Source organism: Bufo gargarizans, chromosome 8 (assembly GCF_014858855.1).
Source record: "Bufo gargarizans isolate SCDJY-AF-19 chromosome 8, ASM1485885v1, whole genome shotgun sequence".
NCBI classification, from domain to species: Eukaryota; Metazoa; Chordata; class Amphibia; order Anura; family Bufonidae; genus Bufo; species Bufo gargarizans.
The window spans coordinates 45,606,306-45,750,484 of record NC_058087.1 but is presented as its reverse complement, the minus strand read 5'-3'; positions in this window follow the sequence as shown (position 1 = coordinate 45,750,484).

Sequence of the window (144,179 nt, the reverse complement as noted above, 5' to 3'; positions counted from 1 at the left end):
ATGTCAAACGAAGGAGGACGGCAAGAAGGTAAGACCATGACAGACATGGTGTCAAAAAACCAGTCCAGCAAAATCTGCCTTCCAAAAACCGTATGGCGTTCTTTTCCTTCTGCACAATGCTGTGTGCCCGTACAGCAGTTTACGATGACATATGGCGTGTTTCTGTAAACTACAGCATCAGGGCCATAAATATTGAGTTTTGTTTGGCTGGTAACCCTTGCTTTGTAACTGGAAAAAATGGATTCAAATCGAAAATTTCCGAAAAAGTGAAATTCAGAAATTTCATCTCTATTTTCCATTAATTCTTGTGGAACACCTAAAGGGTTAACAAAGTTTGTAAAATCAGTTTTGTATACCTTGAGGGGTGTAATTTCTAAAATGGGGTCACTTTTTGGAGTTTCTACTCTAGGGGTGCATCAGGGGGTCTTCAAATGTGACATGGCAGCTTAAAATTATCCCAGTGAAATCTGCTTTCCAAAATCCACATGGCGTTCCTTTCCTTCTGTGCAATGCCGTGTGCCCGTACAGCAGTTTATGAGTTGAGAAGACACCTGGATGTTTGAGTTTGACGGGTTCGGCCGAACTTCACAAAGTTTGAGTTCGGGACTCAAACTTGACCCCGAACCCCATTGAAGTCAATGGGGACCCGAACTTTGGAGCACTAAAATAGCTCTAAAAAAGTCATGGAAAGGGCTAGAGGGCTGCAAATGGCAGCAAAATGTGGTTAAGAGCATGGCAAGTGCTCTGCAAACAAATAGGGATAGGGAAATGACTTAAAATAACATAAAATACGTAAAAATAAAAAAATTATAATCTTGATCTAGGAGAAGGTCCATATGGAGTAGGAGGTTGAGGAGGCGGTGGATGTGGCGGTGTAGGTTGAAGCGGCGGTGGAGAAGGAGGAGGTAGCTAACACTGGTTTTTATTTTTTATTTTTTTGTTTAAATTTGGGTAGACCCCAAAACATTGGGAAATTTAAAAAATAAAACAAAGATAAAGTGCCCTGGAGTACAACAATGGCTGGGTGAGGCCGGTATACATGTCTATTCTGCACAAGGTACGGACAAGTCCTGTGGGATCCCTGCCTGGTTCATTTTAATGAAAATTATATTGTCCACATTGGCTGTGGACAGGCGGCTGCGCTTCTCTTTGATAACCCCCTCCTGTCGTGCTAAGGCTACTTTCACACTTGCGTTCGATCGGATCCGTTCTGAATGGATCCGCTCATATTAATGCAGACTTTGGCTCCGTTCAGAACGGATCCGTCTGCATTAGAACTTAGAAAAATTTTCTAAGTCTGAAAGTAGCCTGAGCGGATCCGTTCCGACTTTACATTGAAAGTCAATGGGGGACGGATCCGTTTGAAGATTGAGCCATATGGTGTCATCTTCAAGCGGATCCGTACCCATTGACTTACATTGTAAGTCGGAACGGATCCGCTCGCCTCCGCACGGCCAGGCGGACACCCGAACGCTGCTTGCAGCGTTCAGGTGTCCGCTCACTGAGCGGAGCGAAGGCTGAGTACTGGCAGGCGGATGCATTCTCAGTGGATCCGCCTCCACTGAGAATGCATTAGGGCCAGACGGCTGCGTTCAGGGCCGCTCGTGAGCCCCTTCAAACAGAGCTCACGAGCGGACACCTGAACGCAGGTGTGAAAGGAGCCTTAACCAACGTTCAGACAATACACTGGCTGCAGGGCAGGCCAGCACCTCCAAGGCGTAAAGGGCAAGCTCAGGCCATGTGCCCAATTTGGAGACCCAGAAGTTGAAGGGGGCAGACCTATCAGTCAGTACGTGTAGGCGTGTGCACACATACTGCTCCACCATATCGCACGTCCCCATGATGTCCACGATCCAATTGGATATCTTCTCTATCAACTTTCGATGTTCTTTTATGCGCCTACCATGGTGATCACGGTTAACGGGGAATCGGGGTTCAATGCCGGAGAGGGAGCGTGAGAAAGGGATATCACATCCAAGGGAGGTCAATGGATGAAATTAAATGTGATCAAGCGGAAATGTGGAACAAATTATTGAAGCAGAAGTTGAAGGGGGCAGACCCATCATTCAGTACGTGTAGGCGTGTACACACATACTGCTCCACCATGTTGCTGAAATGTTGCCTGCTGCTAAGACGTTCCATATCAGCTGGTGGTGCTGGTTGTTGTGCCGTGCTGACAAAGCTTTTCCACATTTTGTTCATGCTAACCCTGCCTTCTGAGGTGCTGGCGGTGCCCCAGCTGTGTTGGCGACCTCTTCCTCCTCCTCTGCCTTCGCCTTGTGGTTCCACTGTGCCCCCGCTGTCAGGTGGGAATGCCACCAGCAGCGCGTCTACCAGCGTGCACTTGTATTCGCGCATCTTACGATCACGCTCCAGTGACGGAATTAAGGACGGTACGTTGTCCTTGTAACGGGGATCCAGCAGCGTGGCCACCTAGTAATCAGCACAAGTTAGAATGTGGCCAACTCGGCGGTCGTTGCGGAGACACTGCAGCATGTAATCGCTCATGTGTGCCAGGCTGCCCAGAGGCAACAACAAGCTGTCCTCTGTGAGAGGTGTATCGTCTGTGTCCTCTGTATCCCCTCAGTCATGCACCAGTGATGGCCACAAGCTGGTTTGGGTGCCACCCTGCTGTGAACACGGTTCCTCCTCCTCCATCTCCTCATCCTCATCCTATTCTCTCCATCACCGCAGCAGAATCCTATCCCTACACTAGTAATAGCAGAGTGATGTGCAGCTCTACGTGACTCCAGCTTATATAGAGGCTGGGTCACATGCTGCACTAGCCAATCACAGCCATGCCATTAATAGGCATGGCTGTGATGGCTTCTTAGGGCACACAAGTTAAACTCTTGTTGATTGGCTGCTCTGCAGCCTTTCAAAAAGCGCCATTAAATCGCCGAACTCGGGGTCCAAAAATCCTAAAGTTCGGTACAAACCTGAACTTTACAGTTCGGGTTCGCTTAACCCTATTTATGACCACATATGGGGTGTTTCTGTAAACTACAGAATCAGGGCCATAAATATTGAGTTTTGTTTGGCTATTAACCCTTGCTTTGTTAGTGAAAAAAAAAATGATTAAAATGGAAAATCTGCCCAAAAAGTGAAATTCAGAAATTTCATCTCCATTTTCCATGAATTCTTGTGGAACACCTAAAGGGTTAACAAAGTTTGTAAAATCCAGTTTTGAATACCTTGAGGGGGTAGTTTCTAAAATGGAGTCATTTTTGGGTGCTTTCTATTATGTAAGCCTCACAAAGTGACTTCAGACCTGAACTGATCCTTAAAAAGTGGGTTTTGGAAATTTTCTAAAAAAGTAGAGAAATTGAAATGTGGAAATTAGCTAATTTTTCCAAATTTTTTTCTCATTTTTTTTACTCCATTTTACCAGTGTCATGAAGTACAATATGTGACGAGAAAACAATCTCAGAATGGCCTGGATATAAGTAAAAGCGTTTTAAAGTTATCACCACATAAAGTGACACATGTCAGATTTGCAAAAAATGGCCTGGTTCTTAAGGTGAAAAATGGCAGGGTTTTGATGGGGTTAAAATAGCCAAGACGTCACCATTGTCAATGGAGGATGGGTCTGTTTTCTATTGTGTCAGAGAAAACGTCTTGCCCCGCACCACATCACAGACAGAAAAACGCTGCTTGCAACGTTATTCTGTCTGCGACGGGGACGCAACCAAACGGGGCGGAATACATTCTGGTGCACTCCATTTCATTCAGTTTTGTCCCTATTGACAAGGAATGGGGACAAAACAGAAGCATTTTCCCCGCTATTGAGATCCTATGACTGATCTCAATAGCGGAAAGGGAAAGTGCAAGTGTGAAAGTAGCCTTAGCCAAGCAAGAGCAGAAACTGTGCTTTAGTTCTGGAGCAGAGCAGCGACTGCGCAGGTGCTGCTTCCTGGAAGTGTAGCAGCACCTGCACAGTCGCTGCCCTGTAACCAAAACAGACCTTTTGTGCTTTCTCAGCTAATTGAAGCAGAGGCATCGGCAGAAAATTGTGAGGGCCAGGCCAAAATTCTGTCCCTGTCAATCTAGTAGCAGGTGGGCACTTCTTAATCACCCACACAGGTGAATAAATCCTGTTAAAGAGATGAATAAATTAGAACCAATTTGCTCATTTCTGCTTTAGACAAAAAGGCAGAAAATGTGGTCCAAATCCTGTGCAGTCCAAGTGACATTTACGCAACACTTGATAGTATTCCTAGTTCAACACTAGATGGCGATCTTATTGCACTATTACTTAGTTTGCTGCTCGCTCACTTCAATCCTGTAGTTTGTAATGAATATTGATATCGAATAGCAATTGTTTATATTCAACATTTTTACAGTTTACAATATGTGAAACCCCAGAGGATCAGGTTTTATAGATAGAATATTTTCTTATGTAATTAACTTGGCATTGTAAATGTTTATAAATAAATATATACTGTTTAACTAAATTGCTACAATTTAGAAATGGCAATCTTTTTAATATTATGTGATATATGCTTATGCATCATATAAACATTAAAGTTTTTTTTTCGGGAGTTACATATTAATGACCTGCCCTCAGGATAGTTCACCTATATCTGATTGGTGGGGGTACAACTCCCAGCACCCCCATCATTTAGCTGTTGGAGCACTACAGCCCTTTCCCAAGCCTCTGAGTGCTGAGGCCCTTTCAATCAGCTGACGGTCTTGGACTCATAAATAATTTTTATTGGGGAGCATAAGCATAATTTGCTTATACAAATACAATAGCGGAAAACTTAATGTGAATGTAAGCTCAGTTTGACAAAATATAATCTGCTAGTGGTGCTAGGTCAATGCAGCAGGGTACCTGTTGAGGCAGGGTCACATTAATACTGAGTGGCATCTCCCCTAGCTGCGATACAGGCGGCCACTCTGGCATGGTAATGGTCACACAGATGCTGGATGTCCTCCTGTGGTACTTCATTCCAAGCTCTTTCAACACGGACCCAGAGTTTAGCCAAGGTGTTCATTGGCTGCTGTGCATGGGAGATCCGCCGCCCTATCCAGTCCCAGACATTCCTGATGGGGAAGAGATCTGGGGCTCAAGGTGGTCAGGGGAGCTGCTGGATACCCTGAAGTGCGGGCAGTGTGTGGGCATTCGTTATCTTGTTGGAACACCCACATCTTCTAAAGGAAGTAGAGCTAGTTCCATGATGTCCTGGACAAACCGAAGATTAGTCAGTGTTCCCTCCTGTGTCTCTGCACCATGAATGGTGGCATTAGGCACTCTCCAGCCCTACTGCAAACTCTGATGCAGCCATCATTAGTATCAAGGCAGAATCTGCTTTTATCACTGAACATTATAGTTTCCCATTCATGCCTCCAGTGCACTCCCTTGTGGCACCAGTGCAGGCGTTCTTGGTGTTGATGAGATGTCAGGGGCAAACGAGCTAGTGGAGTGCATAAATGCAAGTCTTTCAAGTAGATGGTTTCTCCGTCCTTTCAGATACAGCAGCTCTTATATGCTTATTTTGGCATAATGCTTCTGTCTGTCTTGACCATCCAGAACCCTGTCTACGTGTATGAGTGCCCTCCTCTGACCACTTTCAACACCACCAAGAGTTGACGGATGGACCATCCAGCCTTTTGATGTCCCACTATTCGGCCCTTTTCAAAGTCCATTAATTACACAAATGGTCAGTTAATACCATTATAATTTAGATGCATCTTACTGTAGGGAATGGTTGTCAAAACTGCAGCAAAGGAACGCCATTCTTGATAAATGTAACCCACTATGAACATGTCCATGAGGAAAAACTCAATAGAAGCTAAGTAGAGTTGAGCGAACACCTGGATGTTCGGGTTCGAGAAGTTCGGCCGAACATCCCGGAAATGTTCGGGTTCGGGATCCGAACCCGATCCGAACTTCGTCCCGAACCCGAACCCCATTGAAGTCAATGGGGACCCGAACTTTTCGGCACTAAAAAGGCTGTAAAACAGCCCAGGAAAGAGCTAGAGGGCTGCAAAAGGCAGCAACATGTAGGTAAATCCCCTGCAAACAAATGTGGATAGGGAAATAAATTAAAATAAAAATTAAATAAATAAAAATTAACCAAAATCAATTGGAGAGAGGTTCCATAGCAGAGAATCTGGCTTCCCGTCACCCACCACTGGAACAGTCCATTCTCAGATATTTAGGCCCCGGCACCCAGGCAGAGGAGAGAGGTCCCGTAACAGAGAATCTGTCTTCATGTCAGCAGAGAATTAGTCTGCATGTCATAGCAGAGAATGAGGCTTCACGTCAGCCACCACTGCAACAGTCCATTGGCATATATTTAGGCCCAGCACACACACAGGCAGAGGAGAGAGGTCCCGTAACAGAGAATCTGGCTTCATGTCAGCAGAGAATCAGTCTGCATGTCATAGCAGAGAATGAGGCTTCACGTCAGCCACCACTGCAACAGTCCATTGGCATATATTTAGGCCCAGCACACACACAGGCAGAGGAGAGAGGTCCCGTAACAGAGAATCTGTCTTCATGTCAGCAGAGAATCAGTCTGCATGTCATAGCAGAGAATGAGGCTTCACGTCAGCCACCACTGCAACAGTCCATTGGCATATATTTAGGCCCAGCACCCAGGCAGAGGAGGGAGGTCCCGTAACAGAGAATCTGTCTTCATGTCAGCAGAGAATTAGTCTGCATGTCATAGCAGAGAATGAGGCTTCACGTCAGCCACCACTGCAACAGTCCATTGGCATATATTTAGGCCCAGCACACACACAGGCAGAGGAGAGAGGTCCCGTAACAGAGAATCTGGCTTCATGTCAGCAGAGAATCAGTCTGCATGTCATAGCAGAGAATGAGGCTTCACGTCAGCCACCACTGCAACAGTCCATTGGCATATATTTAGGCCCAGCACACACACAGGCAGAGGAGAGAGGTCCCGTAACAGAGAATCTGTCTTCATGTCAGCAGAGAATCAGTCTGCATGTCATAGCAGAGAATGAGGCTTCACGTCAGCCACCACTGCAACAGTCCATTGGCATATATTTAGGACCAGCACCCAGGCAGAGGAGGGAGGTCCCGTAACAGAGAATCTGTCTTCATGTCAGCAGAGAATTAGTCTGCATGTCATAGCAGAGAATGAGGCTTCACGTCAGCCACCACTGCAACAGTCCATTGGCATATATTTAGGCCCAGCACACACACAGGCAGAGGAGAGAGGTCCCGTAACAGAGAATCTGGCTTCATGTCAGCAGAGAATCAGTCTGCATGTCATAGCAGAGAATGAGGCTTCACGTCAGCCACCACTGCAACAGTCCATTGGCATATATTTAGGCCCAGCACACACACAGGCAGAGGAGAGAGGTCCCGTAACAGAGAATCTGTCTTCATGTCAGCAGAGAATTAGTCTGCATGTCATAGCAGAGAATGAGGCTTCACGTCAGCCACCACTGCAACAGTCCATTGGCATATATTTAGGCCCAGCACCCAGGCAGAGGAGGGAGGTCCCGTAACAGAGAATCTGTCTTCATGTCAGCAGAGAATTAGTCTGCATGTCATAGCAGAGAATGAGGCTTCACGTCAGCCACCACTGCAACAGTCCATTGGCATATATTTAGGCCTAGCACACAGGCAGAGGAGAGAGGTCCCGTAACAGACAATCTGGCTTCATGTCAGCAGAGAATCAGTCTGCATGTCATAGCAGAGAATGAGGCTTCACGTCACCCACCACTGCAACAGTCCATTGGCATATATTTAGGCCTAGCACACAGGCAGAGCAGAGAGGTCCCGTAACAGACGATCTGGCTTCATGTCAGCAGAGAATCAGTCTGCATGTCATAGCAGAGAATGAGGCTTCACGTCACCCACCACTGCAACAGTCCATTGGCATATATTTAGGCCTAGCACACAGGCAGAGCAGAGAGGTCCCGTAACAGACAATCTGGCTTCATGTCAGCAGAGAATCAGTCTGCATGTCATAGCAGAGAATCAGGCTTCACGTCAGCCACCACTGCAACAGTCCATTGTCATAAATTTAGGCCCAGCACCCAGGCAGAGGAGAGAGGTCCCGTAACAGACAATCTGGCTTCATGTCAGCAGAGAATTAGTCTGCATGTCATAGCAGAGAATCAGGCTTCATGTCAGCCACCACTGCAACAGTCCATTGGCATATATTTAGGCCTAGCACACAGGCAGAGGAGAGGTTCATTCAACTTTGGGTAGCCTCGCAATATAATGGTAAAATGAAAATAAAAATAGGATTGAATGAGGAAGTGCCCTGGAGTCCAATAATATATGGTTATGGGGAGGTAGTTAATGTCTAATCTGGACAAGGGACGGACAGGTCCTGTGGGATCCATGCCTGGTTCATTTTTATGAACGTCAGCTTGTCCACATTGGCTGTAGACAGGCGGCTGCGTTTGTCTGTAATGACGCCCCCTGCCGTGCTGAATACACGTTCAGACAAAACGCTGGCTGCCGGGCAGGCCAGCACCTCCAAGGCATAAAAGGCTAGCTCTGGCCACGTGGACAATTTAGAGACCCAGAAGTTGAATGGGGCCGAACCATCAGTCAGTACGTGGAGGGGTGTGCACACGTACTGTTCCACCATGTTAGTGAAATGTTGCCTCCTGCTAACACGTTGCGTATCAGGTGGTGGTGCAGTTAGCTGTGGCGTGTTGACAAAAGTTTTCCACATCTCTGCCATGCTAACCCTGCCCTCAGAGGAGCTGGCCGTGACACAGCTGCCTTGGCGACCTCTTGCTCCTCCTCTGCCTTGGCCTTGGGCTTCCACTTGTTCCCCTGTGACATTTGGGAATGCTCTCAGTAGCGCGTCTACCAACGTGCGCTTGTACTCGCGCATCTTCCTATCACGCTCCAGTGCAGGAAGTAAGGTGGGCACATTGTCTTTGTAGCGTGGATCCAGCAGGGTGGCAACCCAGTAGTCCGCACAGGTTAAAATGTGGGCAACTCTGCTGTCGTTGCGCAGGCACTGCAGCATGTAGTCGCTCATGTGTGCCAGGCTGCCCAGGGGTAAGGACAAGCTGTCCTCTGTGGGAGGCGTATCGTCATCGTCCTGCCTTTCCCCCCAGCCACGCACCAGTGATGGACCCGAGCTGCGTTGGGTGCCACCCCGCTGTGACCATGCTTCATCCTCATCCTCCTCCACCTCCTCCTCATCCTCGTCCTCCTCGTCCTCCAGTAGTGGGCCCTGGCTGGCCACATTTGTACCTGGCCTCTGCTGTTGCCAAAAACCTCCCTCTGAGTCACTTCGAAGAGACTGGCCTGAAAGTGCTAAAAATGACCCCTCTTCCTCCTCCTCCTCCTCCTCCTCCTGGGCCACCTCCTCTTCCATCATCGCCCTAAGTGTTTTCTCAAGGAGACATAGAAGTGGTATTGTAACGCTGATAACGGTGTCATCGCCACTGGCCATGTTGGTGGAGTACTCGAAACAGCGCAACAGGGCACACAGGTCTCGCATGGAGGCCCAGTCATTGGTGGTGAAGTGGTGCTGTTCTGTAGTGCGACTGACCCGTGCGTGCTGCAGCTGAAACTCCACTATGGCCTGCTGCTGCTCGCACAGTCTGTCCAGCATGTGCAAGGTGGAGTTCCACCTGGTGGGCACGTCGCATATGAGGCGGTGAGCGGGAAGGCCGAAGTTACGCTGTAGCGCAGACAGGCGAGCAGCAGCAGGATGTGAACGCCGGAAGCGCGAACAGACGGCCCGCACTTTATGCAGCAGCTCTGACATGTCGGGGTAGTTGTGAATGAACTTCTGCACCACCAAATTCAGCACATGCGCCAAGCAAGGGATGTGCGTCAAATTGGCTAGTCCCAGAGCTGCAACGAGATTTCGCCCATTATCACACACCACCAGGCCGGGCTTGAGGCTCACCGGCAGCAACCACTCGTCGGTCTGTTGTTCAATACCCCGCCACAACTCCTGTGCGGTGTGGGGCCTGTCCCCCAAACATATGAGTTTCAGAATGGCCTGCTGACGTTTACCCCGGGCTGTGCTGAAGTTGGTGGTGAAGGTGTGTGGCTGACTGGATGAGCAGGTGGAAGAAGAGGAGGAGGAAGCCGAGAAGGAGGAGGTGGCAACAGGAGGCAAAGAATGTTGCCCTGCGATCCTTGGCGGCGGAAGGACGTGCGCCAAACAGCTCTCCGCCTGGGGCCCAGCTGCCACTACATTTACCCAGTGTGCAGTTAGGGAGATATAGCGTCCCTGGCCGTGCTTACTGGTCCACGTATCTGTGGTTAGGTGGACCTTGCTACAGATGGCGTTGCGCAGTGCACACTTGATTTTATCGGATACTTGGTTGTGCAGGGAAGGCACGGCTCTCTTGGAGAAGTAGTGCCGGCTGGGAACAACATACTGTGGGACAGCAAGCGACATGAGCTGTTTGAAGCTGTCTGTGTCCACCAGCCTAAATGACAGCATTTCATAGGCCAGTAGTTTAGAAATGCTGGCATTCAGGGCCAGGGATCGAGGGTGGCTAGGTGGGAATTTACGCTTTCTATCAAATGTTTGTGAGATGGAGAGCTGAACGCTGGCGTGTGACATGGTTGAGACGCTTGGTGACGGAGGTGGTGGTGGTGGTGTTGGTGGTACATCCCCTGTTTGCTGGGCGGCAGGTGCCAACGTTCCTCCAGAGGCGGAGGAAGAGGCCGAGGCGGCAGCAGCAGAATAGGCCGAGGCGGCAGCAGCAGAAGAGGTAGCAGGGGGAGCCTGAGTGACTTCCTTGGTTTTAAGGTGTTTACTCCACTGCAGTTCATGCTTTGCATGCAGGTGCCTGGTCATGCAGGTTGTGCTCAGGTTCAGAACGTTAATGCCTCGCTTCAGGCTCTGATGGCACAGCGTGCAAACCACTCGGGTCTTGTCGTCAGCACATTGTTTGAAGAAGTGCCATGCCAGGGAACTCCTTGAAGCTGCCTTTGGGGTGCTCGGTCCCAGATGGCGGCGGTCAGTAGCAGGCGGAGTCTCTTGGCGGCGGGTGTTCTGCTTTTGCCCACTGCTCCCTCTTTTGCTACGCTGTTGGCTCGGTCTCACCACTGCCTCTTCCTCCGAACTGTGAAAGTCAGTGGCACGACCTTCATTCCATGTGGGGTCTAGGACCTCATCGTCCCCTGCATCGTCTTCCACCCAGTCTTGATCCCTGACCTCCTGTTCAGTCTGCACACTGCAGAAAGACGCAGCAGTTGGCACCTGTGTTTCGTCATCATCAGAGACATGCTGAGGTGGTATTCCCATGTCCTCATCATCAGGAAACATAAGTGGTTGTGCGTCAGTGCATTCTATGTCTTTCACCGCTGGGGAAGGGCTAGGTGGATGCCCTTGGGAAACCCTGCCAGCGGAGTCTTCAAACAGCATAAGAGACTGCTGCATAACTTGAGGCTGAGACAGTTTCCCTGGTATGCATGGGGGTGATGTGACAGACTGATGGGGTTGGTTTTCAGGCGCCATCTGTGCGCTTTCTGCAGAAGACTGGGTGGGAGATAATGTGAACGTGCTGGATCCACTGTCGGCCACCCAATTGACTAATGCCTGTACCTGCTCAGGCCTTACCATCCTTAGAACGGCATTGGGCCCCACCATATATCGCTGTAAATTCTGGCGGCTACTGGGACCTGAGGTAGTTGGTACACTAGGACGTGTGGATGTGGCAGAACGGCCACGTCCTCTCCCAGCACCAGAGGGTCCACTAACACCACCACGACCATGTCCACGTCCGCGTCCCTTACTAGATGTTTTTCTCATTGTTATGGTTCACCACAACAACAAATATATTATTTGGCCCAATGTATTGTATTCAAATTCAGCGGGATATAAATTTGAGGCCTAGTATTTAGGCGCTGGGTGACCGGTATGGATTTAGTGACAGAATTAGACTTGGAAATGCACAGAAGCGTGTGTGTGTGAAGTTATTCTGAATGACCCAATGTGCACCTTGAATATTATATACCCTTTTAGGGATAGATTTCAAATAGCTCTGATATAGCAGAAACCACTAAATTATGAAATTGCTAAATTGGGAATTGTATTTCAACCCAGAACAAAAAATGTGCTTTGACGGACACTAAATAACTTTCCCAGCCACAACAGGACAGCGTTAACGAGAGATTTAGCAGGATATAAATTTGAGGCCTAGTATTTAGGCGCTGGGTGACAGGTATGGGTTTAGTGACAGAATTAGACTTAGAAATACACAGTAGCGGGTGTGTGTGAAGTTATTCTGAATGACCCAATGTGCACCTTGAATATTATATACCCTTTTAGGGATAGATTTCAAATAGCTCTGATATAGCAGAAACCACTAAATTATGAAATTGCTAAATTGGGAATTGTATTTCAACCCAGAACAAAAAATGTGCTTTGACGGACACTAAATAACTTTCCCAGCCACAACAGGACAGCGTTAACGAGAGATTTAGCAGGATATAAATTTGAGGCCTAGTATTTAGGCGCTGGGTGACAGGTATGGGTTTAGTGACAGAATTAGACTTAGAAATACACAGTAGCGGGTGTGTGTGAAGTTATTCTGAATGACCCAATGTGCACCTTGAATATTATATACCCTTTTAGGGATAGATTTCAAATAGCTCTGATATAGCAGAAACCACTAAATTATGAAATTGCTAAATTGGGAATTGTATTTCAACCCAGAACGAAAAATGTGCTTTGACGGACACTAAATAACTTTCCCAGCCACAACAGGACAGCGTTAACGAGAGATTTAGCAGGATATAAATTTGAGGCCTAGTATTTAGGCGCTGGGTGACAGGTATGGGTTTAGTGACAGAATTAGACTTAGAAATACACAGTAGCGGGTGTGTGTGAAGTTATTCTGAATGACCCAATGTGCACCTTGAATATTATATACCCTTTTAGGGATAGATTTCAAATAGCTCTGATATAGCAGAAACCACTAAATTATGAAATTGCTAAATTGGGAATTGTATTTCAACCCAGAACAAAAAATGTGCTTTGACGGACACTAAATAACTTTCCCAGCCACAACAGGACAGCGTTAACGAGAGATTTAGCAGGATATAAATTTGAGGCCTAGTATTTAGGCGCTGGGTGACAGGTATGGGTTTAGTGACAGAATTAGACTTAGAAATACACAGTAGCGGGTGTGTGTGAAGTTATTCTGAATGACCCAATGTGCACCTTGAATATTATATACCCTTTTAGGGATAGATTTCAAATAGCTCTGATATAGCAGAAACCACTAAATTATGAAATTGCTAAATTGGGAATTGTATTTCAACCCAGAACAAGAAATGTGCTTGAACGGACACTAAAAAACTCGCCCAGCTACAGCACTAAGGACAGATTTAGCTGGATATAAATTTGAGGCCTAGTATTTAGGCGCTGGGTGACAGGTATGGGTTTAGTGACAGAATTAGACTTGGAAATGCACAGTAGCGGGTGTGTGAAGTTATTCTGAATGTCCCTATGTGCACCTTCAATATGATCTACCCTTTTAGGGATAGATTTCAAATAGCTCTGATATAGCAGAAACCACTAAATTATGAAATTGCTAAATTGGGAATTGTATTTCAACCCAGAACAAGAAATGTGCTTGAACGGACACTAAATAACTCGCCCAGCTACAGCACTAAGGACAGATTTAGCTGGATATAAATTTGAGGCCTAGTATTTAGGCGCTGGGTGACAGGTATGGGTTTAGTGACAGAATTAGACTTGGAAATGCACAGTAGCGGGTGTGTGAAGTTATTCTGAATGTCCCTATGTGCACCTTCAATATGATCTACCCTTTTAGGGATAGATTTCAAATAGCTCTGATATAGCAGAAACCACTAAATTATGAAATTGCTAAATTGGGAATTGTATTTCAACCCAGAACAAGAAATGTGCTTGAACGGACACTAAATAACTCGCCCAGCTACAGCACTAACGACAGATTTAGCTGGATATGAATTTGAGGCCTAGTATTTAGGCGCTGGGTGACAGGTATGGGTTTAGTGACAGAATTAGACTTGGAAATGCACAGTAGCGGGTGTGTGAAGTTATTCTGAATGTCCCTATGTGCACCTTGAATATTATATACCCTTTTAGGGATAGATTTCAAATAGCTCTGATACAGCAGAAACCACTAAATTTTTAAATTGCTAAATTGGGAATTGTATTTCAACCCAGAACAAAAAATGTGCTTTGACGGACACTAAATAACTTTCCCAGCCACAACAGGACAGCGGTAACGAGAGATTTAGCGGGATATAAATTTGAGGCCTAGTATTTAGGCGCTGGGTGACCGGTATGGATTTAGTGACAGAATTAGACTGGGATATGGCCAAAAAATAACCACACTATTGCTGGTTAAATGCACTTGGTGATGGGCGCAGCTTGCCCCTGATGTAGTATATGGCCAAAAAATGAACAGACTATTGCTGGTTAAATGCACTTGGTGTCACAGCTTGACCAACCACACTACTGAGGGTTAAATGCACTTGGTGACGGGCGCAGCTTGCCCCTGATGTAGTATATGGCCAAAAAATGAACAGACTATTGCTGGTTAAATGCACTTGGTGACGGGCGCAGCTTGCCCCTGATTTAGTATATGGCCAAAAAATGAACAGACTATTGCTGGTTAAATGCACTTGGTGTGATAGCTTGACCAACCACACTACTGAGGGTTAAATGCACTTGGTGACGGGCGCAGCTTGCCCCTGATGTAGTATATGGCCAAAAAATAAACAGACTATTGCTGGTTAAATGCACTTGGTGTGACAGCTTCACCCTGATGTAGGCTTTAGCCAAAAAACAAACGCACCATTGAGGGTTAAATGCACTTGGTGACAGGCGCAGCTTGCCCCTGATGTAGTATATGGCCAAAAAATAAACAGACTATTGCTGGTTAAATGCACTTGGTGTGACAGCTTCACCCTGATGTAGGCTTTAGCCAAAAAACAACCACACCATTGAGGGTTAAATGCACTTGGTCGCAGCTTGTGCTGGCGCACCACAAGACACAAAATGGCCGCCGATCACCCCAGAAAAATGTGACTGACAAACGGTCTGGGCAGCCTAAAAACAGTGAGCAATTGAGGATCAGCAGCTCAATGATCCACAGCTGCAGATCGATCAGTTAATCAAGTCCTTTGGAGGAGTTAATCTGCCTAATCTCGCCCTACTGTCGCAGCCGCAACCTCTCCCTACGCTAATCAGAGCAGAGTGACGGGCGGCGCTATGTGACTCCAGCTTAAATAGAGGCTGGGTCACATGGTGCTCTGGCCAATCACAGCCATGCCAATAGTAGGCATGGCTGTGATGGCCTCTTGGGGCAAGTAGTATGACGCTTGTTGATTGGCTGCTTTGCAGCCTTTCAAAAAGCGCCAAGAAAGCGTCACAAAAGCGCGAAGAAAGCGACGAACACCGAACCCGAACCCGGACTTTTACGAAAATGTCCGGGTTCGGGTCCGTGTCACGGACACCCCAAAATTCGGTACGAACCCGAACTATACAGTTCGAGTTCGCTCATCCCTAAAGCTAAGTCCTCCAGCAACACAGTGATGGGTAAATACATGCAAAATGTTATGGAATACCTGTACTGGACCCATCCAGGTAATAGGCCAAATTCTACCAAACTGAGGTGCAGGTTTGGTCCACTGTCACCTTAATTATCTTGGCGACTTCTTCAGATGAGGGTCATAGCAGATCTACAAAGCATAGCCTCATAAGGTCAAAAGCTAAAAGTAAATTCTGTTATGTAAGGTTTTATCAACTTTTTCTTAAAAAATCAGAAAATATTCCCATCTGGGAAATATTCCTAAAACTATTGTGACTGCAGCTTTTAACCATCATTATTCTGTCTTGTATTTCTGTTTATGGAAGTCAACAGGGAAAAGTTAGCTGAGCAAATCAGTAATAGGGCATGCCTTAGGTACCCTAAATACATGCAAATGGAACTGCTCCTTAGCAAATATAAATGCTTCAGTTCAGATTCCAGAGTTTTAAAGTGAACTTTAGGTGACTGTTGTTGGCAGAAGTGATACCAGCAGTTGCCAACATACTTATAACCGTTGTTTACAACCGTCTCTTGTTAAAGAAAACCCCCCAGAGATATTGCTGCAGCTTCTAGTAATTTTTTTATTTTTTATTTCATCCCAGTGCTGGAGTCACAGCTACCCTGCTCAGTACTGTTGTATAATATTGGCTATGCTGTTGCTGCTTCTGAGTGTGAGCTACAGAGAGATAGGGAAGCAGGCTCTCCTCGTGAAAACTGAAGGATACAAGTCATATCATGGTCAAAAATGCTGTTATTTGTAATGTCATACCTCCCAACCATCCCAAATCTGGCGGGACAGTCATGTCCTACTCTCAGCTGATTGTAATGGTGAAGCAGAGAGCCATACGCTGCCCGCTTCACCATGCAGCTCAGCCGCCAGCACTTGCTAGCACACATTGTGCTACTGGCCTATGTAGGAGGAGCCGGGAATCGGCGTCTGTGCTCCTCCTCCTCCACAGACCAACAGCGCGATGTGTGACAGCACACCGTCCTGCTGCGGGGGAGCACCAGCATCTGATCTGTATGCTCCAGAGGAACTAGGTGAGTATTTACTTTGTTGTTGTTTTTTTTTATTCCTCTGAAGGAGGCATGTATCTGGCGTAACCACTGTGAGGGGGCACATATCTGGGCATAATTACTGCAAGGGTGCACATATGTGGTGTAACTACTTTGTGGGGGCACATATCTGGCGTAACTATTGTGAGAGGGCACATATATGGCCATAACTACAGTGGGGGGGCACATATCTGGCCATAATTGGTGTGGAGTGGGCATATCCGAGCATAGCCACTGTGAAAGGGTCACATTTGGGCATAACTACTGTGAGGTGCACAATGTGAGCATAGCTACTTTGAGGGGCACAATGTGGGCATTGCTGTGTGCTGGCACAATGGGGAATAATTACTATGTGGGGCCATTAAGGGGACTTGGTGTGTATAATTATGTTTTGGGCACAGTTAGAGGAGTGTTTGTTTTCCTCTTTCTGTTGCACTGCCATTTATTCTGAAAAGTATAAAGTTGCTTTACTGAGCTGTGACTTATCAGCAATGGTGTTGACATTGAAATACCTTTTATTCTGACAGTTAAAATCCAGTGCAGTCATCTGTGTCTTTGAAGATGTAAACGAGGCACGATGAAAGGTGTTAGTAATGATTGCATTTGATCAGTGTATAACAAGGATTTAGAGGCATTTTATACACATCCTGTACCAAAAGTGTTTGTATAGATCAGGACAAACTTTTTCAGTATCAGGTGTACTTTTTGTGAAATCAGAGTACCTTCACCAGTGTAAAACATAACCTTTACTGATGATCCTAAAAAAAAAAAATCACGCAATTTGTGCCCTTAAAAAGCAATTAACAATGAGGCTGGGCAGGACAATGAAAAGAAAATTGACTCACCCTCACACTTGCCCTATCAAACTATAGGCCCTACCTAGCAAAATGGAATGACCGCCCCGATAGGGGCGATCCCGTGTCAGGAAGCTCCTAAGGCCCCTTTCACACGGGCGAGTTTTCCGTGTGGGTGCGATGCGTGAGTTGAACGTATTGCACCCGCACTGAATCCTGACCCATTCATTTCTATGGGGCTGTGCACATGAGCGGTGATTTTCATGCTCTATATTGTGCGATTTTCACGCAACGCAGGCCCCATAGAAGTGAATGGCGTGCGTTAAAATCGCATAGCATCCGCAAGCAAGTGCGGATGCGGTGCGATTTTCACGCACTATTGCTAGGGAACGATCGGGATGGAGACCCGATCATTATTATTTTCCCTTATAACATGGTTATAAGGGAAAATAATAGCATTCTGAATACAGAATGCATAGTAAAACAGCACTGGAGGGGTTAAAAAAAATAAAAAATAATTTAACTCACCTTAGTCCACTTGATCGCGAAGCCCGGCATCTCCTTCTGTATCCTTTGTTGAGCAGGACCTGTGGTGAGCATTAAATACAGGTAAAGGACCTTTGATGACGTCAGATCACATGCTCCATCACCACGGTGAGGGACCATGTGATTGGAGCATGTGATCTGACGTCACCACAGGTCATTTAGCCCACAGCTAGTAAAGAAGTGACCAGGAACTACGCGATCAAGAGGAGAAGGTGAGTTAACTTTTTTATTTTTTTTAACCCTTCCAGCACTATTATACTCTGCATTCTGTATTCAGAATGCTATTATTTTTCCTTATAACCATGTTATAAGGGAAAATAATACAATCTTCAGAACATCAATCCCAAGCCCGAACTTCTGTGAAGAAGTTCGGGTTTGGGTACCAAACATGCGCAATTTTTCTCACGCGAGTGCAACGAAAGATCAATGTTCTGCACTCGTGCGTAAAAATCTTGCATTTTCCCGCAACGCACCCGCCTCTTATCCGGGCAAAAAAAACTGACGCCCGTGTGAAAGAGGCCTAATAGGCCCTATATGTCCCTGACAAGGGATAGATACTGGCACCAGAGAAGAGACCTAGTATTACTACAGTTCAATAGTAATATCATAAGTCAATGCATGTATCAGTGAATAATAAAGTTGGTGATGCATTATATTTGGTACCAAATATGTGGGAATTGTTTTTCTTTATGGCCATGAGATTCACCATTATTATTTGGTATTACTACAAGAATATAATCTGATTCACACACATATTGCCTCCATTTCTGTACTGTTTGTTTTTTGGAGTCTTTTTGGTATATGTGGTCCCCTGATGAACTGACCCGAGAGAATGGTTCAGAGAAACGCGTCGGCACAAAGTTTGCATTCCTGGGACATATGCTATGTGCTCCTTTTTATTCCACTGGTGATCAAAACCTGGACGCCGCTGATTTACTTGGGAGCATATATGTATTATGTGAGATTATTTATATTATTAATATTATATTTATTATTCACTGATACATGCATTGACTTATGACATTACTATTGGACTGTAGTCATACTAGGTCTCTTCTCGGGTGGCAGTATCTATCCCCTATCAGGGACATATAGGGCCTGCAGATGAGATGCTGGCTTTTATTAAGTCACGTCTCAAGGCCTATTTAAAGGGTCAAACATTGACATAAGATAGCTGCCTTACATCTGGTGGCATCAGAGGCAGAGCTTAAGAGCTCATTTGCATCCCTTTCGTCTCATGCCATTTTTAGCGCATAGTGAATGTCATAATATCAAAACCCCAAAAACCTTGCTGGAATAGGGTTTTTGTTTTGTTTTTTTGTTTTTTTTTTTCAGTTTTCCTCTACAAAGATTTTTTTTTTTTTACCATTTTCCAATACAAGACATGGTAAAATAAATGGTGCTATTAAAAAATGCATCTTGTCCCACAAAACATAAGCCCTCATATGGCTATGTGAATGGAAAATTTTAAAAGTTATGGCTATTGGAATGTGGGGAGGAAAAATAAAATGCAAAAAAAGAAAATAGGCCAGGCTTGTCCCGATGCATGACTGTAACAGAAATGTGATCAATCAGCCAATCAGTGGCGATCTTGTAAATAAATAGTGTAGAGATAGTTTTATGTTATTTTTCTTAAACTTAATTTCAAATATATCAATAAAATGAAACAATTGACACTGGCAAAAAAGTTACAAAAGACAAGAGGAAAATTAATCCCAATCATAAATCTAGGGAAAAAGTGCAAAAAGGTGTTTTTTTTAAAATCTTTTTGTTTGCCTTTGGTTTCCTTGAATAATGATGACTACAACTAGTGTATCATATAAAATCATTACAGCAGACTATTCTTCACTCTACTATAGTTACCAAGGAAACTGTATTTAATTAATTCTCCCCTGATGGTGATTATGAAAAAGTGAATCTACTTGCAGTACAGGGCAAAAAGAATTTGTCTTTTTCTAAGAGGCCGTCTTGTTGAAAACTTAAAGTACAGTTGATTTTTTTTTTATATATATATATATATTTTTTTTTTAAAGAATCTTCCGGTATGATTTTTCTGGTAGGACCTTCACTGATAGGTGTAAGGGTTCTGGATCTCTGTTTTTAATCTAGATTCACTTTTTCATTGGGATCATAGGCTGGTTTCCCCATTCTCTACATTGGTGGATGCCCCTCTGCCAAACATCAGCCAATGGCAGATTTATATTATGACTTTCATCTCAGAATGTATTTTTTGGAAACACATCTTAAAGGCTTCTTTGTTTTCCCCCCCCTCCAAACTAGGTATTAATTCCCTGTGATTTATAGGGGTTCTCTGAGGCTGGTAACAAATGTGCATGGACTAAAGGGAAAAAAAATCATCTTTTCAGATCATTCTAGGTCTAGGCAGTGACCTCTCATCTCTGCTATACCTAATCCCTGCTGGACCAGAAATATAACGTGCCATCTAAATGCATATCTCCATTGTGAGGCAATCAATGACCTCAGCAGTGAAGCGTTAGTAATAGCATGTGACTGCTGAGCCTCAGTGATCACGTGTTGTTCCTGCACTGGTCACCACAGAGGTCATCTTTCATCAACTTTATGCTGTCCTCACTGAGGAGTTCACCTTAATTGTTTATACAGGTCTCATGTTATACTGGTTCTCCCTGCAGAGATCCAGTTGCTGTAGGAAGTCTTAAAGGCAATGTTCCCTGATAAAAAAAAAGTGTGCAAACTAGCTCTTCATCAAAAGGAAGAAAACTATCTCTGTAGTTATCCACTCTGTAAGCCAATGCCCAACCTCGTAACCAATTGAAGACATGCTCAGTAAATGTATGGCTCATGTCACCTTGAAGATGGAGCCTGCACTAGAGTGAAGTAGCGCCATATCCATCGGGCGATTGCTGTTTCACATAGCAGACACCATGGGCTAATGTCTGTAATTGCAATTGGTGTTATTAGCAGACATTTAACACCTCAGATACCATGGTCAATTGTGACTGTGGCATCTGAGGCAACTTTCTCCGGGAGTGCTGTGCTCCTAGGGCCTGAACGACTTCCCCGCGCTGAAATCAGGGAAGCTGTTTATTGGGGTTAATAGGTCTCTTTGAAGAGTTCCAGGCTATTACAGCTGTATTTGTTATGGCAGCCTGCAGGTGGCAGGACACCATAAGAAAATAGTGAAAATGCCATGCACTGCAATGCTGATTTGCAGTTTTTATGACTCTTCACCTCCCAAAAATTTTAATAAAAAGTGATCAAAAAGTTATACAGACTGTAATGGTATCAATAAAAACTAAAGATCGCCCCACCAAAAATTTGCCTTCACAAAGCTCCATAGATGGCAATATAAAAACAAGAAAGAAAATGTTTGTTTTTATATATTTCTTTTTAACATATGAAACACCATATAAATGTGGTATTGCTGTAATCAAACTGGCCTGGAGAATGAAGGGAACAAGTCAGTTGTACCACATAGGTTTTGTTTTTTACAACATTCCCTATAAAACTATGGCACAACATTTTTTTTTTCAATTCCACCTCCTTTGGATTTTTTTTCGAGCTTCCCATCGTATGCAATATTAAATGGTGACATTAGAAAGTGCACCTTGTCCCACAAAAAAACAAGCCCTCATATGCCTATGTGAAAGGAAAAATAAAAACATTTATGGCTCTGGGAAAGCTGCAAGTAAAAAATGAAAAGGCAAAAACTGAAAATCGCCATGTTCTTGAGAACCTTAAACTAGAAGTTTTAGCCAGATCAGAGTCTCCCAGCTTAGGACAGCCATTTTGGGTTTCTTGCCCCTTGTATGTATAGAGCAGGGTATGGGAAGAGACTTGTCTGTACAGACAACTCTGCCTGGTACTGTAACTCCGTGCCATTTACATCAATGTGGTCAGACCTCCACGAATGGAGTCCAACCACAATCTAAGGATGGATCATCAATGTTTGAGTCCTGTTGAACCACTTTAAAAGGGCTTATGGTAAGGGATCTTCTTAATGAGACAACCAATTAAATAGGTTGGGTATAAATAAGTGTATTTTGTTTATTATTTAACCCAATGACTTGAAGGGGTTTTCTAGTTATGTAAAGCTATCCCCTATTCACAGGATAGGGGATAACTATTAGATCTGTGGGGGTCCTGCCACTTGGAGGATCACTGTGCCAGGAATAGGAACATTGATCCAGCAGTGGCAAGAGTGACTGAGCATGTGTGTCCACCAACAATCAGCTCAGTAGGTAGATGTTCACATATGCTGTAAAACCAGATTCAGCACCATACTGTGTAAGTCAATCTTTAAAATTGTTGAATAAGATATATAAAATTATAAGATAACTATTAGATTGGTGGGAGTCCTTCCCACTGGGACCACCACCGATCATGAGAACTGAGGCCCTCCGAAATAAACAAAGCAGCCGGTCGGGCTTGTGCACAGTTGCTCCATTCATGTCTATGGGAGTTCCAGAGATAGCCGAGTACAGAGCATGGGTATCTCCAGAGCTTCCATAGAAATGAATGGAACGGCCACCATATTCATTTCAGGGGCTCCATAGGGTGCAGGGTCCCCATTCTTGTGATCTTGGGGGTCCCAGCAGTAGAACCCTCACTGATTTAATAGTCATCCACTATCCTGTGGATAGGGGATAACTCTACATAACCTGAATGAATATCCCTTTCATTCTATTTTTTCTATATTTTAATTGTTGTGAAAAACTCTGTATCAACTGCCTCCTGATAGGGGCCCCAACCTGTTCTCCTCTATGGAAATAAATATTAGTTTTCAGCAGGAGTTAGCATAAATGCTACTTTTTCAACATATGTGAAAGTGATATTTTGTTTTGAACTCTGGAGAACAGGAATGTTTGCTTACTCTGTAGGAGAATTATCACATTGATTCCAGCACACTCCGTTGAAATTATAATCCTGTTTATATTGCTCGGCAATCTGCAGTAAATGTTAAAGCTTACATAAGTATAGACTTTGAAATAACAATTTCCTTGTTGTAATGTCTGAAGCATCAATCACCAAATAACCCGTGTTTTGTCCAAAAAACCCCTTTTCTGCCTATTTCTAACAAATACATCCTTGATTACATAAAAATTCTGGAAAATCTTTGTGTTAGAAAAGCACCTGTTTGGCAGGAAGCCATTCTCTCCGTGCTGAGACAACACTCTGAAGAAGTATGTAGGCTTTAATTGCCCTTTGGAATTGTATGTGTTACATACGGGGAGATTTTGGTTATGTGAAATCAAAAAACGGTTGAAAGGTTTTTACGAGATATAGCTGATAAGCTGCATATTGCTTGGGAGATGTGTGCTAAGTGTAAGCTGTGCCTTAATTGTCTTTTATCACAATTAAAGTTCACTCACAGCCATGCAGTTATGCAATGGGATAACTATGGAGTGTCCAGGGCCCATATTCCAAGTGGCCAAAGATCTCCTCCCATATAAAAAAAAACATCAGGGTCATAAGTGTAGAGCCACCATAAGGTACAGTCCTTTATAGTGATGTAATTAATGATACTACATTTGTCTTAGTTTGTGCTGATTAATATAGCTTTCTTATGGTTTGAGCTACATTTTCCCTGATTCAAAGCTCAAAACCCCCTGCAATTCTGGCAAGTAACATACACCACTAGGGGGAGCTAAAGAGCTTACTAGGGGCCACTAAGATGAGTTGTTGTTCTGTTCAGTGTATAAATATTATACAGTGAACTCCCACTAGTGGCAGCCATCTTAGCCTTTCATAGTCATCTTAGCCTTTCATAGTAAGTGGTTCCATGTTCCAGAAACAGTGTAGCTTGCTGTGCTACGATGTTCGCATAGCTGCCATTCACTATTATGGGAGTTAAAGAAACAGCACAGTCCAACCTACAGTGATTTTTATCACTGCCATTTACATACACACACACAGTGGATATAAAAAGTCTACACACCCCTGTTAAAATGTCAGGTTTCTGTGATGTAAAAAAAAATAGGCAAAGATAAATCATTTCAGAACTTTTTCCACCTTTAATGTGACCTATAAACTGTACCACTCAACTGAAAAACAAACTGAAATCTTTTAGGTGGAGGGAAGAAAAAAAAATGTAGCGGTGTTCAGAATTAAGCAATCGCATTAAAAATCATGTTAAATAGGAGTCAGCATACATTTGCCATAATTTAAAGTGCCTTTGATTAACCCCAAATAATGTTCAGCTGCTCTAGTTGGTCTTTCCTGAAATGTTCTTAGTCTCATCCCACAGCAAAAGCCATGGTCCACAGAGAACTTCCAAAGCATCAGAGCGATCTCATTGTTAAAAGGTATCAGTCAGGAGAAGGGTACAAAAGAATTTCCAAGGCATTAGATATACCATGGAAGACAGTGAAGACAGTCATCATCAAGTGGAGAAAATATGGCACAACAGTGACATTACCAAGAACTGGACGTCCCTCCAAAATTGATGAAAAGATGAGAAGAAAACTGGTCTGGGAGGCTAACAAGGGGCCTACAGCAACATTAACCCCTTAAGGACACAGCCTTTTTACACCTTAGGACCAGGCCATTTTTTGCAAATCTGACCAGAGTCACTTTAAGTGCTGATAACTTTAAAACGCTATGACTTATCCAGGCCGTTCTGAGATTGTTTTTTCGTCACATATTGTACTTCATGACACTGGTAAAATGAAGTAAAAAAAAAATATTTTTTTTGCACCAAAAAATACCAAATTTAACAAAAATTTGGAAAAATTTGTAAATTTCAAAGTTTCAGTTTCTCTACTTTTGTAATACATAGTAATACCCCTAAAAATTGTGATGCCTTTACATTCCCCATATGTCTACTTCATGTTTGAATTATTTTGGGAATGATATTTTATTTTTTGGGGATGTTACAAGGCTTAGAAGTTTAGAAGCAAATCTTGAAATTTTTCAGAAATTTACAAAAACCCAATTTTTAGGGACCACTACAGCTCTGAAGTCACTTTGCGAGGCTTACATAATAGAAACCACCCAAAAATGACCCCATTCTATAAACTACACCCCTCAAGGTATTCAAAACTGATTTTACAAACTTCGTTAACCCTTTAGGTGTTGCACAAGAGTTATTGGCAAATGGGGATGAAATTTGAGAATTTCATTTTTTTGGCTAATTTTCCATTTTAACCCATTTTTTCCACTAACAAAGCAAGGGTTAACAGCCAAACAAGACTGTATCTTTATTGCCCTGACTCTGCCGTTTACAGAAACACCCCATATGTGGCCGTAAACTACTGTACGGCCACACAGCGGGGCGTAGAGTGAAAGGTGCGCCATATGGTTTTTGGAAGGCAGGTTTTGCTGGACAGTTTTTTTTACACCATGTCCCATTTGAAGCCCCCTGATGCACCCCTAGAGTAGAAACTCCATAAAAGTGACCCCATCTAAGAAACTACACCCCTCAAGGTATTCAAAACTGATTTTACAAGGTTTGTTAACCCTTTAGGTGTTGCACAAGATTTAATGGAAAATAGAGATACAATTTCAAAATTTCACTTTTTTGGCAGATTTTCCATTTTAATATTTTTTTTCCAGTTACAAAGCAAGGGTTAACAGCCAAACAAAACTCATTATTTATGGCCCTGATTCTGTAGTTTACAGAAACACCCCATATGTGGTCGTAAACTGCTGTACGGGCACACGACAGGGCGCAGAAGGAAAGGAATGCCATACGGTTTTTGGAAGGCAGATTTTGCTGGACTGGTTTTATTGACACCATGTCCCATTTGAAGCCCCCCTGATGCACCCCTAGAGTAGAAACTCCAAAAAAGTGACCCCATTTTAGAAACTACGGGATAAGGTGGCAGTTTTGTTGGTACTAGTTTAGGGTACATATGATTTTTGGTTGCTCTATATTACACTTTTTGTGCGGCAAGGTAACAAGAAATAGCTTTTTTGGCACCGTTTTTATTTTTTTGTTATTTACAACATTCATCTGACAGGTTAGATCATGTGGTAATTTTATAGAGCAGGTTGTCACGGACGCGGCGATACCTAATATGTATACAATTTTTTTTATTTATGTAAGTTTTACACAATGAATTAATTTTTAAAACAAAAAAAAGTTTTAGTGTCTCCATAGTCTAAGAGCCATAGTTTTTTTTAGTTTTGGGGCGATTATCTCAAGTAGGGTCTCATTTTTTGCGGGATGAGATTACGGTTTTATTGGCACTATTTTGGGGTGCATATGACTTTTTGATCGCTTGCTGTTACACTTTTTGTGAAGTAAGATGACAAAAAATTGCTTTTTTTACACCGTTTTTTTTTTGGTTTTTTTACGGTGGTCACCTGAGGGGTTAGGTCATGTGATATTTTTATAGAGCCGGTCGATACGGACGCGGCGATACCTAATATGTATACTTTTTTTATTTATGTAAGTTTTACACAATGATTTCATTTTTGAAACAAAAAAAATCATGTTTTAGTGTTTCCATAGTCTAAGAGCCATAATTTTTTCAGTTTTGGGGCGATTATCTTGGGTAGGGTATGATTTTTGCGGGATGAGATGACGGTTTGATTGTTACAATTTTGGAGTACATACAACTTTTTTGATCACTTTTATTAACTTTTTTGGGAAGTAAGGTGGGCAAAATTTCAATTTCATCATAGTTTTTAATTTTTTATTTTTATGGCGTTCACCGTTTGGGTAAAGTAACATGACCGTTTTATAGATCAGGTCGTTACGGACGCGGCGATACCAAACATGTGTAGGGAATTTCATATATATTTTTTTTAATCTGTGATAAATGTGTTTTTTGATTTTTACTTTTTTTCACTTTCTTTTTGACCCAGACCCACTTGGTTCTTGAAGATCCAGTGGGTCTGATGTCTGTATAATACAGTACAATATATAGTACTGTACTGTATTTTACACTTTGTCTGAACAGATCTATGCCTTTCAGCACAGATCTGTTTAGCACCATGGACAGCAGGACGCCTGAGAAGGCGTCCTGTTGCCATGGGAACCTTCCCCGTCTGCTCAGTTATGGTCAGAACTGCGCAGACGGGGAAGGGTAAGGACGGGGCTTGGGGGGCTGCCTGGGAGCTCTCTTCCTCTCCATTCGGGGGGCTGCAAAGGCACAGCAGCCCCCCGATGGGAGAGGGAGGGAGCTCCCTGCGCTGTTAACCTTTTCCATACAGCGGTCCGTACGGACCGCGGTATGGAAAGGGTTAAACGGCTGACATCGCAGCACAGATGTCAGCCGTTTATACCAGGGTGCCAGCAATGTACTGGCACCCTGGTATACCCACTAGAAACCAACGATTATTCAAGGGGAGGCGGGCGGGGGATCGCGATCCCGCCTGCCGCACCTCCCGCACCGCCCGGATACAGATGTATTTTAGGAATACTAAAGTTTCTGATCCCCGCGGTCAGGGACCGCGGGGATCAGAAACTGCAGAAATCGCAGCAAACCGCAGGTCTGAATTGACCTGCGGCTTGCCGCGATCGCCGACATGGGGGGGTCACGGGACCCCCCGCGCATTTAGCCTAGGTGCCTGCTCAATGATTTGAGCAGGCACCGGGTTCCGATCACTGCCAGCCGCACGGCAGTGATCAGAAATACACAGGGCGTACATGTACGCCCTGTGTCCTTAAGTACCAGGGCACAAGGGCGTACCTGTACGCCCTATGTCCTTAAGAGGTTAAAGGAGCTGCAGGAATATCTGGCAAGTACTGGCTGTGTGGTACATATGACAACAATCTCCCGTATTCTTTATATGTCTGGGCTATGGGGTAAAGTGGCAAGATGAAAGCCTTTTCTTACGAAGAAAAACATCCAAGCCAGGCTAAATTTTTCAAAAACACATCTGAAGTCTCCCAAAAGCATGTGGGAAAAGGTGTTATGGTCTGATGAAACCAAGGTTGAACTTTTTGGCCATAATTCCAAAAGATATGTTTGGGTCAAAAACAACACTGCACATCACCAAAAGAACACTATACCCACAGTGTAGCATGGTGGTGGCAGCATCATGCTTTGGGGCTGTTTTTCTTCAGCTGGAACTGGGGCCTTAGTTAAGCTAGAGGGAATTATGAACAGTTCCAAACACCAGTCAATATTGGCACAAAACCTTCAGGCTTCTGCTAGAAAGCTGAACATGAAGAGGAACTTCATCTTTCAGCATGACAACGACCCAAAGCATACATCCAAATCAACAAAGGAATGGCTTCACCAGAAGAAGATTAAAGTTTTGGAATGGCCCAGACCTGAATCCGATTGAAAATCTGTGGGGTGATCTGAAGACGGCTGTGCACAGGAGATGCCCTCGCAATCTGACAGATTTGGAGTGTTTTTGCAAAGAAGAGTGGGCAAATCTTGCAAAGTCAAAATGTGCCATGCTGAGACTCACACCCAAAAAGACTGAGTGCTGTTATAAAATCAAAAGGTGCTTCAACAAAGTATTAGTTTAAGGGTGTGCACACTTATGCAACCATATTATTTTATTTTTATATTTTTTCTTCCCTCTACCTAAAAGATTTCAGTTTGTTTTTCAATTGAGTTGTACAGTTTATAGGTCACATTAAAGGTGGAAAAAGTTCTGACATTATTTATCTTTGTCTCATTTTTTTACATCACAGAAACCTGACATTTTAACAGGGGTGTGTAGACTTTTTATATCCACTGTATATATCATATTTTTTGCTTTATAAGACGCACCAGATAATAAGATGCACCAAGTTTTAGAGGAGGAAAATGAGAATAAAATTTTTCCTCAGAACAGACCCCCAATCTTCATCAGACCTCAGATCAGACCCCCATGTTAGACCCCAGATCAGAACTCCATATCAGATCAGACCCCCATGTTAGACCTCAGATCGGACCCCCCATATTAGATCAGACCCCCATGTCACACCTCATATCAGACCTCCATGTTAAACTTCAGGTCAGACCCCCATGTCAGACCTCAGATCACTAGTATTCACTTTATAAGATGCACTGCCACCCCTCCCCCTCACAGTTTTTTGGGGGAAAAAGTGAATTTTATAGAGGAAAATATGGTACATTTATGGGTATAATATATATAATATACAATATATATATATATAAAAAATTTTTTTTGCATACAAATTAGCATTTATTTTTTATTCTATTTTGTGAAATTGTAGTGAAAACAAAATGCAATGCCCCCTATTTTTCTAGTGTAACTGTAACCAATCTTTTCCAGTGAATTACTTATTAGCAAGCCAGTTGTATTATCTTGTGAGTTCTGTACAATCCCTGGCAGCTAATACATACTCTGGCACAGAGCAGGGCACAGTGGGGAGGAGAAGGAGGTTATGTCTAAAAAGGCTTGGCTATGGAGCCAGAGGAGTAAGTATATATCTGTGACTCCTTTCATTATAATGGTAGCACTAGGGCATCTAAAAAAAAAAGTCATGTAATTAATTTTTAGCTGCATGTCTGGTGTCTGGTCTGTTAGTCCATCTCCTAACAAAAAAAGAATACATAGGCACTCCTGTCTCAGACATTTGCATTGCGGGTATCCGGTTGGCCACTTTAGATGGAAATATACCGCCATGTTTTTGTGTATTATCAGTGACTTTAACTGCAGACTACTCTACTGCCTGTGTCTGGCATTTAATATGATCTTGACCACTCTTCCATCTATTAATTTGGTATAGCTTTATAAGATCCTGCTCCCTGCTGTCCTTATTTATCAGCTCCCATGTACTGGAAAAGTGTCATAAAAAGTCGCAAATTTTGGGCAGATATGAAGATACTTACATCATATTCAGCACTTTTCCATAAAGTAGGTGGAACAGCTGGGGAGATAGGGCCTTCCCACCACCTGGCAAATTTACTATTAATATTAATGGAGAGTCAGGTGTGCTTAAAGAGTCTCTGTGCTTTTGTAAGAAGCAGTCATGTAATGTGTCTAAGTTTCATTATCCTGGTAAACTGTGTTAAAATGTAATGTATATAATGTATAATGCTATTCTAGTAATACAGATAAATGTAAATGCCTGCAGTATTCGTTTGGTCAGTAGATGGCAGCATAGGACCAATTTGCATTGAAGTTTGCCATAGAGAAAGTGTATTAATGTCGTAGTGGCTCTTTAAAACAGCAGTTAAGTGTTGAAGTGACACGCCCCTTATGATGTCAGCCTGCCTCAGTGTGAGCAGGAAGAATGAGGAAGAGGGACTGAAACTATAACGGCTGCCATCTTGACTAGATAGAAAGCAAGTTCTGTGCTGTGTAAGACGTGTGTGGAGATACTAAAGGACGTTCCTGTGCAGCCAAGCTGTGTGAACTTCAGTCTAGAGACGGATGGAGTATAAAGAGACCGTGGATTTAGTGAAGCCAAGTTAAAAAGGACTGTGTGCAGCAGCTAACCTGTGGAGCTGACATTGGGCTGAGTGGATTGCCCCAAACAGTAAAGAGACTCACAGTGCTGTCGAGGTACCGGACAGTCACTGTAAAATTCTGGATTATATCCATCTGGTTTTCCGGCCTGCTGAGGAGGACTTCTTTGTTGCGGATCCTGCGCTGGTTATAAAGGAAAAGGACGACATCGGGCCCCACCGTGCACTTCCACAAACTGTAAGAGGTCCACTTGGACCACTGGGATAAGGGGGGTGCGCACCCGCTTGAAAGTTAGGGTCAGTTAGAAATAGTTCCTGGGACTGCTATTCCTTAGTGTCCGCACCGCGAACACGGACACAGCAAAGGTGGAAATTGTTGTAGTATTTGACTTGAATTGTTCATACTGTTTTATTGTTAACCTGCTTTTATTAATTGATAGTAAATGCAATTTTCTTAATCTTGACTTCTGCGTACGCACTCTTTTCTGGTTGCGGAGTCATACCACCTGCCTTGCTCTCGGTTCACAAATTGGCGTAGTCGGCAGGATCCGCTTACCAGAATGGACGGCGACGCACCCGTTAGGAGGGATGGTGCTGGAGGAAGAATGCCAGCAGGGGCTGTAATGAGTCAGTTAGCAAAGTTTGATGGCAATAATATGTCTGTGAGTGTGTGGGCAGAGCAGATACGAATGGTACAGCGCATGTACCAGACCGCACCAGAAGTACTAGTAGAGCTAGCCATATTGACGTTACAAGGAGATGCTAAGACTACAGTGATATTGCGGCCATTTGAACAAAGACAGACATTTGAGCAAGTTGTCCAGATTCTAGAAACTATTTATGGAGAAACCGCATTGCTGGGGTCCCTGCAGGCACGGTTCTTCCAGAGGGTACAAAAGGAGAATGAAAGTCTCCCTCAGTATGCAAATGCCCTACAAGAACTGCTCCGAGATATTCAAGGGAAGGAAAGAGGGGGCTCACCAGCCTTCTGTAACCCTGATCAGACACTCCGTGACCAGTTTGTCCTGGGGATCCGTGATGGCAGTTTGACTGTTGCTATGCAGGACTTTATACGACGGGAGACTGATGCTAAATTTCATGACGTACAGGTGGAGGCCATCTCACGTGCCAATAGTATGGTTCAGAAGACTCAGACCGCAGTTGGAGTTACATTGTCGCAGGGGGCTAGCTCTGGCCCAGAAACAGTGGAAAAAGGGACAGTTAAAGAGATACTTACAGTAATGCAGAAATTGCAAGAGCAAATGGAACACCTACAAATCAATTGTAATGAGAATTCTATGAGAATTGCAGGCCTCCAGAAAACTAGAGATGAAGGGGTGGGCCGTTCACACCAAGAAGGTCAGAATCACCCACAACCCTACTGGAGGGATGAGGATAGGACCTACCGAAGGGGTCCCAATAATGTAGTACAACTCTCAGGAGAGAACGATGGGGCTTACCGAAGGGGCCCAAACCGATGGCCAGAGCGACGGGAAATACGCTGCTGGGATTGTGGACGCGTGGGCCACATTGCTGCTAGATGTCCAGAGCAGCGACAAGCTTATGAGAGACCGCCGTTAAACTGAAATCCCCTGCTGCAGTAGGGCAGGCAGTAGGGGAAACTGAGGAGACTATGAGAGGAGAATGCCCTGAAGAGGATCTGATCGCTGCAAGTCCCATCATACAGATGGAATTGGAAGGTATTCCGGTTACCGGGATTATTGACACGGGTTCCCAAGTAACGACCCTGAGTAGAGACTGTTACGAACGGTATTTTCAGCGACATGTGAAATATGATCCCCATACATTCATACGAGTGGTCGCAGCTAATCAGTTACCAGTACCGGTGGTGGGAGTGGCCTGGATGAATGTCAGATTATGTGGCCAAGATCTAGGTAAGAAAGGCATTGTGGTAGTACAGGAGTCACATGAAGTAAAGGTCCCTGTCATCTTGGGGATGAATGTGTTAAAAGAATTGGATCAGATTCTCTTTGAAAAGAAAGGTCACGGTTATTGGAGAGAAACCACTAGCCATCGGCCTACTCAAACGGCCTTCCAGCGGCTGGTCCGAACATGTGGCTTACAGAAAAGTTCAGATGCACAGTGTCCTCTTGCTCGAATTTCGGTCCCTCTGCATACAAAAGTTACGTTGCCACCCAGACGGGAGATGATAGTGTCCATGCCTGTAGGCACCTGTAGGAAACTAGAGGGCATAGCTGTGTTGATAGAACCACTGCCGACAGCCGGAAGAAGTGTTGATCCGCTAGTAGCCCGTTCCTTGGCAGTAGTCCGCAATGGGAGAGTACCCCTCCGATGTGTGAACACTCAGGATCAGAGTGTAGACCTAGCCCCAGGAAGGCTGCTGGCTAACCTCTATGTGACTCCGGAGGAAGTGAGGAAAGCGACCCCGATGCAGTTGAGGCCGGCTGAACGAGGTGAATGGGCCGTAACCGTGTCTATGGGGGAAGGCGAGAACCCCACCCCTAAATGGAATGGCGGTGCAATTCGAGAACAGATGAAGATAGAGACTTCTTTGTGTTCTCTGGAACAGATTCGGAAGGTAGATGAACTGTTATGGGAAAACCGCACAACCTTTGCACGTCATGCTGAAGATTTTGGATGTACGACAGGGATCTACCATGAGATTCCCACAGGAGACACCCCTCCAATCAGAGAGCGCTACCGACAAATTCCTCCACAGATGTATCAGGAGGTGAAAGAACTGTTGACCCAGATGCTGCAGAATGGGATCATTCAAGAAAGCCAAAGTCCCTGGGCAGCTCCAGTGGTACTAGTAAGGAAGAAAGATGGGTCCATTCGGTTTTGCGTAGACTATCGAAAGTTGAATACCTGCACCGTACGAGATTCCTACCCCTTACCTCGGATTGAGGAGTCCCTTTCAGCACTAGGAAGAGCCCGCTACTTCTCCTCACTAGACCTGGCTAGTGGGTATTGGCAGGTGCCAATGGCCGAGAAAGATAAGGAAAAGACAGCCTTTATCTTGCCCATGGGACTATACGAATTTAACCGGATGCCCTTTGGATTGACAAATGCACCTGGAACGTTTCAACGATTGATGGAGAAATGTCTTGGTGACTTCAACTTTGAATTCACTCTCATCTACTTGGATGACATTATAGTGTACTCTGCAACCTTTGAGGACCATCTCCGCCAGTTGGGACAAGTATTTCAACGATTGCGGGAACATGGGCTCAAACTGAAACCCAGTAAATGTCGGTTGTTCCAATCTGAAATTGATTACTTGGGTCATTGTGTATCAGGAGAAGGGGTGAGGCCGTCAAGGGACAAGATAGCGGCTGTTCAAGACTGGCCGACACCGACTACCCTGCGAGAAGTGAGGGCGTTCCTGGGAGTAGCCGGCTACTATCGACGGTTTATTAAGGACTTTGCTAGAGTAGCAGCGCCACTTAATGCTCTCCTACGAGGCACCGCCGGGGGTCCGAAGAACCGGTCCGTGAAATGGGGCCCTGAACAGGAACACGCCTTCCAGGCATTGAAGGATGCTCTTACAACGGCCCCAATCTTGGCGTATGCTGATTACCACTTGCCCTTCCAGCTATATACCGATGCAAGCCTGTATGGTCTCGGAGCGGTGCTCTCTCAGTTCCAGGATGGCCAAGAGCGTGTCATAGCGTATGCCAGCCGATCCTTGCGAGATTCTGAGAGAAACCCTGACAATTATAGTTCATTTAAGTTAGAACTGTTGGCACTGGTATGGGCCATGACTGAGAAATTCTCTGAGTATTTGACCGGAGCTGAAGTCTTAGTACTGACTGACAACAACCCATTGGCTCACCTGGAAAATGCCAAGCTCGGGGCTTTGGAGCAGAGGTGGATAGCCCGAATGTCTAAGTTCAATTACCGCATTAAGTATCGGTCCAAGACGGAGAACCAAAATGCCGATGGACTTTCTAGGGTAACTACCCAGGCCCCCAGCGGAGACGTGGATCATGAGTTGGAGCATGTGGAGATGCCTGACTTCAGCAGATTTTCACAAGCCTTGGTCACTGCTATGCAGTGTGCAGTGGAAGGGACCGAAACGGCTCCTTTCTTTGGCCCCTCACTACAGGAATGGGTGCAAATACAGCAGGCCCATGAGGGGCTGGCGAAAATGATCAAGTGTGTTGAGAAAGGCAAGAAGCCCTGTAAAGAGGAAAGAGAACGACTGACCCGTGAAATGCTATTAGTCCTGAGTCAGTGGGAAAAGTTAGAGATGAAAAATGGAGTGCTATGCCGAAAGGTATATCTGCCTTCTGAAATCGACATTTGTTACCAAATCGTAGTGCCTAGTGAACTGGCTCAATCATTGGCTCTTGAGGCTCACAATAAGAATGGACATTTTGGTCATGAGAAGACCTTTCGTTGGCTACAGCGACTGATTTACTGTCCAGCTCTCCGTCAAATGGTCGAAGAAGTATGTCATAGATGTCGAACTTGTGAGATCCATAAGGCAATAGAACAAAGAGCTCCCCTGCAAACCATAGTGACCCAGGAACCTTTAGAGATCGTCATGATAGACTACCTAATGGTGGGCCCATCCAACAGTGGGCACCAGTACTGCCTCGTAATGGTGGACCACTTCACCAAATTTGCGGTGGTGACCGCCACCAAGGATCAGACCGCTGAGTCAGCAGCTCGAGCCCTATGCCAAGATTTCATCCGAGTGTACGGGTGTCCACAACGCATCCACTCTGACCAAGGGGCTTGCTTTGAGGGACATGTAATGAAAGAAGTTCAACGTATCTACGGGATAAAGAAGTCGCACACGACTCCATACCATCCCCAAGGAAACGGAGCCTGCGAACGATTTAATAGAACTCTGCTACAGATGGTGCGGACTTTGGAGGAGGACAAGAAGTTACAGTGGCCTCAGTTCTTGTCTGAGATGGTGTGGGCCTATAACAATCAGGTCCATTCTACAACGGGGTATTCTCCTTATACTCTCCTCTTTGGACGGTCTGGGCGAAGTGTCGGAGAGTTACAGTTAAATGATGTGGATGGGTTCCCTCCAAGAGATCCAGCCTCCTGGGTGCGAGCACACCGGCAGAGACTTGAGACAGTTCATCGATTGGTGCGACAGCGTCTGCAAGAAAATCCTCATCCTGATAAGACCCCGGTGCAAAGGGCACCATTGCAGCCAGGTGACCTGGTGCTGGTACGTGTCAAGAAGCCTCAAGGAAAATTGGAAAGCAGGTGGGAGGCTGTACCATATCGTGTAGTTGCCCGCAAGTATGCAAATGGGCCTGTGTATGAAGTTCAGAAGGAAGGAACTGATTGTGTCCGAGTACTTCACAGAAATATGTTGCGCCTGTGTCAATCTAAAGAAGCAAATTGTGATGGAACTGATAATGTCAACGAGCTCCCACAGTCCGAGACTGGTGGTGTGGAATGGGCTTACGATGATGAGGATGATTGTTGGCCAATCCCCGCTCCTGAGGATGTTCCACCTGTGACTAGTGTGCCCCCAGCCTGTGCCCCCTATGATGCGGAGTCTGCTGGTCCTTCTCAGCCTATGGCTACAGTACCCCAGAGTATACCAGTGGTTCTCAGACGCACCACTAGACCAAATGCTGGCATTCCCCCTGTTCGGTATGCGCAGGACGAGTTTATTTGGCCTGCCATACAACGGTACATTACCACTCTACATATAAGAGTACAGCCCTCTGGATATTCAGTCATTGGCAGGGACTGCCAATCTTAAAGTGGGGGGGAATATGTAAGAAGCAGTCATGTAATGTGTCTAAGTTTCATTATCCTGGTAAACTGTGTTAAAATGTAATGTATATAATGTATAATGCTATTCTAGTAATACAGATAAATGTAAATGCCTGCAGTATTCGTTTGGTCAGTAGATGGCAGCATAGGACCAATTTGCATTGAAGTTTGCCATAGAGAAAGTGTATTAATGTCGTAGTGGCTCTTTAAAACAGCAGTTAAGTGTTGAAGTGACACGCCCCTTATGATGTCAGCCTGCCTCAGTGTGAGCAGGAAGAATGAGGAAGAGGGACTGAAACTATAACGGCTGCCATCTTGACTAGATAGAAAGCAAGTTCTGTGCTGTGTAAGACGTGTGTGGAGATACTAAAGGACGTTCCTGTGCAGCCAAGCTGTGTGAACTTCAGTCTAGAGACGGATGGAGTATAAAGAGACCGTGGATTTAGTGAAGCCAAGTTAAAAAGGACTGTGTGCAGCAGCTAACCTGTGGAGCTGACATTGGGCTGAGTGGATTGCCCCAAACAGTAAAGAGACTCACAGTGCTGTCGAGGTACCGGACAGTCACTGTAAAATTCTGGATTATATCCATCTGGTTTTCCGGCCTGCTGAGGAGGACTTCTTTGTTGCGGATCCTGCGCTGGTTATAAAGGAAAAGGACGACATCGGGCCCCACCGTGCACTTCCACAAACTGTAAGAGGTCCACTTGGACCACTGGGATAAGGGGGGTGCGCACCCGCTTGAAAGTTAGGGTCAGTTAGAAATAGTTCCTGGGACTGCTATTCCTTAGTGTCCGCACCGCGAACACGGAGACAGCAAAGGTGGAAATTGTTGTAGTATTTGACTTGAATTGTTCATACTGTTTTATTGTTAACCTGCTTTTATTAATTGATAGTAAATGCAATTTTCTTAATCTTGACTTCTGCGTACGCACTCTTTTCTGGTTGCGGAGTCATACCACCTGCCTTGCTCTCGGTTCACACTTTCACTCAATTTCATTTCATTTAATACAGAATGGTGTAACTAGCAAATTGATAAATCACTTCATTTAAAAAATATGGCCTTACATATTACAAACAAATAGACCTGGTGGTACTATTTGTTTGTAACATAATGCTTTGTAATCATGTTATAACACCCTACATGCAATGTTAATGTAATGTAATGCACCTTGTTTACCAGCAGATGGGGTACAGTTGGCAATGTTTGGTTAACAGGAATAGAACTTACCATTCCATTCCTCCCCTCTTGGTAGGAGAGGGCTGGTCCGACTTCCTGCCAAGGCTGGGGCTGAGCTAGGGAGAGTAAATTTATAGAGAAGAGTGAGGAATGAGGGAGAATGCCTTCCATTTCATGGTCCTCCAGGCTAGATGACCCACAGAGGTGGCTCACCTAGGAGGACATAATTGCACCAGGGAGAGTGCAGGGTCCTAGGCAACAGAGAAATTGCAAGCTCCGACATATTAGAGTCAGCATAGTGATTAAGCGAACAAACTATTAAGACTCCGCTGAAAAGTGGTGGGAAACAGTTTAAACACCATCGCAAGAGTTTGGACAGGCATAGCTAGAAGCCTACTTTATACAGTGGACACCTACGGTCACAAGCGCCAGAGTAAAACCGTAGCCAGCCACCATACCCCATTATTTGGGAGGAGAGAAATTGAAGACATTATTGGCTAAACCTGGTTTCTTTCATCTTAACTTTTTTTCACTGCATCAAACCCCAGGGAGGGACGGCCTAAGGTAGGACAACATGACACAGCACTTCATCATCGTCTGGATCCCTGTTGCTCCATCCTCTGCTCCAGTTCCCACAGGGGCTCACTGCATATCCATCTGGGGGTCTCATTTCCACCTAACTTTCAGTCCACTACCTCCTGTCAGGAAAGATCTGTCCCTGGTAACAGAGACTCAGAAGACAGCGGATAGGAAGTAGAGGTGTTGTAGAGCTGACCGAGGTACTGAGCATGATAAAACTACAGCTTCTAAACATCACAGGTGCGTTCTACTTTTCTGTAAGTGTGATTTATTCCTCCGTATCAGCTTTTTGCACTCCCTAGAAGAAGTATAGTGGGAGATCAGGCCACTGCATACATTACTGGTGGAAGGGATGCACTCCCTGCTTCTGAGAGAAATACATCTAGCTGTGCAGCTGAAAAAGGGATTAATATGGATAAAATAGACTTTAGAGAGGCCCAAACATAACAGTTCCTTCACAGTTATGATTGTACAAAGAAGCACAGTCATTATGCAAATTTTTTTTTAGAAAACTCAAGTACACTTTAATTTATTAAATGGCCTGTACCTCTTAATAAATTAGACAAATCTCACTCAACGAGATCAGACTGAGTATGAAACAGCAGACTTTATAGAAATAATATAAAATCCTTAGTCAATGTTTTTATAAATATTACCTTCTTCTATGGAAAAGATTGGGCTGAGGGGTTGATATAGTTAATAGTTAAATAGGTATTACAGTTGAAAAAAGACATAAGTCCATCAAGTTCAACCAAGGGATAGGTGGGGATGCGAATCCCAGAAGGAAGTGAGACTCAGATTTCTACACATTTTCATAAGCATTAATGTCATTTACTGCAAAAATTCATCTAAAACTGTCCACTGTTCCTGCTGTGACCACATCCTGAGTAAGTCTATTCCACAGATTCACAGTTCTTACAGTAAAGAAGATTTGACGCTTCTCCAGTCGGAGGCAGTGCCCCTTGTCTTTTGAGGGCATTTTACATGGAGCAGTTTTTAACCGTATTTTTAGTATGGCCTATTTATTTGTATAGATTAATCATGTCCCCTCTTAGACGTCTCTTTTCAAGACTAAATAAATTTAATTATTTTAATCTTTCTTCATTTCTGTGGACTGGTGCCCAGAACTAAACTGCATATTCCAGATGAGGCCGCACCAATGCTTTGTAAAGTAATAGTATTACATCCCTGCCCCGCGAGTCCAGGCCTCGTTTAATGCATGACAATATCCTGGTGGCCTTAGAAGCAGCTGATTGACATTGTATGCTGTTATTTAATCCAGGCCCCAAAAAATGTTATTCTGACAACAATCAGTATAACAAGGAAAAATAGAGTAAAAGGAACGCACTTAATAAAAATGCACCAACAAAGAAAAAAGGAAAAGAGAAAAAAAAACTAAAAAATGCATTAACATTAGAATAAAACGTATGGATAACGCACCAATTATGCATGAAGGGACTAAAAGTCGTCCTACGAATATATTGTAAAGTATAATTGAATGTCTAATATTATGCATATTTTTTATTTTTATGTTTATATATTTTTTATGCCTTTTTATACAGTATGTTCTTTCAAATGAATATAACACATGTGCATCTTAATTGGATTCCTATTTAAATTTCCTAAGAGCTGTCCTATTCATAGGCAACACCTCTGAATCCAATCCATGTTTTATCTGTGCCCTAATTATGAGGCCTATAAAAGATCTTTGGAGGAACGCAGTCTTGTAGCCACTGAGGAAGAGGCAAGTTGCCTTGAAACGCGTCTGGAGGTCTGCATTTTCTCCATACTCTTTGCTGGTCCTGACCAGAAGGAAGAAGAACTTTTTTGCCTGTGAGGAATCACCTTCATCCTCATCTAAATACAGCATTTTCAAGAATTTCCATATAGGACCTGTGACCGACAGGACCTGCGAGTCACATGACCACAGCAGCTGACTGATGAACATACCAGCTGACCGGGTAATTTGACCTCCCTAACTGGATCATCTGACCTTCTCAACAGTGTGAGGTCACAGTCATACACGCCTACCAAGTGTTGGAACCAAGCACTCCTACCATGTGGAGTTAGCATCCTAGGCAAATTGTCCACAGAGTCTCTTCATCTTCCGTCTCCTGGAACTAGTGCCCGAACCTACACGTGAGTTGGCTCTTATGCTCCTACACAGAACGGACACTGTATTACCAACAGAGCGGTAAGAGCCTCCAGTGAGGCAACTCTGAATTGCTGTGCGCTTATATACACTTTGCTGTGTTCCTACACACACTGCTGTGTCTCCAACATTGAGACTTGCTTCCTATACACACTGCTGTGTCTCCAACATTGAGACTTTTTTCCATGTGATATCGAGTCTTGATGATATTTATGGCCTTCTGGTGAATATTTATGGCCTTCTGGTGAACATCGATAGTTTTTTGGTGAACATTCATCACCCTCTATCTAGAGGCAACAGCCATTTTTTATACCTCTTCAATCAGTGGATTTATGTGACGATTTGATTTTATTGCTTAGTTTATTCAGTCTTGTATTTTCCCTTTTTTTTCAGGTGTATGATCCCGTTTTATGATCTATATATGTATTGTATTTGAATAAATTGTTTTCATATCTATTACCTACTCCAGAAGGTGGTGTGCCTGCTCATTTGCTTGTTCATTACCTTTATTTTACTGGGTGGGTGACCCAGTGAGCAGCGAACCCACCGATACCCATCCATCTAGGTGTTGAGCCTCCCATCTGTGCATTTGTTGTTTAATCTACTATCTACAAGGACACCCAAATCCTTCTCTGTAAGTGACTCTCCCAGTGTTACATCCCCTAGGACATATGAAGAACAGAGATTATTACTACCAAGATGCATAACTTTACATTTGTCCACATTGAACCTCATTTGCCCAATCACTCAGAGTGTTCTAGTCAGCTTGTAGTTTATGGACATCTTCCGTAGACTGTACAGTTCTACAGGGCTTAGTGGCATCTGCAAATATAGAAATGGTGCTATTAATCCCCTCCTTATATCATTAATAAATAAATTAAATAATAGAGGACCCAGCACTGAACCTTGGGGTACACCACTTATAACCCGGGACATTCTGAATAGGAATCATTGACCACAACTCTCTGGACACGGTCCTTTAGCCAGTTTTCAATCCAATTACAAACGATACTTTCCAAGCCTATAGACCTTACTTTACCTTTTTTGTCTAAACAAATGTGTTTCCAATGTTTTTGCATAGATCTTTTGACTTTATGGTCTAAAACATAGGCAGTTATATAGTTGTTTCTTGCTGCACTATAGTTCATTTGAATTTTCACTGTCTCCCCCCCAGATGTTATTCCATGTGCACATGAATACCGTATTTCAATATGTTATCACATTGGTTGTTGTGAAGGCTAAATTCCAGCTGCTGGGGTGGGACATTTAGGAGAAGTTAGGCATCAGTTCACCATGATAATCAATTACACAAGATTACTTCTAGTTATTTCTGAAAATATTGCATTCTGGCATGACATGAGTTGAGTTGTTATAATAAAGATGCATTATGTATATCAGATCATTATAACAAAACAGAACCAATAATAATACTGTGCTGCCGTACATAAAATTTTATTCTCAGTCAAAAACTCAAGGTTGTGATATACAGTTAATATTTTCTTTTATGCAATAGTATTTGGCAAGATAAAAATATGAAGCGTTCTCATGTAAATCTAATTAATAAATCACTACTAATCTGTAAAATACTAAAGGCAGGAAGATTAAAACTTGAAGACTTCAACTCTGTGACCTACATTTCGATGACTGATGAAACTTATAAGATACAGTTATGATCAAAAGTTTAAGACCACTTGAAAAATGGCAAAAAAATCTTATTTAGCATGGCTGGATCTTAACAAGGTTCCAAGTAGAGCTTCAACATGCAACAAGAAGAAATGGGAGTGAGACAAAACATTTTTTTTTGAGCATTCAATTTATTGAAAACAACGAATAAACTGAAACAGGCTGTTTTTCAGCTGATCAAAAGTTTAGGACCACACCTCCAAAAAAAAAAACTAAACCCCCCCCCAAAACAGAAAACCAACTTCCAAACATGGACTCAGTAATGAGTAGCCCCGCCGTTATTGTTTATCACTTCCAAAATTTGTTTCGGCATGCTTGATGCAAGCGTTTCCATGAGGTGAGTGGGAAAATTTCTCCAAGTGGTGAAGACGGCCACATGAAGGCCATCTACTGTCTGGAACTGTTGTCCATTTTTGTAAACTTCCCTTGCCATCCATCCCCAAAGGTTCTCAATTGGATTTAGATCAGGGGAACACGCAGGATGGGCCAAAAGAGTGATGTTATTCTCCTGGAAGAAGTCCCTTGTCCTGCGGGCATTATGTACTGTAGCGTTGTCCTGTTGAAAAACCCAGTTGTTACCACACAGACGAGGGCCCTCAGTCATGAGGAATGCTCTCTGCAACATCTGGACATAGCCAGTGGCCGTTTGACGCCCCTGCACTTCCTGAAGCTACATTGTTCCACTGAAGGAAAAAGCACCCCAGACCATTATGGCGCCCCCTCCACTGTGGCATATAGAAAACATCTCTGGTGGGATCTGCTTGTCACGCCAGTAATGTTGGAAACCATCAGGACCATCAAGGTAAAAAAAAAATCTTATTAGAGAATAAAACTTTCTTCCACCTTTGTCCCATGTTTGGTGCTCTCTTGTAAAGTCCAAATGAGCAGTTCTGTGGCGTTCAAGGAGACAAGGTCTTTGAAAACGTTTTTTTGTTTTTGAAGCCCTTCAGTCTCAGATGCCGTCTGATGGTTATGGGGCTGCAGTCAGCACCAGTAAGGGCCTTAATTTGGGTCGAGGATTGTCCAGTGTCTTGACGGACAGCCAATTGGTTCCTCCGGCTCAGTGCTGATGAAATTCTTTTGGGTCTTCCACTTGACTTTTTTGTTCCATAACCCTCAGGATCATTTAAGAAATTCCAAATGACTGTCTTACTGCGTCCCACGTCAGCAGCGATGGCGCGCTGTGAGAGACCCTGCTTATGCAGTTGACCACATTCAAAAAGGGAGAGTTTTTTGCCTTTGCCATCACAACGTGTGACTACCTGACAGAAAATGACAATTAATCCACATCTTTGCACAGATTTGACCTTTTAAAGGCATGTGGTTCTAAAATTTGGATCAGCTAATAAACAGCCTGTTTCAGTTTATTCGTTGTTTTCATTAAATTGAATGCTGAAAAAATGTTTTGTCTCCCTCTCATTTCTTCTTGTTGCATGTTGAAGCTCTACTTGGAACCTTGTTAAGATCCAACAATGTAAAATATGATTTTTTTTGCCATTTTTCAAGTGGTCTTAAACTTTTGATCAGGACTGTATGTTTTTTGTATCTCTCCTGATAGGGTAGAGGACTAATATCATAAGTATCTATTAATTATAATGTATTTCTACTTCACAGTCCAATATTGTTGAATACAGTAAAGGATTGTGTCATTAAATGTTATTTTAATTGAAAATGAAAAACAAATTACTTTTTAAATGTACTTTCTGATTTTGAAAAATGCTAGTTGTGAGATATTCTCATTATAAGGCTCCATTCACACATCGGTATAATGGGTCCGCATCCGTTTTGCAAATTGTGGAATGGGTGCGGATCCATTCATTCTCTATGGGGCAGGAATGGATGCGGACATCACACAGTGTGCTGTCCGCATCCACATTTCCTGAGCGCGCCTCCGATCTTCCGGTTTCGCGGCTCCGGAAAAAAATAGAACATGTCCTATTCTTGTCCGCAGTTGCAGACAAGAATAGGCATTTCTATGGCGGTGCCGGTTGGGTGTATTGCGGATCTGCAATACACTACAGACGCATGAATGGACCCTAATGGCGCCCTCTGGTGTATAATCTGTATGGTTTATATGCATGTCCTCCTACTGAGGTGGTTGCACATGCTTTGTTCCATCTTCAACTGCCGAAAGCTATGTCTGTTGTTAGAAGCTGTGACAGTTACAGGGAGAGATCTGCAGCGGAAAGGACGGACCCCTTGAGAAAGGACATACACCCCCTGAGCCGGCCTGAAGAGGATCTAGAAGAGCATCGAGAAAATCATTTGGGAGATCTCTGGATCCATGGGAGGTACAGGGCCGCTTCTAGCTTTGTTAGAAAGAGATTGTCATGTACTATATAATTTTCTTCATCAATCATGGCATAACTTTTTAAGATCCTTTAGGGTTTTTCAGCAGTTGCAGTATGTATTCTCCAGTTCTATGCCCCAGATGCTGCAGAAAGTAAAAATATGTGCTCTGCGTGGATTTATCATTTCTCCCATGCCAGTTTTCTGGTGTAAAAAAACTGGCAAACCTCATGTTTGTGACTTTTAGGTTAAATCTAGGTGCAAGTGGCATTTCTACCCTGGCCTTGCACTTTTCTAAGAAGGGGGTGTGGCAGGAGGGGCCACCTTGCCCGACTCGCTTGTCTTCATTTATGCCAGAAACATTTCTGTTTAGGCACATGGATTGCCAAGGATGCTTCTAATAATAACAAAGCCTGTGCCTCATCATAAATTAGGCAACAATGGTTTATGATAAATGTGTTTCTTATCAATCAATTAATAAATAGTGGACAGGAATCTTTCTATTTGTGTTCAAAAAGAGGTGCCGCAGCAGCTGAGTTGTGTATTATAAGAAATAATATTACACCTACTATACATTGGTACTAATAGTAGGAGCTACTTTTGTGACCTGTATATGTGGCATTATGCATTTATATGGTTATTATTTTTAATAAAAATATAATTTACAGAAGGGGAACATTCACTTGACACAACAGAAGTATATAGACTACATAGTGCAGGACTAGAGATCATCTACTCCCTTAGACTAGACATAATACAGACAAGTACAGTATTAAGTCTGCTGACAATACTTAGCAGACAGTTGTGGCTGATTTAATCCACACATACTGTGTTATGAAATGAATCGGAAGTGCAGACTAACATTAAAATTTTCTCCATTACAATAACGAGAAAACTATTTGATATTTGTAGCCTTGTATATAAAGCAGTGCACAGGAAAAGATGACTGTTTAATAGAAATTAATGTGATCTAAATTATTTGCTATTCATGTAGCCAGAATTATGAAACATCTGAATTCTAGGCCTCAGGCTTGGCAATTGTAAAATAGGGTTCTACCGTCTGCCTTCCAGCTCCAGAATACGCAAGGGTTTCAGATGTCCATCCAGATTGTCATCAGTATTGCTTCAGTAATTCATCTAGATTTACATGTGCATTACTTCCTTTCTGCATTTTTCATGCACTCCCATAGACTATAATAGGCGTATTTGGACTCAAATACGCCCAAAAATAGGGCATGCTGTATGCTGAGTATTTCAAATACTGATGGAAATTAAACGCCCACGCGAATAGCCCTATGTCGGTGCACAAAATACTCGCCACATACGGATTACACATTTGCGAATACGTTCGTGTGAGGCATTTTTTGCATCAGCTTGTAATATATGATGCTAATAGAAAGAAAATTATGATCTACAAGTTTTCAGTAACTACAGATGTACAGTATTCTGTGCTGTTTTTCCGCTTTGTAATGCTTTGTGAAAGTATTCATCATCCCCTCTTGGTGTTTTTCCTGTTTTGATACATTACAACCTGGAAAAATTGATTTCCGTTTTAATTAGTAGGCCTGACAAAAGTAGTCCAAATTGGTAAAGTTGAATAAAAAACATGTTTAAAAAATAAAAAGTTGTGAGTGCATGTATGTATTCTGTAGTTTCTCCTTAGCTATGAAACCCAAGTTCTGGTTTAAGAGGGCATGAATCAGACATTCAACAAAGACACCAAATATAACACTTAAGGAGCTCCAGAGATCCACAACTGAGATGGAGATATCTATCCATAGGATCACTGTTATATCGGCCACCCGTGCCCACTGCTGCCCTGCTTCCCCAGGTGGGCATGGGCACCGCTTTACTCATCCTGCTGTAGGGCGTACACGCTCCTGGCTCGTAAAAAGCCAGTGCCTATGCACCTAATCCTCCTCAACCAATGGCTGGTTAACCTGAGGTGCTTAAAGGGGTTGTCTCACTTCAGCATGTGGTATTTTATTATGTAGAGAAAGTTAATACAAGCCAGTTACTAATGTATTGTGATTTTCCATATTGCCTCTTTTGCTGGCTGGATTCATTTTTCCATCAGATTATACACTGCTCGTTTCCAGGGTTTATGACCACACTGCAATACTTCAGCGGTGGCTGTGCTTGTACACTATAGGAAAAAGCGTTGGCCTCTCTGGTGGTATATATAGTGGGGATTTGCTCTGGTAGGCAGGGTGAGCGGACACAGAACAGAGGCACCAAAAACAGTTCTTAATCAAACTGCAGCGTTTTATTCACACAAGCAGGTTTAACAGCTCAGTAAACTTCACCTTAGTTGAAAGTCCTGGTGTTCATTCACACCATGCTGCAGGTTCTGTATAAAGAGTCCAAGTCCAGGCGTGTGTTCACACTTTGCCAACAGGTCCTGGCCAAAGTTCAAGTCCAGGATTTAGTCGTCCTGTCTTCCCCAAACAGGTCACAAACCTTTATCTAGGCACAAGCCTCATACCTTAACACAGACAGCCATATCCCACACTCTAGCTGCCTTTAATGAGAGTTGGGCGTCCGCAAAGCCCGGACCGGCAAGTAAAATCCGGCCCTGTGCTTGACCTCACCTTGCTGCAATCAGTCTTTGCAGCATATGCTAGGAAGAAAATACCTCCCATCAACCAACAGACCTTTCACTGTGTCACTATATATAATATATATATATTTGTGCCCCTAGTATAAATAATGCATCCCCCCCGACCCAGCCCTGGTAGTGGTGTAAAAAATACTCCCCTTACCGCTTAGGGCTCTTTCACACCTGCGTTCTTTTCTTCCGGCATAGAGTTCCGTCGTTGGGAGAATCCTGATCAGGATTATCCTAATGCATTCTGAATGGAGTGAAATCCGTTCAGGATGCATCAGGATGTCTTCAGTTCCGGACCGGAACGTTTTTTGGCCGGAAAAAATACCGCAGCATGCTGCGCTTTTTGCTCCGGCCAAAAATCCAGACTCACCACCGTGGCAGTGCCTCCTACCTCCACTTGACACAAATGTTTATCGAGAGTCTCTGGAGTGTCTGACGCACAGACCCTTCTGGCATACAGTGACTGTCGGTACCCAAAGTTTGTGTCCATGGGCTCAACCAGGTGAGGACAGTCGGCCCTTACATGGCCAGGCTCATGACACCGCCAGCAGATTATCGGGGCCAGATCCCCAAAGGGCACGTCCCGAGCGGTCTTTCTCAGCTCAGGCCGCTGGGGTGGGGATTTTCTTACCCCCTTCCCTAGAGTTCCCCCTGGAGTTCCTCGGTAGCCCCATACCGATCTACCAGGTCCACCATCTTCAGGGCACAAGCTGGGGACACCTGACCAACTCAGCGCTGGAGGGGTTGTGGCAACGCCCTCCAGTACATGTCAGCCACAACACGATCCAGCATGGCAGTAGAATTCAGTACCTCAGGCTGAAGCCATTTCTGCAGCAGGTGCACCAAGTCATAATACTGTAATCTCGCTGGCTTGGCCGGGTCAAACTCCCACTGATGCACCCGCTAGGCCTAAACCAACACATTCACCCCCAGTCGCGCCAGGATCTCACCCTTGATTTTGTTGTCGTCCACCGCTTGCTCGTCCAACAAATCAAAGTAGACCTGTTGGGGTCTGGATGTCAGGAATGGAGCAATAACCTTAGCCCACTTTTCTTCGGGTAGACCCTCCCTCTCGGCCACCTTCTCGAACACCGCTAGGTAGGTCTCAACGTCATCCATTGGAGCCATTTTGGGGATCGCCGTGCACAATGCTTTCCGGGCATCGTGGACCCCCTGTGATGCTCCTGCCGTCTGTAGGGTCATCACGTGTTGCAGTAGCTGCTGGTTCGTTTCTTGCTGACGCTTATTAGCTTCTAGCAGTTGTCGGTTAGTCTCTTGCTGTTGCTGGTTAGCCTCCATGAGGGCTTTCACTACAGCCTCCATCTTGTTCCGTGGTGCTGGTTGCAATTTAGCAGGCTTAATCACATAAAACAGTGCCTGGAAAAAATGCAAAACAACAATTATTCCGGTATTGCGTCAGCCTCTCTGCGTATGCCCCCTCCAAGCCACCAATTGTGGGGATTTGCTCTAGTAGGCAGGGTGAGCGGATGCAGAACAGAGGCACCAAAACAGTTCTTGATCAAACTGCAGTGTTTTATTCACACAAGCAGGTTTAACAGCTCAGTAAACAACTTCATCTTAGTTGAAAGTCCTGGTGTTCATTCACACCATGCTGCAGGTTCTGTATAAAGAGTCCAAGTCCAGGCATGTGTACACACTTTGCCAACAGGTCCTGGCCAAAGTTCAAGTCCAGGATTTAGTTGTCCTGTCTTCCCCAAACAGGTCACAAACCTTTATCTAGGCACAAACCTCATACCTTAACACAGACAGCCATATCCCACACTCTAGCTGCCTTTAATGAGAGTTGGGCTTCCGCAAAGCCTGGACAGGCAAGTGAAATCCGGCCCTGTGCTTGACCTCACCTTGCTGCAATCAGTCTTTGCAGCATATGCTGGGAGGAAAATACCTCCCATCAACCAACAGACCTTTCACTGTGTCACTATATATAATATATATATATTTGTTCCCCTAGTATAAATAATGCATCCCCCCCGACCCAGCCCTGGTAGTGTTGTAAAAAATACTCCCCTTACCGCTTAGGGCTCTTTCACACCTGCGTTCTTTTCTTCCGGCATAGAGTTCCGTCGTCGGGAGAATCCTGATCAGGATTATCCTAATGCATTCTGAATGGAGTGAAATCCGTTCAGGATGCATCAGGAATGGATGTCTTCAGTTCCGGACCGGAACGTTTTTTGGCCGGAGAAAATACCGCAGCATGCTGCGCTTTTTGCTCCGGCCAAAAATCCTGAACACTTGCCGCAAGGCCGGATCCGGAATTAATGCCCATTGAAAGGCATTAATCCAGATCCGGCCTTAAGCTAAACGTCGTTTCGACGCATTGCCGGATCCGACGTTTAGCTTTTTCTGAATGGTTACCATGGCTGCCGGGACGCTAAAGTCCTGGCAGCCATGGTAAAGTGTAGCGGGGAGCAGCATACTTACCGTCCGTGCGGCTCCCGGGGCGCTTCAGAGTGACGTCAGGGCGCCCCACGCGCATGGATGACGTGATCGCATGGCACGTCATCCATGCGCATGGGGCGCTCTGACGTCATTCTGGAGCGCCCCGGGAGCCGCACGGACTGTAAGTATACCGCTCCCCACTACTACTATGGCAACCAGGACTTTAATAGCGTCCTGGCTGCCATAGTAACACTGAACACATTTTGAAGACGAATCCATCTTCAAATGCTTTCAGTTCACTTGCGTTTTTCCGGATCCGGCGTGTAATTCCGGCAAGTGGAGTACACGCCGGATCCGGACAACGCAAGTGTGAAAGAGGCCTTACACACGATGGAATACTCGCTATGGAATACTCGCTCTTCAAGTTGCTTTTCACCAGGTGCATTTTATTGGGGCCCGTCTGGTCTTGAAAACGGCCACAAATAGGACATTTCCTATTTTTTAATGGCCGCTATCTACTGGCCATTAAAACAAATTGCCATGTGAATGGCCCCATTGACTTCAATTGTTCAATTGGCTCTACAAACTGCTGTTACCAAAAGGCATTCGATAGATATAAACCTGCCCATCCTCTTTCCACATATACTGTATATACCAATACCAGTACAAGGTGGAGAGTTTGACATTATGCTGGTAAAATCATAGCATTTTTAGTATGATTTGATACATAGTCTCTGACCTTCAATAAATAAACCATGTGTCATCCTGCAGTGTGCCGTAACGCATAATTGCACAAAACTGTTTAATTAACTGTGATTTACTAAACTGTTCACTTTATGTGCTGAAGCTGACTGCTGCTCATTTGGGAATGAGAGATATTGTGGCAATCTTGCAATTAATGTTTAAGAGTAGACAATTATGCACCACTGCTATGCTCTAATGATCAGTCTGTATTGGGAGAGACACGTTCATTAGTGATGCCGTCCAAATGCGTTTAGGAAATCCAGAACAATAAAGTATTACTTCACCATGAAATCATAAAAAATGGCCGATAAATGAGCTTAGATAACAAGTTCTGTGTCATCATGGATTTGGGAAATAAATAATTCAAGTACACAATGCTGTTCTGTGGAGTCATAGGGGAGAATTTATCATGGTTTCTATACCAGTTTTTCTAGTGTGGAAAAGTTGCAAATTTTTGCACATAAGTTTGTGATTTTATTTGTTTTTTATTTAGACCAGGGATGCCCAACCTGCGGCCCATCAACTGTTGAAAAACTACAACTCACAGCATGCACGGACAGACTAGAGCTATTAGAGCATGTTGGGAGTTGTAGTTTTGCAACAGCTGGAGGGCCGCTGGTTGAGGATCCTTGATTTAGGCTATGCGCCACTTCTTGAAAAAAGGCAGGAGGGGGCCAGGCCTACATGCCCCAACCAGTGTAACATTTAACTGTTTCAAAAAGCAGGAGTAAATTACAGCTGAGATCTACGCTGAAAGTTAGGCCTCATGCACACGACTGTTCAGTTTTTTGCGGTCCGCAAATTGCAGATCCGCAAAACACGGAAGCCGCCCGTGTGCCTTCTGCAATTTGCGGAACGGAACAGGCGGCCCATTGTAGAAATGCCTATTCTTGTCCGCAAAATGGAAAAGAATAGGACATGTCTCATAATTTTTGCGGGGTCACGGAACGAAGCAACGGATGCGGACAGCACACAGAGTGCTGTCCGCATCTTTTGCGGACTCATTGAAATGAATGGTACTGTATACGAAATCAAAATACGGTCCGTATACAGAACGCAAAATACTGTCGTTTGCATGAGCCCTAACACACACACTGACACATAATCACACATGCACCCAAAACAAAAACACATGCAGACATATAGGGGAGCATTTTCCACGCCGTTCTTAAGTTTTTCTACTCTGCTGGAGGGAACGCCAAAGTTATGTGGAGGTGCAAACTTCTATATAAGTTTGGCGCTTCCTTCAGCAGGCCCTGTGACAGACTTAAATCTACACCTGCTCCCTTGCTGGCGAAGATTTAAGACCTTTTCTATGCCAAAGACTGGCATAGAAAATGATGAATGAGGTGGGCCTACCAGCCCATCCACGCCACTTCCCCTTTTCTCAGCACTCTGGAAAAGTGGTGTGAGTGGGGGAGAAGTCTCAGATTTTGTCACAAAATCTGAAACTTTGTTACGCCAAAAAGTGGCATATAACAGTTAATAAATGATCCCCATAATGCACACATACACCCAAAGCAAAAACACACATATAAGACCCCTTGCAGACGAGCATGAGCGGATTAGGTCCGGATGCGTTGCGGATGCGTTCAGTGAAAAATGCGCGATTTCGCAAGCAAGTTCATTAAGTTTTGTCTGCAATCGCGTTCAGTTGTTTTTATCGCACGGGTGCAATGCGATTTAAAATGCGGAATATTCATTCGTGTGAAAGGGGCCTAATACACACATACACAAAAGCATAAACACATGCACACATATAATACACACATGCACCGAAAGCATAAAAACTTGCAGACATATAATACATATATGCACCCAAAGCATAAACACATGCAGACATATAATTTACACAAGCACCCAAACCATAACCCATGCCGACATATAATGCACACATACACAAAAGCATAAACACATGCAGACATATAATTTACACATGCACCCAAACCATAACCCATGCCGACATATAATGCACACATACACAAAAGCATAAACACATGCAGACATATAATACACACATTTACCCAAAGCATAAACACATGCAGACATATAATACACACATACACAAAAACATAAACACATGTGGACATATAATGTACACATAGTCCCACAGAATGCACACATATAATACACACATGCAGATACACAGATACACATTCATGAACAAATATTATTTAGCCCACATAAAAAACAACCATTTTTCTGCAGAATATCCATGAGATATTCAGTCATAATCTGGTAAAAGCTTTCAACATAATGTACAGTTATTTCAGCTGAGTGCAACATCAACTTGGCATTAATGGACTTTGGTAAATCTAGGTCACCCTACAATAAAGAGAGAAGGAAGCTTATGTGTAAACTCATCCCATCCAAGTGGAATCTTCATTTACCACTGCCCACAATAACATGCACCTTAAAGCATTTTATACACCATCCATTTCATTGGCATGTCATCCTGACATAACCCTTTTTTTTTTTTTTTTACTATTCTAAAGGTACTAAAATCCATAATAGCGCTGTGTAGCACAAGGATTTACCATCAATTGAAATGGCTTAGCAGATTTTCATGCTGATAAGACAGAAGCCTCTGTAGGAAAATAGCAGCTTGACATATAAATACAGTGTATGCAGATGGCATCTTACATGCAGATCAGGGGTCGGACTGTTATTTGTTCAGTGATATAGTAGAGTAACAAAACTAGAAAAAGTATACAACAAATATAAAAGTTATATAATATTTTATATATCACAATAGTATAACTTACTCCTTATATGGTTACCTAAATTGCAAGGTAGTAGAAATCGGTATACAAATTCAAATCAGTAACTTAATTAGTATTCACAGTAAGTACTGTATGAAACATTGTTATTAAAACTTCTGATAACTCATGATGTTAGAAATTTTGACTGGTGGGTGTCTGAGCGCTGAGACTACCACTAATTGCTGAAATGAAGGGTGGCCAGCCAAGTGCTTCTGCCCCTTAATTTTTATTATTGTCGAGGTCTCAGCACCCAGACGCTCACCAGTCAAAACTTCTAATCTGTCTTTGAGATTTTTTGTGTTTTTTTTTTTGTTTTTTTTACAGAATAGTGAGATTTTAAGTTTCTCTTTTGTGTGAAGCAATTGTGTTTATAGTTGAACAAAAAGTAAGACTGTATTCAGATGGCCAAAGTTTTTTTGGGCCGTGATTCTTCCGTGAACCATGGCCGATAAATAACATACTGGTAGTGCCAAGGACTATTGGGTGCAGTCTGAGGAAATCTAAGACTGTACCAAAAGCATAGCCTGTTCTGATCCAAAACTCTGAACATTCTCAAATTTTTTATACACGGATCCACAGTCTGCATAAAAAAATCTGGTGTGAATGACCTCGTTGATTACAATGGGAGCCGTGTGTTGTCTGAGCCTAGCCTGTGAGGACATCACCCATCTGAATAAAGCCTAATTCTTAGTGGACAAGTCATCAATACTGTGCTATGATTAAAAATGGTCACCAAGAATACATTTTAGGAATTCCACTTGTAGTATGTATGTGACTGTTCATGTCACCCTTATTTGTATCTAACCAAGTAGTTTCTCTACTAAGGCCTCTTTCACACTTGCGTTGTCCGGATCCGGCGTGTACTCCACTTGCCGGAATTACACGCCGGATCCGGAAAAACGCAAGTGAACTGAAAGCATTTGAAGACGGATCCGTCTTCAAAATGCGTTCAGTGTTACTATGGCAGCCAGGACGCTATTAAAGTCCTGGTTGCCATAGTAGTAGTGGGGAGCGGGGAGCAGTATACTTACAGTCCGTGCGGCTCCCGGTGGCGCTCCAGAATGACGTCAGAGCGCCCCATGCTCATGGATGACGTGCCACGTCATCCATGCGCTTGGGGTGCCCTGACGTCACTCTGGAGCGCCCCGGGAGCCACACGGACGGTAAGTATGCTGCTCCCCGCTCCCCACTACACTTTACCATGGCTGCCAGGACTTTAGCGTCCTGGCAGCCATGGTAACCATTCAGAAAAAGCTAAACGTCAGATCCGGCAATGCGCCGAAACGACGTTTAGCTTAAGGCCGGATCCGGATCAATGCCTTTCAATGGGCATTCATTCCGGATCCGGCCTTGCGGCAAGTGTTCAGGATTTTTGGCCGGAGCAAAAAGCGCAGCATGCTGCGGTATTTTCTCCGGCCAAAAACGTTCCGGTCCTGAACTGAAGACATCCTGATGCATCCTGAACGGATTTCTCTCCATTCAGAATGCATTAGGATAAAACTGATCAGGATTCTTCCGGCATAGAGCCCCGACGACGGAACTCTATGCCGGAAGAAAAGAACGCAGGTGTGAAAGAGCCCTTAGACAGGCATGTACGGCCAAGTTTACACTTCAGTTATTTGGTCAGTTATTTTCATCAGTTATTTTCATTATTATCATACATGTATTGGGTTTTGCAGGAACCTGTGTTGCCATAATTAATGCCAAATTTATCAAATGTTGCAAAATGTTTTGATAAATTTATTGTATTCTTAATTACTTCGTCACGAAGCGCATTATTTTGTAAATAGCGGGTGCAATGACAGGGAGCTGCGACAGCGCCCGTTATAACATAGTAACATAGTACATAAGGCCGAAAAAAGACACTTGTCCATCCAGTTCGGCCTGTCATCCTGCAAGTTGATCCAGAGGAAAGCAATGTGAGGTAGAAGCCAATTTTCCTCACTTTAGGGAAATAAAAAATTCCTTCCTGACTCCAATCAGGCAATCAGAATAACTCCCTGGATCAACGACCCCTCTCTAGTAGCTATAGCCTGTAATATTATTACCCTCCAGAAATACATCCAGGCCCCTCTTGAATTCCTTTATTGTACTCTCCATCACCACCTCCTCAGGCAGAGAGTTCCATAGTCTCACTGCTCTTACCGTAAAGAATCCTCTTCTATGTTTGTGTACAAACCTTCTTTCCTCCAGACGCAGAGGATGTCCCCTCGTCACAGTCACAGTCCTGGGGATGAATAGATGATGGGAGAGATCTCTGTACTGACCCCTGATATATTTATACATATTAATTAGATCTCCCCTCAGTCGTCTTTTTTCTAAAGTGAATAACCCTAATTTTGATAATCTTTCAGGGTACTGTAGTTGCCCCAGTCCAGTTATTACTTTAGTTGCCCTCCTCTGGACCCTCTCCAGCTCTGCTATGTCTGCCTTGTTCACAGGAGCCCAGGACTGTACACAGTACTCCATGTGTGGTCTGACTAGCGATTTGTAAAGTGGTAGGACTATGTTCTTAACACGGGCCTATATCTATGCCCCTTTTGATGCAACCCATTATCTTATTGGCCTTGGCAGCAGCTGCCTGACACTGGTTTTTGCAGCTTAGTTTACTGTTTATTAAAATTCCTAGATCCTTTTCCATGTCAGTGTTACCGAGTGTTTTACCATTTAGTATGTACGGGTGACTTGCATTATTCCTTCCTATGTGCATAACTTTACATTTGTCAGTGTTAAACCTCATCTGCCACTTATCTGCCCAAGCCTCCAGTCTATCCAGATCCCTCTGTAGTAGTATACTGTCCTCTTCAGTGTAAATTACTTTACACAGTTTAATGTCATCTGCGAAAATTGCTATTTTACTATGCAAGCCTTCTACAAGATCATTAATAAATATATTGAAGAGAATAGGGCCCAATACTGACCCCTGAGGTACTCCACTAGTGACAGTGACCTAATCTGAGTCTGTACCGTTAATACCACCCTCTGTTTTCTATCACTTAGCCAGTTACTTACCCACATACAGATGTTTTCTCCCAACATTTGCACACATTGTATATTTAGACCCCACAACCTCCACTGGAGTCATAACTATTACATTTAGGCCTCTTTCACACGGGTGCAATGCGTGAGGTGAACGCATTGCACCCGCACTAAATCCGGACCCATTCATTTCTATGGGGCTGTGCACATGAGCGGGGATTTTCACACATCACTTGTGCGTTGCTTAAAAATCGCAGCATGTTCTATTTTGTGTGTTTTTCACGTAACGCAGGCCCCATAGAAGTTAATGGGGCTGCGTGAAAATTGCAAGCAAGTGCGGATGCGGTTCGATTTTCACGCATGGTGGCTAGGAGACTATCGGGACCCGATCATTATTATTTTTTCTTATAAAATGGTTATAAGGGAAAATAATGGCATTCTTAATACAGAATGCTTAGTAAAATAGTGATGGAGGGGTTAAAAAAATAAATAAATAATTTAACTCACCTTAATCCACTTGTTTGCGCTGCACGGCTTCTCTTCTTTCTTCTTCTTTAAGAAAAAGGACCTGTGGTGACGTCACTGCGCTCATCACATAGTCCGTTACATGATCCATCACCATGGTGATGGATCATGTGATGGACCATGTGATGAGCGCAGTGACGTCATCAAAGGTCCTTTATCCAGGTCCTGAAGAAAGAAGAGTAGATCCGCTAGGTGACCAAGTGGATTGGGTGAGTTAAATTTGTTTATTATTTTTAACCCCTCAATGGACATTTTACTAAGCATTCTGTATTAAGAATGCTATTATTTTCCCTTATAACCATGTTATAAGGGAAAATAATAAAATCTATAGAACACCTAACCCAAAGCCAAATTTCTGTGAAGAAGTCCGGTTTCGGGTCTGGGTACCAAACATGCCGATGTTTCTCACGCGCGTGCAAAACGCATTAAAACGCTTTGCACTCGCGGGGAAAAATCGTGCATTTTCCCAAAACGCACCCACATCTTTTCCAGCACGTCACCCGCAACGCCCGTGTGAACCTAGCCTTACACATTTCCTACTCGACCTTGTCCGTTATCAATGCATTTAGGTAAATGAGGGTAATACAATCTGAAATCTAACAAATTCACCACATCTGAACTTTATCTCGGAAGTTTCTTCTCAAGACAAAATAAATGTAAGTACTTACACATAACTATACATAACAGAGGATTCCATACCCCATATTTTCTTACCATTGTTGAACTCTAGGACCTTGTGCCCTTTACATTCTAGACCAGACAACACTAAAGCTTTTTAACATGTTAACATTATGTTCAAAACATCATGCCTTTTAACCACAACAATATTGTATTAGCCTTATAAGCAGCAGATTGACATTGCAAGTTGTTACCCTTTGATTTAAAAGTACACGCTGATCTTTATCCACTAGTGATTCTCACACTTTCACCAACTCTGACATATGGTACGTGCAGATAATTAGTACCTCGACACTTAATCTAACGTTTATCCACATTTTTCTTATGCAAAAACATCTTTCATAGACTATATGAGACTAAACGGTTTGGCGCCATCTGCAAAGATAGAAACACTGCTTTTAGTCCCATGCCCATATAATTTAACCCCTTAAAGGGAACCTGTCATCTGGATTTGGGGCATAGAGCTGAGGACATGGGTTGCTAGATGACCGCTAGCACATCCGCAATACCCGGTCCCCATAGCTCTGTGTGCTTTTATTGTGTAAAAAAACGATTTGATACATATGCTAATTTTTACACAATAAAAGCACACAGAGCTATGGGGACTGGGTATTGCGGATGTGCTAGCGGCCATCTAGCAACCCATGTCCTCAGCTCTATATACAAAATCCCGGTGACAGGTTCCCTTTAAGGACCCTGGGATTTTCCATTTTTCCGTTTTCATTTTTCACTCCCTGCCTTCCCATAGTCCTAACTTTTTTATTATTCCATTCACATAGCCTTATGACAGCTTATTGTTTGCGGGACAAGTTGTACATTCTAATGGCACCATTTACGGTTGCATACCATGTAGTAGGGAGTGGGAAAGAAATTCCAAATGGGGTAGAATTGGGAAAAAACGCAATTCTGATAAAGGTTTTTATTTATTTTTACACTGTACACTATGCAGTAAATTTGACCTGTTATCTTCATTTTCCAGGTCAGTGCGGTTCCAACTATACCACACTTGTATAATTCTTTTTGCGTTTTAATACTGATTTTCTTTTTTAAACCTTTAAGGAAAAAACTTTTTTTTTTCATAACCATATTCTGACCCCTATAACTTTTTATAGCTATGTGTATGGAGATGTGTGAGGGCAAATTTTTAGCGGGACGATCTGTTCTTTTTAATGATACCAATTTTAAGTGTGTGTGACTTTTTGATCACTTTTGCAAAAAAAATTATTGGGTAGTTGAAGTGACAAAAAATGGCAAATTGGCTGTTTACTTTTTTTTCCCTGCTATGCCATTTGCCGTTCGCCATTAATATTGTTATATTTTAATTGTATGGGCATTTTCGTACGCGGCGATGCCCATGATGTTTATTTTTTTTAGTGGTTAAGTATTTTTATTTTAAGGAAAGTGGGGTGATTTGAACTTTTATTTTTTTTTATTATATTTGTAAACTTTTTTAAAACTTTTTTTTACTTTTTTAAGTCACCATGGGTGACAATAACTGGCAATCATTCAATTGCCCATAGTATTCAGTGATGGATAAATAGCTATCATTGAAGACTTAATTTGCACTATATCAATACAAAGCTGCCACCTAGTGGCCTGTATTAATATATACATCTAATTGACTCTGAAGCCTGCTTGAGGTTTCGGTCAATTAGCGACTTCCAGTTCCGGTCTTCGCAGATGCCGTAGTCACATTTGACCACGGCATCTGAAGGGTAAGATGTATGCGATCAGGCTTATGGCTGATCGCATACATGTGCCTCGGGTCTCTTCTTTTTAAAATAGCAGAAACCCCACGGCTAAGACGCCAGCTGCACCTGCTAGCGGGCGCCATGTTTAGGGATCGGAGCTGTACGTCATTGGTCCTTAAAGGGTTAAAGGGGATCTTCTCAGCTACTTCTAGTATACGTAAGCAACGCCAATGCAATGTCCATCCGTCCATCATTTCAACCATACCTTTGTTAGCTTTATCTGTACTTTCAAACTCCAGAAAATGCACTTTATTCAAGATGCAAATGAGTCCCAAAGTGCCCAGAAGGATGTCACTCTCTTTTTCAGGAGACAAGGACCGCCTCCTCCAAGTGCCCACACCCGCTTGTCGCAAGAGCACAAGACCACATCTTCATCTCTAGCATTACCTCCCCTTCTGCATTCCACTCTGCCCCTCTTCTTAGACATTATGATTTTCCTTCAACTTCACCTGCGACTTAAGAGGAGCGGCGCATGTACTATGCCTACAGTGATTCCAGTGCCCACTGCAGGGAAGGCAATGTGCGGGCAGATTCACGCTCTATACCTGCACAATGCAGCAAGAAAATTTAGACTAGCACATCCAAAGTCACAGGTGCACATACATATAGCTAGCATGCAGACAGCAAACAAAAAACGTATGGCAGCACAGTGGTATACATGCAAACAATAGAACTAGGGATTCTGGATTATTCTGGATTACAGTGGTACTGTACCTACTACACATGAAAAATGGAAGCTCTTTGTGCACATTTATGATCAAACGTGTCGGGCCCATCTACCAACGTCAAGGTGGCTTCTGCAGATAGGTACCTAACACTAACAGAACTGCCTCTCCTTGGCCTAACCTAAGATTACAATGTTCAGGGCGGTGTAGGAACGAGCAATATTTATACTCTGCTTAAAAGCCCTGGGCAGATGGGCGTGGAGTGCTTAATCTAAAGGAGGGTGCTACCCTCCAAACATACAAACCTGCACAAGTGAGACACAGGCTGATGTCAGTTAAGGGAAGAAATGACGTCAAAGAAGAGGGGTGAAGTGGAAATCACAAGGGGAGCTAATGCTAGAAATGAAGAGATGGTCTTGGGCTCTTGCGAGAAGCGGGCTTGGGCACTTGGAGGAGGCGGTCCTGGGCTCTTGAACCCATTGCTGACATCCTGCTGGGCACTTTGGATCTCATTTACATACTGAATAAAGTGCATTTTCTGGAGTTGCAAACTACACATAAAGCTAAAAAAAGCTATGGTTAAAATCATGTTAGACGGATGTACATTGCATTGGCGTTGCTTGAATATGGTAGAAGTAGCTGACAGATTCCCTTTAAAAATACTGTAAATGGATCGTTCAGAGTTTGAAGCCTTGACCACAGCTCTTAGACATGACAGGCTTTAGTCTTATAGGTCTACAATTACCTGTGGAAGACATAGTTATCTTATTAGTACACAAGTTTAATTAGCTAGGCATCTACCCACTGTCTGTTTATGCAGTGATATAAAGTGCATTATTTATTTTATGCACTTATATAACGCTACCATATTCTGCAGTGTTTTACAGACATCAGCATCAAGCTGTCCCCAATGGGGCTCACAATCTAAGTTCCCTATTAGTATGTCTTTCGAGTATGGAAGGAAACCGGAGTACCTGGAGGAAACCCACGCAAACACGGGGAGAACATACAAACTCCATGCAGATGTTGTCCTTTGTTGAATTCAAACATAGGACTCCAGTGCTGCAAGTCACCAATGCTAACCACTGAGCCACCGTGCTGCCCATTAGAATGCAAGGAGTGAGGGTGATACTGTTGAATTAAGGGAACAGATTCTGTGGAATTGTGTAAAAGTGGGGAGGTAAAAGGGAAGGGAGTCAGATTAGGAAATGTGAGAGACCTGCTTAAAAAGATGTGTTATTAGGGCACACTTAAAGGGCATCTACAGTATCAGCAGATTTGTACCTATGGAACTGGCTGAAGTGTTGCATGTGCACTTGGCAGCTGAAGGCATCTGTGTAGGTCCCATGTTCATCTATGTCCGCATTGCTGAGAATAATTAAGTTTTAATATATGCAAATGAGCCTCAGCATTGCTATTACACCTAGAAGCTCTGCTCTCTCTGCAACTGATGTGCCCTCTGCACTTTGACAGGACCAGGCAATATAAACATTGTCACAACTAGCCCTGTCAATCAGGTGTGAAAGAAACCTTAGGCCTTGATTTATCCTACCTTCACTCCAAAATTCTGGCGCCAAGAAAGTCTCAGAAATAGGGCTTTTGCACTGGCTTGTGCAAAATGCAAGCGATTGTGCAAAGTTCTGCAACTTTTTGCTCAAAATTTAGCAACTTTTAGAATTTTTACCCCACTTACTCTAGTTTTGTAATGTGGGTGGAAAATTGGGTGGGATCGTTTTGTTAATGAGTTTTGCTCCAGATTTATCATTGAGACTTTTTTTTTTTTTTGTAGGAAATCTGGAGAAGCTTCTCTAGACAGAAGTGTTAAGTTTAAGGACAAGACGAATTTATGAAGTCTTTATCATTTGATAAATGTGGCATAAAGTACTCCAACGCAGACTCAAGCAAAACTGACTTAAAGTTTTCCCCTCATGATAAATGTACTCCTTTAGTCTCCAACTGTGCCATCTAAACATCTCAACAAGCTGACAATCAAGATGGTCATACCTTAACTCCATCAAACAAATGTTCGGTCAGAGTGATGGGATCTAAATGAAGTTCCTGTCACTAACCATGATTCCATAGCTCTGACAGTTTTTGTGTTGGTGAATACAAGGTATGCCTATGCTAATTGGAAGTTTGGGACATTTCAAGGTCACACTTGGTGCTTTCTGCTTTAGGTTTTTAGCTATGTTCCCATACCATGGTTGCATTTGTACCCTTCTAGTTGTAGACGTATTTTTTAGAGATATTTATGTGTTCAATATTCTTCACTTTTTGCAGATGATTCATTCGAGTATCGACTATGGCCCAGATTTATTAATCCTATAAATGGCGTAAACTTGGGCTGTCTAGAGCGTACCCAGATTTATCACAGGGGCTCAAGCTGGATGATACATGTAGTGCAGTGCTAGACACTTTTATTGAACCAAATATTGGTTGGATTACTTTGAGACAAAATTTTACGCCAGAATTTGGGCACAATTTGGTGCATGACATTGCATCTTGGGCCATGTCCCTTTCGCATGATGCTCTGCCCTTTTCTCACTCTATTCAAGCAAGTTGAAAAAAGTGTAGAAACCCAAGTTGTGCCAAATTGCACCAAAATTTTGGGTTCAGATGTATGGCTCACATTAGTTAAGCTGGACCAATATGTATTCCTCCTTTAATGATACGCTGAAAAACAAGTGCAAAGTCTTGGCAACGTTACAGCGTCCTTTCAAAGCACTTCTGACTCATGCAGACTTTTTTAGCTTGAACTATTTGCTATTCTCTTTTTCACCGCATGACCTAAAGGGTTTAGCGGATAAATGGCGTACAGTATGTGTTGCAGCTGCCACAGTGATCATTGGTGTAGGTGACATTTACCTACTGTGTGGTGATGCTAAGAAGAGATGAATAATCATACAATGATTTCATCACTGATGCAAGCGACTCATTTTTAGATCTTGTCCACTGGGGTTAGCAATAGATTATTGTTATAGAGCAAGTTCCCCCATTAACCCTTTGTTGCCCACCTCCATATAAGATACAAAACATTGTGTCTAGCCCCGGAGGTCTCATAATTTTGACTTGTATTGTTTTTTTCTTTGCCTTCCTGCTTCAGTGCTTCTGTTTCCCTAAAATAGGGAAATCTGTCTCTCGTGGAGCGCTTAAGTAATTCTCCTTTATTCCAAATGACAATGAATCCTTGGATATTGCAAAGTGCCTTTGTGCTTCAGTGAGCACAACTGTAAAACTGAGCTGCATGTGGGAAGTGCTTGAGCATACAGGCAGGCGGTGGTATTCTCACCATCTTACACTGCTCGTACTTATCAGAGCAGGAGGATAGTTTAAACTGCACATTTCTACGGGAGACAAAACAGTGGGATTACCCATTAAGTTGAGTTACAGTTAAAAACCCTTTTTTTAACCCTTCACTTCATTTATGGTTCTGGTTTTGCTTCTTCTTACATGAATTGGTTGACTGGCATACAATGGACTAGGGAATGCTTTTACTTGGTGGGACATATCTTCAATGTGACTGTTGCACCTTAAGGCACCTACGATGGATTCTACAGCATCCGACTCCTTGGAGAATGAGTATACTTCTAAATTTAAAAAAAAGGAATCAAATGACAAAATGGTTCAACGTTTGCAAGGAATGTGAGTATCATCTCCTTCACTGTTCTGGATTGTATGTGTTCTATTCCGTTTTTTTTTGCTAGAGTTTCTCAGAAATGACTCATACGCTGTTCCTGCACCCGAAATGCTTCCAAATGCCTCAGTTGGACTATGTTTGTTGAATTGCTGCTTTGTAGCAGCCTTGCTCTGTTGCTTAAATGAGCTCTTTCCAGTTAGATACATACTGTCTGTATGGTTTGTATAACTATGTAGGATTGTAACTTTGTAATACACTTTATGTGGTCGTGATAATTATTTGGGATGGCCAAGTTTTTGTTTTATATGAATATAGATGCACTTCACATAGGATCTCTCTGAAAAGGGCGATTTGCTTTAGACCATTCTATATTCTTTATATATGTCCAGTATGGAAAGTTATAAAAGGGCAGACCACTGAAAACAATAATTGCCCATTTATTTAATTGGCGATGCTATGATTTTCATTCAGCAGTCATGCAAGAAAATCAAGCATCTATTCTACAGCTTCCTCGAAGATAACAAGCTATTTTGTAAAGCTTCCAAGTTGAAGATCCCCTGTTCTTAGCTGCAGCCAGGAGGACCTGCAGAATAGACCAAAAATGTCTGCCCAGATAGCCCTTTTAAGTGACTAAAAATCTTAAAAATTAATTTTATATTTTGGATATCTATTTTTCTTACAAGATGTACCTGAATGATCAGATTTGATATTATACAAAATTTGACTTCTATGTATGGTACCCTTCAAAAGTTTAGACAAGTTTTTTTTTTCCCCTCCCATTTTCTACATTGTAGATTAATATTAAAGTTATGAAAACCATGAAGAAACACATATGGAATTAAGCAAAAACGTGTTAAACAAACCAGAATGTTTTATGTTTTATTCATCTCTTTTACTTTGATGGCAGCTCTGCGCTCTCTTTAATTCTGTCAGTCAGCTTTATGAGATAGTCACCTGGAATGTTTTTTCTACAGTCTTGGAGACGTTCCTAGAGGTGCTAAATACTTGTTGACTGCTTAGCCTTCACTCTGCAGTCCAACTCATCCCAAATCATTTCAGTTGACTTAAAGGGGTTGGCCACATTTTTATTTATTTTTTTGGCAAACACTCAACAGTGTCACATGTAAAGCACCCCTACACCACCACACGTCTTAATCTTTGACTCACAGTGGGGACCACACATTTAGAATCCATCTGCTCACCTTTTCTGCTTCTCACTAAGTCATAGCGGCTGAAATCAAATTCTTACATTTTGACTTATCAGACCATAGTACAAGTACAGATTTCCACTGGTCTAATTTGCATTGTTTGTGTTTCTTGGCCCAAACATTTCTCTTCTTCTTGTTCCTCAGTAGTGGCATCTTTTCAGCAATTCCACCATAAAGGTCTAATTATCACAGTCTCCTCTAACACTTGATGTTGAAATGTGTCTGGTACTTGATGTCTGTAAAGCATTCATGGAGGCTCTAATTTGAGGTGCTGCAAATTTTTTCTGAGGTTGGTAACTAATGAACTTATCCTCTGCGGCAGGTGTAATTCTTACTTCTTCTTTCCTGGTATGGCCCACACAAGAGCCAGTTTCATCATAGCGTTTAATGGTTTATAAGACTGCACTTGAGGATAAAGTTCAGGAAATTTTCAGGACTGACTGACCTTCATGTCTTAAAGTAATAATGGCCGGTTGCTTCTCTTTACTTAGTTGAGTGGTTCCTGCCATAATATGGGTTAGAAAAGTAGTAGAATCGGACTAAATGCTGTATGTAACAGTGTATCAATCCTACCTCTGCACAACACAACTGATTGGCTTAAAGGGAACCTGTCACCGATATTTTGTGTATAGAGCTGAGGACATGGGTTGCTAGATGGCCGCTAGCACATCCACAATACCCAGTCCCCATAGCTCTGTGTGCTTTTATTGTGTAAAAAAAACTGATTTGATACATATGCAAATTAACCTAAGATGAGTCCTGTATGTGAGATGAGTCAGTGACAGGACTCATCTCAGGTTAATTTGCATATGTATCAAATCGGGTTTTTTTACACAATAAAAGCACACAGAGCTATGTGGACTGGGTATTGCGGATGTGCTAGCGGACATCTAGCAACCCATGTCCTCAGCTCTATACACAGCTGCAGCTTCCTGCAGTGTGCAGACCAGCAAGGAGGGCATGGGTGAGGAGTGGGTGGAAGATGATGTGGAGGATGATGAAGTCCTAGACCCCACATGGAATCAAGGTCATGCGAGTGATGTGTGCAGTTCGGAGGAAGAGGCGGTGGTCACACAGCGCCAGCCACACAGTAAAAAAGGGAGCAGGGTGCAAAAGCAGAGTGGCCGTCCCCTAGCCAGTACGCCTGCTACTGCCCACCGCACCCGGGGACTGAGCACACCAAAGCCAGCTCCAAGGAGTTTCCTGGCATAGCAGTTCTTAAGACAATGTGCTGACGACAAGATGCCAGTCGTTTGCACGCTGTGCAATCAGAGCCTGAAGTGAGGCATAAATGTTCTAAACCTGAGCACCACCTGCATGACCAGGCATTTAAATGGAGTGACAGTGGTACCTGCCACCCCGCAAACAGAGGATGTGGAAGCAACACCACCACCTCCACCACCGTCACCAAGCATCTCCACAATGTCCCACGGAAGCTTTCAGCTGTCCATCCCCCAAAAGCGATCCCTGGCCTTGAATGCCAGCATTTCAAAATTCCTGGCCTTTGAAATGCTGTCATTCCATCTGGTGGAGACGGAGACTTTTAAAAACCTTATGGTGGTTGCTGTCCCACAGTACATAATTCCCAGCCACCACTACTTTTCCAGGCGAGCCATCCCTGCCCTACACAACCAAGTGGCAGACAAAATCAGGTGTGCACTGCTCAATGCCATCTGAGGCAAGGTCCACATAACCACCGATATATGGACCAGTAAGCACGGGCAGGGATGTTATATCTCCCTAACTGCACACTGGGTAAATGCAGTGGCAGCTGGGCCTGAGGCGGATAGCAGTTTCGCGCATGTCCTTCCGCCACCGAGGATTTCAGGACGTTTGTCGTTGCCTCCTCCTCCTACTTTGCTTCCTCCTCTACTGCCTTCCCATCCGGTCACCATAACACCTTCAGCACAGCCAGGGGGAAACGACAGCAGGCTGTTTTGAAACTCATCTGTTTGGGGGAATAAAACACAGCGCAGGAGCTGTGGACGGGCATGGAAAAACAGACCGATGAGTGGTTGGTGCCACTGAGCCTCAAGCCTGGCCTGGTGGTGTGCGATAATGGCCGAAATCTCGTAGCAGCTCTGGGCCTAGCCGGTTTGACGCACATTCCTTGCCTGGCGCATGTGCTGAATTTGGTGCAGAGTTTCCTTAAAATTTTTTTTTTGCTATTCTATGTTGTTTTAAGTAATTTCCCTATCCAGATTTGTTTGCAGGGCAACTGACATGCTCTTCCTCTCATTTTGCTTCCTTTTGCAGCCCTCTAGCCCTTACTACAACTATTTTACAGCCATTTTAGTGCACCAAAGTTCGGGTCCCCATTAACTTCAATGGGGTTCGGGTTCAAGTTCGAGTCCCGAACCTGAACTTTTACCTGAAGTTTGACCGAACCTGAACATCCACGGGTCTGCTCTGTCCAACCCTTATCATAATCTTCAGGCAACCTGAATGAGGGATTTGCTGATAGACTTGGCAAATGAGGTTCAATGTGGACAAATGTAAAGTTATGCATCTTGGTAGTAATAATCTCTGTGCCTCATATGTCCTAGGTGATGTATCACTGGGAGAGTCACTTATAGAGAAGGATTTGGGTGTCCTTGTGGATGGTAGATTAAATTACAGCATACAATGTCAATCAGTTGCTTCTAAGGCCACCAGGATATTGTCATGCATTAAACGAGGCATGGTCTCGCAGGGCAGGGATGTAATATTACTACTTTACAAAGCGCTGGTGCGGCCTCATCTGGAATACGCAGTTCAGTTCTGGGCACAAGTACATCGAAAGGATGCCCTGCAGCTGGAAAATGTACAGAGGAGAGTGACTAAAATGATAGGGGCATGGAAGGTCTTAGTTATGAAGAAAGATTAAAATAATTGAATTTATTTAGTCTTGAGAAGAGACATCTAAGGGGGGACATGATTAACCTGTACAAGTATATAAATGGGCCATACAAAAAATACGGCGAAAAACTGTTCCATGTAAAATGTGCTCAAAAGACAATGGGGCACTGCCTCCGACTGAAGAAGAAAAAGTTCAGTCTCCAGAAGCGTCAAAGCTTCTTTACTGTAAGAACTGTCAATCTGTGAATAGACTTCCTCAGGACGTGGTCATGGTAGGAACAGTGGACAGTTTCGAAAAAGGTTTAGACTAATTCTTAAAAGTAAAAAACAAAAATGCTCATTAAAATGTGTAGAAATATGAGTCTCACTTCCTTCTGGGATTCGCGTCCCCACCTATCCCTTGGTTGAACTTGATGGACGTTTGTCTTTTTTCAACCATATTAACTATGTAACTATGTATAGCAGATCTTTATTAACACATTAGAAGCACCATTGTAGCAGAACTCAAAATCATGGTGGAATTTAACCAATGCTTTGCTGGTATAGCAGGGTGTGGTTTGGTAATGAAGACTGAACATAGCAGTGTGGGATTTGTAAGTTGAATAGTATAGAAATATCTGCCTAGAATAGACCACTGAGGTCAAATGGCATCCTGCTAATGAAGAACAGCTCCTGACACTGAAAACCTTCCACTGGGACCTTCTAGTTACTTTCTCAAGTAGTTAAAGGGAATGTGTCATCAGAAAATGACCTATTGTTTAAATCCCATTTTTATGATTTACATATATTTAAAGAATTTTTGATGATGTTATTTTTAATTTCAATATCTAGTATTTAACCCTTTCAGCCCCAGAGTTATTTTTTTTTTTCTTTTCGTTTTTGCATTTACGTTTTTTACTCCCTGCCTTTCCTGGGACATAACTTTTTTTATTTTTCTGTTCACATAGCTGTATGAAGGTTTGTTTTCTGCGGGACAAGTTGCATTTTCTAATTTTACCATTTAATATTGCCTATGATATAATGGGGAGCTGGAAAAAAATCCAAATGGGGTGAAATTGGAAAAAAAAACGCAACAGTTATATGGGTTTTGTTTTGTTACAGCATTCCATACACGGCAAAACTGACCAAGTACTTTCATTCTCTAGGTTAGTAGAATTGCGGCGATACCACACATGTACAGTTTTTCTTAAATTTTTATACTGACCCCCAAAAAACTGTTTTCTTGTCACCATATTCTGACCCCTATAACATTTTTGTAGTTATGTATATGGAGCTGTATGAGGGCTCCTTGTTTGCGGGTGATCTGTACTTTTCTTTGATTTTGCATTTTGTGGTGTGTAGAACTTTATGATCACTTTTTATTAAATTTTTTGGAGAAGCTACCAAAAAATGGCGAATCGGACATTTAGACTTTTTTTCTGTGTCGCTGTTTTCCGTATGGGATAAATATTTTTAGATTTTAATAGTACAGGTGTTTTCGCACACGGTGATAACCATGATGTGTATTTTTCTTTAAATGCTTTCTAAATGCTGTTAAGAACAGCTTAGGCAAGGTGACCACCCCCATAATCATGTTCAGAAAATAGAAAAAAAAAATTCTAATCAGAAAATAAAAATAGATTAGAAAAAAGGAGATGTGTTAAATTTCCTTTAAAAGACTCTTGCTTTTACTTTTATTGTTATATGGTATAAAGATCATGTAAAACATTTAAAGGAGTTGTGCAGAATTAGAAAAATATTGCAACATCACAAGTCTCCATGGGTTGTGTCTGGTATTGCAGCTTCTCCATTGAAGTAAAAGGGCTGAGAAGAGTGGAGTACCATCCATGGAGGCAGACCACATGGCTGCTATGAAGCATGTGGTGGAATGGGGGTCAGTACTGAGCTACTTTCACTGCTCCTCAACATAGTCAAATGGGTTTCCTGCAGCTGCCACTAGTGGAGCTCACTACCAGTACCACAGACTAGGTGTCAGTAGCAAATTTCAGTTCTCCACCAAGTCCTAGTCTTGATTTAACATGCCCACTGCTGAACACAAGAATAAACCCAGATAATAAACAGGAATCTGGTTGGCACTCAATCAATCGGGCTCATGTGGATACAAACAATTTATTAACAGGAGAGACACCCATTAATAACTATCAAACAATAAAACCAGACCTAGTGCAATAATGTCTTCAACAACAAGAGGGTCGTTTTTAGGAATTGTACTATATTCACACACTAGCGTTCTTCAGTTGCATTTAGTAGACATTAAAATACACAAGCCAAACTGTAAAGTAACAGTTCTGCCAACATCAGCCTCTTCCAGAGCATACTGCTAGTCCAATTACAACATTATTAACCCATTCCTGATGTCAGTTCTTTAAAGACAGCGTCCACTCTGGAGCGGAGCGAGCACAGGCGGCTAATGTCCTTGATTGGTGGTAATGCCGATCGTGGACATTGAACCCCTCAGATGCTGTGGTCAAATGCGACCATTGCATCTGAAAGGTCAGAAACCTCGAAGCGCACAATTCAAGGGCAGGAATCCCTCCCCTGGGCGGAGAACAGAGAAGGCATTCCTTGTAAGTAATGAGCCTGTACTAAGCTTTCAAGCTCATTACTTGTATATTACAGTTCAGGCCAGTAGGTGGCAGCACTGAATTTTAATATAGCTATTTCTGTATAGGATAATGAAGAAAATTCCATTATTCTATACAACTTGCAATCTAATGATTGTATGTTGTGGCCCACTTGGGGAATAAAAAAAAAGTTAAGAAAAAAATGTAAAAAAAAAGAAAAAAAATATATATAAAAATTTAAATCACCCCACAATGCTTAAAAAAAAAAAAAAAGAAAATCAACATCATGGGTATCGCAATGTCTGAAAACACCCATACTAATAAAATATATAAAAATGTATTCCATACGGTGAATAACATAATAGAAAAAAATAAAAATGGCCGATACAATTTCCTCAATCTAGGGACAAGAGGTTCTGAGGTGGGAAGAGAATGGCAAGTCCCACTACCAACACCTATCTGCCATTCCATAAACTAGGCCATTATACAATTTGAACAAAGTGCCTCAACAAACTACACTTTTCTAAAACAACACAGCTTTCTGGATTCTTCTTACTTCACCTATCTGAGCATTCTGGGTGTGACATACACCCCCTCCAGTCTTTTACCAGACAATGTGTTATAATATCTTTTCATTTATACCAGCGGTGTTCCCCCGAAGAAGCTAATATTGGCAAAACTCGAGCTTGGGGATTGCAGTTTGTCATGTGTATATCCACATGTAATAGATGCGACTGAAAAAAACCCAGTTGTGAATATAATAAATCCATTAATGTTATTGCACTACGTACAGTATGTCTGTTTTTGAATTTATTTTTCTCACTTATATAGTGCTGACATATTCCACAGCGCTTTACAGACATTATTATCGCTTGCTGTCCTAGTGTGTCATGGACGTACCGAGACATGCTTTGATCTGACAGGTTTCCTTGTGGATCAATAGACGTCAGTGTTGTTTCTGATACTGACCACACCTCTAACCTCCAGGTGTTGCTATCGTGGTCATTTAACTTTCCTTATTTATAGTCGCTTCTCCCACAATGCTGTGCAGTTTATAGCTTCAGTGGTATCTATGGTCTGCTGGTGTTTGGTTCTTGGCTCAGTTCCTGTTGCTGCCATAGGTACTGCAAAGTTAAATGGTTCCTTTCCCTTTTTTGTTTTAGGTCATCTGTGTGTTTCCCCCCCCCCCCTCCCCTGCCCTTTGTTGTAGGCCTGAGGGAGACTCCTGGTCGTCCTTCATTTCTGGAGGAACAGGTAGTCTCAGTCCTGTCACTATTGCAAGGGTCTTATAGGGTGAGTTAGGACTCTAGGTACTCCTGCGTATGAACTCCCCTACCTTTGGGGTCTGTTCATACTGATAGCCAGTCAGGACTGTGACTAGGGATTTGACTAGAAGGTGTCCTTCTTTCTTCCCTGGCTTTCAGGCCTTGTTCCTTGTTCCCTCTCCTTCTTCGTCCTGTGTGGTTTCTCCCTCCCACACACTGGCGTGACATATTGGGGCTCACAAGTTCTATATCAGTGTATCTTTGGAGTGTGGGAGGAAACCGGAGTATCCAGAGGAAACCCCGGTGAACACGGGGAGAACATACAAACCTGTTGGTGAAACAGGACAGAAACGTAGAGCAAGCATGCGGTCCCATCGCCGCACAATTAACGAGAAAAAGGTACATTTTCCTGTGGCAAAGCATTTTTGTAGCGCAGGACACAATAAAGAGCACATGAAAATCATGTTAAAAAGCAATTTAAAGTCTCAAAGGGCCAGAAGAATTTTGGAATACAAAATTTATGACACTGATTCACACACTGAAAATTGGACTGGATTTGTTCCAAGGATTTATTATGGGACATTACAAGATCTAAACAGTTTTCTATAGACATAGAGGGAGCACCAGGTCTCTGAGATAACCATCACTTTAGAGACCATAAAAAGTTCACACTGCTTATCTGTAACATAATTAAGGACTCATTCTCAAGCTCTTTTTGATATTCTGTCGTTTTCAGATATTCTTTTTTTACACTATGTCTCTGCTCTTTTGTATACAGGTCCTTCTAAAAAAATTAGCATATTGTGATAAAGTTCATTATTTTCTGTAATGTACTGATAAACATTAGACTTTCATATATTTTAGATTCATTACACACAACTGAAGTAGTTCAAGCCTTTTATTGTTTTAATATTGATGATTTTGGCATACAGCTCATGAAAACCCAAAATTCCTATCTAAAAAAATTAGCATATTTCATCCGACCAATAAAAGAAAAGTGTTTTTAATACAAAAAAAGTCAATCTTCAAATAATTATGTTAAGTTATGCACTCAATACTTGGTCGGGAATCCTTTTGCAGAAATGACTGCTTCAATGCGGCGTGGCATGGAGGCAATCAGCCTGTGGCACTGCTGAGGTGTTATGGAGGCCCAGGATGCTTCCATAGCGGCCTTAAGCTCATCCAGAGTGTTGGGTCTTGCGTCTCTCAACTTTCTCTTCCCAATATCCCACAGATTCTCTATGGGGCTCAGGTCAGGAGAGTTGGCAGGCCAATTGAGCACAGTAATACCATGGTCGGTAAACCATTTACCAGTGGTTTTGGCACTGTGAGCAGGTGCCAGGTCGTGCTGAAAAATGAAATCTTCATCTCCATAAAGCTTTTCAGCAGATAGAAGCATGAAGTGCTCCAAAATCTCCTGATAGCTAGCTGCATTGACCCTGCCCTTGATAAAACACAGTGGACCAACACCAGCAGCTGACATGGCACCCCAGACCATCACTGACTGTGGGTACTTGACACTGGACTTCAGGCATTTTGGCATTTCCCTCTCCCCAGTCTTCCTCCAGACTCTGGCACCTTGATTTCCGAATGACATGCAAAATTTGCTTTCATCCGAAAAAAGTACTTTGGACCACTGAGCAACAGTCCAGTGCTGCTTCTCTGTAGCCCAGGTCAGGCGCTTCTGCCGCTGTTTCTGGTTCAAAAGTGGCTTGACCTGGGGAATGCGGCACCTATAGCCCAGTTCCTGCACACGCCTGTACACGGTGGCTCTGGATGTTTCTACTCCAGACTCAGTCCACTGCTTCCGCAGGTCCCCCAAGGTCTGGAATCGGTCCTTCTCCACAATCTTCCTCAGGGTCCGGTCACCTCTTCTCGTTGTGCAGCGTTTTCTGCCACACTTTTTCCTTCCCACAGACTTCCCACTGAGGTGCCTTGATACAGCACTCTGGAAACAGCCTATTCGTTCAGAAATTTATTTCTGTGTCTTACACCTTCTTGCTTGAGGGTGTCAATGATGGCCTTCTGGACAGCAGTCAGGTCGGCAGTCTTACCCATGATTGCGGTTTTGAGTAATGAACCAGGCTGGGAGTTTTTAAAAGCCTCAGGAATCTTTTGCAGGTGTTTAGAGTTAATTAGTTGATTCAGATGATTAGGTTAATAGCTCGTTTAGAGAACCTTTTCATGATATGCTAATTTTTTTAGATAGGAATTTGGGGTTTTCATGAGCTGTATGCCAAAATCATCAATATTAAAACAATAAAAGGCTTGAACTACTTCAGTTGTGTGTAATGAATCTAAAATATATGAAAGTCTAATGTTTATCAGTACATTACAGAAAATAATGAACTTTATCACAATATACAAATTTTTTGAAAAGGACCTGTATATATTGCTATTTCAGACACTTCATTATATTATGCCTGATGAAGGGACATAAGTGGTTTAAAAAACTTGCTATGTAACATCATTACTTCTGTATTTGCAAGACTCTTATTTTGTTTCCCTTAAAGGGGTTATCCTGGAAAAGATAATGATGACCTAGCATGTCACATCGGCACATCAAAGTTCCGGCACCCCCACCTATCAGCGGTTTTAGAAAGCTACAGCGTTCACCAGAGCTCCGGTGGTCTCTCGGCAGCTTACCAAGCACAGTGCCATGCATTGTATAGTGGTTGTGTGTGGTATTGCAGCCCAGCCCCATTGACTTCAACAGGGCTGAGCTGCTTCTAGGTCATGTGACCGATGTACGGTGACGTCACTGGCCTAGAAAGAGGCTGTGGTGCTCATGGAGCGCTGGCCTATTCTAACAGCTGAAACCCAGGACCCCTGCCGATGTGATATTGATGCCCTATCCTGAGGATAGGTCATCAATATCTTTCCTAGATAACCTCTTTAATGAGAACAATAAACCACTTTGCACTATTAGACCTAATGTAAAAAGTAAACATTAAAATGTCAGTTTCACAAAACATTGCCTTTTTATATTAGTCTACAATTGTCCTTATTTCTGTTTATTGGAGACTTGGGTGACATTGGGGGAGTGATTGGCCTTTTAGGAATAGGAAAAATCTGGCGGCAATCCTAGAAGGAGGTGTTTAGTTATTTTTATTTAGTTTGGAAAGGTTGCGACCATTTGCGGAAAATTTCTCCAGCTGTACCACACTTGATTATGTTGGGTAAAAGCCAGCCAGAAATGTTTATTGTTTTAAAGATAAACTGCACAAAGATCGCTAGATCAATTTTGCATGATTTTGAATTAACTGTTTGTACAGTTTTTTCCCTTTATGTAATATTCATTTTATGTTCAAATTTTAAGCAGATCTCATCAACAGTTTTGACAATACTAAACTGCTGACAGCACTGGGTAGCTGTTGGAGACAGCAGTACAAGCATAACTTGGGTTCTGGAGCTTTAACAGCATCAACAGGTGTAGTGTGAATATGAACTTTTTTTCTGCCAGATTCTACTCCTGCAAAAGCACTGGAGATGGAGGTTCACTGTGCTCTCCTCTCTCTGCATTGAGTTTGTTCACAGCCCCTCCCCTCTGCTTCAAGTGACAGCTGTACCGTCCAACCAGGAGACCACTACAGTCTCTCAGAGCTGAGGGAAAGAGCTGTGAAGCAGCTCAATGCAGAGAGAGAAGAGCAGTTCACAGTAAAGCTCCGACCTGTCACCTCTTCTGACATGTCTGTTTTAGTAACTATGTGTATTCTGCATGCAGTAACAAATCTATAGTACTCATTTTAATCAATGTAAGTTGTGCCATTTCTTTATTATTACACCTAAAAGTTTATGAATTGACACCTGGGTGTTACCGGTAGAGGGGACTGGGGTGTACAATCCAACACTGACAGCAGTGTTCATGGATGCATTCACGGAACCCTAGGGGGAAGTATGGGGGCAGCCACTGTTTGAATCATGTGGATTTTGTAGGTGGTCTCCAGTAAGTTCTAACTAGTGGAACAATGGGAGTCATTTACTAAACAGGCGTATTTCTGATGCAGATTGTGGTGCAAAGGTTCTTTGCGCCACAATCTGCAACTTTTCCCCGCTCATGTAAGGTGTAAAAAAAGTGGGCGTGGTGTGGGTGGGGAAGGGCGGGATTCTCGGGAAGCCTGTTTTAGGCGTAGGACATGGTGTAAATGTAAGACAGCTCGAAAGTTGTCTTACATTTAGAAGTGGCAGCAGATATGCCAAAGGTATGTAGAGGCTGACGCCTCTTGATAACTTTGGTAGTTCCCCCGCTAGGTATAGGGCTTAAAAAGACCGACGCCTAAAATGCCGGTCTTAATAAATGTGTCCCATGCATTCCGCCACTTCCTCTCCATCTCTATATTTCTATAAGCCACGCCATCTCTTACTTTCTGATGAGCCAGTTAGATATTCTGGTGAAACGCGTAGGAGGACAGATCTGAGAACATCAGGGCATTTGTAGTCAGGATCGGGCTTGGGATACTGTACTGGTTGGGGTCTCAGGGCAGGTGCTCTGCTTTTTCTAGCGGTAGGGCATAACTTTACAGTGGTGATATCAACCATCCAGACTAACGTAGGGCAAGTCAGTGACCGAGTTACTGGTTTATATGGAACTTAACCCAAATATATGCCACTGCTTTCATTTAATAGAGCATTAGCACATTGCAGTTAGTATTTTATTGGTTTTAAGATTTTAATAAAAGTTACATTTTAATATATGACTTCCTGACAGGATAAATAGTGTGTTATAGGTGCAGCAGATAGCTTTGAGCATGTGTGTCCACCAGTACTCATCAGCGTATTACAGCAGATGGATGTCCATATTGTTCTACACTTTGAAAGCCTGGTGTCACCCTACTACGTAAGTAGTTGTCATAACTCTTCAAAGGATTAAAAAAAAGTTTGTAATTAAAAAAACATATTTATAATTTTAATAAATGATAACATTTTGTCTGCCTAATACAGCCGCTGGGGTAAGCAGAGAGGCTTATTGCATGAAGTTTAATGGGGCTGTCTTACTTCAGCAAATGGCATTTATCTTGTAGATAAAGTTAACACTAGGCACTTACTAATGTATTGGAATTGTTCATATTGCCTCCCTTGCTGGCTTCATTCATTTTTCAATCACATTATACACTGCTCGTTTTCAGGGGTTATGCGCACTGCTGCAGCACAGATACAAGGTGAGAGGGGCAGGAGCTGCCCATGCGTGCCCATGGTCCCGGCCAGCTATTTTTCCTATAGTGTGCCATCCAGCAGCTGTGGTCTTGGCCTCTGAAAACGAGTAGTGTATAATGTGATTGAAAAATGAATGAAGCCAGCAAAGGAGGCAATATGAACAATCCCAATACATTAGTAAGTGCCTTGTGTTAACTTTATCTACATGATAATCCCATGCGACTGGAAAATGAATCATGCCAGTAAAGGAAGCAATATGGACAATCACAATACATTAGTAAGTGCCTTGTATTAACCTTCTCTACATGATAAATGCCATTTGCTGAAGTGAGAAAGCACCTTTAATTAACTTAGGTGAATATATACGCAGTATGCAGAAAGTTCCCTCTAGTGGTGTTTAAAGGCAGTTTTAACTCTTTCATTGCAGGGAATTTGCAGCTCTCTGTTAGAAAAATGGAGCACCAAACATGATATTGATTAAAAGGTTAACCATCACAGAATTTGTATCTACTGTATATAGATTTAAAATGGACTTCACTTTAAGGCTTTGCAAAGCAGACAGTAATGCAAATATTTGTAAAACATGTGGCTACTGTACTTGTGAAAGCAAACAATGACCGTGCAGTTATGGTTACTACAGTAAATAGGAAATCTGACTCATGCCAGATAAAATGCAGTCCATAGCTTCCACATACTAGTAGCCAAGATTGGCAAACTTATAATGCCCACTAAAGGGGTATTCACATCTCATCATTTGTGGCATATTGCTAGGATATGCTACAAATGTCATATTTTATTTTGGGCCCCACCTCTGGGACCTGCTTCTATCTCCAGTATGGGGTCCCCAAACTGAAGGCGAGCACATCACACATGTGCGGCCTCTTCTCCATTCAATACTATGCACGAGTGTGATCACCTATTTTTGGAAATCCCATAGCAGTAAATGCTAGGGCGACCACCTCTCCATTCACTGCTGTGGGACTGCTGGAAATAGCCGAGCCAGCGTATGCCTATTTTTGGAGCTACGTCCCTTTTACTTCTGGTTCCCCATTCTTGAGATAGGAGCAGGTCCCAAAGGTGGGACCTGCACCTATCTGACATTTGTGTCATCTTCTAGAGATATACCAAAAATATTGAGATCAGAAAATCTCTTTACATAATTGGGCATTACAAGACTTTGTATTTCATGTACTGTATGTATCCATGGGAATAAATAGTCTGGAAAATAATGTCTGGAATCAAATTAAACTCTGTGTTTTTATTTTTTTTTATAGTTCAGTCACTTGATACTGCCGCATCATTGCCATAGTTACTGATATATACTAGAAACTACTTTAGCAGATTTTCTGCAAAGTATTGTGAGCATTTTTTTTCAGTCTTTTTTTTATAAAAGCTACAAAACATTGCGTTCACTTACAGTATAACCGTTGTATCTGGCCAGATCTTTGTGTCTGAACTGGGAAGAACAGATTGTTATAGTACACTTCTCTAACTCCTTCTGTCTCCTGTTCGGACCCCCCATGATCAAATCCAATTGCATGCAGTTGTTATGGCAGTCAGGGGGCTTTTTTATGTAGTAAAACATAAAAATATATACATTTTGTGTCATCGTAATTAGGTACAGTATAAGCGAAGTGAGCTTCGGGTCCTAGATCCAGTCACTTTGCTCAAAACTTAGTTTTAATGCTGTATGGAGATTCTTCTCGGTACAGCATTAAAATGTATGGGCTCCGACGAATTTGTTATCACCGAAGTCTTGGAATTTGATTTAGTCAACTTGAAAACCATTTTAAAACTTGGTTTCGTAGTCGACTTCGGTACCGAGATACAAGTCGATACCAAAGCGGACTTCGGATACCTACCATATTTTAAAATGGTTTTCGAGTTTAATAATCAAATTCCGAAGTTATTTATTAAATTCTGACGAGACTTTGATAACTCATTTCACCTCGCCGGAGCCCATACATTTTAATGCTGTATGGAAACGGATCTCAGTACAGCATTAAAACTAAAATTTTAAGTGAAGTGACTTCGGGTCTATGATCCGAAGCTCGATTCGCTCATCCCTAATTGTAATCATTCTAATGTTATTTTTACCACACAATGAACAAAAACAAAACCCCAAAATAAACAATAGCAGCTTTGAGTTTTTTCTTTCTACCCGAAAAAATATTTTTTATAGCTTCTCAATACATTATGTGGAGCACTAAATGCTGAAAACAACCTCATACAGCTATGTAAACAGAAAAAAAAAGTTATGGCTCTTAGAAGGTGAGAATGAAAAAAAACAAAAAAAAAACTAAGGTGGTTAGTTATTATCTTTTTTATGCCACCTTGGGCGGATTTATGTAGCAGATTTTGTTGCAAAGGTGTTTTGTAGCAAAATCTGTGGCTTTTTACCTGCTCACGCCACTTTTGCAAAGTGGTAAAACAGGGGGCATGACGTGGCTGGGGAAGAGGGAGGGCCGGCAGGCCCATCTCATTCATCATTTTCCATGCCAGTTGCAGTCGCAGATTTTGAAGACAAAAATAGGCCACCAAGAGGCGTAAAAACAGTAATAAATGACCCCCTATGTTTTTTGCAGGTGAAATCTTTAGGCAAATCTGCACGCAAACCTGGACAACTTGTGCATGTGGCCTGTAAATGTGAGAGAAAGTATTAATGTAGGCTGGGGCTACACAGCAACATGTGTCAAGTCATATGAAAATCGTTCAACATTGAATCTAGCGATGGTCAATGGTGTTGCACTGCAACAAGCGTCTGCAGATAATTTAGCATTGTTGGATCTCTGGTCACTGGGTGCAAGCTGCAGATGACTTTGCAATCAAAGACCACAATGCAAGGAGTGTGCAACGGCAACCTATCCTCGATTTGGTTGTGTTTTTAGAGCCAAATCACTGCTCTAAAATAGTTGCACAGCAGCAAGTTGCCGACAAGTCTCACAAACGTTTTTTGTGTTGCGAATTTTTCACCATGTAGCCCCAGCCCAATAGAGTGGAATCACTTGAATCCCATTGGAAGCTTTTGACTCTTGGCGAATAGATCCTTTTAACTATTTAACTATTACTTAAAGCTATTTTACAAATCATGTTCAGTCATTTCAAGAGGTTTTACTTGCGTCAGCCCACACAGCTCGGTAATTAATTGCAAACAGGTGCACATTAGCTTGATAAACGGCTTGCATTCTGCAGGATTTTGATGTGACGTGACTGTGTGCCCTGTGGCAATTTGTGGCAATTTGTATGATGAATCATAGATGTTTTACAAGTATAGAATCAAGCGTCTCCATTTAGTCATACTGCCTCGTGAACGTGGATGACTCTTTCTACGTACAGTGCATTGAATGAACTTTAACAATGCATCAGCTCCATTATTTCCAAAGATTATTAAGCTGTGCAATGAAACGTCTTGGCTTTCGCTCTTACTTATGAATCGGAAGGAATTAGGAAAGTCGGCTATGAAAAAAGAACTGAAAAATTAATGCTGCAGGTCTGAAAACTTAAAAATAGGTCTGGCTTTTTTCCAGGTGGCGGCTTGTTACAGAATGTCTTCAGTTAATTTAGGTATATCTTCTCATCGTTGCTTTATAATTTGTGTTTGTGAATTCCTTCTGAAGAGCGCAGTTGTATAATCGCTACCGCCAACAGTTTTACACCTACACTCGCGAAAAGATTCCATTTATCTCAGACCACTTGTCTTCAATTTACTATCTGAAAGTTCTGCGCTGGGTTTCTGTTTTTTTTATGCAGTTTTTGAAGTCAAAGGCAGGAGTGCAAATGATCAAACCTGCATGCTGAAATTCTGGTCGCAAGTACAGGCTTGGCAAGTTTTTAGAGTCGCTTGCACAAAATGTTTGCGACTTTTTGAACACAATGCCTTTCAACGCCATCTATAGATTTGGCGTTAAAATTTGGTCAAAATTTCAGAGTAGATAACTTTCATCACACATTTATGAGCAGATTTAAGTCGCAACCCCATGCAAGGCATCCTCCAGATGTACTGTTACTGAAATAGGTGCAACCACATTGCACTTGCGCCAAATTTATTGTTAGTTTCAATAATTTTGGCCCTAGTCATCATAGTAACTCCAATCTAAAAACTAACCTCAAGTACACCTACTGTACAATGATAAATACCTTCTCAGTCTTTTCTTGATGTGTGTCCTCTGTGTATGATCTGTTACTGACTTTGACTTCAAAAACTGCATCAAAAACTTGAACAGGAAGACCTAGCCAAAAAAGCATCAGCCAAAAGCCTTACCACTTGTCTTTTGCCTTGTGTAGCTGGACTATCAACAGGGTCATAAGCGATGACACCAGGATGCACAGCTCCATAGAGGAATCATAGGGCTCCACATGGGCCTTTTTATCATACAACATGCCTAACTGGGTCTATGCATTCTTAACTGGCTTTAAACATTTTTAAAAGGTTTGACCTTTTAAACCCTTAAGGACACAGCCTTATTTCACCTTAAGGACTTAAAACGCTTTGACTTACCCAGGCCATTCTGAGATTGTTTTTTCGTCACATATTGTACTTCATGACACTGGTAAAATGAAGTAAAAAAAAAAAAAGTTTCTCTACTTCTGTAATACATAGTAATACCCCCCAAAATTGTGATGACTTTACATTCCCCATATGTCTACTTCATGTTTGAATTATTTTGGGAATGATATTTTATTTTTGGGGGATGTTACAAGGCTTAGAAGTTTAGAAGCAAATCTTGAAATTTTTCAGACATTTACAAAAACCCAATTTTTAGGGACCACTACAGCTCTGAAGTCACTTTGCGAGGCTTACATAATAGAAACCACCCAAAAATGACCCCATTCTATAAACTACGCCCCTCAAGGTATTCAAAACTGATTTTACAAACTTTGTTAACCCTTTAGGTGTTGCACAAGAGTTATTGGCAAATGGGGATGAAATTTGCGAATTTCCTTTTTTTGCCAAATTTTCAATTTTAACCCATCTTTATTGCCCTGACTCTGGAGTTTACAGAAACACCCCATATGTGGCCGTAAACTACTGTACAGCCACACAGCGGGGCGTAGAGTGAAAGGTGCGCCGTTTGGTTTTTGGAAGGCAGATTTTGCTGGACTGGTTTATTTACACCATGTCCCATTTGAAGCCCCCTGATGCACCCCTAGAGTAGAAACTCCATAAAAGTGACCCCATCTAAGAAACTACACCCCTCAAGGTATTTAAAACTGATTTTACAAACGTTGTTAACCCTTTAGGTGTTGCACAAGATTTAATGGAAAATAGAGATACAATTTCAAAATTTCACTTTTTTGGCAGATTTTACATTTTAATATTTTTTTTCCAGTTACAAAGCAAGGGTTAACAGCCAAACAAAACTCATTATTTATGGCCCTGATTCTGTAGTTTGCAGAAACACCCCATATGTGGTCGTAAGCTGCTGTACGGGCACACGGCAGGGCGCAGAAGGAATGGAATGCCATACGGTTTTTGGAAGGCAGGTTTTGCTGGACTGGTTTTTTTGACACCATGTCCCATTTGAAGCCCCCCTGATGCACCCTAGAGTAGAAACTCCAAAAAAGTGACCCCATTTTAGAGACTACGGGATAGGGTGGCAGTTTTGTTGGTACTAGTTTAGGTTTAGTTTAGTTTACATATGATTTTTGGTTGCTCTATATTACACTTTTTGTGCGGCAAGGTAACAAGAAAGCTTTTTTGGCACCGTTTTTTTTTGTTATTTACAACATTCATCTGAAAGGTTAGATCATGTGGTAATTTTATAGAGCAGGTTGTCACGGACGCGGCGATACCTAATATGTATAAAAAAAAATTATTTATGTAAGTTTTACACAATGATTTCATTTTTAAAACCAAAAAAAGTTTTAGTGTCTCTATAGCCTAAGAGCCATAGTTTTTTCGGTTTTTGGGCGATTATCGTAAGTAGGGTCGCATTTTCTGCGGGATGAGATGAATGTTTGATTGGCACTATTTTGGGGTGCATATGACTTTTTGATCGCTTGCTATTACACTTTTTGTGACGTAAGATGACGTTTTTATTTTTATTTTTTTACGATGTTCATCTTAGGGGTTAGCTCATGTGATATTTTTATAGAGCCGGTTGATACGGACGCGGCGATACCTAATATGTCTACTTTTTTTTATTTATGTAAGTTTTACACAATAATTTCATTTTTGAAACAAAAAAAATTATGTTTTAGTATTTCCATAGTCTAAGAGCCATAGTTTTTTCAGTTTTTGGGCGATTATCTTGGGTAGGGTATGATTTTTGCGGGATGAGATGACGGTTTGATTGTTACAATTTTGGCGTACATGCAACTTTTTTGATCATTTTTATTACCTTTTTTGGGAAGTAAGGTGGGCAAAATTTCAATTTCATCATAGTTTTTTATTTTTTATTTTTATGGCGTTCACCGTTCGGGTAAAGTAGCATAACCATTTTATAGATCAGGTCGTTACGGACACGGTGATACCAAACATGTGTAGGGATTTTTTTTTTTTCATTTTTAATCAGTGATAAATGTGTTTTTTGATTTTTAATTTTTTTCCACTTTTTTTTTATTTTTTTTTGACCCAGACCCACTTGGTTCTTGAAGATCCAGTGGGTCTGATGTCTGTATAATACAGTACAGTACAATATATATATACACTTTGTCTGAACAGATCTATGCCTTTAGCACAGATCTGTTCAGCACCATGGACAGCAGGATGCCTGAGAAGGCGTCCTGTTGCCATGGGAACCTTCCCCATCTGCTCAGTTGTGGCCACAACTTCGCAGACGGGGAAGGGTAAGGACGGGGGCTCCCTAGCAGCCCCCCGATGGGAGAGGGAGGGAGCCGCATCTTACTGTTAACTCTTTCCATACAGCGGTCCATACGGACCGATGTATGGAAAGGGTTAAACGGCTGACATCGCATCACAGATGTCAGCCGTTTATACCAGAGTGTCAGCAAATGAGCTGACACTCTGGTATACCACTGTACACCAACGATTATTCAAGGGGAGGCGGACGGGGATCGCAATCCCGCCTGCCGCACCACCCGCCTCCTGCACCGCCCGCAACACCGCCCCTCCTCCACCCGCCGCCATAAAACCATTCAGGGGTGCAGGGGGGGTGGAAAAAAATGTATATGGGGCATTTTAAAGTTTGAGTTTGGCCAGGGACCGCGGGGATCAGAATCAGCAAAAAGCGCAGCAAACCGCAGGTCTTATGACCCCCCCCCGGCGTTGTGACAGGATGCCGGCTGAATAATTTTAGCCGGCATCCCGTTCAGATTAACCCCCGTGGCGCCTTATTCCTGCCAAGTATAGTACAGAGCCGGCGTGTGCGTACGCAGCTCTGTACTATTCTGGTCGGGAAGAAGTCACCGTCGCGCATGCGCGGCAGCGTGCGCGTTCAGAACAGCGAGCGGCCCGGCCGGGAGAAAAGAAGGAGTCTTCTGGGCAAGCGCGACCATCGGGAATTTGGAGAAGAGCGGTGGTCGTAACCAGGGGAGACCGAGTCACAACAATAAGGTAAGTGGGGATGAATTTTATCCTAATCAGTATATTTACAAAAATGATCACTGTCAAATCATTAACAGATTTAACAGTGATCATTATGATGGGATAACCCCTTTAATAGCAATAGTTATTGTGACACAGTGAAGGGTATGGTCTGGGAAAACAGGTATTTTCCTCCTAGCATGTGCTTCTGGGCTGATTTGCAACCAGGTGGGGACAAACACCGGACTGGAATTTAAGTACCGGTCTGGGTTTTGGCAGCACCTGGCTGTCCATAAAAGACAGCTAGGCTCAGCAGCAAGGTGTGTGTGTGCTGGGATCTGAGGCTTGTGCCATGCTGGAGGACTGAGACCCGTGTTTTGGGGAAACAGGTCCCCTATAAGCCTGCTGTGGACTGCTGGAGGCAGAACTGCCAACAAGGTGATTTTTTTTGCTATTTGAGCTTTCGATTGTGTGTGAATTAACACCAAAACTGCAAAGTGACGTTTTGTTTTTGCCTTATGTGTGAATAAACACTGAAGTTTGATTTAAGAACTGGTAATTTGCCTCTGTACTGCGTCCTTTTACCCTGTCTACCACATTGAATCCCCACAATTGGCGGAGGATGCGTGCACAGGCACACAGTAAATGCCAAAATATTGTTTTTAATTTTTTCCGGGCACAGTTGTATGTCTTGCATTAAACCTGCTAAGTTTCAACCCGCGGCCCTCGACAAAATGGAGGCTGTAATAAAGGCCCTCGTGGAGGCCAACAAGCAGCAGCAAGAAACAAATCTGCACCAGCGGGAGGCTAACAAGCAGCAGCAAGAAACAAACCAGCTGCTGTTGCAACACATGATGGCTTTGCAGGCGGCAGGAGCAACCCCGAATGTCCACGATGCCCGGAAAATGATCCGTATGGTAATCCCCAAGATGACCCCCTCTGACGTCGAAACCTATATGGAGGTGTTCAAGAAGGTGGCCGTAAGGGAGAAGCTACCCCGAGACCAATGGGCTGAGTTTGTTGCTCCGTTCCTGACATCCGGGGTCCAGCAGGTGTATTCCGATCTATCGGACGAGCAAGCACCAGACTACCAGGAAGTCAAGCGTGAAATTATGGCGAGACCGGGGGTGAAAATGTGTGTCCGGGCCCAGCGGGTGCACCAGTGGGAGTTAAACCCGGCCGAGCCTGCGAGACCCTAGTATTATAGCTTATTACATCTGTTGCAAAAATGGCTACAGCCTGATGTGCTGAGTCGCACTGCTATTCTGGACAGGCTGTTAGCTGATATGCTCTGGAGGGCTTTGCCATCCCCTCTCCAGCATTGGATCGGCCAGGTGTCTCTGGGTAATGCCCTTGAAATGGTGGGCCTGGTGGTACGCTATGAGGCCACAAGCAATCTAAAGGGGGGTTCTTTCGGGAGAGGGACAGTCAAGCCTGGGAAATCTCTAGCCAAGACCCTGAGGTTTGTGCCGACAAAACCCACCCGGGATGTACCCACTGCGGACCCCGCTCCAATAGTCTGCTGGCGGTGTTAGAAGCCTGGCCATGTAAGAGCTGACTGTCCACATCAGGTGGAGCCCATGGACACTAACTATGGCTACCATCAGTCGTTATATGCCAGAAAGCTGTGTGCAGCAGGTACCCCAGAAACTCTAAATCACTTGTGCCGTGTGGAAGTGGGAGACACTCCAGCGGAGGCTCTGCTGGACTCAGGGAGTCTGGTATCCCTAGTAAGGGCTACCCTGGTGTGATCCGCTGAGTATACTGGCTGGAAAGTCGGGGTCATGTGCATTCATGGGGACTTAAAAGACTAGCCTACTGCCCTGGTGTCTCTAACCACAGTGACCAGTAGGTGGACCCACAAGGTGGCCGTCGCCACAAATCTACACTATGAACTAATAATAGGAAGAGACTTCCTGGGCTTCCCGGCCCTGTGGCCTGCTATGAGAGTTACCGATACTCATGTGTCAGGGGTAACTCCAGCAGAGTGGCCTTGCTCAGGCGGGAGGCCAGAACCCTGGGAACCCAAGGCCGAAGGGCCAGTGGTAGGGGTGAATGCCACTTCGGTGGAATAAGGGGCGACAACCCCGCTCAGTGTGATGGTGGGAGATGTGGAGGACTTGCCGCCGAGTCCGGAATTGGCAGACCTCAATGTCTCTGGGGATAATTTCGGTACAGTACAACACCGGGACCCAACACTATCCCGAGCCTGGGAGAATGTATTACTAATTGATGGTGAACCACAACAACCTGGGGCCGAGTCGGTGTTTCCCCATTTTGTGGTTCATCAGAATATGTTGTATCGGGTAAACCAACTATGGTGTGAGCATGTTGAACAGTTGGTGGTGCCCCATGCTTATGGCAAACTCGTGTTATAACTAGCCCACCAACACGTTCTCGGGGGTCACCTGGGGTTGCAGAAAATGCAGGACCGTATACTACAATGGCTTTACTGGCCCAGTATATTCAGAGAGGTGGACGAGTTTTGTAAATCTTGCCCGACCTGCCAGGTAATTAGCCCCCAGCCCCATTTCTGTAGTCCCCTAGTACCGCTCCCGATCATCAAGGTTCCGTTTGAGCGAATAGCTATGGATCTCTTAGGCTCAGTACTGAAGTCCACCAGAGGGCACCAACACATCTTAGTCATCCTAGATTACGCCACTCGGTACCCGGACGACATACATCGGCCAAACTCATAGCTAAAGAGTTAATGTAGATGTTTTCCCGAGTAGGACTAACTAAAGAGGTTCTGACCAATCAGGGGACCCCTTTTATGTTCAAGGTTATGAGGTAACGCTGCAAGTTACTGCACATAAAACAGCTACGAACGTCAGTTTATCATCCACAAACGGACGGTCTGGTAGAGAGGTTTAACAAAACATGTTAAAAAGGGTGGTGTCTAAAGATGGTAAGGACTCTGACCTTCTTCTGCCCTATCTCATGTTCGCTGTGCGAGAGGTACCCCAGGCATATACTGGGTTCTCGCCCTTCGAACTGCTACATGGCAGACATTCTCGCGGTTTGTTGGATGTAGCCAAAGAGGCAACCCACTCCGCATAAAAGTGTCCTTGAGTACGTTACCCAGATGCAAGAACGGATAGAGACAGTGTTACCTCTTGTTAGGGAGCATATGGAGGCAGCTGAGCAAGCACAAAGTCGGATCTATAATCGGCAGGCTCAGGTCCGGATCTTTAACCCAGGTGATCGAGTTTTGGTTCTGGTACTGACCGTGGACAGTAAGTTCTTGGCTAGGTGGCAGGGGTCCTACAAGGTACTCGAGAAAGTTAGAGAGGTAAATTCCAAGGTACACCAGCCAGGACGGCGAAAGCCGGAGCAGGTTTACCATGTTTATTTGCTAAAACCTTGGAAAGATAGGGAGTCCTGTACTGAAGACAGCCCGCGACCCGGGTTTTCTAGGGGAGGAGGTTCCGGCCCCTCTGTCTGATGCAAGGGAAGCAGTTACCACAGTAAAAATTGCTGACAGCCTCTCCTCTAAACATGCTCAGGAGGCCAGGGAGTTTGTTAGTCGGAACACAAATGTGTTCTCGTACCTCCCTGCACACACTTCCACAACCCAACATGACATTGTCACTGAGCCTCAGGCAAAAGTCTGGTTAAAACCATACCGGGTGCCCGAGGCTCGGCGACAGGCCATCTCGGAGGAGGTGCAGCTAATGCTGCGACTAGACATCATTGAAGAGTCTAAAAGTGAGTAGGCTAGTCCTATGGTCTTAATACCCAAGCCGGACGGGACGTTACGAGTTTGTAACGATTTTCGGAAGCTGAACGAGATATTTAAATTTGATGCATATCCGATGCCCGAGGTGGATGAGCTAATCAAGAAGTTAGGACAAGCACAGTATTTTTCTGTTTTGGACCTCACGAAAGGGTACTGGCAGGTACTGCCTTCATCACACCAGAGGGGCTGTACCAATATAAGGTGTTACCCTTTGGTCTGCATGGCGCTCCTGCCACTTTTCAACGACTCATGGACATTGTGCTGCGTCCACATCGTCGGTACGCTTCGGCTTACCTGGACGATATTGTCATCCACAGTACCAACTAGGAAAATCATCTACCAAAGTGCAGGCTGTAGTGAACTCCGTTCGGAAGGCTGGACTAACCGCTAACCCAAAGAATTGTGCGATAGGTTTAGAGGAGACTAAATACCTAGGGTATGTCATTGAGCGCGGAGTCATAAAAACCCCAAGTAAACAACATAGAGGCGATACAGAATTGGCCCCGACCTGTCACCTCTACTCAAGTAAAGTCGTTCCTGGGGATGGTGGGCTATTACATGAGGTTTGTATCCCACTTTGCTACGATAGCTGCGCCATTGACAATGCTCTTGAAGGGACATAAGTCCGTGATGGTTCACTGGGATGATCGTGTGGAAGAGGCGTTCTCCGCTTTGAAGTCGGCCCTGTGTGGGTCCCCGGTTTTGGTGACACCCGACTTCAAGCAGAAATTTATAATACAGACGGATGCCTCTGAAGTAGGCCTCGGTGCTGTACTGTCCCAGGAATTCAACGGGGAGGAGCATCCCATTGTCTTCCTCAGCCGTAAGCTCACCCCAGCCGAGACCCGGTACAGTATAGTGCAGAGAGAGTGCCTGGCTATCAAGTAGGCATTCGAATCTCTCCGCTACTATATGTTGGGGAGAAAATTCTGCTTGGTGACCAACCACTCCCCTCTCAAGTGGATGAGTGAGGCCAAAGACAGAAATGCCCGGGTCACCCGATGGTTCATTTCCCTACAGAACTTAAAATTTACAGTGGAACACAGGGCAGGCCGGTTACAGGGAAGCGCGGATGCCCTGTCCCGAGTACATTGTCTCGCGAGTGTTCACCCCCTCAGGGATGAACAAAGGTGGGGGTGTGTGACACAGTGAAGGGTATGGTCTGGGAAAACAGGTATTTTCCTCCCAGTGTGTGCTGCTGAGCTGAATTGCAGCCAGGTGGGGTCAAACACCAGACTGGATTTTAAGTGCTGGTCTGGGTTTTGGCAGCACCTGGCTGTCCTTAAAAGACAGCTGGGCTCAGCAGCAAGGTGTGTGTGTGCTGGGATCTGAGACACGAGTTTCAGGGAAACAGGCCCCCTAAAAGCCTGCTGTGGACTGCTGGAGGCAGAACTGCCAACAAGGTGATTTTTGTTATGTGAACTTTCCGTGTGAATTAACACATAAGACTGCGAAGTGACATTTTGTTTTTGCCTTATGTGTGATTTAAGAACTGGTAACTTGCCTCTGTACTGCGTCTGCTTACCCTGTCTACCAGAGCAAATCCCCACAATATATTGTAATAATTTTATTTTATTGTGTAATATTTTATTCTCTATTTGGTATTAGTTAACTATATTATCCCAATATATGCTTTGAGAGCCAGTAACAATAATCATAATAACAGTAACAACAAGAATAGCTCATGCTCTAATGCTGATCACCTATGGACCTGATTATTTGTATGATTTAAGTTTAATTCGATTTTCCCCACCCTTTTCCTGGGTTTCATGGGTGTTTTTAGGGTTACTTTTTTATTTTTCATATACTTGTTTTATGTATATTTTTATGTAAATAAAGGATTAAGGCCTGTAACCCGTTTTTATATATGCAGGCTAGGTTCAAAGATTAAACAACAAAAAAAGACTCCCTTCTCCTGCATCTGATCATCCTCAGCAGTGATGTGTGTAGATGGCACGTTAAACTTCTGGTCTAGCAGGGACTCGAAGCGGAGAAGGGAGCTAAGGACTGGAACTGGAGCGTTGGTCTCAGAAACCCATATATATAGAATTGTAACCAATATAATGTTTCCACTTACATTTGGAAACAGAGGGGGAGATTTATCAAACAAATGTAAAGAAAAACTTGCCCATTGCAACCAATCAGATTCCACCGGATCCACAATACACTCGGCCGGCACCCCCATAGAACTGCCTATTCTTGTCTCCAATTGTGGACAAGAATAGGACATGTTCTATCTTTTTCCAGAGCGGCAGACCGGAAGATCGGGGGCACGCTCGGGAAATGAGGATGCGGACAGCACACTGTGTGCTGTCCGCATCCATTCCTGCCCTATAGAGAATGAACGGGTCCGCACCCGTTCCGCAATTTGCGGGACGGATGCGGACCCATTCTACGGACGTGTGAATGGACCCTAAGGGTGGGTTCACATCAGTGTTATGTATTCTGTTATGGCTTTGCGTTATAACGGAAAATAACGGAATCCATAAGACGGAAGGAAAAACTGAAGCCTTTAATAGGAATTACGATTTTATCTGTCATAATAGAAGTCTATGGGAATCATAACGGATCTGTCTGGTTCCCGCTATGCAAGACTGAAAACAGAGTCTTGTCGACAGGACTTTTTTGTCCGTTCTGCATAACGGGAACCAGACGGATCCGTTATGATTCCCATAGACTTCTATTATGACGGAAAGCAAAATGGAATGTCTTTTAACCCCTTAGTGACCAAGTCTGTTTGGGCCTTTATGCCCAAGCGTTTTTCTTCCTTTTTTCATTGTCGCGTTCCAAGAGCTATAACTTTTTTTATTTTTCCGTCTATATAGCTGTATGAGGGCTTATTTTTTGCGGGACAATTTGTAGTTTTTAATGGCTCCATTTTGGGATACACATAACTTTCAAATTAACTTTTTTTTTAACTCTTTCTGGGAGGGAGATGGGAAAAAAAGCAATGCTACCACTGCGTTTTTACGTTATAAATGTTACGGTGTTCATTTTTTTTATAAATACCATAATATCTTTATGTTCTGGGTCAGTAGGATTACAGTGATACCAAATACATATAGTTTTTTTTATATTTTATTACTTTTTTGCAATAAAACTTTTGTTTTTTAAAGACCCATAACTTTTAAATTTTCTTTCCTATGGAGTTGTATGGGCTTGATTGTTGCAGGATGACTTGTATTTTTCATTGGTATCATTTTCAAGTAAATGGTGCTTTTTGATCGGTTGTTATTAAGTTTTTTCAGTGGCAACTAAGAATAAATGAGCAATTCTGTCTTTTTTTATTTATTTATTTTTTACGGCATTCACCGTAGGGGATAATTTATGTGATATTTATTTAGTCGGGGTCATTACGGACGCAGAAATACCAAACATATGGTATTTTTGCAATTTTTTTCATTAAGAAGGGTACTTTCAATGGAAAAAAAAGAGTATTTTTTATGGATTTTTTAAAATTTCATAAATGTGTTTTTTTTCTTCTTTTTTTTACAACTTAATAGTCCCACAAGGGGACTATAACAGACAGTATTTTGATAACTTTTAAAATGCAGTGCAATCTCCCTATAGTGCATTGCATTTTAATGTCAATGCAATTCTAATACTGACTGGCAGGCTGCGCCAGAGAGGCGCAGCCTTCTGGAAATTACTGCATCCGGGACCAGAGCCTACAACAGATGCCGGGTAGCCTTCAAACACATCGGCATCCCGCGATTGCATTTGCGGGGTGCCGATGGGAGACAGAGGGAGTCCGCTCACTTTACATGCGGCGGGCGCCATTGCTGGTCTTGGCTGTTAGAGCAGGGCTGCGGACATGTGAGAGCCGGGTCTGCACTCCCCGCTGCGGCGGCCCAGCCTAAGTCCCCTTAGTGACCGACGTAAAAACACCTATGGGTGGTCACTAAGGGGTTCAAGGCTTCCGTTTTGCATCCCGTCATAATACAAGTCTTTTGGCAGCATGACGAATCCGTCCTGGTTTCCGTTATGCAGGACTGGACTCCTGCATATTGGATCTGTTATGCTGCCCATAGACTTGTATTATGAAAGATCAAAATAGAATGCCTCTTAAAGGCTTCCGTTTTGACTTCTGTCCTATGGATTCCATTACTTTCTGTTATAACGGAAAGCCATAACGGAATACATAACTCTGATGGGAACCCACCCTAAACGGTGATGTGAAATCAGCCTTAGGGTCCATTTAGACGTCCATAGAATGGGTCCGGATCCGTTCCGCAATTATGCGGAACGGGTGCAGACCCATTCATTTTCAATGGGGCCGGAAAAGATGTGGACAGCACACAGTCTGCTGTCCGCATCCGCATTTCCGGTCCGTGGCCCCGAACTTCTGGTCCGCGGCTCCTAAAAAAAAATAGAACATGTCCTATTCTTGTCCACAGCTGCGGACAAGAATTGGAATCCTCTATATAGTGCCGGCGATGTGCGGTGTCAGTGTTTTGCGGTCCGCAAAACACTACGGACGTCTGAATAGACGATAAGCCAGTTTTTCTTTATACCAGTTTGATAAATGTCCCCAAGAATGTCTTATTGCGAATAGACTATATACGCAAGAAATATCTTGCTTATATACCTAATTATCCCTTTAAATTCTGTTCATAAAAAATATTTAACATGCTGGGTATAATTATATACTATATGATTATTGGAAAGTTTGGATAAGAAAATTGTTTAACTGCCAAGAAAAGACCAACTCTACAAAGTAAAGTTACCAAGACAACCAGCTTATATATTTTTTTCTGGAAAATTACTGTTTTGTTGGAATTAATATAAAGCTAAGTTTAACAGCAATTAGACTCAGATTTACTCTGTTTGTACACAGATTGGAAATGTGTGTTCACTTATAATTATCACTTTTTATCATATTTAGTATTTTTCTATAAAATATATTACTTATTGCAAGTCTAATCCATGTAAGGCTACTTTCACATCTGCATTTTCTTTTTCAGTTTTGGGATCTGGCAGAGGATTTCGAAATCAGAGGAAAACGCATCAGTTTTGTCCCCATTCATTATCAATGGGGCCAAAACTGAACAAACCATAACGGAGTGCACCCGAATGCATTCCGTTCCGTTTTATTGTGTTCCCATGCTGGACACAAAACTGCTGCAAGCAATGTTTTTGTGTGCGTCATAGGATACTGATCAAGACGGATCCAGCATGAAACCCAATGTAAGTCAATGGTGCCAGATCCGTTTTTTCGGACCGTGCTGGATCTGTCTTGTTCATTTTGGAAATAATACAACCGGATCTGTTCTGAATGGATGCAGATGGTTGTATTATTGACTGGATGCATTTTTGCTGATCCCCAGCCACATGTAAGCTAAAACACAGATGTAAAAGTAGCCTAATAAACCTGATAACATGGCTGTTATCAGCCTGGGCATGTGCTGAGGTGGCACCTACATGTTCAATTCAGATCAGTTGTATAAAACTAGTATATTTGTTTTTATATGTAACATACATAGAAATTACTATAGCGTACTGTATGTACATGTGGCTGTGCAAGACGTAAACAGCTGGGTGAGTCAAGTAAGTGAAGCAAAAATGTGGACTGTAACTCTATGCATTAACTATTCTATATATTTTTTACAAGTTTAGAAGCTATATAAGGGTACTTTCACACTAGCGTTTTTCTTTTCCGGCGCTGAGTTCCGTCCTAGGGGCTCAAATCCAGAAAAGAACTGATCAGTTTTATCCTAATGCATTCTGAATGGAGAGTAATCCGTTCAGGATGCATCAGGATGTCTTCATTTCAGTCTTTTTGACTGATCAGGCTTTTCAGAAAAACGTAGCATGTTGTATTTTTACCTCCGGGCCAAAAATCCTGAACACTTTGACTGAACGCCGGATCAGGCCTTTTTTCCATTGACTTGCATTAACGCCGGATCCGGCGCCGTGTGTTCAGTCAAACCGGATCCGGCTTTTGCATGTTAAGCCCGAAAAATGTGAAAAAAAAGTTAAAGTCCATAAATTGCAGATCCGTTTTTTCCAATGCATTTTTACATTGTGATCAAAATCCTGATCAGGATTCAAATGTAATCCGTTTTCACACGTTTTTCCGGATCCGGCGGGCAGTTCCGGTGTCGGAATTGAACGCCGGATTTAAACAACGCTAGTGTGAAAGTAGCCTTAACTGGATTTAGCCCAAATAAAAGTTAAAGCTGCACATTTCATAACTTAATAAAAAAAAGCCCATAATCACCTTTTAATCACCAGCCCTTCTATCACTAATGATTTATAGCCCCAGGCAGTTGTTGGAGTTGTGTAGTGCCATACTGGTATGGCATATCATAGCTTTATCTAATGTAAAAATAGAGTAATGGGGGTCCAAGGATAGGTATGAGCGAATCGATTCTACCGGTTAGGAATTCATCCCGGATTTCCCCAAAAGTTCAGTTTCTAATTAACCTGAATTTTTTGTCATTCTTTTAGGCAAATTGCAAAGAGAGAGAGAGAGAGAGAACCCGGTATGCTCCTGTGTGTTTCTTGGCAGTATATATGCGTTGTCTGGAGGTACTTTTTCTAATTACGGAGAGCGCCTAGTATGAGTAGTAATGCCCCTCTGGGTTTCTGGGAAACATTCAATTTTTTTTTTCCTATGGAGGCTGCCAAGTATACATGAGGGGTATTGTAATCCAGTCAATATTCCTCAGGGCTTTCTGGGAAAAATATATGAAAATTAGCACATCTTACATATGCTGGCATGAGATAGGGTTAGGAAAGCTAATTTGAATATCTTTCCCAGAAACCCAGAGGGGTATTGCCTGGCCTACAATAATCAACACTCGTACTATGTATAGTGACCTGAATTCCTCCAGTAAAGTACCATACTGGTTTACTGCAGACCCTGAGTCTCTGGACTTATTTCCCATTGGTCCATCCCATTCCCATCCCTCCCGGAGACCAGCAACACATAGTGACCTCTCGATGGTGTCCAGGGGAGCCAGTATAGCGTTGGGGCCACCCCAAACCCAGCCACTGCATACGCATACCTGTTGCTCTCTGTAATGAGAAAGAGTAGCTCCCAGACAACCTATATATATTGCCAAGAAACCAACAGTAGCATACTAGGCTCTGTCTCCTCTCTCTATCTGTAATGCATCCAAAATGAATCACAAAACAAAAATTGAGAAATATTTTAGATTATTGTGCGAGGAACAGACTAGAGGAAAGAAAAGAAGGAGGTCTTGGGAGGATTACATGTTGGATTGTATCGGAAAAATTAGCAAATATGTGAGAGAGGAATATCCTAAGGGTGATTCAACCCATTTTATACGAGATGGGAATGATGGGAAGAGTTGAGAAAGTTGAATGATTACTACAAGAAAAGAAGGTCCATAATTCAGTAACAGAAAGTAGAAAATATTGTGTGAGCTACGGTAACTTAACGGTTCATGATGAACACAGCTTGTGAGAACTACATCAACACGAACTGTAGGTTTTTCTGTAAACCACATACATATTGATGATTACCTAAATGCTGTAGGCTTCTATAAAGACAGGTATAATGCCAGATCTGTGGAGGACATTTTCTTATTGTTCTCTGCTTGGGAGGCTATATTTCTTAAAATAATTGCACTTTATTATATTTGTGCTGTTTCCTCTGTTGAATAGAAAGCAGAATATAGTTATTAGCCATGCACTTTGATACAGCACTAAAATAAAAAATATATGTGGGTGAGAGAATGGGAATTGTTGCTTTGCATTGTTCTAACTGGAGGAAACAATTATGACCTGACAGCTAATCTTCTTTTCATCGCTGATAATGTTGATGCTGATCAATTATACAAAAGGGAGTACATTGAAATTCTGTCAAGGCTAAAAGTATATAATAATACCGACTTTGGTTCAACTGTGAACAAAACATATTGTATTTAAAGGGACTGAGAGTTTTATTAATAAGATTATTGGCACACTTTGCTCATTGACGCTTCCCTCGTGTACTAAACCATGCTAACATTGGCACAGTATATTTGGCATTCTAAAACTACTACTCCTGAATGTTTCCTGAACAGTGAAGGACTGAGAAGTTTGCAAGGGAACCACAATTGAAGGAGCCACAGTGATTAGTTAGTGCCAGGGCACCAGGGTAATAGCAGTCGCTACCGGGCCCAAGAGCCTGGGGGCCCAAATACCTTTGTGCCGAATAAGAAGACACCGGTATTATAGAAAGTGCATGCTAGTTAAGTTACATCTCTGGCTGGATGGAAGGCATTAGGTTAAGAATTTGCCATGGGGGTGGGGGGATGCCATTTCAATTTTTGCCTCAGGCAGCAGCAGGCTATATGCTACCCTGCCCCTGGCCACAAAGCACTGAGGGAACGGGGGCCCCAGCTGAACTCTTGCACCAGGGCCCATGAGCTTTTAGCTGCACCCCTTCAAGGCACTCTCATTTTTAGAATAGGGAGGCTCCCACTAGTCAAAGATAAGTGATATTCTAGTGATATGCCATCAACTTACTATGGTGGGAAAATCCCTCTATCCTTGTAACACAGGAACATCTGACAAAAATAAGATTCTTTTCAGCCAAATCAGCTGGGCGATTAGTAGGGGCGTAACTACAATACAGGCAGACCATGCGACTGCTATGGGGCCCTGGGCAAGAGGGGGCCCAGTCTTGGTTAGGGATTATCTCCTCTTCTACTGGAGGTGAAAACTTGGTCAGGACTCTACCCAAAGGAACAACTTTTAGCAGATGAGGCAATGGAAAAATGGCCCAAGGGTCATTGAAAAGGGGTTAGGCAGAAACAAACATCCTCTTAAAAAACAAACTGCACTGTAGGGTTTTTTACATAAAAAATGGCATGAAAAAGTTAGCCAGTATTTACACACCTCACATGATCTTCCTTCTTCATCTTTCCTGTCTTCTGATTTGAAAAATGCATAATGCTATTTTGAGAAATTTGCCTATATCGAATCACAAAAATTCTGTTTGCCTAGCAGTGGTTATGTGCATGTAGACAGCAAGTCACATTGCTGGTCCGGCGGGAACGGGAGCTCATATTGGAACCAGAATGCTCTGACAAGGTGAGTTTTTTTTTAATTTGGTGTCCATCATGAACCACCCTTTTAATTTCTATCCATACCTTTTTGTTGTACCTCTGAAAAAGCTGTTTTGTAAAACTTACTGAGGGGAGGGCAGATTTGTTTCCAGGTTTGAATATAAGATGCAAAAAAACATTCTGTTTGCCAAAATAATAAAAGACATCTGAAGCGGGTAAATGCATTTCCATATCACTGCAGACTAGTTAACTAGTTAGCTTGATTTTAATATACTAGATATTGCAGTCCTTATTTCATTACAAATTTTGTCCATTTTATTTTAATTCATTTTCAAAATAATACAAATCCCATCATACATTAAACCATTTCTGTAAATTTTTCTGTTTAGAAACATATTTTTTCCTGAACTTTTTTTGTGCTTGAAATTCTAAGACATTTTTGTTTGATGCACAGATATAAGCATAAATATGAAAAATACATGTAAAACAGAAAATGCATCTGTGATCATCCAGCAAAGTAGTAAAAGTGTCAAATTCAATCAGAGTATCTCCACTCCTCGATGAAGGCGTGTGAAATTCATTTTTTCTATTTCATAATATGTACATTATTTATTGGACAGCAGGATATATCTTTATTTGTTTTCTGCAGTTCTATGATAAGTTTTTCTAGAGGTTACACTTTAAGGGGTTTTCCAGTTTGCATTAACATCCTTTAAAATAATCATTTATGAAGGTATCTTTAAATTAGTAATATTTTCCTTTTACTTTTATTGCTCCTATCTTCTGTTCTGGGCTGTGGTCACATGTCCAAACGAATTTCAAGTTATGCTACTGAATAGTCTCAAATAGTAATTCTGCTGCAATGCATTTGATCCATTTATATGCTACATTTTTTTTATGTCTAATTAATATGATCTGATGTCTATTATTATTTTTTTTTTACTTAAATGATTTCCAAAACTAAGTTTTATAACTAATATAAACATCTAGCACATGAAAACACATCCATTTTATAGTTGGCTAGTTTTCATGTCCAGCTGCCAAAAAGGCATGAGAAAAAAACAGAAGGGCAACTATCTGACTATAAAATTCCGTCATTTTCGTAAACACTTGAAAGGAGTAACCAGTTGCTTTATTTTTAAATGGTTTGGCTTATGTAAGAAGACATAAAAGTTACTGTATTTTTTTTTTTGTTGGGGGGGGAAATAACTTTTTTAATACATTGCAGCCAGTATGTTCCCTATCAAACATTTATCTCACGAGTTGATGCAGTCCAGATGTCTAGCCGAAAGAAAATGCACTGGGAGATCTGTATAGACGTGTGCAATAAGCAATGCAGGAGGAAGTGTAAGATTGTAGATCTCAATAAAGGATATTTAAATAAATTAGAAAATGTTTGTCTGTCAACAACTGGAGTTCATTTATTTTGATATTCGAGAAATATATATTTTATTTTAAGCTTCTTACATTGAGACGATAAAATCGGGTTTTCGTGGCATTTAGGGCAAGGTCTAGTGTGTGCTACTAGGATAACCTTAAAGAGGTATTCACATCTGGGGCATTTATAGCATATCAATAGGATATTCCATCGATGTCCGATAGGTGCAGGGACCTGCTTTCATCTCAAAAACAGAGACTTGCATGAGAGGAGATCACACCACACATGCACGGTTTCCTCAGTTTGTTGTCCCATAGGCAGTGCATTGTTGAGATAAGGGTCACAGATGTAGGACACCTATTAGATATTAATGGCAAATCCTAGCGATATACTAGAAATGTACCACATAAGTATACCCATTAATAGCACAAAATAGACCTTGCCCTAAATGTTATTCAAAACAGGTTTGACCTGCTCAATGTACCAGATCAGAATACCCTTTTAAAGGAATCTAGAAATGAAAGATACAAGAGATTACCTTGCCTCATAGTTTTTTTACTCTGCAGATTTTTCTGCATGTTCCTGAAACAAATGATTTCTATTTTTGTCTGCCAATTGGCTAAGGGTTGGCCTTAACCTTCTGTGTCTCCTATTTGTTACTAGAGATGAACAATCACTAAAAATTCTATTCTGGTATGATTCTGCCAAATCAGTCTACCGATTCAGTTGAAGTCTAAATCAACCCGAATCAAATGGGCTCCATTTGGCATGAAAATTTGTGCATGACACTCTGAGGTTTCCTAGAATTGATATTTTCTCTTTTTTTTTCTCTTTCTTTCTCTCTCTCCCCAAATGTACCCGAATTGAATCGCCAAAAATTCTGATTCAATTAGTTTGCCATTGATTCTCTCTATTTGTTACCTTACAGCTAATCATAGCATTGTGAAGGGGAGGAGGCAGAAAATACTGTAGCTTCTCACCTACAGTACATAACCGGGGTTCTGTATCTTAAATATGTCTAGATTTTAGTAAAATTTTTAGAGTTTTTAGTGAGATATATCAATTGTTTATGAGAGAACACTTTTCCACATCCTAAACATTTCAATAGTATAAACCATGCATCGAAAATCTAGGCCACTTTCCCATGCCGTAGAGGAGATGGCTTCATGTAATAGAAGCAGTCTCTTCTGCTAGCGAGCAGGCAGTTGCCTTCCTGACAATTGCATGCAGAATTAGACTATCTAATACAGCCTTTAGAGGGGGAAAAAAGATATTTAGAGACTGCTTTCTTTACTGTTTCCCATTGTTTTGTAACTCACAGCCTTCATTTTTCCATCAGGCATTACAGAAGAAGGTAGGATAATTTAGCCCTTACTGTCCGTCAGAGTCGGTGTATGTCAAGTTGACTTACCTGCAATATTTATGCTTACCGTGGGATAAATCTGAAAAAAAATCCACATTGTTTTTGTGTGTTTAGGACAGAAGGTACTTCTATGAATTATCTGTGAAGAGAAAACATTAAAGGCAACTTGTCATCAACTTAATGCTAACCTCACTGAGGGCAGTATAAAGTAGTGACAGAAATCACTAACGATCTAAAAGTAAGTGGTTGCAGAGAACCAGCATCATAATCATTGCAGCCCAGGCCTTGAAAAGAGTCAAATCTACCTGAGAAGAGTCCTGGTTACTCATAATCTCCTGCTCTCCCGCCTATCTGCTGATGATTGGCAGTTCTCTCCTAGAAAGAAAGGGAGACAACTAGGTAGAAGCCTGTCAGTCATCAGCAGGTGGGCAGGAGAGCAGGAGATCATGAATAACCAGGACTCTTCTCAGGTAGATTTGACTCTTTTTAAGGCCTGTGCTGCAATGATTATGATGCTGGTTCTCGGAAACCACTTACTTTTAGATGATGTGTGACACACCGCTGACATCAGCATTTCTGTCACTACTTTATACTGCCCAAAGCAAACACAGACGGCACTCCGTTGTTCTCAGTGGCGTGGTGCACGTGTCAGGGGTCGATTTCCCATACTCATACCAAGAGATAAGACCAGCACTCACTGAATAGCAATTATTCTTCTTTATTAGTCACATAGGGAACAATTGTACCCTATGTGACCAATAAAGAAGAAGAATTGTGTCACCAACTTGCCTGTCCGAGCTCCAGCGCTGCAGTGTCTGAGCCCCAGACTGCAGCGCTGCCAGACATACTGTCAAGCCATGCCCCCTGGTGACTCTGCATTTAGGCCACACACCCTCTCGATCACCTGCTTTGGCCATGCCCCCTTAGGTCACACCCGAGCTACGCCCCCCGGTGATGTCAGCGCTCAGGTGATTAGCTCCCTATTTAAGGCTGCAACTGGCAATCACCTTTGCCAGTTATAGGTTTTCCTTGCTGTGCTCTGCTACCTGTGTGTATTGAACTGTTGCTTTTGGATTTGACTTCGACTATACCTTGACCTCTCTCTCTGCTGCTTAGCGATTCTGTACCTTCTCCCTGTCCGGTATTGACTTGGCTTGTTATTGCTCCCTCCTTCCACTTAGTGATTCTGTTGGTATTGATCTCCTGGTTTGACTGTTTCTGGCTCGACTTCCCTTGGCGTTTGTTTGTGTGTCCTGTGTGTGAACAGGTACCTGCGGTTCCGCGGGCACTTGTATTGTATCTCTGCACTTACCAGTATAGGGAATTTCGACCAGTTGTGGACTTGTCGCCTAGGACTTGTTCTGCAAGTAGGCAGGGTCAGTGGGCTGGGTTCAAGTTAGGGCTCACTGTGTGTGTGTGTGTGTCCCTACCTACGGCCGTGACAAATTGCTATTCAGTGAGTGCCGATCTCTTGGTACTTTATACTGCCCTCAGTACGGTCAGCAAAAAGTTGATGACAGGTTCCCTTTAAAGCAGTAACCCAATGAATTATATGTTTCCATATGTACTATAAGGTTGTATTTTTAGTTTCCTGAACTACGCTTTTGAATCTAAACACACAATTTATGTTATTTATTTATATGCTTTTCTGTACAATCTGCTACTTTACTTTCCATATTTTCTAGCATAGTTAGCCAGAGTTCACATCTGCATTGAGCTTTCCATTCCTCAAAACTGTCTGAAGAACAAAAAAAATAAAAAATTTAAAGGATATATCTTGATCCCCATTTGTTTGAATATTTTATTTTGAAGATCAATTGGGCTCAGTTTTTCTTAGTTCAGTCAAGTTTTAGTTATTTTTGATGGGAGAAACAGTCCTGTCGATTGTACTTTTCTACAGTCATAATTAACTGAAACCTGACAGAACCGACACAAACCAAGCACAAATGATGTTCAAAATAAAATGGATTCTTTTTTTTCTGTTTTTCAGACATCTCTGAAGGACAGAAACCTCAACGCAGATGTGAACAAGCCATTAGATTTTTATTAAAGGGAATCTGTCACCTCTGGCAAGCCCTAATAAGTACAATAATACATTTATAGAGCACCAGTTGCTGACTCCAGATCTGTAATTTGTATGTCGGTTTTCACACCTATTCCACCACTACGTGCCCACAAACTGGCCATGGAATGCATAGGTCTTCTCCTGAAGTCCTCTCAACGTATTCCATGGCTGATTTGTGGGCGCACAAAGGGGACATGGAGGTGTGTATTGACATTAAAATTACTCATCCTCATTGTGAGATAGGCTTTCTATACATGTACTATTCTACTTATTAGGGATTCCGGTTGGTGACAGATTTCCCTTAAATCAGCATATCTTACAAGAAGATAATAGTCATTTGATCCAAAAGGTCCTTTGACAGGGGCCTACATTCTTATGAATGTTCATTCCAGAACAGTCCTCTATGTAATCAGCTGACAACTTTTACATAGTAACATAGTATATAAGGCCGAAAAAAGACATTTGTCCATCCAGTTCGGCCTGTTATCCTGCAAGTTGATCCAGAGGAAGGCAAAAAAAAAAAAAAACCCTGTGAGATAGAAGCCAATTTCCCCCACTTTAGGGGAATAAAAAAATTCCTTCCCGAATCCAATCAGGCAATCAGAATAACTCCCTGGATCAACGACCCCTCTCTAGTAGCTATAGCCTGTAATATTATTACGCTCCAGAAATACCTCCAGGCCCCTCTTGAATTCCTTTATTGTACTCACCATCACCACCTCCTCAGGCAGAGAGTTCCATAGTCTCACTGCTCTTACCGTAAAGAATCCTCTTCTATGTTTGTGTACAAACCTTCTTTCCTCCAGACGCAGAGGATGTCCCCTCGTCACAGTCACAGTCCTGGGGATAAATAGCTGATGGGATAGATCTCTGTACTGACCCCTGATATAGTTATACATATTAATTGGATCTCCCCTCAGTCGTCTTTTTTCTAAAGTGAATAACCCTAATTTTGATAATCTTTCAGGGTACTCTAGTTTCCCCATTCCAGTTATTACTTTAGTTGCCCTCCTCTGGACCCTCTCCAGCTCTGCTATGTCTGCCTTGTTTACAGGAGCCCAGGACTGTACACAGTACTCCATGTGTGGTCTGACTAGCGATTTGTAAAGTGGTAGGACTATGTTCTTATGGCCTCATGCACACGACAGTTTTTTTTCACGGCCCGCAAAAACGGGGTCCGTGGGTCCGTGATCCGTGACCGTTTTTTCGTCCGTGGGTCTTCCTTGATTTTTGGAGGATCCACGGACATGAAAAAAAAGTCATTTTGGTGTCCGCCTGGCCGTGCGGAGCCAAACGGATCCGTCCTGAATTACAATGCAAGTCAATGGGGACGGATCCGTTTGATGTTGACACAATATGGTGCCATTTCAAACGGATCCGTCCCCATTGACTTTCAATGTAAAGTCTGGAGTTCTGTTATACCATCGGATTGGAGTTTTCTCCAATCCGATGGTATATTTTAACTTGTAGCGTCCCCATCACCATGGGAACGCCTCTATGTTAGAATATACTGTCGGATATGAGCTACATCGTGAAACTCATTTCCGACAGTATATTCTAACACAGAGGCGTTCCCATGGTGATGGAGACGCTTCAGGTTAGAATATACAAAAAAACTGTGTACATGACTGCCCCCTGCTGCCTGGCAGGTGCTGCCAGGCAGCAGGGGGCAGACCCCCCCCCCTGTTGTTAACTCGTTGGTGGCCAGTGTGCGCACCCCCCTCCCTCCCTCTATTGTTTTAATACATTGGGGCCAGTGTGCGCGCGCCCCCCAACCCCCCCTCTATTATTTTAATACATTGGGGCCAGTGTGCGCGCGCCCCCCTGTCCTATATGACCTGTCCTATTTTTTTCACTGCCAACGGTTCACGGGCCCATTCAAGTCAATGGGTCCGTGAAAGAACACGGATGCACACAAGATTGGCATCCGTGTCCGTGATCCGTGGCCGTAGGTTTTAGTTTCATACAGACGGATCCGAAGATCCCCCCCTCCCTCCCTCTATTATTTTAATACATTGGGGCCAGTGTGCGCGCGCCCCCCCAACCCCCCCCCCTCCCTCCCTCTATTGTTTTAATACATTGGGGCCAGTGTGCGCGCGCCCCCCCAACCCCCCCTCCCTCCCTCTCTCTATTGTTTTAATACATTGGGGCCAGTGTGCGCACCCCCCCAACCCCCCCCCCCCTCCCTCCCTCTATTGTAATCATCATCGGTGGCAGCGGAGTAGAAGATTTTCATACTTACCTGCTTCTTGCTGCTGCGATGTCTGCGTCCGGCCGGGAGCTCCTCCTACTGGTAAGTGACAGCAATGCGCCGCACAGACCTGTCACTTACCAGTAGGAGGAGCTCCCGGCCGGACGCAGACATCGCAGCAGCAAGAAGCAGGTAAGTATGAAAATCTTCTACTCCGCTGCCACCGATGATGATTACAATAGAGGGAGGGAGGGGGGGGGGGGGGGGGGGTTGGGGGGGTGCGCACACTGGCCCCAATGTATTAAAACAATAGAGGGAGGGAGGGGGGGTTGGGGGGGCGCGCGCACACTGGCCCCAATGTATTAAAACAATAGAGGGAGGGAGGGGGGGTTGGGGGGGCGCGCGCACACTGGCCCCAATGTATTAAAACAATAGAGGGAGGGAGGGGGGGTTGGGGGGGGGGCGCGCACACTGGCCCCAATGTATTAAAACAATAGAGGGAGGGAGGGAGGGGGGTGCGCACACTGGCCACCAACGAGTTAACAACAGGGGAGGGGGGGGGGGCCGCACAATGATATTCAAACTGGGGAGGGGGGGGGGGTCTGCCCCCTGCTGCCTGGCAGCCCTGATCTCTTACAGGGGGATATGATGGGGTTAATTGTACTATCATATCCCCCTGTAAGAGATCGGGTGCTGCCAGGCAGCAGGGGGGAGTCTTGTACAAAGTTTGCAGTGTATTCTAACTAGAAGCGTCCCCATCACCATGGGAACGCTTCTGTGTTAGAATATACTGTCGGAAATGAGTTTTCACGAAGTGAAAACTTAGATCAGAAAAAGCTTTTATGCAGACGGATCTTCGGATCCGTCTGTATGAAACTAAAACCTACGGCCACGGATCACGGACACGGATGCCAATCTTGTGTGCATCCGTGTTCTTTCACGGACCCATTGACTTGAATGGGCCCGTGAACCGTTGGCAGTGAAAAAAATAGGACAGGTCATATTTTTTTCACGGCCAGGAAACACGGCTCACGGATGCGGCTGCCAAACGGTGCATTTTCCGATTTTTCCACGGACCCATTGAAAGTCAATGGGTCCGTGAAAAAAAACGGAAAACGGCACAACGGCCACGGATGCACACAACGGTCGTGTGCATGAGGCCTATCACGGGCATCTATGCCCCTTTTGATGCAACCCATTATCTTATTGGCCTTGGCAGCAGCTGCCTGACACTGGTTTTTGCAGCTTAGTTTGCTGTTTATTAAAATTCCTAGATCCTTTTCCATGTCAGTGTTACCGAGTGTTTTATCATTTATCATGTACGGGTGACTTGCATTATTCCTTCCCATGTGCATAACTTTACATTTGTCAGTGTTAAACCTCATCTGCCACTTATCTGCCCAAGCCTCCAATCTATCCAGATCCCTCTGTAGTAGTATACTGTCCTCTTCAGTGTAAATTACTTTACACAGTTTAGTGTCATCTGCAAAAATTGATACTTTACTGTGCAAGCCTTCTACAAGATCATTAATGAATATATTGAAGAGAATAGGGCCCAATACTGACCCCTGAGGTACCCCACTAGTGACAGTGGCCCAATCTGAGTGTGTACCATCAATAACCACCCTCTGTTTTCTATCATTGAGCCAGTTACTTACCCACTTACAGATGTTTTCTCCCAGTCCGAGCATTCTCATTTTATATACTAACCTTTTATGCGGTACAGTGTCAAATGCTTTGGAGAAGTCCAGATATACGACATCCATTGATTCGCCGCTGTCAAGTCTAGAACTTACCTCCTCATAGAAACTGATTAAATTAGTTTGGCATGACCGATCCCCCACGAAGCCATGCTGATATGGCGTTATTTGCTTATTTCCGTTGAGATGCTCTAAGACTGGCTATGACATTACTTAATTCCCTTAGGATACGGGGGTGTATACCATCCGATCCTGGCGATTTGTCTATTTTAATCTTTTTAAGTCGCTGATGTACTTATTCCTGGGTCAGACAGGACACTTTTAATGGGGAATTTATTTTTGCATTCTGCATATTATCTGACAGTTTATTTTCCTCAGTAAATACATTGGAGAAAATAATATTTAACAGCTTTGCTTTCTCCTCGTCGCTCTCTGCGACTCCCCCCTCATTACTCTTTAAAGGGCCGACACCTTCAGATTTACACTTTTTAACATTTATATAATTGAAGAACATTTTAGGGTTAGTTTTACTCTCTTTGGCAATTAATCTCTCGGTCTCTAGTTTGGCCGCTTTTATTTGTTTTTTACATGTTCTATTTTTTTCCTTTTATAGTTTTTCAGTGCTTCCCTGCTACCCTCCTGTTTTAGTGATTTATATGATTTATTTTTGTCATTTATTGCTTTCTTTACCGTTCTATTTATCCACATTGGTTTCTTTTTGTTCCTTAACCTTTTATTCCCATACGGTATGTACCTCTCACAATGAGTTTTTAGGATGTTTTTAAAAATATCCCATTTTGTGGCTGTATTTTTATTTTTGAGGACTTTGTCTCAGTTAGTTAGGCCTATGGCCTCTCTTAGTTGGCTAAATTTAGCTTTTTTGAAGTTTGGTATTTTTGTTCCTCCCTGTAGAAACACTCTTTTGAATGATAATTGGAAGGTTATTACTTTATGGTCACTATTTCCCGGGTGTCCCCCGACCTGCGCGTTTGTTGTTCTGTCAGGTCTATTGGTTAATACTAAGTCCAGTATGGCCGTCCCTCTAGTCAGGTCCTGAACCAGTTGGGAGAGGTAATTGTCTTTGGTTATTGCCAAGAACCTGTTTCCCTTATGAGATGTACAGGTTTCAGTTTCCCAGTCTATATCTGTGTAGTTGAAGTCCCCCATAATAACCACCTCATTATGATTTGCCGTCTCGTCTATCTCGTTTAGTAGTAGATTTTCTGTGGACTAAATCTAATAAATTATTTTTTCTATCCTTTTTTTAGCATAAAGGTGGGTGTTAGGGACTCACAGAAACAAAGGGAAAGGTTGGAAACATATGATAAGCAGATCTTCAAGACAGTAGTTGTAGCTAGGTTTCATACAAGTAAAGCACAAACAGGAAAATATTAAATTATCACATAGAACTACTATACATACCATGCAAACAGAAGATGTGGCAGAAGAAGACCAAAGGGTCCATGTAGAATACCCAACAACATTTAATGGAAGTTTGTTCCAACCCTTAACTACTCTCTCAGAGTAATATTTCCTGACATTGGTTCTGATACAAGGACTATAGATATTACACATGATTAAATCATGTGATTTTCCGTGTAAACGTTTATTAAAGAAACTATTGGAATTGTAGGAACCATCTTGAGGATTGAAAACTAGATAATTTATGTCATATGCAAAAATTAATGTTTCTATAAGCATTTTTGAAAGGAGTCTCTCTAGTGTCTGGCTAAAATAATTTAGCTGCATTTAACAGGTATTTATAGATGTTCAAATTAAATATTTATGTGAGGCATCTAGATTGGCTAATTCTAGAGTGAGATACAAATTTTAACTCAAGAAAAGATTGATGATCTTTGGAGTTTGTTCTAGAATGTTTGGATTATGGGACAAGATCTCCAGACTTAAAGCAAATACTTAGCTGTTCATTACAACGTCAACATAAAGGCGATCTGCTGGAGTCAATTTTATGTAACAAATCAGGCGTTTTGTACCATCTGGGAATAATTTTACTGTATAATTTAGTTGCTGAATGGGAGTAGGAATGCATTCCCTTCAAAATAGATTTGGTTTCAACAGGGATAAAAGGCCTTGTTCGATTCAGTTTCCCATTTTATAATAAAAGACGGTATGTCATATGTAGATAGCAAGAGTTTGTAAATTTTTAAAGCAATTTTGGGGATACTACAAGATTGCATCGTTTATGATGGCATAAAAATGCTCATTCATCACGATCCTATCCAAAGTGCGCAGCACCATTGCTGTATGTAGCCAGTAGAGATGAGCAAATCGAAGTTGACGAAGTGGAATTCGATCCGAATTTCAGGAAAAGTTCGATTCACACCGAAGCCGAATTTCCTCAAGCTTTGTGGTAACCACATTTTTTCCTAAAATGGCTGCTGCACGTGTTAGGACATGGAGCAAAGAGCTCTGGGAACAAGGGATCACCCACAATGCTATGCATGCAGCCAATCAGCAGCCAGCCAGACCTGTGATGTCACAGTCCTATAAATGACCTCAGCCATCTTGGATTCAGCCATTTTCCAGTGTACTTAGTGCAGGGAGAGACGTCAGCAGGCGCAAGGGAAAGTGCTAGGAAAGACTCAATTTTGCTGAAAATTTTATTTAGAAGTTCAGGGAAAGATTATTCAAGGTGTAGAGAAAGGATAGGGTGGCATCATCTACATTATAAAAGGAGAACAGGGTGTAATAGGAAAGTGTGCAGCCTGGGTAATAGGAGCGATTCTATTACACCTTGCTGCACTAATTGTGGATCCAAATTGTAGTTATACTGCTGCTTTTAGGTTATTTGTCCACAGAGTGGACCTATAACATAGTGGTGAGGTGGAAGCAGCATGAGGAGACCACAGAGTGGCCCAATGACAGGGTCTGGAGGTGGCAGCAGCATGAATAGGCCACAGAGTGGCCCAATGACAGGGTCTGGAGGTGGCAGCAGCATGAATAGGCCACAGAGTGGCACAATGACAGAGTCTGGAGGTGGCAGCAGCAGCAGCATCAGGAGGAAGCCACATAGTGCCACAATGACTGAGTCTGTAGTTGGCGGCAGCATGAGTGGGCCACAGAGTGGCACAATGACCGAGTCTGGAGGTGGCAGCAGCATGTAGAAGCCACAGAATGGGACAATGACAGAGTCTGGAGGTGGCAGCAGCATGAGTAGGCCACAGAATGGCACAATGACTGAGTCTGGAGCTATCGGCAGCAGCACAATGACTGAGTTTGAAGTTCGAAGCAGCATGAGTAGGCCACAGAGTTGCACAATGACAGTCTGGAGGTGGCAGCAGCATGAGTAGGCCACAGAGTGGCACAATGACCGAGTCTATAGGTGGCAGCAACATGAGTAGGCCAAAGAGAGGCACAATAACAGTCTGGAGGTGGCAGCAGCATGAGAAAGCCACAGAATGGCACAATGACAGTGTCAATCGACCAAGATACTTCTGTGGGAACCTGCCTGGCATGAACAGGCCTCTAGTAGCTACAGACAATGAGAAGACTAAGCGTAAAGAAAGCTTTGAGCCCGGAAGAGTCGTGAAGTTCATCAAGATACGTCACTAAAGATTTTGCTGCATATAACCGCAGCGCTGACCACTGAATAAATTTTGTTTTTCTACCGTCATACTTCAATTAAGATTTTACCACATATTACTACAGAGCTGAACGCTGAATAAAATTAGTTTTTCCACCGAAATAAATCACAAAAGATTTTACCACATATAACTACAGAGCTGAACACTGAATGAATTTTGTTTTTTGACCGAAATACATCACAAAAGATTTTACCACATATAACTGCAGCGCTGAACGCTGAATAAAATTTGGTTTTCCACCGAAATAAGTCACAAAAGATTTTACCGCATATAACGGAGCATGGAGATTGAGAGGGTCTTCGGATTCCCCCCCGCACTATATGGACGTCTCAGAAATGAACCGCTGCTCCCGACAGCAGCTCCTGGGAAGGTCGTGGAGCATCCCGGGTATCCTGCATCTATTCACCCCACTGAAAGATTATTTTGAAAGTGTGTAGATGCCACACGAGCCCCCCCCACGCTGCAGATTTATCATAGAAACATCATGGAGATATTACCACATATTACCGCAACACTGACCGCTGAATAAAATTAGTTTTTCCACCGAAATACTTCAATAAAGATTTTACTGCATATAACCGCAGCGCTGAATGCTGAATAAAATTTGTTTTTCCACCGAAATACTTCAATAAAGATTTTACCACAAATATTACTGCAGTGCTGAACGCAGAATATATTTAGTTTTTTGACCGAAATACGTCACTAAAGGTTTTACCACATGTAACTGCAAAAGTGAACGCTGAATATATTTTGTTTTTGTACTGAAATAATAACTGCAGAAGTGAAATGCGTATATATATTTTTAGTTTTGTGCTGAAATAGGCCACTAAACTCTTTCACCACAAATAAATGCAACAGTGAAGTGCGTATATTTTTTTCCTTTTTGTACTGAAATAGGCCACTAAATGCTTTCAAGACATATAATCGCAGCCGACGGGAGCTGAGAATGTATTTTTCTTTTTGTACTGAAATAGGCCACTAAACGCTTTCAAATCAATTAACCGCCGAAGTGAACTGAGAATATATTTTTCTTTTTGTACCGCAATACAAAATAACACACTGCCACACTGACTGACTGCTACTGCCGCTACTTCTGTGAACCCCTGCACGCCTACTTCCCGGGCAGGTAGGCTGCTGTGAAGCAGGTGGTCTACCCCGATCATGTTTGGCTCCCGACCTCCCATTGCTGCCACCCTGCTGACTCTCAGCCATTTTATTACTGTACTGTAGTGTATGCATCTATGTATATATATATATATATATATATATATATATATATATTTATAACCATTGATCTATAAATATATATAGATATAGCGTATTATTAGACTTGTATAATTGTATTGTGTAATAAATATTTTATTATTCATAATACAGTGTATAGTGTTTTTGGTTGCCACCGTAGTATATTGTAATAGCAGTAGTAAGTTGCACGTAGTTCAGGGAAAGTGTAAGTGTAACAGAGCAATTACCTTTTAAGGTATAAATAGGCGGAGTCATCACTAGAGGACTCCCACCTATTTATGAATATTAGTTATTGAGATTACCCTAAATTTCAATAATTAATATTTCCCTTAACAACTTGTATAAGCATTTAATAGAACAAGTTCTGTAGAAATCTATGTGGAATCAGCTGAGTGCGCTCTTTCATGTTATAGTAGGATCTTGGGCCTCTGCACAGTTCTTTATATCTGGCACTAACATTGACCTGTAAGGCTGAGTTCACACTTGAGTTCTTTAGTCAGTTTTGGCCCCATAACTGCCCAAATAAGTGAAGTGTGCAGTGATTCTAAGAGCGACACCTGTCATCTGCGTTTCATACTGACTCAGTGTTGTTTCACTACCACAGCAGACTCCCTTTGCGTGTTTCTGCAAGGCACAATGTTCTACACCACTCAACAGGCTCTCAGAAGCCAGGAAATAGCTGTTTTTTAACATGATTTACCACGAATAAATTTTTATCAAATTGAATCTTTTTGGAAAACTCGGCTAGTAGCCAGGTTATGTTATTTGAAGGCTTGCTATAGTCCTTATGGTTATAGAATGAACAAAAAGAAATACCACAAACAAGACTGCACCTCTTATTATAAAAATATATATTTTATTAGAAAACACATAAGGACTATTAGAGAAAATAACCAGATGCAAGGGGCACACCAAATACTCTAAAAAGAGTGCAAACCACGATATTAATACACGACCATAAAATGTACAAAAATAAATACCGCAAACAAGACTGCACCTCTTATTATAACAATATATATTTTATTAGAAAACACAAAATCCACAGAATAAAATCAATGTATACAATTACTGAACTGTTTGTGGACTGAATATGAGTCCAACACACATACCTACAACCACCAGTTTCTAAATGAAAACATATGAACACCGCCAGAGTATTACAGAGTACCTGGATATAACATCATAAATTAAGGCATAAAAAAAATATGCTCACACTTATCACCAGGTAAAACTGGCTTCCCCATGGGTCCATGATGATAGACCCCTGAGGAAGCCAGTTTTACCTGGCGATATGCGTGGGGCGTATTTCACCTATACACCATGCCCGCTGACCTGTCTATTTTGATAAGTATCCACAATTTTTTATGCCTGGCGGTGTTCATATGTTTTCATTTAGAAACTGATGGTTGTAGGTATGTGTGTTGGACTCATTGAGTCCACACAGTTCAGTAATTGTATACAATGATTTTATTCTGTGGGTTTTGTGTTTTCTAATAGAATATATATTGTTATAATAAGGTGCAGTCTTGTTTGTGGTATTTATTTTTGTTCATTTTATGGTCGTGTATTAATACCATGGTTTGCACTCTTTTTAGTGTATTTGGTGTGCCCCTTGCATCTGGTTCTTTTCTCTAATAGTCCTTATGGTTGTTTGCATAGTTGTTTTTTTATATGAAGTCTTTATACTGTAAATCTTCTATTTGTTCCAGCTACCATTATAAAATGTTATTCAGTGAAGATTTTGAATAAACAAACCAGCACTAACGCTGACTTTTCATCATATAATATCCAACAGTGGGTTTAATTTCTATTTAAATAATGCAACTTTCTTTTAGATTGTGTCCTATTTATTCTGACTTCCCATCTGTCTCTTAAGATGACAGATGGCCAAGCAAACCATAACCTCAATTATGTTTTCTTTGTTTTCTCTTTATTATATATTTGTAAATGTGTACTTAAAGGGGTTGTCTGAGAGTTTAAGAAATTAAACTGGCTGCAAGAAATGTTACAAAATGAAACAACAAATAATACATACCTGTTAATCACCCTGTTAATGCAGTGCCGATGCTCTGGTGGTTTCCACTGGTCTTCATATTCCAGCAGTGATGACATGCCATACATCTCCATGACCACTGCTAGCACGTATGTGACTGGACTATTAAGGCCAATTATTGTCTGCAGTGATATTGTGGATGTACGGACTGTCATCACTCCAGGAAAATAAACAGAGACCAGCATGGACCAATGGAACATCTACCCAGGAGCAGCAGTGGGTTTAACCTTAGAGGACCCGTCAATTTTATGTTTTTGCATTTAAATTTTTTCTACCTGCCTACCCAGAGCCATCCTTTTTGTTTTTATTTTTCTGTTCACATAGCCATATAAGGGTTTGTTTTTGTATGGCACCATTTATTATTGCGTATGATGTAGTGGGGAGCTGGGAAAAAAATTCCAAAAAGGGTGGAATTGGAAAAAAAATGCAAATCCGGCACAGTTTTATGGACTTTGTTTTTACGTTATAAATACTGGAAAATAGATTTGTAAAACAATTTTTTTTCTTTTTATTACCATATTCTAACCCCTATAAATTTTTCATATTTACATCTATGGAGCTGTGTGAGGGCTCATGGTTTGCAGGAAAATCTGTACTTTTTATTGATACCATTTTGAGGTGTGTAAGATTATTTGTTTTTCATTTTCTTGTTGAGATGAAGTGATAAAAAATGGTGAATCAGCCATTTTTTTTCTTTTACATCATTTGCCATATGGGGATAAATATTTTAATATTTTAATAGTACGAGCATTTTTTAATGTGGTGATGCCTATGATTTTCTTATTGTTTAACTTTTATAATTTTTCCCTTTTTTTTCCCTTTTTTTAAATCACCCTAGGTGACTATAACCAGCAATTATTAGATTGGCAATTGTATTTTATCCATCACAGAACACGGCATTCCATAACAGTGCTGCCACCTGCAGGCCTGTATTGAAATATACCAATGATTGGTATTGGAGCCTCAAGCAGGCTCCAGGCTATCACAGTAATGTAACAGCTTCCCTGATCTCAGCTGGGGGGCTGTTACAGGCGTGGGAGCATACAGCTCCTGCATCTCCACTGCTCAGATGCCGTGGTCACATTTGACAGTGGAATCTGAGGGGTTAAATGTCTATCAGTCTTAAAGCAGCTCTGTCATCAGGATCAAACCTATTACATACTGCCTGATGGGGCTCAACGTGCTGATTACCCCGTAGGATGCCAGCGGCATGACCGCGGCATGTGCGGTATCCTGCCGGGTGCGAGGTGTCCATCAGGTCCCCGCACTGCTGTGATGGGGACCCGATGGCAGGGAAGGCAGCCTGATGCCTTCCTTAGGCATTGTGACTGCCTTCCGTGAGATCCAGCCCCCTGGAAGTCACAGGCAGGAAGCTGTAAGTGTGTAATACACTTACAGCCAATGCATTACAATACAGTATTGTAATGCATTGTAAAGGGGATCAGACCCCCAAAAGTTGAAGTCCCAGATTTGGTACAAAAAATAAAGTTTTTACAAAAAAATTAAGTTTCAAGTAAAAAAAAAAGCGTCCTTTTCCCAATTTTTTTTTTAAAATAAGGAAAGAAAAGTAGAGGTATTGCCGCGTCCGTATCGACCAGTTCTATAAAAATATCACATGGTCCACCCCATCAGATGAACACCATGAAAAAAATAGCTGTAAAAAAAGCAATTTTCTGGTCACCTTGCCTCACAAAAAAGGTAATACGAAGTGATCAAAAAGTCTTATGTACCCAAAAATGGAACCAATCAAACAGTCATCCTATCCCGCAAAAAATGAGCCCCTACCTAAGACAATCGTCTAAATAATACAAAAAAATAGGGCTCTCAGAAAATGGCAACACAAAAACAAGATTTGATTCTGTTCAAAAATGATTTCACTGTGTAAAACTTAACAAAAATAAAAATGATAGACATATTGGGTGTCACCACGCCCTTAACAACCTATAAAAATATCACATTATATGCCCCCTCAGGTGAATGCTGTAAAAAAAAAAAAATTAAACTATGCCAAAACAGCAATTTTTTTTCACCTTGCCTCACAAAAAGTGTACCCCAAAATGGTACCAATTAAACTGTCACCTCATCCCGCAAAAAATGAGCCCACACATAAGACAATCACTTAAAAAATAAAAACCAATGGCACCCGTAAACCCATCCATCAAAATCTGCGCTACAAAAGCCATATTGCGTTCTTTCCATTCTGAGTCCTGCCATGTGCCCCCATAGCAGTTTACCACTACATATGGGGTGTTGCTGTATTCAGTAGAAAATGGGTAACAAATTATGGGGTGCTTTTTCTCCTGGTACCCCTTGTGAAAATATTTTTTTTGGCTAAAGCAACATTTTATTGGAAGAAACAAAACTTTTCATTTTTACAGCCAAGTGTTTCCAAATTCGGTAAAATGCTTAGGGGGTCAAAGTGCTCAGTACCCCCTTAATATATTCTCTAAGGGGTGTAGTTTCCAAAATAGGGTCACTTTTTGAGGGTTTCCACTGTAGGGGTACATCAGGGTCTCTTCAAATACAAAATGGTGCCTAAAAACCATTCTAGAGAAATCTGCCTCCAAAATCCATATGGCGCTCCTTTCCTTCTGACCACTGCCACGTGCCCATAAAGCAATTTACCACCACCTATGGGGTATTTCTGTAAACTGCAGAACCAGAGTAATATATATTGAGGTTCATTTTGCTGTTAACCCTTGCTGTGTTGCATGAAAAAATTTATTAACATAAAAAATCTACCAAAAGAGTGAAATTTTGAAATTTCACCTCCATTTTCCTTTAATTATTGTAACATAAGTTTTAAATAATTTGAGGGGTGTAGTTTCCAAAAACGGGGCCATTGGTTATGGAAATTTTGTTGAAAATTTGAAAAATAGCTTCTAAACTTCTAAGCCTTCTAACGTCCTAATAAAATGACATTTACAAAATTATGCCAACATAATGGGGAAACATATGGGGAAAGTTGATTGATAACTATTTTAGAAAGTATTACTATTTGTCTTAAAAGTAGCGAAATTAAAATTTAGATAAATAATTTTTGGTAAATGTTGTATTAGTTTATAAATAAAGGTGAAATATATCGACTAAAATCTACCACTGTCATGAAGTACAACGTGTCACGAGAAAACTCTCAGAATGGCTTGGATAAGTAAAAGTGTTCCAAAGTTATTACCACATAAAGTGACAGATTTGCAAAAATCGGCCTGGTATTTAAGGTGAAAAGTGGCCAGGTACTGAAAGGGTTAAAACAATACTTTTCTTTTTTTTGTCTGTATGATAAACAGCTACAGAGATATCTATGTTTTTATTCATATGCAAATGAGAATTGCGAGCATCCGAGCACAATGGAAGTCAATGGGAGAACCCGAGGATTAAACTAGGCACCCCCTGCTCTGGAGAGGGGAGGGTGCCTGGTTCACAGGAAAAAGTCAGAAATTGATGGAAACACCACTGAAATGGTTCGGGAACAGCATGGGGAGGATATCTGTATGCATATTGGACTCCCATATTGTCTGAGTAGTACGCCTCTTTTACAGACTGACAATAATACGCACCAAACCGAAAATAAAATTGATTTTAGAGAAAAAATTGTTAGGAAACATTCTTTCCTGTATATTTACTTGTATATAAAGTGCAAGTGCTGAAAAAAATTACAATGAAGAGACACTCCGATACAAACTGTATATCACATAAAGGAGGGCCTCATTCACATTGTGGTACAATTGTTCAGGTAGTGGGACTCCTACACTCATACACGCACTAAGTGAAAGGGCTGCCAAAAATTACAAGGAAACGGCACTCCAATACACCCATTATTACACATAAAGGACGGCATCATACGCACCCTTGAAAAATTATAATTGATGGCTGGTGACCCTCTAAAACATTAGGGGTGAGGGCTTGCTGATGAGCTGACCATCTAAAAAATGCTGTGGGCGAGGGCCTGCTATAGAGCTGACAATCTAAAAAAAATTGTGGACGAGGGCCTGCTGTTGAGCTGACCCTCTAAAACATTTGGAGCGAGGGCAGACTAATAAGCATGTTGATATAATGGAGGAGGAGGAGGACAAGAAGGGAGATTGAACCATATACCTTTTTTAGTGGTGGAATGGGAATACAGTGTATTCAATACACCATAAAAGCCACATTTAGAGTGCCTTTATGTTCAGACGCTTTCCTCTGGTGGAGTAGAGAAGTCAGGGGCAATCCAGGCCTTGTTCATATTTATAAGAGTCAACCGGTCAGCATTTTCAGTTGACAGGCGGATACGCTTATCAGTTATTATGCCCCAGCAGCACTAAATACACGCTCTGACAAAATGCTGTCGGCGGGACAGGCCAGCACCTCCAAGGCATAGAGCGCCAGTTCGTGCCACGTGTCCAGCTTGGACACCTAATAGTTGTAAGGCACACAGGGATCACCGAGGATGCTGACACAGTCTGCTACGTACTCCTTCACCATCTTCCAAATTTTTTTTTACATAGTGTATATAATATAACAGAAAAATACAGCGGTTCACCCCCTCACCGTATGGATAAGGTGCTCACCCTCTGGTCCCACCCTCAGGACCACGAAGAACAAATGAGGTGTAAGCAAATATGAAGGCGCACACTCAGAAGGGAAACACCAATGTATGTTAGTGATATTATACACTTTAATATTCTAAAAACATACCCCTAAAAAAAACATATATCAAACATGCATGATAAACACAAATAGGTGAATGGCCTCTGGATACCACAACAATCCAGGTTGGCCACTGAGGAAGGGGCGTAAGACCCCGAAACGCGTCTGGCATTACAGAGTGAGCGTGGAATCATCTAAAGAGTAAAAGGAGAGACAACTTTGTAACAAAGGAAAAAGCAAAAGGAACCGCTCTGACCCAAAGGCTGAGGGAGCAGGCGCCTATTAGTAACATCATCAAAGCTTCCATCCGGTCCCCTAGGTAACCAGGTCACGTGGGACGCCACGTACAGGCCTAGCACACCACGTGGGACGCCGCTGGTGTACGGCTACCTGAGATCAACGCTGCGGCTAGGCAGTGAAGAGGGGTAAGACCGAGCTCTGAGCATCTATACACGCATGAAGAGACTGTGAGTAGCGTCATCGCTTGTCTCAGTGTGAATTATTGATTAACTGTAATAAGTGCCGGTCAGTGAGCACGCAGGAATCTTGTTGGGGTATACTGACACCGGAGTTGGATTTTTACACCATAATACTACACTGTTGATGTGCAACTGCTGCTCAGGTATATCGCGGCTATAGTGCCAGGATTATACAAACGGATCAACGCATAGTACTAACTTAAGTCCGACTGGGACATATTGACATTGCGGCTACGTCGCCAGATGATATATAAGGACTAACAGTTGGCTGATATTTATGATATAGGAGTCTCCTGGTATAGAGGCTCTGTTGAGTGGCTTTTGGCTGACATAGGAACCTCCATATGTGAGCATTATAAGTGTGGATTATTGTGGTATCCAGAGGCCATTCACGTATTTGTGTTTATCATGCATGTTTTATATATGTTTTTTTAGGGGTATGTTTTTAGAATATTAAAGTGTATAATATCACTAACATACATTGGTGTTTCCCTTCCCAGTATGCCCCTTCATATTTGCTTACACCTCAGTGTATATAATATGTAGATGCTAGGATACAGCAGTGCTCAGATGATTCAGCCCCGCCTTCTGGTGCTCGAACTTCTCATTTACATATGAATAAAAACATAGATTTCTGTGCAGCTGTTTAGCATACAGGCAAAATAAATTTGTATTGTTTTAATCAGCGTGATGAGCCCTACCAGGCAGTATGCCTGCTTTAATATGGTTGATCCTGGTGACAAAGCCACTTTTAAATAGTTTAAAGGGAACCTGTCACCGGGATTTTGTGCATAGAGCTGAGGACATGGGCTGCTAGATGGCCGCTAGCACATCTGCAATACCCAGTCCCCATAGCTCTGTGTGCTTTTATTGTGTAAAAAAAACAATTTGATACATATGCAAATTAACCTGAGATGAGTCCTGTACATGAGATTAATCAGGGCCAGGACTCATCTCAGGTTAATTTGCATATGTATCAAATTGTTTTTTTTTACACAATAAAAGCACACAGAGCTATGGGGACTGGGTATTGCGGATGTGCTAGCGGCCATCTAGCAACCCATGTCCTCAGCTCTTTGCACAAAATCCCGGTGACAGGTTCCCTTTAATTACTTTTTTTTATGGGGTGAACTGTAGTTTTGGTATCATATTGCGGTACACTTGCAATTTTTGGGAGGAACAAGGTAAAGGCTGCAGGGACTCAAATTGGAGGACAGGGGAAGCCCCCTCCCTCTGTCTAACCTCAAGGATGCGTGGTCGCTATTGTCAGCAGCATGTGAAGGATGAAATAACTTGGATTGGCGTCATCGCTGGTCCTGGTCAATGCCGACGGGTGCCTGCTTTATTATATAGGCAGCACCCAGGGCCGGCTCTATAATAAGGCAGACCAAGCGGCTGCTTGAGGGCGCAGAGAAAGGGCGGAAAAACATTTTAAAATTGTATTCTTTTTTTTAATACATAACTTGCGGACTTGCCCCACCGGGCCCAGCCCCCCGCCGCCCCAGCCTGCAGGTGTGCCGTGTGACCCCGGCCGTCACCCCCTCACAGAGCTGCACGCAGGCTTAGCAGCAGCGCGGCATCGGTAACACAGACAGTCACTGGGTCGAAGGGGGTGTGACTGCCAAGTGGCGCTGCGGCAGCGGCAGGCAGCAGCAACTGGTGTACACTGGGGAGCGGAGGTCTGGAGACTGGAGGTGGAGCTGTTGGTGGTGAGTAACTGTGTGGACAAATGTCTCTGAGTAGTCTGTCTGTGCGGCCTGCAGGGGGAAATGTTGGGGGGGGGGGGGTGAAATGGACATGATGGAGGAGGGAGAAATGTGACAACATGGATGGAGGGGAGAGAAATGTGACAACATGGATGGAGTGGGAGAGAAATGTGACAACATGGATGGAGGGGGAGAGAAATGTGACAACATGGATGGAGTGGGAGAGAAATGTGACAACATGGATGGAGGGGAAAAATTTGACAACATGGATGGAGTGGGAGAGAAATGTGACAACATGGATGGAGTCGGAGAGAAATGTGACAACATGGATGGAGGGGAAGAAATGTGACAACATGGATGGAGGGGGGAGAAATGTGACAACATGGATGGAGGGGGGAGAAATGTGACAACATGGATGGACAGGGAGAAATGTGACAACATGGATGGAGGGGGAGCGAAATGTGACAACATGGATGGAGGGGGAGAAATGTGGCAACATGGATGGAGGGGGAGAAATGTGGCAACATGGATGAAGGGGGAGAAATGTAAGGGCTGATGTGACGTAGGTGATGTGACATGGAGGGGTAGAAATGTGATATGGAGGGGGAGAAATGTGACATGGAGGCTTTGAGGGGGAGAAATGTGACATGGGGGGCTCATGGCTGACATGGGGGGCTGATCTGAGGCATTGGGGGTCTTATCTGAGGTCTGTTTAACATCGGGGGTCTGATTGCTGGTCTGACCTGAGGTGTAATGGAAAATATTTTTTTCTTATTATCCTCCTCTAAAACCTAGGTGCGTCTTATGGGCCGGTGTGTCTTATAGGGCGAAAAATACGGTCCTCAAACCAGCGATTGTCTGAAGCAGAACAAAGATACCAGGACCACACAGGAGAGAAGCCAGCTGATGCAGATGGGACCAGGGCCAGGTAAGCTGTGGAGGGGCGCCAAAATGTAGCTTTGTTTGTGTTGGCACCTGCCATGTATGGAGAAAGCTTAGCATGATAACTTGCTCCATATAACCCCTTAACGCTAATGATGTAAATGTATGTGATTATACGTTAAGGGGTTAAACTTTGTTTTCAAAACTTGTAAGCCCACAGTAGGATGTGTGGGAGTGATTTAAAAGTGGACATGAGTGGGTTTTGGCTAACCTTTGAATTTTATATTAGGTTTATAACTGGCTACATGTCTTGTAGACAATACAGTAACAGCCTGCAGGCTTTCAGGAGCTCAACCATGTGCCGTAGCATGTTTATCAGATACCTTTGTTTGTGTGGGTTTCCTAGAGGTGCTCCAATTTACTCTCACCCTGCAAAAGCAATATGGTAAATTTAAAATTTAGATTGTTAGCCCTGATGGGGACAGGTACCAATATGGGTGATGGCAATATGTTAACAGTGCTGCAGAGTAAATATAAATGACATAATTCCATCCTGCCACACCTTCTTGAAGTGGCCAAACATTTTCAGTATTAAAGTTTCTATTTGTGAAGCTTGAGTTAGTTGGCATGTGTACCTTTTGGCTGGTCCCACCGTAGATATTTATGGTTGTGCGGGTTGGGACCTTACAGGACAGCTGGATTTAATTGTATGCATGTCCATAAGATGCAAACAAAATGAAAGATATTATTAGTTCTCAAAGGTGCAAGGGAGTCCTTTTTGGCTCCTTGTCCCATCGTATGATTCTTTCCAAGTGACTCAGGCAGCGCAATGACATCATGAAGCCCTCTGTACCGCCTCACACAATCCCAGCCTAAAGAGGCCAAGTCTCCTGTCTGTGGCAGCTGCAGGGAAGTGGTGTGTGAGTGTTAGGAGATAAGTACTCTTTGCAGGAAGTACCTGGATATTAGATTATGTCCCCCACTATATGACACCCTATTATATTATGGCCCATGTTGTGTCCTCAACAGTGTTGAGCAATGAGCATATTTTAATTCAAGGGGGCACAAAATGGGGCATATTTCTTTTAAAGGGGCACAGCTTGCAGAGCATATTTAATTCAGTAGGCAGAGCATGGAGCATTTCTTCAATTCAAATGATACAAAGTGGGGAATATATTGGATAAGTGAATCGATTCTACTGGTTTGGATTTTGTCTCAAATTTCCCAAAAAGTTAAGATTCTAATGAACTCAGGTTTTTGGTGGTAGCCTCAAACATTTCAGTCAGTGCTTTTTCCTTATAAGATTTTTATTTATTGCTGTGCTTACAACTCCAAATAATGTTTCTCTGCAAAAGAGACATACGATAGTCTCCTTTCCAAAAGGAAAGAAAAACTCATATCTCATATCAAGAATCTCGCTCTTCCCGGGTAACTACCCTTTAACAGAGCTGAGCAAAGAAACTTTGCTTGGCTGCCTGAGAGGCCTTGGTTGGGGTAGTTTTTCTTCTTATGGAGGGCTCCAAGTATGCATGAGGGTATCATAACTCAATCAACGTGCCTCTGGGCTTTTGGGAGAAATATATGAAAATTAGCACATCTTACATCTGCTAGGCTAATTTGAATACCTTTCCCAGAATCCCAGAGGGGTATTTCTTGGCCCACAATACTCCACACAGGTACTATATATGCTAGTCTCTCTCTCTCACACTTTGTTTCGGGTAGAATTGATTTGTGTCTGAACCCAATTTTTTTTAAATTTGTCGAACATAAAAAAATACGAATCTTAAGATTCACTCATCTCATATACAGGGAGTGCAGAATTATTAGGCAAGTTGTATTTTTGAGGATTAATTTTATTATGGAACAACAACCATGTTCTCAATGAACCCAAAAAACTCATTAATATCAAAGCTGAATATTTTTGGAAGTAGTTTTTAGTTTGTTTTTAGTTTTAGCTATTTTAGGGGGATATCTGTGTGTGCAGGTGACTATTACTGTACATAATTATTAGGCAACTTAACAAAAAACAAATATATACCCATTTCAATTATTTATTTTTACCAGTGAAACCAATATAACATCTCAACATTCACAAATATACCTTTCTGACATTCAAAAACAAAACAAAAACAAATCAGTGACCAATATAGCCACCTTTCTTTGCAAGGACACTCAAAAGCCTGCCATCCATGGATTCTGTCAGTGTTTTGATCTGTTTACCATCAACATTGCGTGCAGCAGCAACCACAGCCTCCCAGACACTGTTCAGAGAGGTGTACTGTTTTCCCTCCTTGTAAATCTCACATTTGATGATGGACCACAGGTTCTCAATGGGGTTCAGATCAGGTGAACAAGGAGGCCATGTCATTAGATTTTCTTCTTTTATACCCTTTCTTGCCAGCCACGTTGTGGAGTACTTGGACGCGTGTGATGGAGCATTGTCCTGCATGAAAATCATGTTTTTCTTACCTTGCAGACTTCTTCCTGTACCACTGCTTGAAGAAGGTGTCTTCCAGAAACTGGCAGTAGGACTGGGAGTTGAGCTTGACTCCATCCTCAACCCAAAAAGGCCCCACAAGCTCATCTTTGATGATACCAGCCCAAACCAGTACTCCACCTCCACCTTGCTGGCGTCTGAGTCGGACTGGAGCTCTCTGCCCTTTACCATTCCAGCCATCTGGCCCATCAAGACTCACTCTCATTTCATCAGTCCATAAAACCTTAGAAAAATCAGTCTTGAGATATTTCTTGGCCCAGTCTTGACGTTTCAGCTTGTGTGTCTTGTTCAGTGGTGGTCGTCTTTCAGCCTTTCTTACCTTGGCCATGTCTCTGAGTATTGCACACCTTGTGCTTTTGGGCACTCCAGTGATGTTGCAGCTCTGAAATATGGCCAAACTGGTGGCAAGTGGCATCTTGGCAGCTGCACGCTTGACTTTTCTCATGGGCAGTTATTTTGCGCCTTGGTTTTTCCACACGCTTCTTGCGACCCTGTTGACTATTTTGAATGAAACGCTTGATTGTTCGATGATCACGCTTCAGAAGCTTTGCAATTTTAAGAGTGCTGCATCCCTCTGCAAGATATCTCACTATTTTTGACTTTTCTGAGCCTGTCAAGTCCTTCTTTTGACCCATTTTGCCAAAGGAAAGGAAGTTGCCTAATAATTATGCACACCTGATATAGGGTGTTGATGTCATTAGACCACACCCCTTCTCATTACAGAGATGCACATCACCTAATATGCTTAATTGGTAGTAGGCTTTCGAGCCTATACAGCTTGGAGTAAGACAACATGCATAAAGAGGATGATGTGGTCAAAATACTCATTTGCCTAATAATTCTGCACGTAGTGTATATATACTGTATGTATGTGTATATATATATATATATATATATATATATATATATATATATATATATATATAATGTGTGTGTGCATTCATAGAAAATATTAAAAAGCGGAACAGATCTACCATGCTGACATGACCATATACATCAATCTGCTGGCCAGAGCGACAGGAAGACATTGGGCCTCAGTTATCGAAATAGTAAGACTGTCTTTGTTGCCCATAGCAATAGCCAATCAGTGCATAGCTTTCATTTCTTTAACTGCTCTGGAAAAGAAGAGTTCTGATTGGTTGCTGCGGGCAACAAAGTCAGTCTTACAAATAGACAGTTGTGATAAATGAGGCCCACTGAGTTTAAGGCTTTCATGACAAAAAAAAAATAAAAAATTAAGTGAGAAATATCCATTAAAAGTGTTCCTCTTTGACTTGGTATTTATTTTTGTTAGATGCTTTAACATGTTATCAATTTTAAGTTTTCTTTTTAACTTGCCTGATGTTTGAATAAGAGGATAGGCCTTAATATACAAATAATTATAGTTAGTTTGAATTTAGGGAGGAGTTATTTGGCTCAAATCCCAATGTTAAGAGTTTCTTGTCATTAGTAAAGTAACACTTAATATGAAAGAAATGTATGTTCCATGGTGCAGTCTTTATTACTTGTAAGAAATATTAAAAATATTATACAAATTTATATTTTCTCTTTTTATCCTATGGTAGATATCTTAATTTGTATGTATAAATCTAGGACATAGTGGGGGTGATTTATCATGAGGGGAATTCAGCAATTGTTAAAGGGATTGTTAATGTTTAAATCACGTTTTTATGTTTAACATATTTTTAAAGAATTTTTGGTGATGTTATTTTTAATTTTCCATGTTAATATCTATATTTAAACACTAAATCCTACAGTTTTCACATGTCCACTAAGCCTAATAATAGGTGCCACTTCTTGACCTGTACAAATCACTTTACTGCAGTTATTAGAGATGAGCGAATAAAAAAATAATTGGTTCGCCGAATTTATCGGGAAAAATTAGATTGGATCCGAATATATTTGCGGCAAATTTCCTGGCTGCTAAGAGCCTTTATAGTGGTGCAGAACACTGTGCCTTGGTGTAACACGCATAGGGAGTCTGCTTTGGTAGTGAAATAATACTGTGAGTCTGTATGACACGCAGATGACAGGCGTCGCTCTTAGAATCACTGCACACTTCACTTATTTGGGCAGTATGGGGCCAAAACTGACCAAATAACTCAAGTATGAACTCAGCCTTAAAGGTCGATGTTAGCGACAAAAAGAAGTGCACTCCTTTTACACCGTCGTCAGCTGACTCCACATAAATGTCAACAGAACCTGCTCTATTAAGCGTGTATACAAGTAGAGCCCCCCCCCCGACAGAGTGGAGAGGGTGTCAGTAGTAAATTTGTGTTGACGTCACTGATTAAATTGGACAAAAGACAAAGGTAATAGTAGCTCACTGTACCTTTAACAAAGGAGTGTAGCTACAAAGCCCCGTTGATCCACCCAACCAACACAATTATATATAAAGAAAGTTAAAAATTGGGCTGAGCACTCAAATACTGGAATACTGCATATTGTGGGGATTCGCTCTGGTAGGCAGGGTAAGCGAACGCAGTACAGAGGCAAGAACACGGTAGTAACGAAAAAGTCAGTGTTTATTCACACAACAAGGAAAAATAACATAAACACTTGGCAGAGTCCTGGTGTTAATGCACACCACAGAAAATCCCCATGTTATTTCACATGGCCAAAGTCCACAGAACTCAAAACGAACACGTCACCTGAATATCCACAGCCGGCTTTTAGGGTGCCTGGCTTCCGGCTGGTGGCTCTCATGCAGCTCCCCAAAAACACAGAGCCTTCCCAGCACCACTTTTACTTGGAGGAACATACCACACCCAGCTGAGCTGCTGGCTGGGTTTTTAAACCCCAGCCCAAAACCTGGCCTGGACGCGGGGAACAGCCACCCACCCTGCTCTTTGGCTGCTCCCAATAAGAACCGGCCCGGATCGGCTTTTCAGCCACACTAAGAATAAACAGTGTCAGCGAGCACTAGCTGCTGCTGACACATAAAATAACCGGTTCTTATCTCACCGAGGCCAGGAACCTCGGTGACACGTACCTTCCGTCAATGACGGACCCTTGCACCTTCCTACATACCTCCCCCCTTTGTTCAACCCTGAGGGGGTGAACACACGCCAGACAGTGTACTCGGGACAGGGCATCCGCGTTTCCCTGTAACCGGCCTGCCCTGTGTTCTACTGTGAATTTGAAGTTTTGCAGCGATAAGAACCACCTGGTGACCCGAGCATTCCTCTCTTTGGCCTGGCTCATCCACTTGAGAGGGGAGTGATCGGTCACCAGACGGAATTTCCTCCCCAACAGATAATAGCGGAGAGACTCGAGTGCCCACTTGATGGCCAGGCACTCTCTCTCCACTATACTGTACCGGGTCTCCGCTGGAGTGAGCTTACGGCTGAGGAAGACAACGGGATGCTCCTCCCCGTTGACTTCCTGAGACAGTACAGCACCGAGGCCTACTTCGGAGGCATCAGTCTGGACCACAAATTCCCTCTTGAAGTCGGGCGTCACCAAAACCGGGGACCCACACAGGGCCGACTTCAAAGCGGAGAAAGCCTCTTCCGCCTGGTCATTCCAGCGGACTATCACGGACTTCCGTCCCTTTAAAAGCCCTGTCAACGGAGCCGCTAAAGTGGCAAAATGGGGAACGAACCTCATGTAATAGCCCACCATTCCCAGGAATGACCTGACTTGTCTAGAGGTAGCAGGTCGGGGCCAATTCCGTATCGCCTCCATTTTGCTCACTTGAGGTTTAATGACTCCACGTCCAATGACATACCCAAGGTATTTAGTCTCCTCTAACCCTATTGCACATTTCTTTGGGTTAGCTGTTAGTCCCGCCTTTCTAAGGGAGTCCACTACAGCCTGTACTTTAGGTAGGTGACTTTCCCAGTCGGTGCTGTGGACAACGATATCGTCCAGGTACGCCGAAGCGTATCGACGATGTGGACGGAGTATAATATCCATTAGCCTTTGAAACGTGGCGGGAGCGCCATGTAGACCAAAGGGTAGTACCTTGTACTGATAAAGCCCCTCTGGCGTGACAAAAGCCGTTTTTTCTTTGGCAGCCTCTGTCAAGGGTACCTGCCAGTACCCTTTGGTGAGGTCTAACACAGAAAAATACCGGGCTTGGCCCAACCTTTCAATAAGCTCATCCACTCGGGGCATGGGATACGCGTCAAATTTGGACACCTCATTAAGCTTGCGGAAGTCATTACAGAACCTCAGTGTCCCATCTGGCTTGGGTATTAACACTATCGGACTGGCCCACTCACTTTTAGACTCCTCAATGACATCCAGCCGCAACATAAGTTGCACTTCCTCCGAGATGGCTTTTCGCCGAGCCTCGGGTACTCGATATGCTTTTAACCGGACTTTTGCCTGAGGCTCGGTGACAATGTCATGTTGGATTACGGAAGTACGTCCAGGGAGGTCTGAGAACACATCCGTGTTCCGACTAACAAACTCCCTGGTTTCCTGAGCCTGTTTAGAGGAGAGGCTGTCAGCAATTTTTACTGTGGCAACCGCTTCCCTTGCATCAGACTTAGGAGCCGGAACCTCTTGTCCAAGAAAACCCGGTCGCGGGCTGTCTTCCGTACAGGTTTCCCTATCCTTCCAAGGTTTTAGCAAATTAACATGGTAAACCTGCTTCGGCTTTCGCCTCCCCGGCTGGTGTACCTTGTAATTTACTTCTCCTATTTTTTCACGCACCTCGTAGGGCCCCTGCCACCTGGCTAGGAACTTACTGTCCACTGTCGGCACGAGAACCAAAACCCGATCACCCGGGTTAAAGTTCCGGACCCGAGCCTGCCGATTATAGATCCGACTCTGGGCTCGCTGAGCGGCCTCCATATGTTCCCTGACAAGAGGCAAAACGGTCTCTATCCGCTGTTGCATCTTGGTAACATATTCCAGGACGCTTTTATGCGGAGTGGGTTGTTCTTCCCACGCCTCTTTGGCTACGTCCAACAAGCCACGAGGATGTCTGCCATATAGCAATTCGAAGGGCGAGAACCCAGTAGAGGCCTGGGGCACCTCTCGCACTGCGAACATGAGATAAGGCAGAAGAAGGTCCCAATCCTTTCCATCTTTGGTCACCACCCTTTTTAACATGGTTTTTAGAGTTTTATTAAACCTTTCCACTAGTCCATCCGTTTGTGGATGGTACACAGACGTCCGTAACTGTTTTATACGCAGCAACTTGCAGAGTTCCCTCATGACCTTGGACATAAAAGGGGTCCCCTGGTCAGTCAGGACCTCTTTAGGTAGCCCCACTCGGGAGAACATCTCCATTAGCTCTTTGGCTATAAGTTTTGCAGAAGTATGTCGCAGTGGCACGGCCTCCGGGTACCGAGTAGCGTAATCAAGGACAACCAAGATGTGTTGGTGTCCCCTGGCGGACTTTGGTACAGGACCTACTAGGTCCATAGCGATTCGCTCAAACGGTACCTCAATGATCGGGAGGGGTACCAAGGGACTGCGAAAAAGGTGCTGGGGGCTCGTTGCCTGGCAGGTCGGGCAAGATTTACAGAAGTCGTCCACCTCTTTAAACACACTGGGCCAGTAAAACCGTTGTAGTATCCGGTCCTGGGTTTTCTGCATTCCCAGATGACCCCCGAGAACATGCTGGTGTGCTAACTCTAACACGAGTTTGCGATAAGCCTGAGGCACCACTAACTGTTCAATGGATTCACCTCGCAGCTGGTTTACCCGATACAACATATCCTGATGGACCACAAAACGGGGGAACACCGACTCTGCCCCTGGTTGTTGTGGTTCACCATCTATTATTAGCACATTTTCCCAGGCCCGGGATAAGGTTGGATCCCGGTGTTGCGCGGTACCAAAATTACCCCCAGAGACATTGAGGTCTGCCAGCTCAGGCCCCGGCGGCAAGTCCTCCATGTCTCCCACCATTACACTCAGTGGGGATGTCTCCTCCTCTTCCACCGAAGTGGCGGTCACCCCTACCGCGGGACCTTTAGACTCAGGTTCCCAGGGTTCTGGTCTCCCCCCTGAGCCAGGCCATTCTGCTAGGGTTACCCCTGTATCATGCATATCAGTCACTCTCGGAACCGGCCACAGTGCCGTGAAACCCGGGAAGTCTCTCCCTACTATAAGTTCATAGTGGAGGTGGGTTGCAACAGCCACCTCGTGGATCCACCGGCCGGAAACCGTAGACAGAGACACCATAGCAGTAGGATAGTCTTTTAAGTCCCCATGGATGCACATGACTCCAACCTTACGGCCGGTGTACTCAGCGGAGCGTACCAGGGAAGCCCTTACCAGGGTCACCAGACTTCCTGAGTCCAACAGAGCCTCCGCTGGAGTGTCTCCCACCTCAACCTGGCACAGGTGGTTCAGAGGCTCCGAAGCACCCACTGCACACAGTTTCCTGGCATATAACGATTGACGGAAGCCACAGTTTGTGTCCATGGGTTCCCCCTGACGTGGACAGTCCGCTCGAACATGACCTGGCTCCCGACACCGCCAGCAGATTATTGGAGCGGGGTCCACAGGGGTTATATCTCGGGCAGGTTTGATGGGCACCGGTTGTTGGGTCCGGGGTGGAGAGTTACGGGATCTGACTGCCCCCCTCCCAACAGAACCCCCCTGTAAGTTTCGGGTAGCCTCATAGCGCTCCACCAGGTCGACCATCTCCAGCGCATTCCCTGGGGAGACCTGGCCAATCCATTGCTGGAGAGGGGGTGGCAGAGCCCTCCAGAACCTGTCTGCTAATAACCGGTCCAACATAGCAGTGGGGCTCAACACATCAGGTTGTAGACACTTTTGTAACAGGTTAAGCAAGTCATAATACTGGGGTCTCACGGGCTCCGCCGGGTTGAATCCCCACTGATGCACCCGCTGGGCCCGGACCAGTACATTCACCCCCAGTCTTGCCAAGATCTCCCCCTTTACCTTTGGGTAGTCGGCTGCTTGATCGTCAGGCAAGTCAAAAAACACCCGCTGGGACTCTGACGTCAGAAACGGAGCGACGACCTCAGCCCACTGGTCTTGGGGCAGCTTTTCCCTGGTGGCCACTTTTTCATACATCGCCAGGTAGGTCTCGACGTCGTCTGCAGGGGTCATTTTAGGGATCGCTGCACGTACTGCTTTCCGGACATCATGTACGCTTGGGGTTGCTCCTGCTGACTGTAATGCCATTACATGTTGTAGCAGCAACTGGTTGGTCTCCTGCTGCTGCTTATTAGCCTCGCGTTGCTGCAGGTTAGCTTCCACGAGGGCCTTCATAACAGCCTCCATTTTGTCTCTTGACACCGGTTTAAATCTAGCCGGTTTGATAAATGACATACAACCGTGAGAGAGAAAAAAAAATTCGGCTTCCACGCCAGCCTCACTGCGCTTGCCCGCTCCAAGCCACCAATTGTGGGGATTCGCTCTGGTAGGCAGGGTAAGCGAACGCAGTACAGAGGCAAGAACACGGTAGTAACGAAAAAGTCAGTGTTTATTCACACAACAAGGAAAAATAACATAAACACTTGGCAGAGTCCTGGTGTTAATGCACACCACAGAAAATCCCCATGTTATTTCACATGGCCAAAGTCCACAGAACTCAAAACGAACACGTCACCTGAATATCCACAGCCGGCTTTTAGGGTGCCTGGCTTCCGGCTGGTGGCTCTCATGCAGCTCCCCAAAAACACAGAGCCTTCCCAGCACCACTTTTACTTGGAGGAACATACCACACCCAGCTGAGCTGCTGGCTGGGTTTTTAAACCCCAGCCCAAAACCTGGCCTGGACGCGGGGAACAGCCACCCACCCTGCTCTTTGGCTGCTCCCAATAAGAACCGGCCCGGATCGGCTTTTCAGCCACACTAAGAATAAACAGTGTCAGCGAGCACTAGCTGCTGCTGACACATAAAATAACCGGTTCTTATCTCACCGAGGCCAGGAACCTCGGTGACACGTACCTTCCGTCAATGACGGACCCTTGCACCTTCCTACAATATATAATAAATATTAATAATATTTATTCTCTGCAAGGCATACACGATAAAAAGCAATATAAAAAATACAGACATATACGTCCTAAAATAAACTCTGCATTAAATGGATCCAAATAAATGTGGCGATATATTGCAATATAGTATCAGTTGATCCTTTCACATGAAGGGGTTAAAATACATGAAGTAGTATTGGTATATATCCACCTCAAGTTTAAATGGTGAGTGTGTATACACCTTAAGTTCAGTTTGCCAGTGTGATTCATTAATTAATTAATCAACAGGTGTGGTTGTCCATCTGCAGGAAAATACCCACACTGTTCCAGGACAGATTAGTAAAATGTGATCAATTTTGCTCTTCCTCTGATCCGTCAGAACAATAATCCACAAACAAACGAATCCTGTCTGTGGAGCATCCGCCTTCACTCGGTCAGCATTTGCTCAATAATCCATCAGTATTGCTAAAGCCCCCCAAAAAAACAGGAGTGGATGTAAAACAGAGATGACACATGAATGGAATATTTATATGTCTTTTGTGTTTTGTACCCACTCCTGCTTTTGGCTACCAAATCAAAAGCCAATTCTGATTGGACCATATAGGCCTTACAGTTGCTACACAGACAGGATCCCTTGTGCATCTCATTTTTTCTTCCTTCTGACAGATCAGAAGAAACGTCAAATAAATGTCAGCCAGGCCGAAAGCCCAAATAGTGGGCCAGTCCTGAAGTGGGGAGGGTGGGAACATAGTAGTGAGGTGTAAAGCAGCATGATGAGACCACAGAGTGGCAAGGTGTGGATATGGCAGCAGCAGGAGGATACCACAGAGTGGCAAGGTGACATAGTGTGGAGATGGCGGCAGCAGCATGAGGACACCACAGAGTGGCAATGTGACATAGTGTGGAGATGGCAGCAGCATGAATAGACCACAGAGTGGCACGGTGACATAGTGTGGAGATGGCAGCAGCAGGAGGATACCACAGAATGGCAAGGTGACATAGTTTAGAGGTGGCGGCAGCATCCGGAGACCACAGAGTGGCAAGGTGACATAGTGTGGATATGGCAGCAGCATGAGGACACCACAGAGTGGCAAGGTGACATAGTGTGGATGTGGCAGCAGCATGAGGACACCACAGAGTGGAAAGGTGACATAGTGTGGAAATGGCAGCAGCATGAGGACTCCACAGAGTGTCAAGGTGACATAGTGTAGAGATGGCAGCAGCAGGAGGAGTCCACAGAGTGGCAAGGTGACATAATGCGGAGATGGCAGTAGCAGCAGCAGCATCAGGAGGATACCACAGAGTGGCAAGGTGACATAGTCTGGAGATGGCAGCAGCAGCTGCATCAGAAGACCACAAAGTGACCTGGTAACAGAGTGGGGCAGTGGATAGAAATACCAGTACCCGCTGACGAAGGTGGGTGAAATAAGGAGCACTTGGCATCAGATGTGTGGCATCAGCCGGGTTGCAGCATCAAAGCAATAGCTAAGGCAGGTAATAAGAAAAAAACTGTCTCTTGTATTAAAGTGTTGGTGTGGCACCATGGATGATCTAGTCTGATGCATTAGGAATTGGTGGTTGGAAATCATGGCTGATCCACTTCTGATTTATCTTGACAAAGGTCTCTCTCTCCACATTTGGGTAGACAGGCGAGTTCTCCTTGGGATAACTATGGCCCCCGCCGCACTAAACACCCGCTCTGATGCCAGACTACTGGCCAGGCAGGACAGCTTTTCCAGGGCAAACTCTGCTAGTTGCGGCCACAAATCCAGTTTGGCTACCCAGTAGTTCAGCGGATCTTCAATGTTGGGTGGCAGGGTGCTGTCCAAGTATGTCACCACCTGCTGGTTCAGGTCCTGCTGCTGCTGGTGAGAAGTTTCTTCATTATGTGGGTGAAGAAAGCTACTCATCAGCGACTGTAGATTCAGGCTGCTGCTGATGGAGCTGGTACTGCTCCTGCCCCCCACCACTCCCCAGCAGCCATGGCAGTGGAACATGAGCACAGAGGGCCCCCCCGGTCAGACCTGCGAGAGGATGGACGATGGACGTTGGCACAGATAGGCAGCTGCCGACTGACTACATAGAATGTCTTTGTAGTAGTTCAGTTTGTTCTCCCTCTCGGTGGGTTTAAAAAAGGCCCCCATTCTGGACTGGTAGTGAGGGTCCAACAAGGTAGAGAGCTAGAAGTCATCCCTCTGCCGAATGGTGACAATGGACTCCCTGCCTCCATCTCCACTGCATACTGCCACGGTGTGTCCGGGTCCTCTGTCTCGTCTTTCTCATCGCCCTGTAGCTCCTCCTGTCCTGTCAGCTGAGTAGAAAAACCACCCATTTGGCTACACATTGCCTGTGCTCCAATGTCCTCCTCCCCCTCCTCCTCCTCTTTCAGTTCAGCCCCACAGGGCACATGTGGCCGTGAGATCTAGGCACCACATCTCCAGTACCCTGACCATAAAAACCAAAAGAATAACAGCAGCACAGTGGAAAAAGTGATTTAGGGTGCAAATCCTCTAAAAAGGTGGACAACCTTTCCTCCAATGTAGTATATCCAAAGAATAGGCAGCACTCTAAATGTGATAAAGGTGGATGACCCGTTTATTCCCAGGCAATGTTCCAGCCCACTCAATGAGGCCTTTGTCAAGTACCCTGACCAGCCATTGTTACCAGCATCTGTTCCAGGACATGAAGCAGTGGAATGACATTGTTCATCCCATAGTCCTTGTGACTTTCAAATAACGTGGCTTCCTCAAAGGGCCTGAGCAAACGGCAGGTGTCACGCATGAGCTGCCAACATTTGCACCGTGCCCACGCTTCACCTTCTGCCCACATATTCTACATATGGCCATGTTGACCTCCTCCTGCGGCTTCACAAAAAACTGCCACACCGCCTAGTTGACCGCTACCCCCGCTGCTTCTGTGAACTCATACACCACTCCTTTTCGGGCAGGTAGGCTGCTGCAAAGCGGGTGGTGTACCGAGTGCACGTTTGGCTCCCGACCTCCCACTGCTGCCACCCTGCTGACTCCCGGCCACGCTAGCGACTTGCTGGCTCAGCCGCTGCCTGACAGGCAAGCTGCCACCCTCTTCTCCTGATGATGACAAAGTCCCTTCTTCACCCGGCTCCCAAGTGCAATTGGCTTTATCATCATCGAGTAGTTGCTGCACATCACTGATGTCCTCCTCAACAGCCTCTGGATCAGGAGCCTGACCACTCGCAACACAAGCTCCCGTGCCACTCTCCTCATCACTACTTTCCCGCCTAGCAGAGGAAGTGGCGGAGGTCACCTCCACATCTTGACTGGGCAGTAGCTGCTGACTGTTCTCTAGAAGCTCATTCTCGCTGAAAAGTGAACCTGAGCCCATTCCATGTAGTACTTGTTGCGGTGATGGAACAGAAAAGGCCAGAGGCAGGTTGAGGACAGGTGAGGGCACAGGTCCTGTTCCCTGGCCATGCCAACTAAGGATTGTGTCTGACGAACCCACCGACTGTTGGCTGGGGGTGTCTGATGTCACTTGGGATGATGTGGATGACCGTGTTAACCAATCAATAACCGCAGGGCTGCTGCCAGAACCCCTTACTCTGCTGCGACCTCTGCTTGCGCCAGAAACATTCAGGCCTCTGCCACTCCTCTGTGCATGGCCTGGCACTTCTCTGCCTGACATACTTGTAGTTGAACTAAACCAATGAAACGGAAATTAAAATACACCCTAAAATCAACGAATATATATTTTTATTTTTGTACTGAAATAGGCCACTAAACGCTTTCACCACAATTAACTGTGGAAATGCACGAAGAATATATTTTTCTTGTACTAAAATACGACCCTATCCGCTTTGTCCAGAAAAAAGATTGAAGTGGGTATATATATTTCTTAAAGTACTGAAATATGCCCCTATACGCTTTCAACAGAAATTACTGCAGCAGTGCACTGAGAATATATATTTCTTGTTGGATTGAATTAGGCCATGATACGCTTTGACTACAAAACAATTAAATAGTGAAGTGCGTATATATTTTTCTGGCAGTACTGAAATACGCCCCTATACCCTTTCACTGCAACAGTACAGTGCGTATATATTTGTCTTTTTTTTTACTGAAAAATGCCCCTATACGCTTTCAAAAGAAATAACTGCAACAGTGCGGTCCCTATATATTTTTCATTTTTTAATGAAATACGCCCCTATACGCTTTCAACAGAAATAACTGCAACAGTGCAGTGTGTATATATTTTTCTTTTTTTACTGAAATACGCCCCTATACGATTTCACCAGAAATCACTGCAGCAGTGCACTGAGAATATATATTTCTTGTTGGACTGAATTAGGCCACTATACAATTTGATGAGAAAATAATTAAAGCGTGCAGTGCTTATATATATTTCTTGCATCTTGGTCCTCTGCGCTGGTTCCCGCGTCTCCATCTTTTGGTCTGTTTCTTTTTTTTATTCCTCCTCAGTATGGCCATGGTCAGCAAATTGTCTTCAGCTGGCCGCAGGCTTTAGCTGTGATGTGTCCACAAGGCTAAACGCTTGTTATTGACCCTGAAGTGCTTTGAACAAATGTGTCATGATGATTAGCATCTTAAGTTTTCTTTGAAGATCAATCTTGAGATTTTGCACCATTTTAAATTGTTCCTATTTTTAAAAAATATTTTAATGCAACAGAAAAAGTAAAAGTGGAAGAAGGGAAAAGGTACGCATGAGCAGGCAAAGACATATAGGAAAAAACTGATTAGTCAAGTACAGTAACTTAAAGGGCATCAGTCAACAGATTTGTACCTATGACACTGGCCGACCTGTTACATGTTCGCTTGGCAGCTGAAGGAATCTGTGTTGGTCCCATGTTCATATGTGTCCACATTGCTGAGAAAAATTCTGTTTTAATATATGCAAATGAGCCTATAGGAGCAATGGGCTCAGCTCTCTCTGCAATGGCAATGTCCCCATTGCTCACAGAGGCTCATGTGCATATATTAAAACATTGTGTTTCTCAGCAATACGGACATATATGAACATGGGATCAACACAGATGCCTTCAGCTGCCAAGTGCACATGTAACAGGTCAGTCAGTTCCATAGGTTGAAATCTGCTGACAGATGTCCTTTAAAGGGGTTATCCAATGAATAATATAAAAATTTTGAATCAAACATCATATAGTACATGACAATATCTTTCTAACAAAGCTAGAACCAGCCCTGTACCTCACATGGATCCAGAAATATCCCCATTAATTGCCCTGCTAGATTTATATCAAGCTGACAGCACAAGGGGAGTGTCTTTTCTGCTGCAGCTCAGGGGGCGTGTCTCAGCTCTACCTATCGCAACTCAGGAGGTAGTTGAAAGATGAAACTGAGCATGTGCAGCCTTCTCAGCAAGCAGGTCAAAGAGGTAAGAAAAAGAACAAACAGCAGGTGGCGTTAGACAGAAATATTTTACAGAATAACCCAGTGGTTATTCAAAATTTCTAATTACATGCAATTACAAAAATATTCACATCAAGGAGCTGGTTTTAAAACTGTAGAATATTTTTCGTGGGACAACTCCTTAAATTTTTTTAAAGTAACTTTTTTGATTTTTTCATTCATAACAGAATGACAAAATCAAACATTTGATAGTCAGTTATGGTTAACAAAATGTCAAAAGAAAATTATGTATTTTATCTACAGCAAGTGGAATGATTTTTGAGAAGAGCTCCAATGTAGTCCTGGAAAAAAGTATTAATTACTAAACAAATACAATTCAAACTATGCACATTTTTATAGAGATGAAAATTACGTTATGTTCTTTTTCCCAATGTCCTGAGGGCAGTGGAAGCTGTGGTTACTACGAAAGAATAATTAACATAGACGGCAGATACTTAGCGGGTAAGTTTGAAGGTTGATCGCTAGGCGTGCCTGTCTAGAGGCCTGTTACTATAAAATAAAAATAATCCTCAAGGCAAATATCACAGACAAGCTCTTATTGTTTCTGCTCATAAAATACAGGAGATAGATGACTGCAAATACTAAATCGAGCGCTGTACACACAATGCAAAATAAATAGATGACATTTAGAATTTGAAATTTTCAATGTTGTCATAATTTCTGATTGCAGCCAAACCTCTTTGGTTTTATAATGAAAATCCCTTCTCAAATGCCTTGGGAAACCTAGCTCCAGATATTTTAGCTGGGATTCTTCTTCAACTATATTCAGTGATATTACAAAGACTATGAGACAACCTATTGCTGATTTGCATAAAAAAAAATATATTGCTGTTTCTCACTTTGAAATAACTGTTTCTTTAGTGGAGGAAAACTTTACTAAACCCTAGTCGATTATAAAGGGGTGGATAGATAATCTGAGGATAAAATGAAGCAATGTGAAACTAGTCCCACTGCATCCAGTTATGATTCGTTTTTGACATGTGCTGCTGAAACACATAGGGGCATTAGGGTACAGTGTTTTTAGGGACATTTTGGTTGAGTGAACTTCTAGTCTAGAGTACTGTAGCTCTTTTCTGGTAAGTTCTCCTAATTTCCTCTGTAGAGAAAAAGGCAAACAAGAAAAAAAGCGCTCCTGCAGTAGGTTAATATGTCAGTCCTGACAGTCCCCGAGGGGATATGTTGCGCTCACCTGTTGGAACTGTGCAAAAGGTCAGTGCAACACTTTTGTGAGTTGTTAGGTTAGAGTAGAAGGTTGGTGCTGCCAAAGCCGTTTTAGATCATCCAGATTGTGGTCGCCAGCACACTGGAGGTTTAGAAGATGAACACAAAATGAAGCGGAGTGGTGAACCAGGATGGTTCTATCACAAATGGTTGGCTAATAAGCCCAAGACATGACCGTTACAAGAATGAAGGTATTGGTCAGCATACTTCAAATAGACAACCCATTTCAGGGTTCAGAGAACCTTTCTCATGTCTTTAATGTGAAGTGTCTCAAGTGCTTGGAGCTATGCTACAACATCACCGGCATCATCGATGTATGATGGCAACTGGAGCAGACTGGGGAATTACGGCAGGCAGCTGCGAGAATGCTGAGCGTAGCAGATTTGCTCTGTAGAAAAATTAAACTGGAGACATAATGGAAAAGGGAAAATAACAACTAAAACCATTGGTATAAAAAGGCGTAAAGGCCATCTCTGTACAAGGGTATAGAGATTATGTTTTGTATGGTTGGAGATACTGAAGTGGTAGAGAAGTTATTACTGTATGCAAGGAGGAGTTGAGGTTGGGTGGTGGGGAAAATGTACTCTGTGAGTATCATAGGATAACGTCTCCTTGTCGAGAGAAAGGAGCACTGGAGGTTAGTGAGCCTCATTATGCTCATCTTGTTTCATGACACATAGAGTCTACAATCTAACCGTATCTGTTAGGAATGTTAAAAAAAAAAAAAAGATGTATCAAGTTATCCAAAGCTGGAATTCTCAGTCATTTTCCGCTGTGGCCTAATCAGCTGTAATAGGATGATTCTTTGACCACCGCATTTGTTGAGGTCCATGCCAAAATGTAAATCTCTGTGTTTCTATAATTTGTCTCTTGAACTGAGTACAGCATTAACATAAGCACAAGCACAGCATATTGGCAGAGTCATAAAAGATCTCTGCAGTGTATGATCATATAAAAAATTGCCTTCATATTGTATGCTTCACCAACACCTGGGGTGAGGCCATCATCTTTGAGGGCTACTTCACAGTTTTAGAAGCACTGATCTAAAGTAGTTTGCAGATTTCTGTCACTAAAAAAAGTTATTAAATCTAGGAAAAAAGATTAAAATGGCACAGATTTACTCAAAAATACGTGCTTCACTGTCCATGGTGTTTTCTTTTAAAGCTATGCCAAAATGGGAGCTAGAACTGGGGACCCCTCCCGCCTCCCCTGGCCACAGATTTTTCAAAATATGAAAAGGGTAATATCTGCAACCAGTTATAGATTGATTCAGTTTAAAATTTTGCATAGGTTATATTATACACCACAAATCCAGGCCAAGTTTGCTAAAAACAGAGGTCGTGAATTTTGTTGTCGAAAGTGTGGCAGGCCCAAAGTTGGATCTAGCCATCTTTTATGGGAATCTCCTGTGATAAAGCGGTTTTGGGAGCAGGTATTTATAGCACTGCAGGGGGATTTCCCCCAATCTTGCGTACCGTTGCCTTTATATAACAAAAAAAGCCAAATTCTTCAGTGCATCATTTGATCTGGCTGAAGGGCTACTTGATTGCAAAGGTTCTGATAGTTAAGAGATAGGGCTCCCCCATACCCCCCCCCCCCCCATTTGAGGAGTGGAGACGGACTATGTCCCAAATAAAGTTGTTTGAGGAGATCGAGAGGCGGAGAAGGCAAGATATGCAATATTCCCCCATTTGTTTCAGCGAGGTGGACTGATCCCCTCGCTTTGTTGGGTGATGTACATGGATGGGTATGAGGGGGGAGTATGGGGCCCGGGCTATTCAGCGTCAGCAGCCAAGACTGGGGGGGGGGAAATATTTGGGATTAAAGGTACTAGGTCGGAGTCCACAGAGCCAGATGTATTGTAATGATTTGTGATGATGTTAAAATGAAAGCAATATCTTTTTTATATGTGTATAAGTTCACTTTGTGTGTATTTTTCTCGGCTCTGTTTAAATGTTTTGTTACCTTTATTGAAGAAAATAAAATATTTATTGGATTTAAAAAAAAAACTAATTAAAAAAAGAAACTTCTGATGGACCCCTAGCAAAGACACACGGTGAATATGGCTCATTAGTTATACTTGAGTCCATCTTGGAGATGTTTAATATCATGAACAAAGAACATCTAGAGTAAAACGTGTCTGAGAAATTCTAGATCCATTTTCCCACGTCTTTGGCTCTTTTCCTACAGTCGAAGTGACTCTCCTTCTCTGCGCTCATTGCCTTACTTGACTTGATTTTTGCTATGTACGTTGATGATATCAGCTTCATGTTTATAACTGCAAAAGATATCTATAAACATTTCAATGGACTCTACAGCTCAAAAGCTTTTACTGCCGAGAAGAAAGTGAGGATAGAGCTGGTGCTTTTATTAACATGAAACCAGCTGCATGTAAATCTCATGCAAACCTGTCTTGGCAAATATTAGATTAAATTCCTGTTTGTAATTACTAAGCATGCATTTATACAGTATTTGTATAGCAGGTTTAACTCTAAATCCAGAGAACATTTCCATACATTCGTTACATTAGTCCATATTAGTTTATGCATCCTGTATTAATCCTTTTCCTGACCAGTAGTGTGTCAGGTCTTCAAGTCCAGAGCAAAATTTTACCTTTTGAAATGCTACATCCTTAGAAGAGAAGAAAAATAGGAAAGCACTTAATGCCTTAATTTACAAGATTAATTTTCCTAAAAAGAAACCAATGAAAATTGCTGCAATAACGACAAGAAGTAAAGGGATGGTGTTGCCTTGTTCTTTCAGCAGCCCATCATTTTTTCTTAAAACAAACAAAACAAAACAAAAAATGCATCCAAAAATGCCAAAGTGGTGCTGCATTTTTTTTTTTGGAGGAATTTTAGTACAGTATGTGCATATTTATGGCATTTTTGCAAGCCATGTTTTGTTTCTTTGCAGGAAAGTATTTACGCCCCTATGGTCTCACTTTCTTTCTAAACCAGTATGAAAAAAAAAAACATTGTAATAAAGAAAAAACGCAATGTAAAAATACAACACACATTGCCAAGCAGGGCCAACAAACCAATAGATGTCCATGGCACAAAAATGCCAGAAAAAGAGGCAAAAAAATGCCAAAAGCATGGTGTGGATTAAAAAAAGCACAATTTTCCCAAAAACACAGCGCAAAAGAAGATAAATGTCACTAAAAAATGAATTTATTTCATTTAGTGACTCTCATAGACTTACAGCCAATGCAAAGCAGTACACATTTGCTCTGGTCTTTTTTACCACTAAAAAAAGTCATAGAAACCACTTTTTCTTTTTTTCTATACTGGGTGCATTTTTATAGCTTTTTCCAAATGAATGTGTGGATGGCTACAACATACTGAAATAAAAAAAATAAAAAAACAGAGATACAAAAAAATACCACCAAACTAAAAAAAGACAGCAGCAGCCAAAAAAAAGTAATTTTCCCATATAAACCACTGAAAACTACTTGTGAATCCACCTAAAAGGTGTTCCCCCCCCCCCCCCTTTTTTTCTTTCCTTTTTTTGCTGGCACATAGAGCTTCTTATTTACAATTGGAGCAAATATTTGTGAATGAAAATGGCCTGAAACAGTCAGATTCCACATTTCATTTTTCAAAGCTCTTTTGATTGGCTGCTATGGACAACTAAGCCATTGTGTTTTACACCAGTTTAATAGATCCCCCCCCCCATTGTTTTTTTTTTTTGTAATTTTGTAATTTTGTAATGCTATTATTTAGGGTGATTTGTTCAATAAATAATATCTCATGCCTTATTAATAATTACCCCCCCCCCCCCAAAAAAAATTTACATTGTGTAACATCTGACATCACTATAGCACCAAAAGCAAAAACTCTATTTATGTTTTAAATGTGTCTCCCTAGTGTAGCTTTAGACACAACATCTGTACATGGATGATAAGCATTCAGGTGCAGAAATTTGTTGGTAACGTTGCAAAAACTAATAGTGACTGTCTATCTATCTATCTATCTATCTATCTACTAATGACTAACATTGGTGGATGTGAGTAATTGTATACTGTTGTGGTGTGGGTTATGAGGAGGATATTATACTATTTAGTGGCTTTTATTAAATTAATTAACTTCTTTTATTATTTTTATATTTTATTGTTACTTTTTTGTATTTTTTACTGTGAGCACAAGTTGTATGGGTACAGCAGGGGAGACATAAAGTAGATGATGTGTCCAAATATACAGACTACTGGTGATCTGATTGTAGCAGCCTATTAGGTCCCTATCACCAGATCTGTATAGATAGACATGCAGTGAAGATGTGTCTTCTTTGCCTAGCTCAACTCTCCCTCTATACAGGAAATTCCTGTGATGTTATTATATTGATGTTTCGGGATTCCCTAGCAAACACTCGAACACACAAGCAGCAGCACAGGGATTATACTGTTAGCCCATTAGTATACATGGGAAGGGGTTAAAGTTAATTACAGTCTGTAATATAGTCTGGTTCTGTAGTCACAATTGTGACGGTTGATGTTGATACCAGTTGACAACTCGCTGACAGAAATGCCCCTAAAGGCTTAGCTGGGCTTCTATAATGCAATACAGTATTACCACTCTTTTGCATTAATTATATACACTTGAGGCCCATAAAGTAATACAAAGAAGATGAGAACTTGAGAATTTGTTAAAGATGCTGTAGTAATGGCAATATACCGTATATTTGTATGGATAATAGGCGTGCTACATGCTATGTGTAACATTTTTTGACTATTCCCTGCAGTGTACAAAGAAAAGCAAACAGGATCCAGAGTATTACCTTGCGGTAGTTCTAGCATAGACTGGGTACAAACATTTTATAAATTTAATTGGATATTTATTAAGACGAGCGTTTTCCACTGAGGTCTCAGGTCGCTCTACGCTGCCAGAGGAAGAGCAAAAGTTGTGTAGAGGCGCAGGCCTCTACATAAGTTTGGCGCTTCTTCCAGCAGGCTGTGCTACAGGCTTAACTCTACAACAGTCTTCCAGCTAGCGTAGATTTAAGCCATTTTCGAAACCAAAAATCTATTGGCCCGTCCGCTTTCCCGCCCATGCCATATTCACCTTTCTCGCCACTTTAGTTTGTAAAATATTTTATTGTAAATAACATTGAGAATGTCATCAGTTTAAAAACGTGAATTACATCATATTGTGCTCACGCACAAGGCGACATAGTTTATGACATCTACATAGACATATTTCTGTGAATTTGTAAGCAATAAATAACAACAAGCGACAGAAACGGATTCCTTATCAATTGCATTGTACACCTTCTTTATAAAACTTCTTGGGCATTATTCATCTTAGGCATTATTCAGTGTGGCAAGCTGAGTGTATCTTAAAGTGAATGGCAGTTACATACAAACAGCTCGACTGATCTCTTCAATTAAACTCCCGTCGTTTTTTCCAAGCCCCCCAGACCCTATCAAACAAAGGGGTATTATTAATCTCCCAATGCGCTATTTGTTCCAACCGGTACACCTGGTCGCAGTGAGCCATCCATTGAGGAATATTAGGCATATTTCTCGACTTCCAATTTGAGGCTATGAGGAGTCTGGCTACTGCCAAAAGGTGTTGATGTAGGCGGTTGGCATGTGGAGACCGGCACCTCAGTGGTTTTAGACCTATCAGGCAGTATAAGCGGAAAAGCACTACCCTGCATTTTGGAAATCATGTCACATACTCCTTTCCAGAAGGGTCTTACTAGATGACAATCCCACCATATGTGCATGAACGAGCCCTCAGTGTCTAAGCATCTCCAGCACATTGACGAGGAGGAGGGGAAGATCTTATGCAGCTTTGCCGGAGTGTAGTACCATCTAGTAACCATCTTAAAGTAGTTCTCTTGCAGGTATTTTGTTTGTTTGTGATAAGATTATTCTTATTTCGTCAGGAGAGAACGTGATATCTAGGTCTTTCTCCCACCTCCTGATGAAAGGGGGTACGATTGTTTGGGGAGCTTCGAGGAGGGAGGCGTATATTTTGGAGATTTTTTTACTTGGCTCACTCTTCCCCAAGGACATTTGCTCGAATTGAGTGGGAGTGTTCTGAGCCTGTGACAGTCTCCCTGCAGTGGCCTTTAAAATGTGGGCATATTGGAAGTGGGAAAGACTCCCTAATTGGGGATGCCCAAGAGCTACATCATCTCCCCCGCGCGGATTACAAAATATATCGAGTATTGGGGTAGAATTCGCTTTAGGCCCATCGCCTAACGTGGATCTAAACTCGGGGGAGGAGTCCCATAAGACATCTCTGACCTGCAAAAGTGGCGAGGTTTGCCCTGGTACTAATTTCTCCGAAACTCCCGCGAACCATACTTTAAGAGTGTTACGTGTAAGGGGGTTCGATATCTGTTTCATGATCTCCCGTCTATGACCCGTGAGTAGTGCTAAGGAGCACAGAGGAAATCCCACTAGATCTTGTTCCAACTCTACATCTAATCTCTCTCGTGGGCTACGTAGCCATTCTAAGACCCTCTAGGCCTGGCACTACTCCAGAGGAAACGCGTCAGTATCCCTTTTAGTTGCATAAAAAAAGCTCTAGGTAAACAGATTGGTAGCGCCTGCAGATAGTACAGTACCTTTTGAAGAACTATTGATTTAATTAAGGTTCTTCGGCCGAACCAAGAGGTAAATGGTAAGTCCCATGATGTCATATGATCTTTAATATCTTTCTCGCCACTTTAGCGGGACGTGCAACAACATTTGTGACCTATTTAAGCCACTAAAGCCACCTTTAGTATATATTTACTATAATTATATCACATCTTCAAGGAATCCATGCTGGCACATATAGTAGTTCAATCATATGACACTATCCATGCCACAAAAGGTTATTCTAATCAACTAAGGCACTGTTTCTCAAACTAGATTCCAGGTTGGATTTGACTTTGACATTTTCAAGAGGTTTTCTACTGCCACATCATTTCCCACCAATCTGATGCTGGGTAAGAATGATCTGAAGATTCACTACAGGAAAGTCCATCCCTCCTTACAGGGGGCTTGGGCTAAAGAATGATATCCCTTCAAACCTTTGCTGTTTAGCCTGCACAAATTAGATTGTGACTTTGAGGATCCACCGCCATACTCTTTTGGTATAACACTTATACTTACATTCCAAGCCAAGCAGACAAGAAGTCCTTGAACAAATAAACTTGTTGAACTCTAGGCCACTGTCTTAAAGTGAAGTCACTTACACTCCCATAAGAAACTAATGTTGCTGCATTTCCTCACCTTGCTATAGATCTGGTCATCACACTAGGCAAGGAGAGAAACCAACCAATGATAATGACTGGTGTTGAGCGAACCCGAACTGTAAAGTTCGGGTCCTAGTTCGGTGTTCGGGCATTTAATAAAGCTTTTGAAAGGCTGCAGGGCAGCCAATCAACAAGCTTTTAAGCTGTGGGCACATAGAAGCTATTACACCCATGCCTAGTAATGGCATGCCTGTGATTGGCCAGTGCATCATATGACCCAGCCTCTATAAAAGCTGGATCATATGTAGCACCGCCCATCAGCTCTGAGTAGTGCAGGGACAAGAAGCAGGCAGCTGAAGCGAGGGAGATTGTTAGGAATCTGGCTATTTGGTTTGTTGGTGACCTAAAATGATTTTTTTTGTTGTGGGTGTAATACACCAGCTTTGCACCCCTGACACAGAAATATAATATCAAATCTGGCTGTTAATTCGGTGGGTGACCTATAGTGATTTTTGTGTGGGTGCAATGCACTATTTTTGTACCCCTTTTTAATCCATCTGTTAGTTCGATGGGTGACATATATCCATTTTTGGTGTGAGATACACGTGCACTTTATACGTGACAGGGAAATTTATATAGTTAATCCGTCTGTTACTTCAGTGGGTGACATATTCCCATTTTCTTCTCAAGCTTTTTTTTAGGGACTTTTTTCTCTTAGCTAGAATACATGTACTGACTGATGGGTCTGCCCCATTCATCTTCTGGGTCTCCAAATTGGGCACATGGCCTGAGCTTGC